The sequence below is a fragment of the Muscardinus avellanarius genome (assembly GCF_963383645.1).
Source record: "Muscardinus avellanarius genome assembly, chromosome: 15".
NCBI classification, from domain to species: domain Eukaryota; kingdom Metazoa; phylum Chordata; class Mammalia; order Rodentia; family Gliridae; genus Muscardinus; species Muscardinus avellanarius.
Genome location: NC_137801.1, coordinates 65,040,761 through 65,175,139, shown reverse-complemented (window position 1 = coordinate 65,175,139; position 134,379 = coordinate 65,040,761). Strand labels below are relative to the sequence as shown.

The 134,379-nt window shown below is 42.8% G+C and overlaps 2 protein-coding genes and 1 pseudogene across 11 annotated transcripts; all 3 read left to right on the top strand.

Moving 5' to 3' along the window:
* The first annotated feature begins 6,716 nt into the window (after positions 1–6,716).
* LOC308274240 (mitochondrial import inner membrane translocase subunit TIM14-like) lies at positions 6,717–7,273 on the top strand (annotated as a pseudogene). Its single transcript has 2 exons — positions 6,717–6,812; positions 7,029–7,273. The product of its transcript is annotated as a mitochondrial import inner membrane translocase subunit TIM14-like (transcript).
* A 5,535-nt stretch (positions 7,274–12,808) lies between these two features.
* TIA1 (TIA1 cytotoxic granule associated RNA binding protein) lies at positions 12,809–48,999 on the top strand (the record flags this gene model as incomplete). Of its 9 annotated transcripts, XM_080711618.1 has the most annotated exons (13): positions 12,809–12,861; positions 29,982–30,084; positions 32,420–32,518; positions 33,485–33,539; positions 33,709–33,741; positions 34,957–35,044; positions 38,449–38,524; positions 42,514–42,622; positions 43,011–43,106; positions 43,241–43,325; positions 44,685–44,808; positions 45,657–45,802; positions 48,839–48,965. In XM_080711618.1, 13 exons carry the CDS (start codon positions 12,809–12,811, stop codon positions 48,963–48,965), a joined length of 1,194 nt encoding a protein of 397 aa, XP_080567744.1. The 9 variants fall into 9 exon arrangements, with proteins under 9 accessions (XP_080567744.1, XP_080567745.1, XP_080567747.1 ...); XM_080711619.1 differs by lacking the exon at positions 12,809–12,861 and having other exon boundaries at positions 29,989–30,078; positions 44,685–44,799; positions 48,843–48,999; XM_080711621.1 differs by lacking the exon at positions 12,809–12,861 and having other exon boundaries at positions 29,989–30,078; positions 45,660–45,802.
* An 18,349-nt stretch (positions 49,000–67,348) lies between these two features.
* Positions 67,349–105,806, top strand: LOC308274335 (uncharacterized protein C2orf42; the record flags this gene model as incomplete). Its single annotated transcript, XM_080711942.1, has 8 exons — positions 67,349–68,171; positions 70,139–70,249; positions 76,820–76,924; positions 81,499–81,603; positions 84,674–84,781; positions 92,816–92,916; positions 98,281–98,443; positions 105,598–105,806. 8 exons carry the CDS (start codon positions 67,349–67,351, stop codon positions 105,804–105,806), a joined length of 1,725 nt encoding a protein of 574 aa, XP_080568068.1.
* Positions 105,807–134,379: the final 28,573 nt, after the last annotated feature.

The following is a 134,379-nucleotide window of genomic DNA, read 5'->3' as shown; positions in this document are numbered from 1 at the left end:
GCTCCTCTAAAAACCACCCTTTTTCAGAAGAATCCCAAGCCACTGGTCGAGGCTCACCCCACCTCCCCCCTTGGTCCCCAGCTCTCTTGAAGCACCTTCTTTCTTCATCAGTGCCCTTTTTGATCCCCGCAACCTCACCCTAGAGAAAGGGTGAGACAGCGACACAGCCAGACGCTGTCAGAAACCGACCAGTGGGGCAGCAGTTACTTAATGAGTGGTCACTTTGTTTGGGGGACTCTTGAGCCCCAAATGAATGGAAAAAGGCGCTGGGTGAAGTGAAAAATTACGGAGACTGGGAAAGGGGTTGTGCAAGGCAAAAGAAGCTGAATACAGTAACATACATAAGCAAAAACAGTGTTATGTGGGATGCCAAGATGTACACCCCAAAGTATGCCTCATTAGCATGAGGGTTCTTTTGAGCTGAAGGCAACTGAGAAGTGTCGATTCAGAAAAGCTCCCGGAGCCAGGCATAGTAGCACACGCTTGTAATCCCAGCATTTGGGAGGCTGAGACGGGAGGAGCCTAGTTCGCAGACAACCTCAGCTACTTAGTGAGGCCCTTTACAACTCAGTGAGACACTGTTTCAAAATAAAGAATAAAAACAATAGGGCTGGGAGTGTAGCTAAGAGTTAGAACGCCCCTGGGTTCCATTCTCAGTACCGAAGAAAAAAAGCGCTTTCAGAAGCCGGCGAGGTGGCGCACACCTGCGAGTAATCCCAGCACTCGGTATGTTGAGACAAGAATATGACATATTCGAGGCCAACCTCAGCAACTTACTAAAAGCCTGTTTCAACATTTAAAAAGATATGGAAGCCGGGCATGGTGGCGCACACTTGTAATCCCAGCATTTGGGAGGCTGAGACAAAAGGATCCGGAATTACAAGTGCGCGCCACCACGTCTAGCTAGTCATTCCATTTTATAGAATGAAATGTTTCTCGACTCAAAAATAAAAGCAAAGTGAAACCTTTACATTTGTTGTAACCTTGTCTTTTTGATAGACTTTATCAGCCAGGACCAAAAGACTCTTCCTAACAAACTTTACCCCCAGAGACTTCTTATTTACCTTCCCACAACTCGCTACCCCCTAGACACTCAAAATCCTTTTACCTCCTCTTATCGCTTCTCTAAGAAGTGACTGTTCTTAACTTGGCATGGTGGCACATGCCTGTAATTGCAGTACTTGGGAAACGGGAGAGAGGAGGATCTCAAGTATACCTTTCTCTTTAGCATAATCAGAATCTGCAGTGACATCTAAACATGACATCTTAAAATAAGAATGATTTATTATGGTATAATACTTTTTTAAGCTCTACAGAAAACACTCTTCGGTAAGAGTGACAGATATTTATTTCTTCTTCTCCCTCCTCCTCCTCCTCCTCCTCCTCCTCCTCCTCCTCCTCCTCTTCCTCCTCCTCCTCTTCTTCTTCTTCTTCTTCTTCTTCTTCTTCTTCTTCTTCTTCTTCTTCTTCTTCTTCCTCTTCTTCTTCTTCCTCTTCTTTTACAGTTCTGGGAATGGAACCCAGGGGCATTCTACCTCCGAGCTACTCCCCCAGCTCTATTTTTTATTCTGTATTTTGAAACAGGGTCTCGCTGAGTTGCAAAGGGCCTAAGAAGCTGAGGCTGTCTGCAAACCGCGATCCTCCATCCATTCTCAGCCTCACAAATGCTGGGATTACCAGCGTGAGCCACCACACCCGTCTTGATATTTATTCCTTCTGAATATAGCCAATTAGAAGAATAACTGTTAGTTAAATTTGTTATTTAGAATTCCAATTATATTTCTGTGGCTAAGGATAGTCATTTTTTTAGGTTAACTAAGCAACAGAATCTTGGTGAAAATTACCCATCTTTTTTTGTGTGTGTGGTACTGGAGGTGGAACCCAGAGACTTTTCTACCTCCGGGCTATACTCCCAGACCTATTTTATAATTTATTTGGAAACAGGATCTCACTAAGTTGCTGAGAGCCTAAGTAGCTGAGGCTGGCTTCTAACCTGTGATCCTTCTATCTCAGCCTCCCAAGCGCGGGGATTGCAAGTGTGTGCTACCACCCCTGACCATCTTTGAAATTTTTGACACAAGGTATAACAGTGAAATTTATAATTCTCTTATCTATTCACTGTTATCAGCAGCCAGTGATATTAATAGTCATTGCTATAAGCAACTGAAACCTCAGTTCAGATAAATAAGTTATTGTCAAATGAAGTGTAAACATAATTTATATTACCTTTCTGGTAATTACATTATACTCTTTTGGACAGGCCTTTACCCAGTGACAAATATACTTTGTATATGCATGTGTGTATTAAACATTTATAAGAACCAATATGGATACATTCATTCACTGTGGCACATTTTAAAATAAAATATTCAGCCAGGCGTGGTTGTGCAGGCTTGTAATCCCTGCCCTTGGGAGGCATAGACAGGAGGATCGCGCTGGTTCAGAGCCAGCCTTGCTGGCTTAAGAGACCCTGTTTCCAAATAAAAATATAAAAATAGGTCTGGGAGTGTAGCCCAGAGGTAGAAGGGCTTCTAGGAACCCCAGTACCACCAAAATAAATAAATAAATAAATAAAATAAAATATTCAGCCAGGGGTGGTGGCACACGCTTGTAATCCCAGCATCTGGGAGGCTGAGACCAGAGGATCATGGTTAGGTTTGCAGACAGCCTCAGCTATTTAGTGAGGCCCTTTGCAACTTAGTGAGACCCTGTTTCAAAAATAAAAAAATAAAAAATAGGGCTAGGGGTGTAGCTCCGAGGTAGATACCCCTAGGTTCTACCCCCAGACCAGGAATAAAATAAAATAAAATAAAATAAAATAAAATAAAATAAAATAAAATATTAAAGCCCAGAGTGGTGGCGCATGCTTGTAATTCCAGCATTTGGGAGGCTGAGACCAGAGGATCATGGTTTGGTTCACAGACAGCCTCAGCTATCTGCAACTTAGTGAGACCCTGTTTCAAAATAAAAATACAAAATAGGGCAGAGGGTGTAGCTCAAAGTTTGAATACCCTTGAGTTCCATCCCCAGACCCACAAAAATAAATAAATAAATAAATAAATAAATATATTCTAACATTGACTATGACAAAAAAAGTAGAATTTTACCTATAGAGGTAGTATATTATTGATATATATATATATATATCCTTACTATCTTAATGAACTGCTTTTTCTTTTATTTAATATTTTTATTTAATTTTTTTAAGATTTTGGGAATTGATCTTTATTTATTTATTTATTTATTTATTTATTTATTGTGGTACTGGGAGTGGAACCCAGGGGCTTTCTACCTCTGGGCTATACTCCCAAACCTTTTTTATATTTTATTTGGAAACAGGATCTCACTAAGTTGCTGAGAGCCTCACTAAGTAGCTGAGGCTGGCTTTGAACCCGTGCAATCCTCCTGTCTCAGCCTCCCAAGCTCAGGGATTACAAGCATGTGCCACCACACCCGGCAGTGAACTGCTTTTTCTTTGACAACATTCAAACCCAAAATTCTGCCACTGCTTCGTACATATGTCTGTTTGTTTGTTTGTTTGCAATGCAGGGGCATTCTACCTCCAAGCTCCACCCCCAGCCCTATTTTATTATTTTGAAACAGCGTTTCACTGAGTTGCAAAGGGCCTCACTAAGTAGCTGAGGTTGTTCTCGAACTGAGATCCTCCTGTCTCAGCCTCCCAAATGCTGGGATTACAAACGTGTGCCACCTCACACAGCTCATATTTAACTGCCTGAGCCAAGTGTGGTGGTTCACCACTATAATCCCAGGATTTAGGAGGCTGAGAGAGGAGGATTATGGGTTCAAGGACAGCCTCAGCAATTTATCTGGGCCCTGCTTGGAGATAAAAATAATAAAATAATAAAGGGCAGGGGTATCTTTTGGTGGTATAATGCCCCCTGGATTCAATCCCCAGTATCAAAAAAAGAAAAAAGAAAGAAAAAAAAGGAAAAAGAAACTACCTGGAAAAAAATATATTCTCACCGGGCATGGTAGTGAAATGGGGTTTCTTGAGAAGAAACACGGCGTTTCCTTACCGGATTCTTGTCTGCGGTGAGCGAAGAATGACACCAACAGACGGCAGGAAGGGGAGCAAGAAGTTTATTAGAAACAGCAGGGAATAGGGAAAAGTGGCAGAACACCCTTAAGGGCTGTCGGAGCTCTGGTGCCCAGCAGCTGCCTTTAGGACAATACTTGAGGGTAGCCCAAGCCAAATGCCTTCAGTTGCAAGCTGCTTTCTCCCAAAGTCCACATGATCTTCCAGAAAAGAAATGCAGGTCACCCCTAGGGGCCCTGGTCAGCCTTGATGTCCAACAGAGGCCTTCAGGTCACTACCCGAGTGTAGCCTGGGCCAAGTGCCTTCAATTGCACCCCCACCTTCTCTCGGGAGAAAGAAAAGCTCCCCAAAGGGGAGGGGTTCCCAGAGTGGGTAACCATTCTGGTGACTGGTCTAGGTGTTTATATATCTCTGTAAGTCCTCTGTTACTTGGAGTCTGGGAAGCAGTTCTTAAATTTTGCATAGGGTATTTGCATGTCCTTGAGGGGTCTCCTTCTTTCAGTAGAGGTGTCAGACTTGCTCCGGTGATGGCTCCTGGGTTTGTTGATTAGTAACCAAATGGTTTTGTGAAGCTTTGGTCCTTCTTATCTCTGAATCTTGGCCTCTCACCCCTCAGAAAATTAAGTTTTTTCTAACGAGGTCTCTTCCCTATCTGCCTATTTCCTTTCTATCTCCTCACTATCATGAAATATCTAAACTCATTATTTTTACCTTTTAAAATTTTGAGCCAGGTGTAGTAGCTCACACCTGTAATCCTAGTACTTGGAAAACTGAGACAGGAGGATCACAGATTCAAGGACAGCTTCAGTAAGTAATGAATTCTCATTAACCTAGTGAAATTCTGGTTTCAAAATAAAACTTAAGCTGGGCGTGGTGGCGCACGCTTGTAATCCCAGCATTTGGGAGGCTGAGACTGGAGGATTGTGTTTTGCAGACAGCCTCAGCTACTTAGTAAGGTCCTCTGCAACTCAGTGAGACCCGGTTTCAAAATAAAGAACAAAAATAGGGCAGGGGTTATATCTCGGAGGTTGAATGCCCCTGGGTTCCATCCCCAAACCTGCAAAAAAATTTTTTTAATTAAAATAAAATAAAAATACAAAATAAAAATTAAGCAGGGCATAGTAGTTCACATTTATAATCCCAGTACTCGGGAGGCTGAGACAGGAGGATTTCAGGTTCACATCCAGCCTCAGCTATTTAGTGAAGTCCTCTGCAATTTAGTGAGATTCTGTTTAAAAATAAAGAATAAAAAATAGGCCTGGAAAGCTGGGTGTGGTGGCACTTGCTTGTAATCCCAGCATTTGGGAGGCTGAGTCAAGAAGACCAAGGTTCGCCAACAGCCTGGACTACTTAGTGAGGCCCTTTGCAACTCACTGAGACCCTGTTTCAAAATAAAGAATAACGCCGGGCGTGGTGGCGCACGCTTGTAATCCCCGCGCTTGGGAGGCAGAAACAGGAGGATCACGCAGGTTCGAAGCCAGCCGCGCGCGCTGGTTTAGGAGACCCTGTTTCCAAAATGAAAATGTAAAAAATAGGTCTGGGAGTGTAGCCCGGAGGTAGAAGAGCTTCCAGGAACTCCAGTACCACCAAAAAAATAAATAAATAAAGAAAGAAAGAAAGAAAGAATAAAAAATAGGGCTGGGAGTGTACCTCAGAGGTAGAATGCCCCTGGGTTTCATCTCCAGTACCGCCAAAAAAAAAAAAAAAAAAAAAGAATAAAAAAATAGGGCTGGGTTTGTAGCTCAGAGGTCGAATACTCCCTAGGCTCAATACCCAGTACTAAAAAAAACAAAACAAAAAACAAACAAACAAACAAAAAAAACACTAGGCTAAAAAAATACTTGTGTAGGGCTTGTGATGTAGCTCAGCCTACGAAAGGCCTTGGATTCAATCCCAACAATTACAAAAAGAAAAAAACTTATACAATGTCTATGTAATGAAATTTTATATGGCAATAAAAAGGAATAAGGTACTGAAGATCCTACTACATAGATGAACTTGAAAGCATAATGCAAACGGAAAGAAACCAGTTTCGAGGGGACCCACTGTATAAACCCATTTATTTATTTATTTATTTATTTGTTTATTTATTTATTTTTGCCATACTGGGATGGAACCCAGGGGCACTGTACCTCCGAGCTACACCCCCAGCCCTATTTTTTTTTTTTTTTTTTTTTAGTCTTTTTAGTTTTGAAGCGGTCTCACTGAGTTGCAAAGGGCCTCACTAAGTAGCTGAGGCTGGCTGCGAACCACACCTGGCCGATATCTTTTATGTTAATCTTTCATCTATAAAATGGACTCTAAAGACAATGTGAAAATAGAAGTCCAAAAGTTATCATAATCTAAATAAACTACTTTGAAGAGGACATCACTTTTGGGGATGTCTAAAGACTATTACACATTATTACTATTAAAGATTATTTTAAAATAATATTTCATATAACTTATACAATGCAATGTAAAGTGCATAATGAGTACAAGGAATCATATTTCAGAGCCCTAATTTTTCTGCCTTGCAAAATAGGGCTGAAGTTTTACAAAATACACTTTCTCAGGTTTAAGATTCTTGTGCGGCTGCATCACCAGCTGCTACTGCTGTTTGGGCGGGGCGTCTGGGCTGGCATGACCCGCGCTCCTGGTGGAGGCAGGGAGCCCGGCCATGGCCAGCACAGTGGTAGCAGTTTGACTGACCATTGCAGCTGCAGGATTTGCAGGCGGTTATGTTTTACAAGCCACAAGGCATGTGGAGCCTCAAGTAAAACAAGTTTTTCAGGCTTCATTTTTTAAATTTATTTATGTTTTTTGGTAGTACTGGGGTTCCTGGAAACCCTTCTACCTCCCAGACACATTTTATATTTTTTATTTGGAAACAGGGTCTCTTAAGGCAGCGTGGCTGGCTTCGAACCTGCGCGATCCTCCTGTCTCCGCCTCCCAAGCGCGGGGATTACAAGCGTGCGCCACCACGCCTGGCTTAAAACAAGTTTTTCAAAGTCTACCCATATCTGCCTTTAATGGTGGCTATTACAGAGGTGGGTTTGAACCCAAAATGACAAAAAGGGGAAGAAGCATTAATACTAGTACTAGTATTAATATTAATATTAGCGCTAACCCTAGTGCCAAAAAAAGAAGAGATGCTCATAGATTATGCTCTTACATCACCCAGACAAAGGAGGATCTCCTTATATAGCAGCCAAAATCAATGAAGCTAAAGATTAGCTCGAATGCCAAGCTAAAACATGAAGTAAGTAAGCCAGGCGTGGTGGCGCACGCTTGTAATCCCAGCATTTGGGAGGCTCAGACAGAAGGACTTCGGTTGGCAAACAGCCTCAGCTACTTAGTGAGACCATTTGCAACGTAGCGAGATCCTGTTTCAAAATAAAGAATAAAAAATCAGGCTGGGGTGTAGCTTAGAGGTAGAATGCCCCTGGGTTCCATCCCCAGTACTGCCAAAAAAAAAAAAAAGGTAAATAAGGTAAATATATGGCAATTTCAAGTTCATATTAGTTTATATATATGAGTACTAACCTTTTATAATAAAATTGCCTTGGAGCTTTTTTTTTTTTTTTCTTTTTGGTGGTTCTGGGGATGGAACCCAGAGGCTTTCTACCTCCGGGCTATACTCTTAGACCCATTTTATATTTTTATTTGGAAACAGGGTCTCACTAAGTTGCCCAGAGCCTCACTAAGTAGCTGAGGATGGCTTTGAAGCTGCGCGATCCTCCTGTCTCAGCCTCCCAAGCGCGGGGATTACAAGCGTGCGCCACCATGCCCGGCTAGTTTGGAGCTAGTTTTTAAAAAATTATTTAGCCTAAGCTAAATTAAAGCCTTGGTATAATTTTTGTTTAAAATCGAGGATTTTAAAATCAGACTATAGAATGTGGAGGTTAATGTTTGCAATTACAGATGCACACCACCGAATAGCAGCATTGCTTATGACTCATTATTCATTTAGCACATGATTGGCACCTCTGGGTACTCTTCAAGTCCTTGCTCTGAAGGAGCCACCATTCCATTGGGAGACAGATTAGTAATTAAAATGCTAAATATTATGATGGAATTAGCATAAACTTTTAAAAGAGGAACTTTTAATTAATGGGAAGAAAAGCTGCTCAAGATCCAACTGACTCAGCTACTTTGAACCTTGTATTTAAGGGAATTTAGCCGAAAGTTTAACCTAAGAAATTACCTAGGTATACATATATATTCCTGACAACTCATTTCATAAAGAATTTAAAAATGGGATAAGAATTTAAGAGTACAGGTCTTAGTCCAGGCGTGGTGGCGCAAGCTTGTAATCCCAGCACTTGGGAGGCTGAGACAGGAGGATCGCACAGGTCTGAAGCCAGCCTCAGCTACTGAGTGAGGCTCTCAGCAACTTAGTGAGACCCTGTTTCCAAATAAAGTATAAAATAGTATAGCCCAGAGGTAGAAGAGCCCCTGGGTTCCACCCCCAGTACCCCCCCACACATGAATGATGTAGCCAGTTATCTCCAATAGTATTTATTATGTGTAGCTCTAAAATGGCAAGTTACACTACTTACCATCTAAACCTCAAGTCATTGCAAAGTTCTTAATTATCAATGCGAAACACAAGGGCTTTCAAGTTGAGCAAGTGTAGCCAGTTATCTCCAATAGTATTTATTATGTGTAGCTCTAAAATGGCAAGTTACACTACTTACCATCTAAACCTCAAGTCATTGCAAAGTTCTTAATTATCAATGCGAAACACAAGGGCTTTCAAGTTGACGGTAACCATCTCTAGTGTTGGAATGTGTTAGGAACAATTTTTTTTTTTTTTTTTTTTTTTTTTTTGCAGGTCTGGGGATGGAACCCAGGGGCATTCTACCTCCAAGGTACACTCCCTGCCCTATTTTTTTATTCTTTATTTTGAAACTGGGTCTCACTGAGTTGGCAGAGGGCCTCACTAAGTAGCTGAGGCTGTCCACGAACTATGATCCTCAGGTCTCAGCCTCCCGAATGATGGGATTACAAGCGTGCGCCACCATGCCCGGCTATGTTAGGGACATTTTTTTTTTTTTTTTTTTTTTTTGGTGGTACTGGGGTTCCTGGAAGCCCTTCTACCTCCGGGCTACACTCCCAGACCTATTTTTACATTTTCATTTTTGGAAACAGGGTCTCCTAAGCCAGCGCGCGCGGCTGGCTTCGAACCTGCGCGATCCTCCTGTCTCTGCCTCCCAAGCGCGGGGATTACAAGCGTGCGCCACCACGCCCGGCGTTAGGGACATTTTAAAGTAAGGGTGAATCAGCTCTATTTTGAGGGGTAAGAAGAGATGAAGACCTCCTTAGTTCTCTTCTCTATAGTTATTGTGAGCATTGAATTACAAGCAAACCGTTAGTTCTAGGGAAATACTGGTTCCTGTGAGCCTCTGGTTACAATGTTGACCATTCAATACACGGCCTTGTTTTATATGTGTTTAAAGAGACAACCCTTTTTAATATATTGTTGCTTCTTTAACACTGGACTAAGTGAATCATAGCCCTCTTTGCTTTTAGGAACACTTGAAAATACTTTACCATTATGGTTGGGAGCCCTGTTAAACAGTTATCACCAACAAAGAGCACAAAAGTGAAGAAGCCTGGCTCTAAATAGACAACACAAAGAACACTTGTTTATAGTATCAGAGATGAAACAGGAAATCAGAGCATTGCCTTCTTTGAGCACATAATGTAAATCTTTTTTTTTGCAACTCACTCTCCAAATGTTCAAAATTACCAGAAAAGCATATGAAGTGCTTATTAGGGGGTATTTTAATGGCAAGTAAATTTACAAATAAATAATCTACTAATAAAGATTTTATTTTGGTTTACTGTTTTAAAAAAAAATTCTTGTGACCAATTTGCAATATTATCTCTTAAATGCTTTTTTCTTTTTTTGTCCCAAGGAATTGAACCCAGAGGCATTCTACCTTCAAGGCACACCCCCAGACAGATTTTATTTCCAAATTGGAAACAGGGTCTTTCTAGGTTGCTGAGAGCCCCACTCAATTGCTGAGGCTGGCTTTGAACCCTTTATCCTCCTGTCTCAGCCTCCCAAATACTGAGATTACAAGCGTGTGCCACCATGCCCAACTCTTGCTTTTCAATGTACATTGAATATACTGAAAGAAAGAAAGAGAGAAAGAAAGAAAGAAGAGAAATTCAATATCTGGAAATATTTTTCCGGCTCTGAAAATATTGGTTAGCACCAACAAGGCAAATTCTTACTGAAACTATTTTTTTTTAAGTAAAATAAAATTAAAACTTAGGCAGAAAAAAAGCAGAACTATCCACTCAGCTGCATTGAGATGAGAGAAAACTCATTTTTTAGGGAAATGGAAACAAATAACAAATTAGAAAATATTAAAGTTTTATTTTTAAGTGAATACTCAAAATTATTTCAATTTTTTTATACAGCCGCACAAGGTCTTACTTTTACTCTTAGGAGATTTTGTCGCACGACACCCTCAACAGCGCCGCTGGTGTAGTGGTATCATGCAAGATTCCCATTCTTGCGACCCGGGTTCGATTCCCGGGCGGCGCAGCATTTTTTTTGCTCTCAAAGTCACTTATGTTGAAGAATCTTAATCACTCTCCCCTTTTACGAAAATATTTAAGACTTTTTAATTTCCACGAAGTATCTCTCATTCATTCCAATTCACTGTTAGAATATTGGGTTCAGTTGCCGAAAGACAAAGTGTGCAAGTTCTGAAATAGTTAACCCTGGCGCCTGCGCAGTCTGACACTTCCCCGGCGTCGGCCGGAAGCGCGGCTGCGCAACAAGTGAACCTGTGGATGGAGGTGCAGCCGCGCGGCCGCGAGGGTGCGCGGAGGGTGCGCGTCGGGCCAGTCTGCGCCTGCGCGGCCGGGTTCGCTGCGCTGGGGGCACTTCGGCGCCCGGCTCGCCGCCATCTTGGATTGGGGCTTCATTGTTCGCGCTGGGCTGGGCGTTTGGGTGTCATTGCAGTCGACGAAAAAGGCGGAGTAACCTCCGGTCATCCGAGAAACCCCGCTACTCCGCAGCCATAGCCGCTCTAACGATTGGGGAGGTAGTGAAGGGCAGGGCGCTGGACCCAGAGGTGCCGCCGCGACAGCCGCAGCCATGGAGGACGAGATGCCCAAGACTCTGTGAGTCTGGAGCAGCGATGCGGGAGGCGGGATGGTGGTCGTCCCGGAGGGAGGCCTCGGCCCCGCGCCGCTCCCAGCCTGTGGTCCTCCGCGGACGCCGCGACGCGGTGGTTCCTCTCTCCTTAGCGCACACCTGGATGCTCGCGCCGAGCTGGGAGCGGGCCGACCCGGGAAGACCTGCGCGCCCCACGCTGCGCGCCGCGGCCTCCGGCGCCCACGCTTCCTTCATTGTCTTTTTTTTTCCCGCGCACCCCCCCTTTTGTTCAATCTCTTCTTATCTTTACAGACTTCCCTTTGATTTGAGTTTTATTTTCTTCTGTAACCCTTCCTTTCTTTTTCTTAATGAGATTTCCCCCCCTTTGAGATCGAGGCAAACTTTTATTCCTACCGTTGCCAACTGGAAAAAAGCCAAATCTCTTTAACCTCTCTTTGGCTTTCCTTCTCTAGCACCCCGACCCTCTCGACCAAAAGCCTAACCGGACATCCCAAGGATTTTGAAACCGCTTTTTGAAAATGGAAATGTATATCTCTCGAGGGGAAGTGGATTTAATGTATTTTATAATCGCGGGCTACTCTTGTGATTGACATGTTGCCGATGAAGCAACAGTTGATGAATACCTTAACGTATTCAGCTAAGGATTTTTAGTGAGTGTTAAACGATTTGAGCTTGGAATGTTTCCTTTGTCATATAGCTTCCCGCACAGCATTCTCTGTTTTCAAAGGAACGTTGGATGAGGTATTCTTGCTCTTGTCGCATTTTTCGAAAAAAAAAAAAAGAAAGAAAAAGCTCAATGACATGTGTTTTTGGCTTTTTAATTTTGCTGTGTACATTTGAAATCTACAACATAATGTTTTTTATGGAATGCATATAGATAGTAAATGGTTTGCCATAATGAAGCCGATTTAACATCACTGCACATAGTGAGTTACTGGCAGGGCTTTTTGTTTTTATTCTGGGGATATTGGCAATTTGAGAGCTTTAGGCATTAGGGTATGTATGCAATTTTAGGTTTCTTTATGCAACTCTGGATATTAAAGTTGTTCTGAAATACATTGTAGTTCAATTTCTACTGCATACAACAAATGTAGTTAGATATCTCTCTCCCTCTCTCTCTCTCTCTCTCTCTCTCTCTCTCTGTCTCACTCACTCACTCACTCTCACTCTTGGTACTGGGAATTGAACCCAGGGGCATTCTACCATGGAGCTACACCCTAGCCTTATTTCATTTTTATTTTTGAAACAGGGTCTCACTAGGTTTGTGAAGTCCTTGAACCTGCTGTGTTCCTGCCTCAGCTTCCCAAGTACTAGGATTACAGGCTTGTGCTACCACACTGGCTTCAAGTACCTTCTTAAAAAAGGATACTGCAATTAGGGCATGATGTGTTTGCTTTTGGAAAGATTTTATCAGTAGTTAAATACTCCCTAAAAAACTTAGATCCTTGGTTTTTGGAAACTTGCTCTTTGTGTCTTAACTAGAAATATGATAGCAGCATATTGAGTTAAGCACTGCTTATATCTCATAATGCCTTTACATTTAAGATTCCTAAATTATTTTGAAATTTTTTAATTTCAGAAGCTGCCAGAAATATATGGGAACTTAACCTTTTTAGTACGTTGATTTGGGAATGTCAAATATTGAAGACAACTTCAGCATTCTCAGGCCAGTCTACAAAAGCAGGTAGTTAAAATAGTTCTAGACTGGGAACAGGGGACTAATCATTGCAGGAGAAATAATGGAGTTGTATTCATTCACAGAGAGCAACTGAATACTTAGTATGTGCCAGGCTCTGTGTCAAGTGCTTTACATGTTCATTTAATCCTCATTAGAACTCCCAAGGTAAATTAGTCTTTTTTTTTTTTTTTTGGTATGTGAACCCAGGGGCATTCTATCTCTGAGTTACACTTCAGTCCTTTTCATATTTTTATTTTGAAACAGGGTCTCACTAAGTGAGAGTCATTATGTTGCCGAGGCTATCCTCGCACCTGCAATCTTCCTGTCTCAGCCTCCCAAGTACAGGGATACAGGTGTTAACCACCCTGCCTGGCTAAATTACTCCATTTTATAGCCAAGGAAAAGCTAAGTTTAATGTTTTGAGTAACTCACACAAGATATATATATATTTTTTTCATCCTGCAACTTTACTGTCCTCAGCGCTTAACTGTTATACTAATGACTAATGTTGCCTTGAACCCTTTACTGGAGAACCCATCTCAGAGTTTTTTCTGCAAAAGTAGTCCATGATCTAGAATTTCCTATTGTCTCCTCCCTTGTTTCTACCTCCTTCAACCAAGACTCCTATTCTTCTACTCAGATCAATCTTGATTAAATATGGGTAGGTCCTAATACCTGCATTTTCCCAGCAAGGGGGGGGGGAGGGAGAGAGGGAGAAAGTGGAATTGGGGGTTGAAGTCAGGGCATTCTGCCTTCAAGCTATACTTTGAGTCCTTTATATTCTTATTTTTAAACAGTCTCACTAAGTTCTGAGACTGGCCTTGGACCTGTAACTTTTCTGTGTCAGTCACCTAAGTACTGGGATTACAGGTGTGCACCACCATGCCCCATGCCTGGTTTTACTTTTTTGTGTGTGTGGTGATGGGGATGGAACCTACGGGCATTCTATCCCTAAGCTACACTCCCAGCCCTATTTTTAATTATTTATTTTGAAACAGGGTCTCACTGAGTTGCAAAGAGCTTCACTAAGTAGCTGAGGCTGGTGGTGAACCTGCGATGCTTCTGTCTCAGCCTCCCAAATGCTGGGATTACAAACCTATGCCACCACGCCTGGCTTTTACTTTTCCTTTTGAATGTATAGCTTAATGATTGTAAGTCAGGGACTTTTAATATGTTCTTAATACAGTGTCTGATCCATGGCAGGTGATTAATAAATTTGTTTAAAACTCTGGTACGATTTAAGTGAATACACATTTTACTCATTATTAAGAATAAAAGTCTGTTTTGTTTTGTTTTATTTTGCTTTTGTACTACGTATTAAACCCAGCCTGGCGCGGTGGCACATCTTTGTAACCCCAGTACTTGAGGCTGAAATGGGAGGATCGCAGGTTTGACGTCAGTCTCATCTACTTAGTGAAACCATTTCAAAAGAATAAAAAATAGGGCTGGCTGGGCATGGTGGCAAATGCTTGTAATCTCCGAGCTTGAGAGGCTGAGACAGTAGGATCGCGCAGGTTCGAAGCCAGCTGTACTGGCTGAAGAGACCCTATTTCCAAATAAAAAAGTATAAAATATAGAAGGGTTTCCAGGAACCCCAGTACCTTAAAAAAAAAAAAAATGGGGCTGGAAGCCAGGTTTCTTTGGCACACACTTGTAATCCCAGCATTTGGGAGGCTGAGACAGGAAGATTGCAGTTCTTTTTTTTTTTTTTTTTTTTTTGCAGGTCCGGATGGAACCCAGAGGCATTTGACCTCCAAGCTACACCCCCTGCCCATTTTTTATTATTTTATTTTGAAACAGGGTCTCACTGAGTTGCAGAGGGCCTCACTGAGGCTATCTGCGAACTGCGATCCTCCGGTCTCAGCCTCCCAAATGCTGGGATAACAAGCGTGCGCCACCACGCCCAGCTAGGATTGCAGTTCTTTATTCTTTATTTTGAAATGGTCCAGGTATGATGGCAGAGACAGCCTCAGCTACTTAGGTTCCTTGCAACTCAATGAGACCCTGTTTCAAAATAAAGAATAAAAAATAGGACAGGAATTGTAGATTGGAGATAGAATGCCCCTGGGTTCCATCTCCAGTACTGCAAAAATAAATAAATAAATAAATAAATAAATAAATAAATAAATAAATGGAAAGAAAGAGGGTCTCACTAAGTTTTGGAGGGCCTAAGTAGCTTAGGCTGGCCGCGAATGCAGATCCTTCTGTCTCAGCCTCCCAAATGCTGGGATTACAAGCCTGCGCCACCATGTCTGGGTCGCTCTTTCCTCCTTCCTTCCTTCCTTCCATTCTCTCTCTCTCTCTCTCTCTCTCTCTCTCTCTCTCTCTCACTCTCATTCTCTCTTCTCGTACTGGAGATGGAACCTAGGGGCATTGTACCTTCGAGTACAAACCCTCGGCCCTGGGTTTTTTTCTTTTTTATTCTTTATTTTAAAACAGTCTCATTGAGTTGCAAAGGGCCTCACTAAGTAGCTGAGGCTGGCTTTGAACCTGCGGGATCCTCCTGTCTCAGCCTCCCAAATGCTGGGATTACACGTGCAAGCCACCACATCCGGCTCTTATTCTTTATTTTTTAATCAAGGTCTCGTTAAGTTGAGAGAACCTCACTAAGTAGCTGAGGCTGACCACCAACCTATGATCCTCTTGTCTCAGCCTTCTAAGTACTGGGATTATAAGTGTGCACCACCATGCCCAGCTTGCTTTTTATATTATGAAACAGGGCCTTGCTAAGTTGTTACAACTGTCAATGAACTTGTTCTTAAACTTCAAAGTGCTGGAATTATAGATGTGTACCATCAGTGTAGTGTGTGTGTGTGTGTGTGTGTGTGTGTGTGTGTGTGTGTGTTGGGTATTGAACCCAGGGGCAGTCTACCTCTGAGCTACACCCCCAGCCCTATTTTTTGTGAGGTCCTTTGCAACTCATTGAGAGCCTGTTTCAAAATAAAGAATAAGCTGGGCGTGGTGGCGCATGCTAGTAATCCCAGCGTTGGGGAGAGCCTCAGCTACTTAATGAGGCTCTTGGCAACTCAGTGAGACCCGGTTTTAAGATAAAGAATAAAAAATAGGGCCAGGGTGCAGCTCAGAGGAAGAATGCCCCTGGGTTCCATCCCCAGTACCACACACACACACACACACACACACACACACACACACACACACACAGAATAAAAGCTAGGCGTGGTGGCACATGTTTGTAATCTCATCATTTGGGAGGCTGAGACAGGAGGATTGCAGTGACCAAACAGCCTCAGCTACTTACTTAGTAAGGCCCTCTGCAACTCAGTGAGATCCTGTTACAAAATAAAGAATATGCCAGGCGTGGTGGCGCACGCTTGTAATCCCCGCGCTTGGGAGGCGGAGACCAGAGGATCATGCAGGTTCGAAGCCAGCCTCGCTGGCTTAAGAGACCCTGGTTCCAAATTTTTAAAAGTATAAAAATAGGTCTGGGAGCATAGCTTCCAGGAACCCCAGTACCACCAAAAAAAAAAGAACAAAAGAATAAAAAATAGGGCTGGGGCCGGGTGTGGTGGTCCATGATTGTAATCCCTGTGCTTGGGAGGCGGAGACAGGAGGATCACCAGTTTCGAAGCCAGCCTTGCCTGGTTTAAGAGACCCTTTTTCCAAATAAAAATATAAAAATGGGTCTGGGAGTGTAGCCCGGAGGTAGAAGGGTTTCCAGGAACCCCAGTACCACCAAAAAAAAAAAAAAATATATATATATATATATGGATGGCTGGGGGTATAGCCTGGAGGTAGAATACCCCCTGGGAGTTCCGGCCTGGTGACTCACACTTGGAATCCCAGCATTCGAGAGGCTGAGGCTGGAGGATCACGGTTTGCGGACAGCCTCAGCTACTTAGTGAGGCTCTCTGCAACTCAGTGAGATCCTCTTTCAAAATAAAAATACAAAATAGGACAGGGGAGTAGCTTGGAGGTCAAATGCCCCTAGGATCTATCCCTAGTACCACCACCAAAAAAAAAAAAATCTTTATTTTGAAACAGGGTCTCACTAAGTAACTGAGACTGGCCACAAACTTGTGATTCTCCTGTCTCGGTTTCCCAAATATTGAGATTACAAGCATGCGCCACCACGCCTGGCACACCAGTATAGTTTCTTGATTAGGAAAATAGATAATTAAATTTTCTCCTTTACTTTAGTAATGCAGACAAAATGAGATAATTTTCTAGCAAATTGGGAATGTTCAGAAGCCTTTCTTTTTGCAGTACTGGGATTGAACCCAGGGGCATTCTGTTTCTGAGCTCCACCCCCAGCCCTTTTTTTTTGTGTGTGTGGTAATGGAGATGGAACCCAGGGGCATTCTACCTCCCGAGCTACACCTTCAGCCCTATTTTTTTTTTCTTTATTTTGAAACAGGATCTCACGTAGTTGCAAAGGGCCTAAGTATTAGCTGAGGCTGTCCTCGAACCATGATCGTCCTTGTTTCAGCCTCCCAAATGCTGGGATTTCAAGTGTGTGCCACCATGCCTAGCTCTTTTATTCTTTATTTTGAAACAGGGTCTCACTAAGTTGATGAGAGCCTCACTGAATAACTGAGGCTGGCCATGAACTTGCAACCCTGTCTCAGCCTCTCAGTTACTAGAATTATAAACCTGTACCACCAGATCTGGCCAGATGTCATTCTGAGAGTAGATTTTTACTTTTTACTCTGATTTTCACAGGGGCTTCATTATCTGATTTCCAAATGTATATGATTGTGTTTAAAAACAGACCCAGCCAAGCATTCTGCATTGTAAATTTTCTTTGTAAATTAATTATCTAGAACTGTATTAATAAAAATAAATATTTTCAGTGTTTTGAATTGCAGTAACTTTTTTGGTACTGGGGATTGAACTTGGCCCTCAGACCTTTTGAATATATATATATTCATTTATTCTGCTACTGGGGGTGGATCCCAGGGCCATTCTACCTTCAAACTATACCTCCAGCCCTATTTTTTATTTTGAAACAGGGTCTCACTGGATTGCAGAGGGGCTCACTAAGTAGCTGAGGCTGTCCACGAACGATGATCCTTCTGTCTCAGCCTCCCAAATGCTGGGACTACAAGCATGTGCCGCCACTCCTGACTGTGCTTTATATTTTTAATTGAAACAGAGTCTTAAGTTGCTGAGGTTACAATAAATTCCTGAGGCTCTCCTCCAACCTGTAATCCTCCTGTCTCAGCCTCCCAAATACTGGGATTGCAGCATAGACCACCACATCTGACTTTCCAGTAACTATTTAAACTTGTTATCAACTTCAAAAATATGTATAAGTAGCTGGGTGTGGTGGCGCAAGCTTGTAATCTCAGCATTTGGGAGGCTGAGACAGGAGGATTGCACAGGTTCAAAGCTGGCCTCAACTACTTATGCCCTTCGCAACTTAGTGAGACCTGTTTGAAAATAATAATAAAAAAAATAGGGCTGGGGGTATAGCTCGGAGGTAGAATGCCTCTGAGTTCCATCCCCAGTACTGCAAAAAAAATTGTAGATTTTTCATGGCTGAGTTGCTGAAAGCAAAAATAACTCATGTGCTGGGCCCCTTCTGACTGGTTTCATTTCTACTTCCATAGTGTGTGTGATGCAGCCAGGGGGTCTTTCGTCCCATGGTGTTTGGAATTTCCAGCTACCAAAATTGTGAACCAATAAACCTCTTTTCTTTAAAAGTTTTTCAGCCTCGGCTGTTTTGTTATAGCAATACAAAATAAGAGAGAGTGTATTTTAGGTTATTGCTTTAACAGTTAATTCTCCTTTTTCTACTTTTCAATTCTGCAAGGATTTGTATATTATCCCAGAGGTAATGCATTAGATATCAACACGAAATACTTAAATCTGTGTTAATGAGAATTCCATGGAATACCTAACAGACATTTTTAATGTTATTTAAAAAAAAGGGCATGGTGGCACATGCTTGTAATCCCAGCATTTGGGAGGCTGAGACAAGAAGATTGTGGTTCGTGGACAGCCTCAGCTACTACTTAGTGAGGTCCTTTGCTACTCAGAGAGACCCTGTTTCAAAATAAAGAATAAAAATAGGGCTGGGGGTGAGCTTGGTAGAATGTCCCTGGGTTCCATCCCCAGTACCACAAAAAAAGGGCAAAAGTGGTAACTTAGTGGTAGAGCACTTGCCAAGTAAGTGCTTAGATACTCCCCATCCAAATACGGAAGCCCTTGGATTCCCAATATTCCCTTCCTCTCAACAAAGTACACTCATCAAAAATTCCCCATTTGATTTGGGCGTGGTGGCACACGCTTGTAATCCCAGCATTTGGGAGGCTGAGAAAGAAAAATCACGGTTCGCAGACAGCCTCAGCGACTACTTAGGACATTTGCAACTTAGTGAGACCCTGTTTCAAAATAAAGACCAAAGACCAGGCGTGGTGGTGCACGCTTGTAATCCCCACGCTTGGGAGGCAGAGACGGGAGGATCGCGCAGGTTCGAAGCCAGCCTCACTGGTTTAAGAGACCCTGTTTCCAAATAAAAATATATTTTAAAAAAAGGTCTGGGAGTATAGCCCGGAGGTAGAAGGGTTTCCAGGAACCCCAGTACCACCAAAATAAATAAATAAATAAATAAATAAATAAATAAATACTAAAAATATAGGGCTGGGTGTGTGTGTAGCTTGGAGGTAGAATTTCCCTGGGTTCCATCCCCAGTACTGCCAAAAAGAAAATTTTTTTTTAGAAATAAAAATTAATCTAGATGTGGTGGCACACACTTGTAATTCTTGTACTTGGGAGGCTGAGACAGAAGGATCACAGGTTCACAGCCAGTCTTAGTAACATAGTGGGCCCTGTTTCAAGATAAAGAGTAAGGTGGGATAGAGATGTAGCTCCAAGGTAGAATGGTCCTGGGTTCAATCACCAGTGCCACAAAAAATAACTTATAAATATATTCAAACTTTACACTTTTGTTTAGTAGAAATAATTATAGGGGACCTTGACTTGCAGCTGCTCCAGGACAGATTTTTATAAAAGTAATAAGGAGAAAAAGCTGAGTAACTTAATCATGCAAAGAATATTAAAATGTACTGGGTACTCTCAAAATTTGCAAGGTCATGGAACTTGGCTTGGAAAAATATTTAGGAGACAAGTATTAGTCCCACAGTCATAAACCACAGACCATTCCAGAAAGGATACTGCTACCACATCCACAGAGTCAGATAGCAGTTTCCACTAGTACTGAATGTGGGGTCTTAATGTTATTTACCACCAAAATAGATTTTTTTTCAGTCTTTGCTTTTTAAAGTTTCTGTGGCCAAATGGTGGCACACACTTGTAATTCCTGTACTTGGGATGCTGAGAAAGAAAGATCACAAGTTCTAGGCCAGCATCAACAACTTGGTGAGACCCTGCTTCAAAATAAGAAAAGGCCAGGCATGTTGGCACACCATTCGGGAGGCTGGCACAGGAGGATCACAGTTCAAGGACAGCCTCAGCTACTTAGCCCTCCGCAACTTAGTGAGACCCTGTTTCAAAATAAAGAATAAAAAAAAAAAATAGGGCTGAGAGTGTACCTTGGAGGTAGAATACCCCTGGGTTCCATCCCTAATACCACAAGCAAAAATTAAAAAAGGCCGGGCGTGGTGGTACATGTTTGTAATCCCAGCATTCGGGAGGCTGAGACCAGAGGATTGCTGTTTGCTGACAGCCTCAGCTACTTAGGCTCTTTACAACTAGTGAGACCCTGTTTCAAAATAAGGAACAGGGCCGGGTGTGGTGGCGCACACTTGTAATCCCAGCACTTGGGAGGCTGAGAGGATCACGCAGGTTCGAAGCCAGCCTCAGCTACTTAGGCTCTCAGCAATTTAGTGAGACCCTGTTTCCAAATAAATTATAAAATAGGTCTGGGAGTATAGCACAGAGGTAGAAAAGCCCCTGGGTTTCACCCTGAGTACCACACACACACACACAAAAGAATAGGGCTGGAGGTGTAGTTATGCCCCTGGGTCCCATCCCCAGTACCACAAAATAAAAAAGGTTTGGGGTGTAGCTCAGAGGCAGAATGCCTGCATAATAAATTTCCAGTACCAAGAAAATAAAAATAAAAGTGTTCTCTGTGGAGTCTGTGTTACTGTTCTAATTTGCCTAGCCTCCATCATATGCACATCCTCTAGTGACAAGGGGTCTATAAAACCTATTTGGGAGCTGGGCGTGGTGGTGCACGCTTGTAATCCCAGCATTTGGGAGGCTGAGACAGGAGGATCTGGGTTCGCAGACAGCCTTAACCACTTAGGCCCTTTGCAACTCAGTGAGACCCTTTTTTAAAAAATATAGAATAAAAAACAGGGCTGGGGGTATAGCTTGGAAGTAGAATGACCTTGGGTTCCATCCCTAGTACCACAAAAAACCCCACCAAAAACCTATTTGGTATTTGCAGCTTCTGTGGGGAGTAGGGTTTTGCCAAAGGGTGATATTTTCACTAGAAATGGGAGATATTTGATAACCAAAAGGAAAAACATCTACATTATAAAACCTAAGTCCATTCTTCAAATAGGGAATCCTTTGTTACATACTCTGTTTCTGAACCAGATTATAAAAATAAACATTTATATATACAAACAGGTCAAGCTTGTAATCCCAGTACTTGGGAAGCTGAGACAGGAGAATCTCAGATTTGATGCCAGCTTCAGCAACTGAGTGAAACCCTGTTTCAAAACAAACAAGCCGGGCGTGGTGGCGCACACTTGTAATCCCTGAGTTTGGGAAGCTGAGACAGGAGGATCACACGGGTTCGAAGCCAGCCTCAGCTACTTAAAGTGAGGCTTTCAGCAACTTAGTGAGACCCTGTTTCCAAATAAAATATAAAAAAAGGTCTGGGAGTATAATAGCCCGGAGGTAGAAAGCCTCTGGGTTCCACCCCCAGTACCACCAGAAAAAAAAAAAAAAAAAAGAAAGAAAGAAAAACAAAAAAAGGCTGAGTGTGGCCAGGTATGGTGGCCTGATGCTTGTAATCCCAGCATTTGGGAGGCTAAGATAGGAAGATCCTGGTTCACGGGCTGCCTCAGCTACTTAGGCCCTTTGCAACTCAGTGAGACCTTGTTTCAAAATAAAGAATAGAAAAATCAGGCTGGGAGTGTAACTTGAAGTAGCATGCCCCTGGGTTCCATCCCCAGTGCCGCAAGATAAAAAAGAAAACAGTATGTAGCTCAGAGGTAGAATGTCCCTGGGTTCAATCCATAGTACTATACCTTAAATATATAAACAGCTGTTTATACAGTTGATTGATAGAGGCTCCTGGAAGTAACAGAATATAACAGGGCACTTTAAGCATTAAATGTAAAGGAAATACAAATATTGCCTTTTGTGTGTCTGGTATTGGGGATTGAACCCAAATGTGCATCATCACTAAACTGTATCCCCAGACTTTTCATGGAGGGGGCCCAGTGGGGCATTCTACCTTTGAGCTGTACCCCTAAGCCTTATTTTATTTATTTATTTTTGTGGTACTGGGGGTAGAACCCAGGGGCTTTCTACCTCTGGGCTATCCCCTCAGCCCTATATTATAATTTATTTGGAAACAGGGTCTCACTAAGTTGCTGAGAGCCTCACTCAGTAGGTGAGGCTGGATTTGAGCCTGTGCGATCCTCCTGTCCCAGCCTTCCAAGCGCGGGGATTACAAGTGTGTGCTACCGTGCCTGGCCTAAACTCTATTTTAATCTTATTTTTTATTTTTATTTTTTTATTTTGTGCCCGTCTGGGGATGGAACCCCGGGGCATTCGACCTTCGAGCTACACCCCCCGCCCTGTATTTTATTTTTATTTTGAAACCAAGTCTCACAGAGTTACAAGGGGCCTCACTAAGTAGCTGAGGCTGGCGTCAAACCCCGATCCTCCAGTCTCAGCCTCCTGAACGCTGGGATTACAAGCATGCGGCACCATGCCCGAATAATTCTCATATTCTCTCTCTCTCTCTCTCTCTCTCTCTCTCTCTCTCTCTCTCTCTCTCTTTGCAGTTCTGGAGGTGGAACCCAGGGGCATTTTACCTCCGAGCTACACCACCAGCCCTATTTTTTATTCTTTATTTTATTTTATTTTTTTGGTGGTACTGGGGGTGGAACCCAGGGGCTTTTCTACCTCCGGGCTATACTCCCAGGCCTATTTTATATTTTATTTGGAAACAGAGTCTCACTAAGTTGTTGAGAGCTTCACGCAATAGCTGAGGCTGGCTTTGAACCTGTGCAATTCTCTTATCTCAGATTCCCAAATGCTGGGATTACAAACCTGAGCCATCACTCCCTGCCTGCCTTTTTTTTTTAAGTGTGTGTGTGTATATGTGTGTGTGTGTGTGTGTGTGTGTGTGTGTGTGTGTGTGTGTTATTGCAGATGGAACCCAGGGCCATTCTACCTATGAGCTACATCTCCAGGCCTTTGTTATTTTGAAACAGTTTCACTAAATTGTGGAGGACCTCACTAAATTGCTGAGGCCAAATTTGGTCCTCCTGTCTTGGCCTCCCAAGTACTGGATTTATAAGCATGTGCCATCACACTGCTTTACTTTTCCTTTTAAACAGGATCTTGGAGTGGGCATGGTGGCAAACGCTTGTAATCCCAGCATTCAGGAGGCTGAGACCAGAGAATCACAGTTAGCAGCCAGCCTCAGCTACTTACTGGCCTTGAATCTGTAATCCTATTTTAGCCTCCCAAGTACTAGGATTCTAGGTGGGTTTTTTTGTTTTTGTTTTTGTTTTTGTTTTTTGAGACAGGATCTCAAGAAGTTGCCAAGATTGGTCTCAAACTTATGATCACCTTGTCATCTCAGCCTCCCAAGCACTGGGTATATAGGTATTGGCCTCCGTGCCAAGCTAATAATCATGCATTTTAAGCTAGCTTGTTTTTGCTGCTTTTTTTTTTCTTTCCCCTTCTCTCTCTCTCTCTCTCTCTCTCTCCCTCCCTCCCTCCCTCCCTCCCTCCCCCCTCTACCTCTGAGTTATACCCCAGCCCTATTTTTTTTTTAAACAGGGTCTCACTGAGTTACAAAGGGCCTCACTAAGTAGCTGAGGCTGTGTGTGTCATTGGGGATTAAGATGGGGAGAAAACAACATCTTTTTGCAGAACACTAATAACTGAAAAAGAGATGAGATAAAAATCAACATTAAAGCATCACAGTATTTAGCTGGGCATGGTGTCACGTTTGTAATCCTAGTACTTGGGAGGCCAGGATGGAAGGATCACAGGTTCAAGGACAGTCTCAGCAAGAGGTGAGATTCATCAACCTAGTGAGACCCTGTTTTATTTTATTTTTTCGGTACTGGGGATGGACCCTGGGGACATTCTACCTCCGAGCTACACAATTTTTACTTTGAAATGGGGTTTTACTAAATTGCTGACGGCCTCACTAAGTTCCTTAGGCTATCCTTGAACCTGAAATCCTATCTCAGCCTCCCAAGTACTGGGTTTACAGGTTTGTGACATGATACATTTTAAGCTTGATTAGACTTAAGTGAGGCCTATTTTTCTTTTCTTTTTTTTTGTGTATGTGTCTGTGTGTGTGTGTCTGTGTGTATTATTGGAGATTGAGTCCCTGGCTTTTTTTGTGTGTTTGTTTTGGTCCCAGCCGCGGCCGCCGCCTCCTCCTCCTCCTCCTCCTCCTCCTCCTCCTCCTCCTCTTCCTCCTCCTCATTATTATTATTATTATTATTATTATTATTATTATTATTATTATTATTTTGGTACCGGGAATTGAACTCAGGAGTATTCTACCTTTGTGCTATAGCCCCATTTATTTTTATTTCAAAACAGAGTCTCACTAGGTTGGTGAGAGTCTCCTTACTTGCTGAGACTGTCATAGAACCTGCAATCCTCCTATCTCAGCCTCCCAGGTATAGGGATTACAGGTGCCGCCACACCTAGCTTCCCATTTTATTTTTTATTTTGAAACAGGTTTTCACTGTTTCTGAGGTTGGCCTTGAACCTGTGTTTCTACTGTTTCAACCTCCCAAATACTGGGATTTTGCAGGTCTGGGGATGGAACCCAGAGGCATTTCATTTCCGAGCTACACCCCCTGCCCCAATTTTTTATTCTTTATTTTGAAACAGGGTCTCACTGAGTTACAGAGGGCCTCACTAAGTAGCTGAGGCTGTCTGCGAACCGCAATCCTTCAGTCTCAGCCTCTCAAATGCTGGGATTACAAGGGTGCACCACCACGCCCGGCTCCATGCATGGTTTAAATTAAGCTTTTTATGTAAATATTTCATAGGTGATACTTTTGTGTGTGTGTGGTACTGGGGATGGAACCCAGGGGTATTCTACCTCCGAGCTACACCCCCAGCCCTATTTTTTATAGTCTTTTTAATTTTTTGACACAGGGTCTCACTGAATTGCGAAGAGCCTCACTAAGTAGCTGAGGGTGTCCAAAAACCTTGATTTTAGCTGGGCGTGGTGGCACACGCTTGTAATCCCAGCATTCCGGAGGCTGAGACTGGAGGATTGCGGTTCGCGGACAGCCTCAGCTACTTAGTGAGGCCCTCTGCAACTTAGTGAGACCCGGTTTCAAAATAAAGAATAAAAAATAGGGCAGGGGGTGTAGCTCGAAGGTCGAATGCCTCTAGGTTCCATCTCCAAACCTGCAAAAAAAAAAAAAAAAAACACAAAAAACAAAAAAAAACACAAAAAAACCTTGATCTTTCAGTCTCCGCCTCCTAAGGGCTAGAATTACAAGGGTGCGCCACCACGCCCGACCAATTTTTTGTTCCTTTTGGTTTGAAACAGGGTCTCACTGAGTTGCAAAGGGCCTCACTACGTAGCTGGGGCTGTCCCTGAACCCATCCTCTTGTCTCAGCCTCCCAAATGCTAGGATAACAAGTGTGCACCACTACGCCTCCCCCCAGTAGGTGATAATTCATATTATACAAACAATTTCTCACTGATGTAGCCAGGCAAGGCAGACACCTGTAGACCCAGCACTTGTGAGGCTGACACAGAAGGAGTGGAGGTTCAAAGCCAGCAATTTAGCAAGGCCTTGTTGCAAAAATTAGGGCTGGGAGCGGAGTATAGTGGTGCATGCCTTTAATCCCATACAATCATGGGTTTGAAGTCAGTCTCAGCAATTTAGAACATGTTTCAAAATGAAAAGTAAAATAGGGCTGCAGTGTAGCTCAGGGGTAGACTACCTTTGGGGTGAACCCCCAATACCAAAAAATAAAAATTACATAAAATAGATAAAACATCCTGAGTTCAGTCCCCAGTGACACAAAAAAAGAAAAGAAAAAATAAAAGTAACAAAGTTTGATTACAGGATCATAATGATAATAAGCAACGTTCTTTTTTTTTTTTTTTTTTTTTGCGGTACTAGCGATGGAACCCAGGGGCATACAACCTGAGCTACACCCCAGCCCTACTTATTTTTTTTTTTTATTTGCGGGCCTGGGGATAGAACCCAGGGGCATTCGGCCTTCAAACTACACCCCCTGCCCTATTTTTTTATTCTTTATTTTGAAACCGGGTCTCACTGAGTTGCAGAGGGCCTCATTAAGTAGCTGAGGCTGTCCGCAAACCGTGATCCTCCGATCTCAGCCTCCTGAATGCTGGGATTACAAGCGTGCCCCACCACGCCCGGCTTCTTTGTGTGTGTGGGTCTGGGGATGGGGGCATTTGACCTCCAAGCTACACCCCCTGCCCTATTTTTTATTTATTTTATTTTGAGACAGGGTCTCACTAAGTTGCAGAGGGCCTCACTAAGTAGCTGAGGCTGTCTGCCAACCGCGATCCTCCAGTCTCAGCCTCCCCAATGCTGGGATTGCAAACGTGCACTTTCATGCCTGGCTAACATTCTCATTTTTTAAGATAGGATTTTCCCTTTGCAATTAGTTAAGTACTCTGTAAGGAATTGATTATTCATTTCCACACCAATCTTTTAGCTTAATTATAGTAGGTTAAACTAATGATTCTTGCCTTAATCAGCTATTTCATTAAGGATTATACGTTGGTAATTTAATACTGTACTCTTTCAGGCTTTGCTGCTTTTTCTTTTATTAACTGACAGATTCCTGTTGAGTTAATGTTGCTATTACTTCTCTGTTTCAAAGTCTCTTTGTTGAGCCTGATCTGTAAATATTGCTTGTTGTTCCTTCATGCATGACACTTCTCCCCTTACTATCTTCTTTTTCTTTTTTTTAAGGTACTGAGGATCATACCCAGGGGCGTTGTACCTCCGAGCTACACTCCCAGCCCTAGTTTTTAGTCTTTTTATTTTTGAAACAGGGTCTCACTGAGTTGAGAAGGGCCTCGCTAAGTAGCTGAGGCTGTGTGCGAACTGCAGTCCTCCAGTGTGCACCTCTGAATGCTAGGATTACAAGCGTGCGCCACCACGCCCAACTTCCCTTTGCTATCTTCATGGCTTTGTAGTAGGCACTCACTAGGTGTTTGTTGGTCAGTGGAAGAATTGAATCCATACTTTGTGGACATGTACGGAGAATTGAACTCAGGGCACTCTACCACTGAGCTTATTCCCAGTTGGTTCATTGGTTCGTTTATTGGTTTGTTTCCTTCCTTCCTTCAGTTATTTATTTATTTATTTGCTTGCTTGCTTGCTTGCTTATTTATTTATTTATTTATACTGGCAATTGGACCCAGGGCCATTCTACCTTTGAGCCATAGCCATGTGTATGGGGGGTGCTGAGGATTGGACTCAGGGACATTCTACCTTGGAGCTGTACCAGCCGTTTTGCTTACTTTTTATTTGGAAATAAGGGTCTTGCTAAGTTGCTCAGAGCCTCACTAAGTTGCTAGGGTTGGCTACAAACCTGGATTTCTCTTGTCTCACCCTCCCAAGTTCTAGGATTCCAGGCATGCACCACTGTGCTCAGCCCCACTCTTTTTTTGTTTGTGTTTTGCAGTACTGGGGATGGAACCCAGAGGCATTTGACCTCCGAGCTACACCCCCAGTCCTATTTTTTATTCTTTATTTTGAAACAGGGTCTCACTGAGTTGCAAAGGGCCTCACTAAGTAGTAGCCAAGGTTGTCCGCAAACCGCGATCCTCTAGTCTCAGCCTCCCAAATGCTGGGATTACAAGCGTGGCTTGTGCCCCATTCCTTTTTTAAATTTTGAAACAAGGTCTTGCTAAATTACCATGTATTGGTCTTGAACCTGTGATCCTCCTTTCTAAGCCTCCCAAATACTGGGGTTCCAGGCTATTCCACTATGCTTAGTTTATTTCTTTATTTAATGGTACTAGGGATTGGATCCAGGGACCCTCTACCACTGAAGTACATCCATAACCCTGTTTATCCTTGTTTTTGTTTGTTTGTTTGTTTGTTTTCAGTACCGGGGATTGAACCCAGGGGCATTCTACCTCTGAGCTATACCACCCAACCCTATTTTGTATTCTTTATTTTGAAACAGGGTCTCACTAAGTTGCGGAGGGCCTAAGTAGCTAAGGCCGGCCGCGAACTGCAATCCTCCTGTCTCAGCTTCCCAAATCCTGGGATTACAAGCATTAGCCATCACACTCAGCTAGTAATGATTAATTTAAGAGTTTTTGTTGTTGTTTTTGTGCTACTGGGGGCTGGAATCCAAGGGCTTTTTACCTCCAGGATACACCCCAGCCCTATATTAGAATTAATTTGGAAACAGAGTCTCACTAAGTTGCAGAGGGCCTCACTAAGTAGCTGAGGCTGTCCTCGTGATCCTCTGGTCTCAGCCTCTTAAATGCTGGGATTACAAGCGTGTGCCACCAGCCAGGCTATTTAAGAGTTTTAAAACCTTAGAAACTTCGAAATAGGCAGCAGGTTTAATTAATTGACTGGTTAATTTTTTGTGGTACTGGTGATTGGATCCAGGGGTATTTTACCTCTGAACTACACCCTAGCCCTTTTTTTTTTTTTCTTTTGGGTCTGGGGATAGAACCCAGGGTCATTTGACCTCCGAGCTATACCCCTTGCCCTGTTTTTTATTCTTTATTTTGAAACAGGGTCTCACTAAGTTGCGGAGGGCCTCACTAAGTAACTGAGGCTGTCCGCAAACCACGATCCTCTGGTCTCAGCCTCCCGAATGCTGAGATTACAAGTGTGCACCACCACACCCAGTTCCTTGCCCTATTTTATTTATTTATTTGGGAACAGGGTCTCACTAAGTTGCACAGGGCCTCACTAAGTGCCCAAGGCTGGCGGCAAACCTGCTATCCTGTTTTCTCAGTCTCCCAAATACCAGGATTACAAGCATGAACCACCATACCTGGCTACCAGGTTTAATTTTTAAAACCCTGACTACAATACATATGTAACCAGGTGTGGTAGCACACACCTGTCATCCCAAGCTACTTGGGAGGCAGAGGCAGGAACATCTTATGTTTGAGACCAGATTGGGCAACTTAGACCTTTTGGCAAATAAAAATTAAAAAGGGCTGGAGATATGGCTCAGTGGCAAATCTTTTGCATCATATGTGCGAGTCCCTAGGTTTGATCTCCAGTATTGCAGTCAAGTCAATCAGTAAATAAAATTAGGCATTAGGCATGCATGTGATTACATACTAGCTTCCTTTTTTTTTTTTTTTTTGCAGTGCTGAGGATGGAATCCAGTGGCATGCTATCTTTGAGCTACACCCCCAGCCCTATTTTTTTTTTATTATTATTCTTTATTTTGCAAGAGTCTCACTGAATTGCAAAGGGCCTTGCTAAGTAGCTGAGACTGGCCATGAACCGCAATCCTCCTGTCTCAGCCCCCCAAATGCTGGGATTACAAGCGTGTGCCACCATGCCCAGCTATAGCTTCCCTTCTACTAGCAGTTTCTAGTATATTTTCACATAATATATTTTGATTCTGTTGTGAAAGAGCGTATGAAGTATTGACAAACATTTATAAGATACCCCTAAATAGAATTTAGGGCAAGATCTACTGGTTGGCCTATTGTCAGAATTCAACCCAGGGGCGTTCTACCTCTGAGCTACACCCCTAGCTCTGTTTTTTTCCTTTATTTTGAAACAGGGTCACACTGAGTAGCAAAGGGCCTCACTAAGTAGCTGAGGCTGTTCGTGAACCAGATCCTCCTATCTCAGCCTCTCAAATGCTGGGATTAGAAGCGTGCTCCACCACACCCAGCTCAGAATCTTTTTTTTAATAAGCAACTTTAGAGACTAATGCAAAAGAAACAAATCTAAAATGATAAATTGTTTTTCTCTGTGTTTCAGATACGTCGGAAACCTTTCCAGAGATGTGACAGAAGCTCTAATTCTTCAACTCTTTAGCCAGATTGGACCTTGTAAAAACTGCAAAATGATTATGGATGTAAGGGTATTTTACTTAGTTAATTTCTACCTTTTTGACACATCAATTAAAACCAGTGCTTCCTGGACTTCTTAGTTTATGTCTAAATTCATAGAGATTTTAGATAATTTGTAATGAATTTGACTACCGAATTTAATTTATTTTGCTAAATAAGGAGAATAGAACTAATCCTAGTACTTGGGAGGCTGAGATGGGAGGATTGCGGGTTCAAGAACAGCCTTAGCAAGTAATGAGACTCATCAACCTGGCGAGATTTTGTTTCAAATAAAATAATAAAATAGGGCTGGAGGTGTAACTTGGAGGTAGAATGCTCCTGGGTTCAATCCCCAGCATAAACAAACAAACAAACAAACAAACTTTATTTAAGACACTAAGCCTAGACTGTAGCTTAGTGCTAAAGTGCCTACCTAGGAAGCCCTGGTTCCAGTTCCCAGTAACATACACAAAAACAAGCATGCACGCACAGTGCGCTCCAAAGGTAAAGCCGGGTGTGGTGGTGCACACTTGTAATCCCAGCATTTGGGAGGCTGAGACAGGAGGATCCAGGTTCGTGAACAGCCTCAGCTACTTAATGAGGCCCTTTGCAACTCAGTGAGACCCTGTTTCAAAATAAAGAATAAGCTGGCTGGTCGTGGTGGTGCACGCTAGTAATCCCAGCATTCAGGAGTCTGAGACAGGAGGATCACGGTTCACAGATAGCCTCAGCTACTTAGCAAGGCCCTCGCAACTCAGTGTGACCTTGTTTCAAAAACCAAAAAGACTACAATATAGGGCTGGGGGTGTAGCTCGGCGGTACAGTGTCCCTGGGTTCCATCCACAGTACCACAAAATTAAAAAAAGAATAATAAATAGGGCAGGGGGTGTAGCTCAGAGTAGAATGCCCATTCCATCCCCAGTACCGGGGGAAGAAATGCTGAAGGTAAATTTAAGAACATCTAGATGCTAAGCATGGTGGCATGTGTTTGTGATCCTGGTAGTTGGGAGGGTAAAACAGGAGGATTGCAGTTTCAAAGCTAGCCTCAGCAACTTAGGCTCTCAGCAACTTAGCAAGACCTTGTTTCCAAATACAAAATAAAATAGGTCAGGAAAGCTGGGCATGGTGGCACATGCTTGTAATCACAGCATTTGGGAGGCTGAGACCAGAGGATCGTGGTTCGCGGACAGCCTCAGCTACTAAGGCCCTCTGCAACTCAGTGAGACCTGTTTTCAAAATAAAGAATAAAAAAAAAAAATAGGGCAGGGGGTGTAGCTCGGAGGTTGAATGCCCCTGGGTTCCATCCCTGTACCCACAAAAAAAAAAGAAAAGAAAAGAAAAAAATAGGTCAGGAGGTATAGCCTGGAGATAGAAGCCTCCTGGGTTTCATCCCCAGTAACACACACACACACACACACACACACACACACACACACACAAAGATCATCTAGTCAGACTTCATCTTTGTAGCTTAAAGAAAAAGGTTATTTGATGATACGGAGAAAATACAGATATATAATATATACACAAAACCTATATGTTAGTGGAGGATGCCTAATCATTATTTAAAAGATTTAAATTATAGTATTATCGTATAAAAAAGATGATGGCTAGCTGGGCATGGTAGTGCACGCTTGTAATCCCAACATTTAGGAGGCTGAGACAGGAGGATCGTGGTTCAAGGATGCCTCAGCAAGGCCCTTTGCAATTCAGTAAGACCCTGTTTCAAAATAAAGTATAGCCGGGCATGGTGGCGCACGCTTGTAATCCCTGCGCTTGGGAGGCAGAGACAGGAGGATCGCGCAGGTTCGAAGCCAGCTGCGCACGCTGGCTTAGGAGACCCTGTTTCCAAATAAAAATGTAAAAATAGGTCTGGGAGTGTAGCCCGGAGGTAGAAGGGCTTCCAGGAACCCCAGTACCAGAAAAAAAAAAAAAAAGTATAAAAAAAAAATAGGGTTAGGGGTGTAGCTTGGAGATAGAATGCTTCTGGGTTCCATCCCCACTACCAAAAAAAAAAAATGATGGCTTTTCAGAAAAAGTTTGTTTTTAAGCATTTAATTTTTTATCTAATAATTTTGACTCGCCTATAATCCTGGCACCTGAGAGGCTGAGAGCAGAGTGGTGCACAACTGTAATCCCAAAACATGGGAGGTTGAGATAGGAGAATTGCAGGTTTGAAGCCAGCCTCAGTAACTTAGTGATGCCCTCAGTGATTTAGTGAGATGCTGTTTCAAAATAGGACTGGGATAGCTCAGGAGTAGAGTGCCTCTTGAGTTTAATCTGCAGTACCACATACAATAATAATAATCTACACAATTTTAAGGATTATGGGAGAAGAATGCTCAAATTTGACTCTTTCTCCAACAGACAGCTGGAAATGACCCGTATTGTTTTGTGGAGTTTCATGAGCATCGTCATGCGGCTGCAGCACTAGCTGCTATGAATGGCCGGAAGATAATGGGTAAGGTAAGCTGTCGTCATTAAAAAAAGGTGACTTGCACTGGGACATTTTAAGTTATATATTGATTTTTTCCTTTTTAGAACTATTATATTCACTTTATAGTGAAAGGCTAGTTGTTCACATTTAATACTAAAAAGGTAGGATAAAGATTTTAGAGGGTAGAGGCCTATGTTTATGTTAATATTCTCCGTGGTGCCTTACACGTGATAAAATCTAAGATATTTACTCAAACTTGGATGAAGCATTTAGTAACATTGGATATTAATGGGGAAATAAAGGGGGAGAAAATTTTATTGATACCTTTGGTTATCAGAGAGGATAAAGATTGGGATTTGTTAGAGTTATTTGTGTAAATGTAGATCAATGATGAATACTGACCAGAACTGATATCTCCTTGAATGTTTCATCTCAAACATACAGTTTTGCTGGGTGGAGTGGCACATGCTTGTAATCTCAGTTCTGGGAGGCTTAGACAGGAAGATCGCAGGTTTGTGGCATCAGCTGCTTAGTGGGGCCCTCTGCAACTTAGTGAGGCACTGTTTCAAAATAAAGAATAAACGGGGTGTGGTGGCACACAACTTGTAATACCAGCATTTGAGAGGCTGATACAGGAGGATCATGGTTCGAGGACAGCCTCAGCTACTGCTTAGTTAAGCCCTCCACAACTTAGTGAGACCCTGTTTCAAAATAAAGAATAAAAAATAGGGCTGGGAGTGTCGCTCCCAGGTAAAATCCTCCTGGATTCCATCCATAGTGCTGCAAAAAAGAAAAAGAAAAAGAAAAAAGAATAAAAACTAGGGTTGCAGTGTAGCTCAGAGGTAGAATGCCTTCTTGGGTTCAGTCCCTTGTAACAAACACACACACACACACACACACACACACACACACACACAGTCTTCCAGTGTATTCATAAATGCATGTAATTTTGGACTTTATTTGTCTGGAGTATAAAATGTTGAAAAATTTTTTAGGAAGTCAAAGTGAATTGGGCAACAACCCCCAGCAGTCAAAAGAAAGATACAAGCAGTAAGTATATTTTATACTCTTTGAACATTTGTTTTTATTATACCCTATAGTTTTATTGTAAAGCATATAAACATATATATTTGCAGTAAAGTTTTGATCGTTATCCTAAGATATGATTTAATGTGTTTGTGTTAATAAATTTAAGAACAAATCTAATCTTTGTCATCAGGTAGTACCGTTGTCAGCACACAGCGTTCACAAGGTAATTGTATCTTCTTAAACATAAAATGAAATCTCTTGAAAGGGTATTCACTAACCACCTGAAGTTTTTTTGTTTGATATTGGGGGAGGGGGGAGGGATTAGGTAGTATTTCTGTTTGTCTCTGGCAATATTTTCATCCCTTCTTCCCAGTGTTTACCAAGTGTGGCTTGTCCACTACTGTGGTGCTAATGCAAGTTCTCTGACCCCCTTGGTACTTAGAGATACTTTCACCAACTAAAGGGCGAGTCATCCTGCTTCTCTGAGGTTGCCTGGCTTCCTATGCAGGTCTTCCAAGTGCTTGAGTTGCTCTTCCAACTGTTTCCCAAAGAGCAACCCCAGTCAGTATGTTGCTTAAGGCCTGCCAAATAGGGGTAACTTTTCTTCCCAAATATACTTGTCAGATTTATCTGTATGTCCACTTTCAAGCATTCATCCAACAGTTTTGCGTTTTCATTTCTTTTTTTGAGAATTGTCTTTAAAAACATCACTTCGCATAATGGGATGGTTATTTTTCTCCAGTGCTTTTTGATGGCTTTGATATTAAGTGAAGGGATTACTGTTTTCATTCTGTTGCCTTCAGTCTTAGTTCTTGCACATGGACTCACATAAACTGAATGGTGTAATGTCTGGGCAACCAAAACTCTTGGCTTTTGAGAAAACTGTCAAATACTTTAACACCAAACTGTTGCAATGCAAGGTATTTCTTTGATTGTTCTTCAAAAAATATGGTTAAACCGAGTATATTATGTAGCTAGCTTCAGTAAATAGTTGTACCTGAGGCAAATCTAGTCTACGTAACTCATAATACCACTACTTTAACTTGTAAAGCCTTAATATAGTGGTAAAATGAAAATGTAAATAATTACTAGTAAAATGATAACTAAGTCTTTAAGTATTTGCAGAACTGAAACTTGTTATATATTATTAGTTTATTCTCTAAGACCAGTATAATGATTGACTGTAAATAGAAATAAAATTTCAGTTTCCAGTTAGCAATGTCACAAGCTTTTTAGAAGAATCGTTTCTGTATTGTTACCTTGACTTTTTTTTATGTTTAAAGTTGATAGGAATTTTATAGAAATAGGATAGAATTTTATTTATACTTTGATTATAATCTGTACATTATTTAAGAATACTGTATTGGATAGATTTTGGTCTTTTTTAAATTCTAAAGTTCTATTTTTCTTTTCACTTCCCCTTTTGTCCTGTTATAAGATCATTTCCATGTCTTTGTTGGTGATCTCAGTCCAGAAATTACAACCGAAGATATAAAAGCAGCTTTTGCACCATTTGGAAGAATATCGTAAGTAACAGAAGATAAAAGCTTTTTATTAGAAATAATTTTAGGTGAAATAAATAAAAATAATTCTGTTGTAAATTTGGGACATTAATTTTAACTCTTGATTATAGTGTATCACATTGTTTAGAGATCTTTCAAGACTTTAGATTGTTTTCCATTAATGAATAGATCTTTGATCTTTAATAATCTTAAAATTCTCTTCAACTAACAATAGTTTTAAGAGACATTAGCCTTTGTATATATTACAGCTTCTTAGATGTCTTGCTAGCTTGATAATAATCTTTAGTAACGTGCTATGACCAAAAAATTACTCGGGCACTTCTATTATACCATGCATTTTGTGTTAATATACTTTAACAACAAAAACAAACCTTAACAATTCAATCTAAGAGAAATTATTAAATGTTATTTTCTAGGTATTTGCCCCCTTTTTCCAACTGTAATAATGATAATGCCTTTATAGTATTTCTTAAAACACTCTCTTGCTTGCGTTAGATATTAATCCTACATTTTAGGCCCTTTGTAAATATCTCACTTAAGATAGCATTCATCATAGAAGAACTTTAATATTTTGAAAAGCATGCCATATTAGAATAACAAGTTTTAAAAATACTTTCTTAGGAATAATTGTTAAATTTAGAATACACTTTAGGGGTTCTGTTGCTTTATTACAGCTAGAAGAATAGTAAAATGGAAGGGCTAGCTGTGGTTTGGGTTGAACAGGCCAATAGCAGAAATGAGGAGGTGAGACCAGAATGTAAATGCTAATGGCGCTGGTGATGGCGATTAGGGTTTATAATTGGATTCTTCTATTAGATGACATCTTTCTTTGTGATAACTGATTAGGAAGATGAAATTTAATTTTTGATTATTCCTCTTAATCTGGTTAGAGTATTTACAGTTAACTTGCTTTCAAGTATCTAAATTTAGCCCAGTGGTGGTGCACGCTTGTAATCCCAACGTTTGGGAGGGGGAGACTGGAGGATCGGGTTCCGGACAACCTTAGCTACTTAGTGAGGCCCTTCGCAACTCAGGCTCTATTTCAAAAATAGCAGACTAAAAAATGGGGCTGGGGTGTAGCTTGGAGGTAGAATGGCCCTGGGTTCCCTCTCCAGTACCACCAAAAAAAAAAGTATCTAAACTTGAAGAGCACTTAACTTCAGCCTCTCCAGGGCTCTATAAATCTATGCAGAATTATTTTTTGTGTGCTTTCATTTTGGTGTAGAGAATCTTTGTAAATTTCATCCTCTTCAGAGTAGTCATAAGAATTAAGAACCCTGTTCTAGGTCTTTGCTACTGTTTTCTCAGAGAAATATGTTAGAGTTGAATATATTTCATGGTTGACATTTCCCTAAACCTTAAAAAGAATAAATGTTCTAACATTCTGAACAGATTAAATAGCTATTTTGTTAAATGCTTTGATTTTGATCGAAATAACTCTTCTGAAAATGGGAATTTTAGTTTGGCATTAAGCAAAGATTTTCAACAGTTGATGAGGTTAAAGTAAATGACAACTGAATTTAATAATTTCATAATTCTTTAGTCATGAATTAGTCATTTCTTTTTGTTAAATATGTTGGCATTATATTGTTAGTCAATAGATTTATTTTTGTCCCACAGTTACTGGCTTATACATTATTTTTTCTTCATAAGGCATTTAAGTTTTATAATGTTTAGCTGAGGTGCTGTATAATGTCTGAATTTTAGCTTATACAAGAAGTTAGCTGTCCTGAATTTAGACTCTTTGACAACTGGTAGTATAGGTCCCTGATTTTTGTTGTTGTTGATGTTAAAGGAGTAAGTATTAACTATTTGTTGGAGGAGTCTCATGATAGACAGTCTGTGTAGGGTGCTTATAATAGCACTTGATTTATAGAAGGTGTGTAAGAAATGTTGGCCTATTAAAATATTTAGTATAAGAAATGTAATGCTTTAGCCAGTTGTGCTGACACGGTCTTGTAATCCTCATACTTGTTAGGCGGAGACAGGAGGATCATAGGTTCATGGCCAGCCTCAGCAACTTAGGCCCTCAGCAACTTAGTCCCTGTTTCATACTAAAAAATAAAATAGGGCTGGGGGTATAGTTCAGCAGTAGAATGCCCCTGGGTTCAATCCCTACTACAAGGAAGGAAGGAAGGAAGGAAGGAAGGAAGGAAGGAAGGAAGGAAGGAAATGCCTTCCCTAATTTACACAACTTAAACTCTTCCTGTTTCCTGAGCTTAGGGTAATATAGCAAATTTTGGTATAGAAGTAATCAGATACTAAATTAAATGCATGTGTACCATATAGATTATTTTATAATAAGTGTGTTTATCAATTGAGAAGTGACTTGCATTATTTTCCCTTTTCACCACCTCTTAGTCATTTTGATTTCACTTAATAATTCGCTTCTAAATTAATCTAAAATATGCTTATGTATACTTTAATTACTATAAAATTACATTGCATGGCTTTCTGACTTGGGTTTTTGTTATAAAAGTGCCTGTTCATGTGTCCTGAGAGAACAAGCATTGTGACATACCTGGCTAATTTAAAAGCAGATTGCCTGTGAAGCACAATTTGAGTCCAATTTTTTGAGGTATGGAGTTTTAGCTATCATGGCTGGGTTTTTACTCAATCTCAAATAATAGGGCTCTGGTTATTTTGCAGAGTGTCTCTGAAGAATGGACAGAATTGCCCTGGCTAACTACAAGCTACGGTTCACAGTGGATAAATGTTGGCGTGCTTTTTTACTTTCTGACTTTTTAAAAATTTGCTTTTATATCTTAATAGTTTCCAATCAATCTTAATATGAATGCTGTTATAAAATTCAGTATGAAATCTTTTCTTATATAGTTTTAAACTAAAATGTGTGCTAGTATTTTTCTTCAATGATTTAACATTTCTGAAAATGTCAAGTTCTCACAATTTACCCTGTCCCAAAAAAGGGCAGGTTACAAATTGATCTGGAAAAATGAAATAATGTAATTAGTTTAGGGGATATACAAATTTTAAATTCTTTTAGCTTCCAGTTTATTTTTAAGTTTTTTAATGAGTAGGCAGAATATAGTATCAAGTAGAAAATTATAAATTGCATGGTTAAAGAAAACCATTCATTTAATGTGCCTAGAGACCTGTTAGTGGTTAATTCATAAATAGCTACTTTCACCGTGTCTAATATTTAAAAAGTTAAAAAAAAATTTAGAAGTGGGAAGCAATTCCATATAATATATATATTTTAAGAAGTTATTGATTTGCATGTTTATAAAATTAGGTCTAATTTTTAATACATGATAAATTTTGTAGAAAAAGGTGAATTTATATTAAGGGTTCACTTATGAAACATGAAAATTAGTCATGTATGAAATTCTCATTTATATCCAGAGGACAGTTTGCAAACCTAAACTCCTGATTGTTTCTGTTTTCAGAGATGCACGCGTGGTAAAAGACATGGCAACAGGAAAGTCTAAAGGATATGGCTTTGTCTCCTTTTTCAACAAATGGGTGAGCTCAGTCAGCATGTACAGTGCTTTGAGAAAAGGACAAAAACACTCAAGTTTGTTTTAGTTATTTTTCTTTCATCTGCCATTTGTTAATTCTGCTGATAATTAGCACCCTCATTAAAAGATACCTTATTTCTCCTGTTTGGTTATTTATTCAACATTTATTAAGCACCTGATACATGCAAAGGATTGATAAAATGTTTCAGAATATAGAGTGAAATGATTAAATTAACTATCCAATGTAGATGCTGAAAATCTCATTTATAGGTGCTGGATTTATTTATTTAATTTTGTTTTATTTTATTTTTTACAGTATGGGGGATTGAATGCAAGGTGATTCTACCTCCAAGCTATACCCATAGCCCTATTTTTTTTTTTTTTATTCTTTATTTTGTAACAGGGTCTCACTAAGTTGCAGAGGGCTCACTATGTAGCTGAGGCTAGCCACGAACCTATGATCCTCCTGTCTCACCTCTATTAAGTGCTGGGATTCCAAGCATCTGCCACCTAAAGCTTGGCTTTCGGGGCTGTATTTGTAGTTCAGTAATAGAGTGCAGTTCAATCCCTAGTACAAAAAAATAAGAAAGAAAACCCACTTTGTCTGCCTCTCCCTCTCCCTCTCCCTCTCCCTCTCCCTCTCCCTCTCCCTCTCCCTCTCCCTCTCTCTCTCTCTCTTTTTTAGAGACACTGGAGTTTGAACCCAAAAGTATTGCCTACATTCAAGCCACATAGCCCAATTTATTTTATTTATTTATTATTATTATTTTATTTTATTTATTTTGTGTGTGTGTGGTACTGGGGTTCCTAGAAACCCTTCTGCCTCCGGGCTACACTCCCAGACCTATTTTATTTATTTATTTATTTATTCATTTATTTATTTATTTATTATTTGGAAACAAGGTCTCTTAAGCCAGCAAGGCTGGCTTCGAACCTGTGCGATCCTCCTGTCTCAGCCCACAAGCGCAGGGATTACAAGCGTGCGCCACCACGCCTGGCCTCAGCCCAATTTTATTTCCTATTTTGAAACAGGGTCTTGTAGGTTGATCAGTCTCATTACTTGCTGATGCTGTTCTCAGACCTGCACTCCTCCTGTCTCAGCCTCCTAAGTACAAGGATTACAGACATGGGCCACCATGTCCAGCTAGGTGTGATATCTTTAAAAATTATATTTTGAGCTGTGCAAAGTGGTACATGCTTGTAATCCCAGCATTTGGGAGGCTGAGACCAGAGGATCGTGGTTCACAGACAGCCTCAGCTACTTAGTGAGGCCCTCTGCAACTTAGTGAGACCCTGTTTCAAAATAAAGAAAAAAAATAGGGCGGGGGTGTAGCTTGGAGTTCAAATGCTCCTGGGTTTCACCCCCAGACTCACAAAAAGTAAAATAAAATAAAATAAAATATTGGGCTGAGGTGTAGCTCGGAGGTAGAATACCCTGGGTTCCATCCCCACACACACAAAAATATTATATAAATATATGTATATATGTATATATAATATTATGTATATATAAAAAGTTTTTCATAGCATAAATTTTTATTAATATTAATGTATCATTATTTATACATATATTTATTTATACACATATTATAATTATATACACATAATATAATCGTTATATATATACATATATATGTATATGCGTGTGTGTGTGTATTGAGCTAGGTGTGGTAGCAGAGTGCCTGTAATCCTAGTACTTGGAAGGGAAGACAGTAGGACCCCAGGTTCCAAGTCAGCCTCAGCAACTAGTGAGACCCTCACCAACTTAGGGAGACTCTGTCAAAATAAAAAATAAAATAGGGCCAGGGTATAGCTGAGAGGTACCAGTACCACAAATCCCCAGTACCACAAAAAAAGAAAAGAAAAAAAAGCCTAGTAGTTGCTAGCATTCTACCTTTGTTAGAGTACCTTAGAATGATCCATTAAATTTTTTCATAAACTGCTATGGTGGTGCATGCCTGTAATCTCAGTACTTGGGAGGCTGAGACAGGAGGCTCACAGGTTCTAGGCCCATCTCAGCAACTTAGAGAGACTGTCTCAAAGTAAAATTAGAGCTGGGCATGGTAACACATCCTTGTAATCCTTGCAGTTGGGAGGCTGAGACAGGAGGATCATGCAGGTTTGAAGCCAGCCTCAGCTACTTAGTGAGGCTCTCAGCAACTTAGTGAGACCCTCATTCCAAATAAAATGTAAAATAGGTCTGGGAGTGTAGTCCGAAGGTAGAAAACCCCTGGGTTCCACTCCCAGTACCACCAAAAAAATAAATAAATAAATAAATAAATAAGTAAATAAATAAATAAATAAATAAATGTAAAAATAGGGCTGGGGGTATAGCTCAGAGGTAGAATGCCCCTAGATTCAATCCCTAGTACATATTCCAAGAAAGTTTTTCATAGTATGAATTTTGTTTTATAAAATTTAGTAAGACTTTTCTTATTTTAGCAAATGGGGTATTTGAAATATATGTGTATTGCTTTGAAACTAGCTGAGCTATAATTGTAGTGCATTTTATTTTCTCTTGTCTGAATTTGTTAGAAAAATATAAATTTTTGGAGCAAATTTCTGATTTACATAGTAAATTTTGATGTCTTGATGTCTCCAGATTAAATTTATAAATGTCATTTGTTGTACTATAATATAATGGTTCCTTCTGGGTTTAAAGAAAAGTACACCATTTGTAGCTGTGCTAAATAGCATTAAAAATGTCATGTTTTGAGGAACTATGGTGTACCTCTGTAGTAGAGCACTTGCCTAGTACATGCAAGGCCCTGTGTTCGATTCTTAGCACCACAAAAACAAACTAATGTTTCTTCCAGTTCCCGTGTCTACTTATATTAAACTAATGTCTAACTGTTCCTCACTTTGTACTTTTACTATCTAGATATTTATTATAACTACTTGCAATCATTTGCCCAAAATTTACTATGTAAATCAGAAATTTGTTCCAAAAATTTAAATTTTTCTAGCAAATTCAGACAAGAGAACATAAAATGCACTACAATTGTAGCTCAGCTAGTTTCAAAGCAACATTATGCCTGTGGTCAGGTTGTTGTTTAAATGAAGTGTGCACCTCTACCAATCCTGTATCCTATTAAGATGTTTGACTTCAATGCACCAATAAAAAATTAAAAATAGCCGGGCGTGGTGGCGCACGCTTGTAATCCGCACGCTTGTAATCCCCGCGCTTGGGAGGCGGAGACAGGAGGATCGTGCTGGTTCGAAGCCAGCCGTGCTGGCTTAAGAGACCCTGTTTCCAAATAAAAAAGTTTAAAAATAGGTCTGGGAGTGGAGCCCGTGGAAGTGTATCCCGGAGGTAGAAGGGCTTCCAGGAACCCCAGTACCACAGAAAAAAAAATTAAAAATAAATCAAGTATGCAGTACAGTTATCAATTTTCCTACATAAAGTGAAACTCTCATCATACTTGTGAGACCTATTTCAAAATAAAAATAAAATAGGGCCAGGGTATAGTTCAGTGTTACAATATCTCTGTGTTCAGTCCCCAATACAAAGAAAAGTTGGAAATGATAAAGCATTTTGACAGGTGAAGAAATTAAAGCTCCACCATGTGTGTGTCCCGTCTGTCACTTTTAAGATGTTTTTTTTCCTGTGAGATGGGAAAATAAAAATTCCAAAGAGGGAGAGAGAAAGCCAGGCTTGGTGGTACACCTGTAATCCCAGTATTTGGGGAGGAGCTCAGGTTCAAAGACAGCCTCAGCAAGTTAGCAAGGCTCTCAACACCTTAGCAATCCCCTGTTTCAAAATAAAAAATAAAAAGGGTAGGGAGTGTAGCTCAGAGGGGCATACCTCAGAGTTAGAGTGCCCCTGGGATCAATCCCGCGTACAAAAAAAAAAAAAAAAATTAAGCACCATTATATTTTTAGAAAGCCTCTATATAATGTGTATTTCATATAGCACTTTAAAAAATCTGTTGCTAAAAGTTGTTTAACATCAACTAACGGTGGATTCTTTGTCATTTCTAATGTGCGGAACAGGATGCTGAGAACGCCATTCAGCAGATGGGTGGACAGTGGCTTGGTGGAAGACAAATCAGAACTAACTGGGCAACTCGAAAGCCGCCAGCTCCAAAGAGTACATATGAGTGTAGGTGTATTGGAGAAGAAAAGGAAATGTGGAAGTTTGGAGAAAAATACAATAGATTTTAAATGTTAGAACTGTTCCTGGAGACTTATTGCAGACATAGATGAGAAGCAAATCAAGACTACTGTTCAAAAATGTACTTCATTTTCATTTTTGTAACTTTAAATAATAAGTGATACTCAATCTCTAATGTCAAGTCTCCTAGTAAACAGAATACTGGGTAATATTTGAGACATTCTTGGGGGAGGATTTATCCTAAATTCAAATATATGTATTCTGTAGCATTTTGATCAAGGTAAATATTGCTATTACAATAGTATGGCTGATGCTGCTTTTCTCCTTCTGAACATTTTATTTAATTTATTAAACATATAAAACCTTTTCTCTCCAGCAAACACCAAACAGCTATCATATGATGAGGTTGTAAATCAGTCTAGCCCAAGCAACTGTACTGTATACTGTGGAGGTGTTACTTCTGGGTTAACAGGTATAGAATCTTTACCTGTATTACTTTGAAATTAATTTTTAAGCTGAGAAACTTAATATTTGTAAGATTTTAATATAACTGAGTATGATTTCTCTTATTTTCTTTCTTTCTTTTTTGTTTTGTTTGTTTAACAGAACAACTAATGCGTCAGACTTTTTCACCATTTGGACAAATAATGGAAATTCGAGTCTTTCCAGATAAAGGATATTCATTTGTTCGGTAGGGTTTTCTTCAAAACTTTCTCCTTCCCCACCCAATTTTTTTTTATATATATTTTACTGATTTTCTTATGAATTTACCTTAGCCATAACTGGGCATCGTGGTGCACACATGTAATTCCCAGTACTTGGGAAGCTGAGACAGGAGGATCATAGGTTCGAGACCAGCTTCAATAATTTAGTGAGACCCTTTTTTTTTTTTTTTGGTCGTACTAGGGGTGGAACCCAGAGGCTTTCTACCTCCGGGCTATACTCCCAGACCTTTTTTATATTTTATTTGGAAACAGGGTCTCGCTAAGTTGCTGAAAGCCTCACTAAGTAGCTGAGGCTGGCTTTGAACCTGTGCAATCCTCCTGTCTCAGCCTTCCAAGCGTGGGGATTACAAGTGTGCACCACCATGCCCGGCTTAGTGAGACCCTATTTCAAAATAAAAGGGCTGAGCCAGCCATGGTAGCACACACTTGTAATCTTAGCATTTGGGAGGCTGAGACAGGTGGATCGTAGTTCGTGGACAGCCTCAGCTATTTAGTGAGGCCCTTTGCAACTCAGTGAAACCCTATTTCAAAATAAAGAATAAAAATAGGGCTGGAGCCGGGCATGGTGGCACACGCTTGTAATCCCAGCATTTGGGAGGCTGAGACAGGAAGATCTCGGTTCGTTGATAGCCTCAGCTACTTAGTGAGGCCTTTTGCAACTCAATGAGACTGTTTCAGAGTAAAGAATAAAAAATAGGGCTGAAGGTGTAGCTTGGAGTTAGAATGCCCCTGGATTCCATCCCCAGTACCGCAAAATAAATAAATAAATACAAAATAAAAGGGCTGTACTTAAAAAATATAATGAAGCCGGGTATGGTGGTGCTTGCTTATAATCTCAGTACTTAGGAGGATTGCAGGTTTGAGGACAGCCTCAGCAAATAGTGAGACTCTCATCAACCTAGTGAGATCCTGTTCAAAATACAAATAAAAAGCTGGGCGTGGTGGCGCATGCTTTTAGTCCCAGCATTCGGGAGGCTGAGACCAGAGGATCATGGTTTGCGGACAGCCTCCGCTACTTAGTGAGGCTCTCTGCAACTTAGTGAGACCCTGTTTCAAAATAAAGAATACAAAATAGGGCAGGGGGTGTAGCTCGGAGCTCAAATGCCCCTGGGTTCCATCCCCAGACTTGCAAAAAAAAATAATAATAATAATAATAATGATAATCAATAAATAAAATAAAACAGGGCTGGGTGGTGTCGCTCAGAGGTAAAATGTGCCCAGATTCAATTCCCAGTACCATAAAAAATAAAAAGATAATAATAGATTTTTATTTCTAAAGATTTAAAAGAATTTATATTGGTGATTCTTAATATTGTTCTCAATAGGTTCAATTCCCATGAAAGTGCAGCACATGCAATTGTTTCTGTTAATGGTACCACCATTGAAGGTCATGTTGTGAAATGCTATTGGGGCAAAGAAACTCTTGATATGATAAATCCTGTGCCACAGGTGAGAGGGTCCTGAACTTTGGGAGGTAATTGCCGGGTGCATAATGAGGTTATATTAAAATGAAGTTTGCTGATAAATCTTGTTAATAAGTCTCCAGCTCAATTCGCAGTATATAAGGGCTCTTCCTACATGTTATAGTTCCAGAGTGATGTTTCATGGATTGCAGTGGTGACATGATGAGTATAACCGCCTCAGTTGACTCATGCTCACAGAGTGGATTTTAAAATGCTCCAACAAACCTAACAGGGTATTAAATCTTTTTTAATACTTAGTAGATTTGTTTACATACTATTTGGAGAACTCGCAAGCATGCTGGACTCAACTGAATAAAAAAATAAAACTCTAGCTATGTTCAGGGCCTTTGCGTTTTCCTCCTGAGTTTGCTGCTTTTTGTTTTTCCAGGCAACTTTAGTGGTTCAAACATGATTCCACAAAGATTTCTGTGAGAAAGTTGTAATGGAGCATAGAGGTGGGAGTAAGAAAATCCTGAACTATATAGTATAGGTTTCTTAAATTATGTAGGCCACATATAAGGATCAGTAATCTGTGTGTCTTCCCAAAAGAAACAATCCTTTGGTTAGTTTGCCAACAACTTACACATTATACTTCATTTAATATTTGTTACTTGGTTATTACCTGCTGCCTTACGAACACTGCCATTTAGAATACCATGTAGAGTTACAACAACATAACCTCACTTTAGTTTTAGTAGTCACTAAATTTTTTTTATCATTATTTTAGTTATAAGATGGCCTTATGAGGTAGCTAAGTATTTGTGGTTTATTAGGGCTCCAAGTAATACAATTTCAAATAATACTAAATTTTCTTGTTATAATTTTACCCAATAGCAGAATCAAATTGGATACCCACCACCGTACGGCCAGTGGGGCCAGTGGTATGGAAATGCACAGCAGATCGGCCAGTATATGCCTAATGGTTGGCAAGTGCCTGCGTATGGAATGTATGGCCAGGCCTGGAACCAGCAGGGATTTAAGTAAGTATATTCGATCTTTTCCTTTATTACCATTTAAAAATGTCAAGTAGACATTTTTAAGTCATTAGTAGGTAATGTGATCCCCTGTATAAAGCATGACTAAGAAGGACTTAATTTTAGAGTGGTTTTTTTTTAGTTTTTGTTTTTTTTTTGTTTTTGTTTTTTTTTTTTGTGGTACTGGGAACCCAAGGACCTTCTACCTCCAGGCTACATTAACGAACCTATTATTATATTTTGTTTGGAAAGCGGGTCTCACTAAGTTGTTGAGAGCCTCACTAAGTAGCTGAGGCTGGCTTTGAACCTGTGCGACTTTCCTGTCTCAGCCTCCCAAGTACTGGGGTTACAAGCGTGCACCACCATGCCAGGCTCCTAGAGTGGTTTTTAAGTTACAGTTTTAAACATTTCTCATAAGATTTGCCTATAAATATGTTACTTTGAAATGTAATCAGGTCCATACAAACTTTGATAATGTTTGACAATGAATCAACTAGTTTTGTTTTGTTTGTTTGTGGGTCTGGGGATGGAACCCAGGGGCATTTGACCTCCGAGGTGTACCCCTTGCCCTATTTTTTATTCATTTTGAAACAGGGTCTCACTAAGTTGCGAAGGGCCTCACTAAGTAGCTAAGGCTGCCCACAAATCGCGATCCTCCAGTCTCAGCCTCCCAAATGCTGGGATTACAAGCGTGTGCCACGATGCCTGACCTTAACTACTTTTTTGGTAAGAAAATAAGTTGCTTAATAGTTGTTAAGCATTCACATGACTAATGATCACTTAGCCATTCTTTTTTTTTTTGTGTGTGTGTGTGATGGTACTGGGGTTTCTGGAAACCCTTCTACCTTCAGGCTACACCCCCAGACCTTTTGTATATTTTTATTTGGAAACAGGGTCTCTTAAGCCAGCAAGGCTGGCTTCAAACCAGCACAATCCTCCTGTCTCTGCCTCCCAAGCACGGGGATTACAAGCGTGTGCCACCATGCATGCCAGTCCACTTTTTTTTTTTTTTTTTTTGCGGGTCTGGGGATGGAACCTAGGGGCATTCGACCTCCGAGCTACAGCCCTTGCCCTATTTTTTATTCTTTATTTTGAAACCGGGTCTCACTGAGTTGCAGAGGGCCTCACTAAGTAGCTGAGGCTGTCCGCAAACCGTGATCCTCCGGCCTCAGCCTCCCAAATGCTGGGATTAACAAGCCTGCGCCACCATGCCCGGCCAGTCCACTTTTTTTGATACTAATTGTTTTATTCATTATGCTTTTCTGTGTACAAAAGGCTTTTTTATATTTTATATGGCAAGCTTTATTATGCTGAATTTTACTTACTATGCTATTTTACTTATGTTTCTCAAAAACAAACTGGAAATAAAAATACTTTAAGCCGGGTGTGGTGGCACACGCTTGTAATCCCCGCGCTTGGGAGGCTGAGACAGAAGGATCGTGCAGGTTCAAAGACAGTCTCAGCTACTTAGTGAGGCTCTCAGCAACTTAGTGAGACCAAATAAAATATAAAAATAGGTCTGGGAGTAAAGCATAAAGGTAGAAAGCCTCTGGGTTCTACCCCCAGTACCGCAAAAACAAAATAATTTAGAGTTTAGAAACTAATCTTCTCTTTGTGATGTTGAAAATTTTGTAAGTGTACATATGCTCATAATTGTTCCACTGTTTCTCTTTGAGTAATATAAATTCTTGTTCTTTGGTTTGGCACGAGGCCGACTCTGTGCCAGTGAGCCACATCCCTGGCCCTAAATGCTGGTTCTTATTGTCCCAAATGATGGACTTTGTTTCAATAGTAGCTTGCTCAGTTTTATTCCAACCCAGATGGAGATCAGCAATTTTCCTGAGTTGGGAAATGGATTCTTCTGATTTCAAAAGAGATACCTAAGCCAGATGTAGTAACACGTACTTGTAATCCTAGTATTTGGGAGGCTGAGACAGAAGGATCCCAAGTTCAAGGACAGCCTCGGCAATTTATTGAGACTCAGCAATCTAGTGAGGCCCTGTTTTTTATTTATTTATTTGTTTGTTTGCTTGCTTGTTTGTTTGTTTATTGCGGTACTGGCATCAGGGCATGGAACCCAGAGGCATTCTACATCTGAGCCACACCCGAACCGTATTTTTGAAATATTTTTTATTTTTTTTATTTCTTTGGTGGTACTGGGGGTGGAACCCAGGGGCTTTCTACCTCCGGGGTTTACTCCCAGACATTTTTTTTATATTTTATTTGGAAACAGGGTGTCACTAAGTTGCTGAAAGCCTCACTAAGTAGCTGAGGCTGGCTTCTGAAACAGGACCTCATTGAGTTACAAAGGGCCTCACTAAGTAGTAGCTGAAGCGGTCCTCCAACCTCGATCCTCCAGTCTCAGCCTCCCAAATGCTAGGATTACAAGCGTGAGCCACCACATCAGCTGTGAGACTCTATTTTAAAACAAATAAGAAAAAGGGCTGGGGGTGCCGGGTGTGGTGGAGCATGCTTGTAATCCCACACTTGGGAGGCCAAGACAGGAGGATCACACAGGTTCTAAGCCAGCCACACTGGCTTAAGAGACCCTGTTTCCAGATATAAAAAAAGTATAAAATAGGTCTGTGAGTGTAGCCCGGAGGTGGAGGTAGAAGGGCTTCCAGGAACCCCAGTACCACCAAAAAAGGGGGGGGGGCTGGGGGTATAACTTAGAGGTAGAATGGCCCCAAATTTAATCCTCAGTACCACAAATAAAGAAAAAAAAAATAGGATTGGAGGTGTAGCTCAGAGGTAAGTAAAACATCCCTGTGTTCAAGCCCCAGTACCACCAAAAAGAACAACAAAAGAGATACATAAGGGTGTTTTGTTAGCTATAATTTCTAATAAAATTACACTGCTCAAACTTATGAGGATGCTTGTTTTCAAGAGGAAAAACTTGTACTTTTGCCATTGCTTTCTCTGACATGGGTTTAAGAAAAGTTTATTTCCCAATGTCCATGTATTATTGTTATTCCCATGTGTTTGCTTACACTGTTTAACTTGTGGATTCCCCTTCTCTGTTTCTTTTATATTCTCTACCAGTCAGACACAGTCTTCTGCACCTTGGATGGGACCAAATTACGGAGTGCAGCCTCCTCAAGGGCAGAATGGCAGCATGGTGCCTCCCCAGCCTGCAGGGTATCGAGTGGCAGGGTATGAAACCCAGTGAAAAAGGACTCCAGAATCTAAAGCCAGTGGCTTGAGGCTACAGGGAGTGTAGTGAAGCCTTTGTTTACTTAAAGATTTATCAAATCAGTCAGTGCAAATATCAGATACGATGTATTTATTTAAAAGATTCATTTTTTAATCATGAAATTACTTACCATCCACATTGTTTTAAAAAAGAAACAAGATGCTGGATGTCTGCCAATTTTTGCCTTCATTATCTTTTTTGATAACGTTTCTCAGATCCTTGTTTCAAATACAAATGCAGGGATTGCTGCCACTTTTTAAAAATTAAGAGGCAGAAAATTGCACAATGTTGAACTTTTTTCCACTAAAGTAGTATGCAGTTCTAGTTTGCATTCCTGATAGGATTTAAAACATATAATGTAAAGATGGCTACAAAACAAAAACAAAAAAAACAAAAAGTGAAAACCAAAACTGTGCAAAGTCTAGAAGTTCTTTTATATCTTCAGCTTATGCACAATTCTGTTTTAGGTTATAGAACAAAAAGGCATTGTTTGAGCTGTCCCATCTCCACTGTTATTCCTTTCAGTTTTTACATATAAATTATTAGTTTCCATCATTTGTATTGACACTTTTCATAAATTTGTCTTGCCTTATTAAAGTTCGGTAAAATATGCTTCAATGGGAAACACGATGTTCACTTAAATTGAAAATTCTTTGCAGATGGATTGATAATTGCATTCATCTTGTGTTTTATATGAGAAGGTGCCTCAAGAATTCTTTTGGATTTGTTTAAAAGGATTTTTATCTTCTGTGATAACCTTTGCTGTGTACCAGGAACTGTAAAAACAAAACTGGTTACTAAAGAAAATCTCTGAAATGTGAGGAATTTTTATGCCATGTAACTTTCATGTGTCAACGTCTACATTTACATGTATTATTTCATTCTGTAAAATGTTTTATCAATTTAATATTTTGCACAGTTAGAAAAATTTGTATGTCATTTCCTTTTTAAAGGCATTATGCAGAGTTGACATCAGATTTATAAGGTTTTAAGTTTGCATGTGCATATCAAATACACAATTTGGTAGTCTTTGAATACAGTCATCTCTTGTTTTTCAAGAATTTTGAGACACAAAGTTGTATTTAAAGGAATACATAAATTTGCCATTTTCTAGTTAGATTTACTTAAAAAAGAGTAAATCAACTTAATATGTACAAATGGTAGCTGTGAAACTGTAGAATATCCTTATGTCAGGCTTGGAGTTTATTGTAAACTCCAAAATTAGCCTGAAGGACCAGCCGGGCAAAGCATTTTTTTAAATGTTCAGAGGCCAAAAGAGAAAAACCTTAAAATCCTACCTCCTTGAACAGCCTTCAAAGAAGAAAATCCTCAGTGCAATCATTATTTTGATTCTTTCGGTACCTGTTTTCTTGGAGTTCCCAATTTTATTATTTTGGGGTGGCTCCGAGCACTAAGAGGTTTAATCTTTGATGGCATCATTCTAGTTTTGAAATTTCTAGTGCATTTCAGAGTCTCTTAGAAGAATTGTGCGAGATTTGTTTTGTTTTGTTTTCTGTGAAGGTCACAAACCTCCTTCTTCCTTGACTCAGAGAGGAAGGATTCACAGTGTATGTATTTAAATGATTGGTGGTTTTTAAGACCTTCAGAGAGCTCCCAGTATTTTATTTAGGAACAGAAAAGGCCTGAGAAATCTTTAGAGTTTCCTGGTCTGTATCTTCCAGGTAGGAGCAAATGACTCTAAGCTGGTCTCTAAGCCAATACTTTGTAAATCAGAGCCCAGGAAAGACAGCTTGTAAGTGTTTAATTCTCTGGAGCTCAATTCTATGCAGTTGTATTAATGTTTCATTAAGTCACTGTGTATTTTTAAATGTTGATAATTAAAAGTTGCTTTATGAGAGATGAGTAAATTTTTTAAATACTTGGAAATTTTATTTCCTTGTTAACGTCTACAGATCAGGGCATGCAACCAAAAGCAGCTTAAATGAAATACCCAAAATAAAATATCAGGAAGCTATTTTTAGATTATTCTGGTTTGTTTCCATTTTAAAATCTTCATTTTTCTCTTATTAAAAGATTTTAGCCAGGTGTGGTAGTTCACGCTTGTAATCCCAGCATTTGGGAGGCTGGGACAGGAGGATCACGGTTTGCAGACAGCCTCAGCTACTTAGTGAGGCTCTTTGCAACTCAGTAAGACCCTGTTTCAAAATAAAGAATAAAAAAATGGCTGGGAGTGTTGCTCGGAGGTAGTATGCCCCTGGGTTCCATCCCCAGTACCACACACACACAAAAAAACTTTTTTTTATTTCCTGTACATCTCATAGACTACAAAGAAAATTGTTTGGGCATAAATAATTTAATCTGACAAAAGTATAATTTTCCTTTCATTTTGACTGTCTCAAGTAATAACAGTTCTTAAGAGCCAGTATATTTTCTTACTGTACAAATATTAAAATGTACATTGACTACTTTTTGAGAAGAACATGATACCAGTATCCACAATGAAAAAGTTACTACTGAACAAATTCACATATCAGAAACATTGTTAACATAAGCTTAAATCTCAGTGTTAAATCATTGAAATATTTTTCAGTCTATAAATACATACTGGTATTAGTATCAGGTAAGGAAATTAAAATTTCTTAAATGTTTTCACTTTCTGCAATATGCACCCATATTTTAATTTTTTCCCGGTACTGTAAAGAACCCAAAGTGATTCAGTCTTAATGGGTCATTAATCCAGAATTATTTACCCTGTTTGGATATTAAAGTTCCTTTATGTTTTATATAATCTGTGGGATTTTCTTGCAATGATTATTGTGTGTGAGAATTTTTTATTTTGGGTCTAGCCATGTTATTCATTCAGATTGTTTATTTAAAGTCTTATTCCAGAAACTGTGGTTTGCATTGGGTTACTTCTTTCATACCACAAAGAATTTGCATTCTGCAGACTTAACTAATTATGAAACCAGGTTTGATTTTTCTTGTTGATATTGTCTGTGGGAAGTGAGATTCACATATTCTAGTTTTTATTCTCCTGTTTTATTCCTGTGCTTGCTTATCTTACTACTTTTGGTGTTTTTGTTTGGTACTGGGGATTGAACCCAGGGGCATTCTTTTTCTTATTTTGAAACAATGTCTTGCTAAACTGCAGAGGCTAGCCTCGAACCTGTGATCCTGCAGTCTCAGCTTCCCAAATACTAGGGTTATCTTCATCTTTTTGTGTTGGCTTTAGAGATCTGTTCCATTTGAAAAGTACTAGATTGCATTTGAAAAGGGAGTAGAGTTAGTAAATTAGAAAAACAAAATGTGTTTGTAGAAAATAAAAAAGCAAACCTTTTAAATGAGTGATTTTTTTTCCTTCTTTTGATAGTACTAGGGATTGAACCCAGGGTTCAGTCTAGCTCCAAGTTACACTCCCAGTCCTTTTTAATTTTTTGCTTTAAAACAGTCTCACTGGGTTGCTAATGGGATTGCTATGTTACTCAGGCTGTCCTGGCACCTGAGATCCTCCTGTTTCAGCCTCCCAAGTACTGGAATTACAGGCATGCACCATGCACCCAGCTATGAGTGATGATTTCTAAAAACACTTATTTTATAGGATTGTGTTTCTATTGCATTTTACTTTCATCACTGCATTTTGACTTTAAATTTTGAAAAACATAACTCCAAAACAATTTTAAGAGCTGTAATAAAAATCAATGAAGCTGGGCATGGTGGCTCACTTTCAGCATTGCTGAAAGAGGAGGAATGCGGTTCAAGGACAGCCTCAGCTACTACTTAGGCCTTTTGTAACTCAATGAAACCCTGTTTTTGTTTTTGTGGTACTGGGGGGTGGAACCCAGGGCTTTTCTACCTCCAGGCTATACTCCCAGACAACCTATTTTATATTTTATTTGGAAACACAGTCTCAGTTGCTGAGAGCCTCACTAAGTAGGTGAGGCTGGTATCGAACCTGTGCAATCCTCCTGTCTCAGCCTCCCCAGTCCTGGGATTACAAGCATGCGCCACCATGCCTGGCTGAAACCCTGTTTCAAAAAATGAAGAATAAAAAATAGTGTTGGGGGGTGAAGCTCGGAGGTAGAATGCCCCTGGGTTCCATGCCCGGTACAGCAAAATAATAATAATAATAGTAATAATAATAATATCAATGAATATGACGTCACAAATAAATAGAATTTTCTCCCTTCACTTAGAGACCTTTATTCATACAGATAAATGGGAAGGAGCCAGGCGTGGTGGCGCACGCTTGTAATCCCAGCATTCAGGAAGCAAGACAGGAGAATTGTGGTTCTCACCCAGCCTCAGCTACTTAGTGAGGCCCTTTGCAACTTAGTGAGACCCTGTTTCAAAATAAAGAATAAAAAATAGAGCTGGGGGTGTAGCTCGGAGGTAGAATGCCCCTGGGTTCCATCCCCAGTGCTGCATAAAGGAAAAAAAAAAAAAAAAAAACCCAGATAAATAGGAAGGGATCGACAAACGTTAAACCTAGAATTAACTTATTTACTGGTACTGGGGATTGAACCCAGGAGCATTCTACCTTTGAGATAAACCCCTAGCCCTATTTTACTTTTATTTTTGCAACAGAGTCTCACTAGGTTGATGAGAACCTCATTACTTGCTGAGGCTGTCCTCAAACCTCTGATCCTCCCAAGAACTGGAATTACAAAGTGTGTGCCACCATGCCCAGATTCTAGAAAAATTCAAAGCAGAATACCTTGAGTATCTTTTAGGTATTATAAATTTCAGCTTTATTCAGTCACCCGTGGCATAGGCTTCAGGGATAAGATTTTTGCCAAGATTAACCAGTAGTTATGGCCTCTAAAGCTGGAGAGTAGTTAATTATTACTCTGTTAGTAATTAAACTAAAAAGGTAAACAGTATACTTCCTTACTAGTCCAACTGTACACAAAATGGGGACAAAGCATTTTTACTCTATGAGTTTCCTAGGTCCTTATACGTCTTCAGCTCTAGAATGTCCATAGATAGATGTATGCCCGCCAGGCATGATGTCGGATGATGCGGCTGTCGAAAAACTCAAAAGAAAGGTACTCAGATTTGATTTGAGAGCAGTCACACAAAAAAGTAACCAGCTACCAACCACATACTTTGAAGTGTGCTAGTCAATAAACCACACACAAAGTATACAAATCCTCCAGTTTAAGAAGCTATTAAAAGGGCCTGGCGTGGTGGTGCACGCTTGTAATCCCAGCATTCGGGAGGCTGAGACAGGAGGATCGCAGTTCGCGGATACGTCAGCTACTAATTGAGGTTTTTTGCAACTCAGTGAGACCCTGTTTCTAAATAAATAAATAAATAAATAAATAAATAAGGCTGGGGGTGTACCTTCGAGGTAGAATGTCCCTGGGTTCCATTCCCAGTACCTAGAAAGAAAAAAAAAACCGGGCGAGGTGGCGCATGCTTGTAATCCCAGCGCTTGGGAGGCTGAGACGAGGATAGCACAGATTCAAAGCTAGACTCATCTACTTAGTGAGGCTCTCAGCAATTTATTGAGACCTTGTTTCCAGATAAAGTATAAAATAAATCTGGGAGTATAGCCTGGAGGTAGAAAGCCCATGGGTTCCACCCCCAGTACCCCCACACACAAACTATGATGAGTGTGGTGGCACATGCTTGTAATCCTAGTACTTGGGAGGCTGAGACAGGAGGATCACACAGGTTTAAAGCCAGCCTCAGCTACTGAGGCGCTCAGTAATTTAGTGAGTCGCTGTTTCCAAATAAAATATAAAATAGGTTTGGAAATGTATCCCGGAGGTAGAAAGCCCCTGGGTACTATCCCCAGTACAAAAACCAAAACCAAAACAAACAACAAAAATAATTACAAGCCTCAGTGCTGGAAAGAACCATTTCTCTTATAGTTGGTTGACTACTTTAATCTAAAGCAATCTTCCCATAGTGCCACACTAGTAAGTAGCCAGATTTGGGCCAGGGCTGCATAAAATCTTCCAAGGCAAGTACACGTGATCCACATTGTTATTCAAGTGACGGAAATGAACACTGGTGTGCAAGACCGCTAAACATTCTAAATCGCTGTCTGCATCTGCTAATAAAGATCGCAGGCGATTTTGGCATCAATATCCAGTGAAACTCTATTCAGAAATAGGATGGTCTCGGGCCTGAAGCAGTCATAAGTGGCCCTGGGTCGGTGCCTTCCATTGGATTGGCAGAAGCACTCCAACCCGGGGCCCACCCCGGGCGTAGGTCCGCGTAGGTTCTACTGCCAGATCTGCAGGAAATGCTGTGGTCTATAGAAGACTACTACTCCCATCAGGCAACGCGAGCTGAGGGGGCGGGCGTCCGCCGCGCGTGGGCGGCTCTGACCAATTACGACTGCTGTTACAGCGAACAGTTTAGTCGCGTTTGTAAAAGGCCGCGGCAGGCGAAGAGGTGAGAGTGGTCTTCAGCCCGGGGCCCTGGGGCCCGCAGGGGGGCGCGGGGCAGGTAAGGGTCCGTCTTGAGAGAGGGCCCGGCGGCGGTGGGGGGGGAACAAGGCCGACGGCCTGGCGTCCCGAAGGAGAGCGTATCCAAGTGCAGGGAGTCGGTGGGGTGATGCTTCTGCTCCGGCCTAGTGGGCACCGGAAGTAAGCTGTCGCGCGGAGGATGCCGGGAAGCAGGTCAGGGGGCGTGTCTTCCGGCAGCTGGTCCCGGAAGCCAGGCGGGGGTGAGCGTCTGGGAGGCCGGCGGCCAGTTGCCGCCCCGCAGGCCTTCTCAGCTTTAGAGTAGGTGCAGGGCTAATATGTCCTTGTGGTGTGGCACGAATCCAGCAGATTCCAAATTCACGTTAGATGCCTGCTAGCTGTGACACTTTCGTCAGATCTGATCCACAGTTTCATCTCAAAGATGGGAAAATCTTCACAGGATCGTGTGAGCAAAACATTAGTAAATACATAGAAAGGGCTTATTAACACGGAGGGTAGTGTGTGTGTGTGTGTGTGTGTGTGTGTGTGTGTGTGTGTGTGTGTGTGTGTGTGTAAGTTTCTGGTGATCATTCTCTTCTAACTGTGCTTCACGCATTAAACTGCACCCAGCAAACTGTAGATCTAGAGCCAGATGAAAACTCACCACTTCAGGGAGCAGACGGGGTTTGTCTCTCCCTACGCCAGTCCTGTTAAATCATCTTCCTATTATGTAAATTTGCGGAGAAGAGCCGGGCGTGGTGGTGCACGCTTGTAATCCCAATACTTGGGAGACTGACACAGGAGGATCGAAGGTTCGCGGCCAGCCTCAGCTACTTAGGCCCTCCGCAACTTAGTGAGACTCTGTTTCCAAATAAAATATAAAATAGATCTGGGAGTATATCCCGGAGGTAGAAAGCCCCTGGGTTCCATCCCAGTACCACCAAAAAAAAAATTGTTTTCAAGTAAAGCCAAGCGTGGTGGCGCACACCTGTAATCCCAATACTTGGAAGGCTGTGACTGGAAAATCACAGATTCAGAGCCACCCTTAGCAATTTAGTGTCACCTTGTTTCAAAATAAAATAAAGCTGGGCATAAGGGCACACTTTTGTAATCCCAGTACTTGGGAGGCAAAGATAGGAGGATCTCAGGTTCCAGTCAACCACAGCAACTTAGTGAGGCCCTTTGCAATTTACTGAGACCCTGTTTCAAAATAAAGAATAAAAAATAGGGCTGGGAGTGTAGCTTGAAGGTAGAATGCCCCTGGGTTCAATCCCCAGCACCAAAAAATAAATTAACTTAAATAAATAAGATAACTGGGCGTGGTGGCACATGCATGTAATCCCAGCATTCGGGAAGCTGAGACTGGAGGATTGTGGTTCGCAGACAGCCTCAGCTACTTAGGTCCTATGCAACTTAGACACTGTTTCAAAATAAAGATTAAAAATTAGGGCGGGGGGGGTAGCTGGGAGGTTGAATGCTCCTGGGTTCTATCCCTAGACCTTCAAAAATAATAAATATATATATATATATATATATATATATATATATATATATATATGCAAGCAAGCAAGCAGGGTGTTGGTGGTGCATACTTGTAATCCCAGTACTTGAGAGGCTGAGAGAGGAGGGTCACTGTTGGAAAACAGCTTTAGCTACTTAGTAAGAACCTTTGCAACTCAGTGAGACCCTGTTTCTAAATAAAGAATAAAAAGTAGGGCTGGAGATGTAGCTCAGAGGAAGAATGCCCCTCTGTTCAATTGGATTACCAATAAATAAATAAATAAACACCCTACAAGTAATACAAAATAATGAAAAGTAAGTCTCAAGCCAGGCATGGTGGCACACACTTGTAATACCCATGCTTGGGAGGCTGAGACAAAAGGATCACACAGGTTCCAAGCCAGCCTCAGCAACTTAGTGAGACCCTGTTTACAAATAAAATATAAAATAGGTCTGGGGGTATAGCCCGAAGGTAGAAAGCCTCTGGGTTCCATCCCCAGTACCACCAAAAAAAAAAAAAAAAAAAAACTGTAAGTCTCCTTCCTACTTTCTATTTCCCAAGTCCCAAATCACTTCTGAGGCAGTAGATATTTTATTTTATTTTATTTTATTTTATTTTATTTTATTTTATTTTATTTTGCAGTACTGGGAATGGAACCCAGGGGCATTCTACCTCTGAGCTACACCTCCAACCCTATTTTTTAATTATTTATTTATTTTTATTTATTTATTATTTTTTGAGGGTCTGGGAATGGAACCCAGGGGCATTTGACCTCCAAGCTATACCTCCTGCCCTAATTTTTATTCTTTATTTTGAAACAGGGCAGGGCCTAAGTTGCGGAGGGCCTCAGTAAGTAGCTGAGTCTGTCCACGAACCACGATCCCCCGTCTCAGTCTCCCAAATGCTGGAATTCCAAGCTTGTCCACCAAGCCTAATAATCAAATGGTTATAATGAAGAAAACCATAACAAGCATTAGTCAGGGAGTAGAGAGGTAGGAACCCTTGTATCTTTTTTCTTTTTCTTTTCTTTTTTTTTTTTTTTTGTGTGTGTGTATGGGTCTGGGGATGGAACCCAGGGGCATTCAACCTCTGAGCTACACCCCCTGCCCTATTTTTTATTCTTTATTTTGAAACTGGGTCTCGCTGAGTTGCAGAGGGCCTAAGTAGCTGAGGCTATCTGCGAACCATGATCCTCCAGTCTCAGCCTCCCGAATGCTGGGATTACAAGCGTGCGCCACCACGCCCGGCTCCCTTGTATCTTGATGGTAGAAATATTAAAAGATATAGTCACTTTGAAAAACAATTTGGGGGACCAGGATGTAGCTCAGTTGCAAAGCCCCTGCTTTGCAGGTGTGGCACTCTGGGTTAGATTCCCAGTTCCTAAAAGACAAAAAAAAAAAAACAAAATTTAAAATAAGCTAAGAAAAACAATTTGGCAGTTTCTTAAAATATTATGTGTAAACTGAACATGGTGATGCATGCTTATAATCCCAGTACTTGGGAGGTTGAGACAGGAAAGTCACTGTTCAGAGCTAGCCTTAGCAACCTAGGCTCTCAGCAACTTTTCAAGACCGTTTTCAAATAAAAAGTAAAATTAGATATGGGAATGTAGCCTGGAGGTAGAAGTTCATTCTACCATTCCATTCCCAGTACCATAAAAAAAAAGGTTGTTAGTTGTTAAGTGTATAGAGGAGATATAGCTGAGCATGGTGGCTCAGGCTTGTAATTCCAGACTGAGACAGGAGGATTGCAGGTTTGTGGCCACCCTTAGCTACTTAGTAAGGTCCTCCACAATTTAGACCCTGTTTCAGACTTAAAGAATAAAGCCAGGCGTGGTGACGCACACTTGTAATCCCAGCATTTGGGAGGCTGAGACAAGAGGATAGTGGTTCGCGAACAGCCTCATCTAGTTAGTGAGGCCTTCTGCAACTTAATGAGACATGTTTCAAAATAAAGAATAAGGCCGGTGTGGTGGCGCATGCTTGTAATCCCAGAATTCGGGAGGCTGAAACAGGAGGATTGTGCAGGTTCGAAGCCAGCCTCAGCCACTTAGTGAGGCCCTTTGCAACTCAATGAGACCCTATTTCAAAATAAAGAATAAAAAACGGAGGTGTCGCTCAGAGGTAGAATGCCCCTGGGTTCCATCACCAGTACCACAAGGAAAAAAAAAAAAAAAAAGGAAAGGAAGAAAGACAGACAGGGGTTGGGGTGTTGCCCAGAGGTAGAATGCCCCTGGGTTCCATCCCCAGTACTACAAAAAAAAAAAAAAAAGAAAGAAAGAAAAGAAAAGTGCAAGCCGTGTGTGGTGGCACACGCTTGTAATCCTTGTACTCGAGAGGCTGAGACAGAAGGATCTCATAGGTTCAAAGCCAGCCTCAGATACTTAGTGAGGCTTTCAGCAACTTAGTGAGACCCTTTTTCCAAATAAAGTATAAAATAGGTTTGGGAGTGTAGCTCAGAGGTAGAAAGCCCGAGTTCCATCCCTAGTACCACAAAAAAAAAAAAAAAAAAGAAGTGCAGGTTCAAGACCAGCCTCCGCAACTTATTGAGGCCCTCAGCAACTTAGACTGTCAAAGTAAAAAATAAAGAGCTGGGTGTGGTGACACACACTTGTAATCCCAGCGATTGGGAGGCTGAGACAGGAGGATTGCATGGGTTCAAAGCCAGCCTCAGCTACTTAGTGAGGCTCTCAGCAACTTAATGAGACTGTTTCCAAATAAAGTATAAAATAGGTCTGGGAGCTGGGTGTAGTGGCACACGCTTGTGATCCCAGCATTCGGGAGGCTGAGACAGGAGGATTGCGGTTCGCGGACAGCCTCAGCTACTACTTAGTGAGGCCCTATGCAATTTAGTGAGACCTTGTTTCAAAATAAAGAATAAAAATTTGGGCAGGGGTGTAGCTTGGAGGTCAAATGCCGCTGGGTTCCATCCCCAGACCAGCAAAAATAAATAAATAAATAAATAAATAAAAATAAAAAATAAAATAGGTCTGGGAGTATATCCCGGAGGTAGAAAAGCCCCTAAGTTCCACCCCCCTGTACCACCAAAATAAATAAATAAATAAATAAATAAATAAATAAATAAATAAATGGCAAGCCAGGCATAGTGGTGCACTCTTGTAATCCCAGCATCTGGGAGGCTGAGCCTAGAGGATCGCGGTTCACAGACACCCTCAGCTACTTAGTGAGGCTCTTTGCAACTCAGTGAGACCCTGTTTCAAAATAAAAGAATAAAAAAAAATAGGGCAGGGTATGTAGCTCAGAGGTCTAATGCTCCTGGGTTCCATCACCAGACCCTCAATAAATAAATAAATAAATAAATAAATTAGTTAATTAAAAAATAAAAATAGCCAGAGCTGGGCATGATGATGCACGTCTTTTTTTCCCCACACTTTTTGTTTTTGTTGTTGTTGTTGTTGTTGTTGTTGTTGTTGTGTTTTGTTTTTGGTGGTACTGGGGATGGAACCCTTCTCTGGGCTACACTCCCAGACCTATTTTATGTATTTTTTTATTTGGAAACAGTCTCTCTGAAGTCAGCAAAGCTGGCTTCAGACCTGCGTGATCTTTGTGTCTCTGCCTCCCAAGCCTGGGGATTACAAGCATGCGCCTCCACGCCCGGCGGTGACAGCACACTTTTAATTCCATTACTTGGAAGGCTGAGATAGGAGAATCTAAGATCCACAGACAGCCTCATTTACTTAGTGAGGCCCTCTGCAACTTAGTAAGACCCTGTTTCAAAATAAAGAATAAAACATAGAGCTGAGGTTTACCTTGGGGGTAAAACAAGGTAGAGAACTGGGCTTTGTGGAGCATGTTTGTAATTCCATTACTTAGGAGGCTGAGACAGGAGGATTGCAGGTTGACAGCCAGCCTCAGCTACTTAGTGAGGCCTTCTACAACTTAGTAAGACCCTGTTTCAAAGTAAAGAATAAAAAATAGGGCAGGGGGTGTCACTCAGAGGTCGAATGCTCCTAGGTTCCATCCCTAGACCCGCAAAACAAACAAACAAACAAATAAATAAAATAAAATAAAAATAAAAGAAGCCAGGCATGGTGGTGCACGCTTCTAATCCCAGCATTTGAGAGGCTGAGACGGGAGAATCGCGTTTCGTGGATAGCTTCAGCCACTTAATAAGGCCTTTTGCAACTCAGTGAGACCCTGTTTCAAAATAAAGAATAAAAAATAGGGATGGAGATGTCGCTCAGAGGTCAAGTGCCCCAGGTTCCAATCCCAGAATTGCAAAAAATAAAAATAAAATAAAAATAAAAGGATAAAAAATAGGGCTGGGGTACATGAAACTCGGAAGTAGAATGTTCCTGGGTTTAATCCCCAGTACCAAAAAAAAAAAAAAAAAAAACAAAACATAAGTGGGATTGATGAATGGAGAAAGGGATGAAGAAACATGTGGTCAAACAAATTTACATTATAAAATCTATTGTGTGAATACATGAGGAATTTTCTGTACAATTCTATTTCTTGAAGCCACGTGTGGCGGTGCATGCCTGTAATCCCTGTATTTGAGAGGCTGAGATGGGGATGACAGATTCAAGACCAGCTTTAGCAACTTAAGTGAGGCCCTCAGCAACTTAGTAAGATCCCATTTCAAAGTAGAGCTGGCATCAGGCATGGTGGTACACACCTATAATCCCAATACTTGAGAGGATGAGACAGGAGGATCACAGGTTTGAGGTTGGCCTCAGCAACCTAGCAAGACTCTTTCAAAACAAAACAAAACAAAGCCGGGCATGGTGGCGCACGCTTGTAATCAATCCCAGCATTCGGGAGGCTGAGACTAGAAGATCCCGGTTAGTGGACAGCCTCAGCTACTTATTGAGGCCCTCCGCAACTCAGTGAAACCCTGTTTCAAAATAAGGAATCAAATAATTGGGCAGGGGGTGTAACTTGGGGGTCAAATGCCTCTGGATTCCATCCCTAGACCCACACACACACACAAAAAAAGGCTGGGGGTGTAGATTGGACGTTGAATGCCTCTTGGGTCAATTCCCAGTACTATCACTCACACACACACACACACACACACACACACACACACACACACACATCTATGTTTGGAAATTTTCATAATAAAATATTGAGGAAAAAGTGGAAGGTAGAAATTCCACATTCTTAGATTTTGTGGTTCAGAGGAAACTGCATTGCTGGTTTTCCTGACTGCCCTCAGGCAATTACTTAATTTCCTTATTTTCATCTGCAGAACAGTTTTTTGGCTTAACTGAGGTCCTCATACTGTGAAATTACAAAAAATAATGAATGAAAAGCACTTTGAAAAACATAAAGCTCTTTTTTTTTTTTTTTTTTGATGGTACTGGGGTTCCTGGAAATCCTTTTACTTCCGTGATACACTCCCAGACCTATTTTTATACTTTTTATTTGGAAACAGGGTCTCTTAAGCCAGCACGGCTGGCTTCGAACCTGTGTGATCCTCCTGTCTCCGCCACCCAAGCCTGGGCGTTACAAGCGTGCGCCACCGCGCCCGGCTCTTTTTTTGTTTTTGTTTTATTTTGAGGTTTTTTTTGTGTGTGTGTGCTACTAGGGATGGAACCCAGAGGCATTCTACCTCCGAGCTGTACCCTCAGCTCTATTTTTTATTCTTTATTTTGAAATAGGGTCTCACTGAGTTGCAAAGGGCTTAAGTAGTTGAGGCTCTTTGCAAATCGCGATCCTCCTGTCTCAGCCTCCTGAATGCCTGGATTACAAGGGTGCACCATCATGCCCGGCTTTAAGCTCATTTAAAAATATAATTCAGCTGGGCATGGTGGCACAGGCTTGTAATCCCAGCATTCGGGAGGCTGAGACCGGAGGATCGCAGTTAGCCGACAGCCTCAGCTACTTAGTGAGGCCCTCCGTAACTTAGTGAGAACCTGTTTCAAAATAAAGAATAAGCCGGGCGTGGTGGCGCACGCTTGTAATCCCCGCGCTTGGGAGGCAGAGACAGGAGGATTGCGCAGGTTCGAAGCCAGCCGTGCTGGCTTAAGAGACCCTGTTTCCAAATAAAAAGTATAAAAAGAGGTCTGGGAGTGTAGCCCGGAGGTAGAAGGGCTTCCAGGAACCCCAGTACCACCAAAAAAAAATAAATAAATAAAAATAAAGAATAAAAAATAGGGCTGGAGATGCCGCTTGGAATGTCGAATGCTCCTGTGTTCCATCCCCAGATCCGCAAAAAAATTTTTTAATTAAAAATAAATAAAAATGTAATTACTATTTGGAAAGATGATGTTTATTTATTTTTTAATTTTTAAAAAGAAAAGCAGACTGCCACGTGCAGCGCCTCATTTGGATGTGTCTGGAGTCTTGAAAGCTTGACTATCCTACGTTCTCCTACAAATGGACCTTGAGAGCTTGTTTGGAGGTTCTAGCAAGGGAGCGCAGCTACTCATATACCCTTGACCAAAGACCAGTCCTTCTCTGTTCGGAGAAGGTCGTCCTCTTCGACCGAGCCACAGCTTCGGGAGGGACACACATGGAGCAGTGAGGGAGGAAGGGGACACCCACCCAGCCAGCCAGATCAGCCGAATCAACCCTGGCGATCGATGGGGTGACAGATGTCACAGCCAGATTGCCCTCACACCTAAGATGATGTTTATATACCATTGATGTTCATTGATGTTCAGCTCTGTGTTTAATAAGAGTATTGTTTTACCTTCTTGAAGTTGGAGGTATAAAACATTTAGCCTGTGTGTGTGTGTGTGTGTGTGTGTGTGTGTGTGTGTGTGTGTGTGTGTGTTACAGGGATGGAACCCAGGGGCTTTCTACCTCCGGGCTATACCTCCCCCAGACCTATTTTATGTTTTATTTGGAAACAGAGTCTCACTAAGCTGCTAAGAGCCTCACTAAGCAGCGAGGCTGGCTTTGAACCTGAGTGATCCTCCTGTCTCAGCCTCCCACGTGCTGGGATTACAAGTGTACAAATAATTATGAAAGGCTTAGATTCTTATGGTTTTTTTTTTTTTTTTTTTTTTTTTACGGTACCGGGGATGGAACCCAGGGGCATTCTACCTCCAAGCTACACCCTCAGCCCTATGTTTTATCTTTATTTTGAAGCAGGGTCTCACTGAGTTGCAAAGGGCCTCACTAAGTAGCTAAGGCTGTCCTTTAACCCAGATCCTCCTGTCTCAGCCTCCCAAATACTGAGATTACAAGTGTGCGCCACTACGCCTGGCTGTCTTTTTATTTTTGAAACAGGGTTTCATTGAGTTGTGAAGGGCCTCTCTAAGTAGCTGAGGCTGTCCTTTAACTTGGATCCTCCTATTTCTGCCTCCCAAATGCTGGGATTATAAGCGTGCGCCGCCATACCTGGCTCTTAAGATATTTTTGCATGTGACTCATGCTCTACGACTGATCTAGACTCTTAGCCCCATTCTATCTGATTTCAAAGAGGAATCTTCTTATCTTTGTATAACTTTAATACTTATTTTCTTATTTTGCTTTTAGACTGCCAAAATCTCCACTTAGAGTGGGAATCTGACTGTGGAATGCTGGGCAGGACGTCACCATTGGCTGGTCAAGAAGGAGGAAGCAGAATATCTGCATTGTTTCATCATAGAGTTCAAAGTGCAGAAGACTTTGGGTTAAGCAGTATCCTTTGCTCTTCAAATGATCATGCCTTTACCTGCTATCTTTGATCATCATAAACTAATGAAGCACACTTTAAGTCTTCTGAATTCACGTTGCACTGTTTTCCAGATGCCCTGGCAGCTGGTTCAGGTAGGAATGGGTTAGATTTAGTGGGTAGTGTTAGAAGGGAAAGAACCCTCTTTCCTGTTCTCTAGTCCTTGCTGAATTTAAACGTTTGTGCATGTAAATGTTTGCTTAACTAGCTAGGTGTGTTGGCCTACACTGGTGATCTCAGCAACACAGGAGGCTGAGGCAGGAGGATCACAAATTCAAGTCCAGCCTGAGAGCCTGCCTCAGATTTAAAATAAAAAATAGAAGCCGGGCGTGGTGGTGCACACTTGTAATCCCTAATCAGTGTGCTTGGGAGGCTGAGACAGGAGGATTGTGCAGGTTCGAAGCCAGCCTCAGCTGGTTTAAGAGACCCTGTTTCCAAATGAAATATAAAATAGGTCTGGGAGTGTAGCCCGGAGGTAGAAGGCCCCTGGGTTCCATCCCCAGTACCACCAAAAATAAATAAATAAATAAATAAATAAATATTCAAATATGAGGGAAACTGGGTATGATGGCTTTTGCTTATAATCCCAATACTTGAGATGCTGAAATAGGAGGATTGCAGGTTCAAGGCCAGCCTCAACAATTTAGCGAGACCTTCAGCAACTCAGCAAGACCCCATTTAAAAAATATAAAGATCTAGAGGTGTAGCTTGGAGGTAGAAAGCCCCTAGGCTCAATTCTCAGTGCCAAAATAACAACAATAATAGTAATAATAATAAAAAGGGATGAGGGTTGAGTGTGGTGGGGCACGCTTGTAATTCCAGGTACTTGGGAGGCTGAGACAGGAGAATCTCAGGTTCACAGCCAGCCCCAGCTACTTGTGAGGCCCTCCACAATTTAGTGAGACCCTGTTTCAAAATAAAGAATAAGCCAAGCATGGTGACGCATGCTTGTAATCCTAGCATTTGGGTGGCTAAGACAGGAGGATCATGGTTCATGGCCAGCTTCAGCTACTTAGGCCCTCTGCAACTCAGTGAGACCTTGTTTCAAGATAAAGAATAATAATAATAATAGGGCTGGGGGTGTAGCTCGGAGTTAAGAGTCCCTTGGTTAAAATCCCCAGTACTGCAACATAAATAAATAAATTAGTGCTGAGGGTGTAGTTCAGAGGTAATGCCCCGGGTTCAATCCTCAGTACAATTAAAAAAAAAAAAAGGTATGAGGAAGCCAGGCATGGTGGTGCACACCTATAACCCAGTACTTGAGAAGCTGAGATGGGAGGAATGCATGTTTGAAGCCTGCCTCACCAACTTAACAAGACCCTGTTTAAAAGGAAAAAAGGGCTGGGCGTGGTGACACACACTTGTAATCCCAGCTTTTGGGAGGCTGAGACAGAAGGATCACAGTTCATGGACAGCCTCAGCTACTTAGTGAGGCCCTCCGCAACTTAGTGAGACCCTGTTTCAAAATAAAGAATAGAGCCAGGCGTGGTGGCACATGCTTGTAATCCCAGCCCTTGGGAGGCTGAGACAGGAGGATCACACAGGTTCAAAGCCAGCCTCAACTACTTAGTGAGGCTCACAATAACTTAGTGAGACCCTGTTTCCAAATAAAATATAAAATAGGTCTGGGAGTATAGCCTGGAGGTAGAAAGCCCCTGGGTTCCACCCCCAGTACCACCTAAAAAAAAATAAATAAATAGCAAATAGGACAGGGGTGTGGCTTGGGGTAGAATTCCCCTGGGTTCCATCCCTATACCAGAAAAAAAAGGAAAAGGGGTGCTGGGCATAGTGGTGCATATCTGTAATCCTAGTACTTGGGAAGCTGAGAAAGGAGGATTGTAGGTTTGAGCCCATCTTTAACAATTTAGTGATACCGTCAGTAACTTAATAAGACCCTGCTTCCAAATAAAAAATAAAAAGAGCTAGGGTGTGGTTCAGAGGTAGAATGCCCTCAAGTTTAGTCTATAGTACCAAAAAAGAAGAGAAAAGAGACAGGATTGCAAGTTCAAGGCTAGTCTCAGAAACTTAGTAAGACTCTCAGGAATTTAGCAAAACCTTCAGCAACTTATAGAGACTCTGTTTCAAAATTAAAAAAAAAAAAAAAAAGAAGGCTGGTATGGCGGCACATGCCTGTAATCCCAGTACTTGTGAGCCTGAGACAGGATCGTAGGTTGAGGTGAGTTTCAGCAATTTAGCAAGGCCCTCAGCAACTTAGTGAGACCCTGTTTCTAAATAAAAAATAACATAGGGCTGGAGGTGTAGCTCAGAGGAAGAATATCCCTGGGTTCAATCTTCAGTACCCCCCTCCCCACACACACTTCTTCAGTACCACACACGCACACACAAAAAGGAGCTAAGCATGCTGGTGCATATCTGTAATCCCAGGACTTGGGAGGCTGAGACAAGAGGATCACAGTGAGTCCATGTTTCAAAAATAAAAAATAGCCTGGCATGGTAGCACACACTTGTAATCCCAGCATTCAAGAGGCTGAGACAGGAGGATCACTGTTCAAGGACAGCCTCAGCTACTTAGTGAGGCCCTTTGCAACTCAGTGAGACCCTGTTTCAAAATAAAGAATAAAAAATAGGGCTGGGGGTGTAGCTCAGAGGTCAAATGCCCCTGGGTTTAATCCCCAGTACCAAAAAAAAAAAAAAAATTAGGGCTGGAGCATAGCTCAGAGGTAGAATGTCCCCCGGGTTCAATCTTTGTGTTACTTTGTGGTATGATTTCAAACTGTTGGCTAACTTCTTAACATTTTACTTTTTGCGCTAATTCTCATAAGAGTTTAACTTGGCTTATGAGTTAATGTATACTCATGCTGATGGGCTTATCTTTCTAGGACCTGTGAAAAATGGAACCAAACTCTCTGAGAACTAAAGTCCCAGCTTTCCTATCTGACTTGGGGAAGGCAACATTGAGGGGAATCAGAAAGTGTCCCCGGTGTGGCACATACAATGGAACCCGGGGGCTAAGCTGTAAAAACAAGACCTGTGGAACCATATTCCGCTACGGTGCCCGAAAGCAGCCTAGCGTCGAAGCGGTCAAAATCATCACAGGCTCCGACCTGCAGGTCTACTCAGTGCGTCAGAGAGACCGGGGCCCTGATTACCGATGCTTTGTGGAGCTAGGTGTTTCAGAGACCACAATCCAGACAGTGGATGGGACCATCATCACTCAGCTGAGCTCTGGACGGTGTTATGTCCCCTCATGCTTGAAAGCTGCCACCCAGGGCGTTGTGGAAAACCAGTGCCAGCACATCAAGCTGGCGGTGAACTGCCAGGCGGAGGCCACCCCGCTGACTCTGAAGAGTTCCGTCCTAAATGCCATGCAGGCCTCCCCAGAAACCAAACAGACCATCTGGCAGTTGGCCACGGAACCCACAGGTCCCCTGGTACAGAGGATCACGAAAAATATCTTGGTGGTGAAATGCAAGGCAAGCCAGAAGCACAGTTTGGGGTATTTGCACACATCTTTTGTGCAGAAAATCAGTGCCAAAAGCTTGCCTGAGCGCCGCTTCTTCTGTTCCTGCCAGACTCTGAAATCACACAAATCAAGCGCCTCGAAGGACGAGGCAGCCCAGAGATGCATTCATTTCTTTGCTTGCATCTGTGCCTTTGCCAGTGACGAGACATTGGCTCAGGAATTCTCAGACTTCCTAAATTTTGATTCCAGCGGTAGGTGGTATGATTGACACAGTTCCACACTTGCTTAAAGATTGTTTGGTTGGATGATTAAAACTAATGATCAAGAGACATGGTCAAGCCGGGCATGGTGGTGCCTGTAATTTCAGTATTCGAGAGACTGACACAGTAAGATCACAGGTTTGAGGCCAGCCTCAGCAACTCAACGAGATCTCAAAAACTTAGTGAAACCCGGGCATGGTTGTGCACGCTTTTTTTTTTTGTGGTACTGGGAATGGAACCTGGGGGTCTTCTGGACTACACCCCCAGCCCTATTTTACCTGTGATCCTTTTGTCTCAGCCTCCCAAATACTGAGATAACAAGTGTGTGCCACCTCACCCAGCTTTATTTACATATGTTTTATCTTGTAAATACTTTGTGTGTGTGTTACTGGTCCATGGATAGAAGCCAAGGGTGCTCTACCACTGAGCTATTAACTAGCTCTTTTTATTTCTTATTTTGAGACAGGATCTCACTAAATTGCCCAGGCTGGCCTCAAATTTATGATTCTCCCGTCTCATCCTCTCTAGTAAGCCAGGATTATAGGCCTGTGCCACCATGCTCAGCTAGACAATTTTCGTGTGTGTGTGTGTGTGTGTGTGTGTGTGTGTGTGTGTGTGTGTTACTGGGGATTGAACCCAGGGGCATTCTACCTCTGAGTGACACCCTCAGTGCTTTTTTTTTTTTTTAATTCTTTATTTTGAAACAGAGTCTCGCTGAGTTACAAAGGGCCTCACTAAGTAGTTGAGGCTGGCTTTGAACCACGATCCTCCTGTCTCAGCCTCCCAAATGCTGGGACTACAAGTGTGCATCACCGTGCCCGGGTTAATTTTCATTTCTTAATAATCTTTAGCTGACAACAGCTTACAGTTGCTTTTTTTTTTTTTTTTTTTTTTCTGTACTGGAGTATACTCCCAGACTTTTTTTTATATTTTATTTGGAAACAGGGTCTCACTAAGTTGCTGAGAGCCTCACTAAGTAGCTGAGGCTGTTGGTGAACATGCAATCTTCATCTCAGCCTCCAAAATACTGGGATTATGAGCATGCACCACCATGCCCAGCCCCCAACTTTCTAGTTTTATGTTCCTTGATAAAGCTTTCTATCAAGTTAATGATCTATGAACAAAAGCAGATTTGGGGAAATTCTTTCAAGGAGCTAATTATTTTTGGTGTTTTTTGGTGGTAGTACTAGGGATTTAATCCAAGGACATTCTACCTCCAGTCTAGCCCCCAGCCCTTTTTATTTTTTGTTTTGAAACAAGGTCTCACTAAATTACTGAGACTGGCCTTAAATCAGGAATCGTTCTGTCGCCCCTTTCCACATACTGGAATTACAAACATATGCCACCACACCTGGATGGAATTGGATATTTAAAAATTAACTTTTGTCTAGATAGGGTCCAATACTTATTCATGGATAATATATTTTGGGGGGTACTGGAGATGGGACCCAGGGGCATTCTACCTCCAAGCTACACCCCCAGCCCTATTTTTTATTCTTTCTCTCTTTCTTTCTTTCTTTCTTTCTTTCTTTCTCTCTTCCTTTCTTTCTTATTTATTTATGTGTGTGTGTGGGGGGGGGGTACTGGAGATGGATCCCAGGGGCATTCTACCTCCAAGCTACACCTCAGACCTATTTTTTAGTCTTTACTTTGAAGCAGGGTCTCACAGAGTTGTAAAGGGCCTCACTAAGTAACTGAGGTTGTCTGCGAACCACAATCCTCAGGTCTCAGCCTCTCAAATGCTGGGATTACAAGTGTGCACCACCACATCCAGTTTATTCTTTATTTTGAGATAGAGTCTCACTGAATTGCAAAGGGCCTCACTAAGTAGTAGCTGAGGCTGTCCTCAAACCACGATCCTCCTGTCTCAGCCTCCCAAATGCTGGGATTACAAGCATGGGCCACCACGCCTGGCTCATGGATAGTATTAATAATTCAAGAATCTTTTACTTTTTTAGGTCTTAAAGAGATTACTGTGCCCCAAATGGGTTGCCATTCAGAACCAACTGTATCAGCTTGTGAGTCTACTGCCTCTAAGCCCAAGAAGAGGAAAAGGGATGAAGTGTCTGGTGAGGTCTATTTTGTTTGTATGTTTGGTGGTATCATCTCTGAAATTGTCATATAGATTGTATGTGTGGGTATGTGTGTGTGCTTAGTGCTGGGACTTTTTTTTTAACAGTCTCTCTAAGTTACAGAGGGTCTCGCTAACTTGCTGAGGCTAGTTGTGACCCTTTGATCTTCCTGTCTCAGCTTTCCAAAGTACTGGGATTACAAGAATGTGCCACCTCACCGACTTTTATTTTTTATTTGAAGCAGGTCTTGCTAAGTTGCCAAGGCTGGTCTTGAACCTGTGATCCTTCTGTCTCAGTCTTTCTAGTACATCCAAATCCCCAGCCCTCTTTATGTTTCTTTTCTTTTTTTCTTGAGAAAAGTCTTACCAGCTGGGCATGGTGGCACACACCTGTAGTCCTAGTATTTGGAAGGCTGAGACAAGAGGATTACAGGTTTGATGACAGCCTCAGCAATTTAGTGAGGCTCTCAGCAACTTAATGAGTCCCTGTTTCTAATTAAAAAATTAAATAGGAGCCAGACATGATGGTACACACTTGTAATCCCAGTACTCGGGAAAATGAGACAGTAGGATTGCAGATTCAAAGCCAGCTTCAATAACTTAGTGAAGCCCTCTGCAGCTTAGTGAGACCCTGTTTCCAAATAAGAAATAAAATTGGGTTAGAGGTTTAGCTCAGAGGTAGAATGCCTCTGGGTTTAATACCCAGTGCCACAAATTAATTATTAATTAAAATAAAATAGGAATTTAGGTATAGCCATATATCCCAGAGGTAGAAGGACCCTGGGTTCCACCTCCAGTACCACACATACACCAAAGTTTTACCTTCATTGCTAAATCTTTATCAAGCTGAAAGCTGGTTCTATTGGCCAAATATGTTTGATGATACCATAAACATTCAGACTAATCGTATACCTTAACCTGTGTTAGAACAGAATTGAAATTTTTTTTTTCAAAAAGTGCTTTATTCAAGTACCAAACTTGGCTTTATTTTTTATTTTGAAACAGAGACTTGAGCCGGGCGTGGTGGCGCACACTTGTAATCCCCGCACTTGGGAGGCTGAGACAGGAGGATCGCGCAGGTTCAAAGCCAGCCTCAGCTACTTAGTGAGGCTCTCAGCAACTTAATGAGACCCTGTTTCCAAATAAAGTATAAAATGGGTCTGGGAGTATAGCCCAGAGGTAGAAAGCCTCTGGGTTCCACCTCCAATACCACCAAAAAAATAAAAAATAAAAATAAAAATAAAAAAGAAACAGAGACTTGAGCCAGATGTAGTGGTACACACTTGTAATCCCAGTACTTGGGAGGCGGAGACAGGAAGATTGCAGGTTTGCAGACAGCCTCAGCTACTTAGTGAGGTCTTCTGAGACAGGAAGATTTCAGGTTCAAGGACTGGCTCAGCAAGTAATAAGACTCTCAGCAACCTAGCAAGACCCTGTTTCAAAATAAAAATGAAAAACAGAGTTAGGTGTAGCTCAGAGGTAGAATGCCCCTGGTTCAAATCTCCAATAACACAAAAAATAAATAAATAAGTAATGCTAGGCTTGGTGGCACATGTTTGTAACCCCAGTATTTGGGAGGTTGAGATAAAAGAATCACAGGTTCAAGGACAGCCTCGGGAAGTAGTGAGGTTCTCATCAACCTAATAGAACCCTGTTTCAAAATAAAAATAACTAGGGCTGGGTGGTGTAGCTCAAATGTAGAATGCACCTGGTTTCAATCCCTAGTACCACACACACAAAAAAAAGAAAATAAAAATTAATTAATTAATTAATTAATTAATTAAAAGCCAGACATGGTGTTGCATATCTCTAATTTCAGTATTTGGGAGGCTGAGACAGGATGATCACAGAATGAGACTAGGCTCAGCACTGTAGAGAGACTTTGAGCAGCCTAGCCAGACCCTGTTTCCAAACTGAAATAAAATAGGGCTGAGTGTAGCTGGGAGGCTGAGACAGGAGGATCACAGGTTCCAGAACAGCCTCAGCAACTTAGCAAGGTTATCAGCAATTTAGCAAGACTATTTCTAAATAAAAATAAATAAGGGTGGCAGTGTAGCTTGGAGATAGAATGCCCCTGAGCTCAATACCCAGTACCAAAAGAACAACAAAAAACTTACTAATTTAAAAACATAGTTTGTTTGCATTTTCAACATGTGTAGATGTACATACAGATGTTCCTCAACTAATGAGGATTATATTCTGATAAACCCACTGTAAATTAAAAATATCTATTACAGAGCTGGGCGTGGTGGTGCACACTTATAATCCCAGCATTCAGGAGGCTGAGACCCGAGGATCGCGGTTCGCAGACAGCCTCAGCCACTTAGTGAGGCCCTCTGCAACTCAGTGAGACCGGTTTCAAAATAAAGAATAAAAAATAGGGCAGGGAGTGTTATCTCGGAGGTCGAATGCCCCTGGGTTCCATCCCAGACCCGCCCAAAAAAAAAAAAAAAAAATCTGTTACATCTAATCAGCTGGGAGTGGTGGTGCACACCTGTAATCCCAGCATTTGGGAGGCTGAGACTGGAGGATCATGGTTAATGGACAGCCTCAGCTACTTAGTGAGGCCCCACACAACTTAGTGACACTCTGTTTCAAAATAAAGAATAAAACTTAGGGCGTGGGGTGTAGCTCAGAGGTTGAATGCCCCTGGGTTCCATCTCCAGGCCCACAAAATAAATAAGTAAATAAATAAGTAAGTAAATAAAACAAAAAGTCTAGTACATCTAATCTATGAAAAATCAGAGTTTAGCAACATAGTATGCTGCAGAGTATCTATTATTTCCCTCATGATCTTGTGGCTGGTTGGCATCTGGGACTCAGGGCAACTGCTGAGCATCAGAAGAAAATACTGTACCACATGCCCAGGAAAAGACCAGTATCCAGAATTGGAAGTACAGTTTCTACAACATTTGAATGGCTTTAATACCGTTGTGAAATTAAAAAAAAAAAATCCTAAGTGACCCAGGCAGGCCTGGTGATCCATGTCTGTAATCCTAGTACTTGGAGGCTGAGGCAAGACCCTCCACAATGTAGGAGACAGTGTTTCAAAATAAAAAATAAAATAGAACTGAAAGTGTAGCTCAGAAGCAGAACTCCCCTGGGTTCAAGCCCCAGAGCCGGGCGCGGTGGCGCACGCTTGTAATCCTCGCGCTTGGGAGGCGGAGACAGGAGGATCGCGCTGGTTCGAAGCCAGCCGCGCTGGCTTAGGAGACCCTATTTCCAAAAATTTAAAAAAAAAATAGGTCTGGGAGTGTGGCCCGGAGGTAGAAGGGTTTCTAGGAACCCCAGTACCACCAAAAAAAAAAAAAAAAAAAGCCCCAGTACCACACACACACACACACACACACACCCCTAAGGGAAACCATTATAAATTGTGGACCATCTGTACACACACATACAACTCATCCTATTGTTTTGTTTTGTTTTTTGTTTTTATTTAATCTTTTTTATTTGATTTCTTCACACTTACCCTGCAGGGTACTTTTGCATTTTCACATTGATCTTGTGAATCTCACATGGATATTAAGGGGTTTTTTTTGTTGATGTCATTGATGTTCTGTCGTGTGTGTGTGTGTGTGTGTGTGTGTGTGTATGTGTGTGTGTGTGTGTGTGTGTGTGTGTGTGTGTGTGTTACAGAGGCATCCTATCTTTGAGTTACACCCCCAACCCAGTTTTATCTGCTTGCTTGCTTGCTTTTTTTTGGCTGGTCTGGGGATGGAACCCAGGGGCATTCGACCTCCAAGCTACACCCCCTGCCCTATTTTTTATTCTTTATTTTTAAAACCGGGTCTCACTGAGTTGCAGAGGGCCTCACTAAGTAGCTGAGACGGTCCACGAAGCACGATCCTCTGGTTTCAGTCTCCCAAATGCTGGGATTACAAGCAAGCGCCACCATGCCCGGCTTTTTTTTTTTTTTTTTTTTTTTTTTTTTTTTTTTTGGTGCTGGGGATGAAATCTAGGGGCCTTCTACCTCTAGGCTATACTCCCAGACTTATTTTATATTTTATTTTGGAAACAGGTCTCACTAAGTTGCTGAGAGCCTCACTAAGTAGCTGAGGCTGGCTTTGAACCTGTGCGATCCTCCTGTCTCAGCCTCCCAAGTGCGGGGATTACAAGTGTGTGCCACCATGCCCAGCAGTTTCTGGCTTTTTATTTTATTTATTGCAGGTCTGGGGATGGAATCCAAGGGCATTTGACCTTCAAGCTACATCCTTTGCCCTACTTTTTTATTCTTTATTTTGAAACAGGGTCTCACTGAGTTGCAGAGGGCCTCACCAAAGTAGCTGAGGCTGGCCGTGAACCACGATCCTCCGGTCTTGGCCTCCCAAATGCTGGGATTACAAACGTGCGCCACCATGCCTGGCTGGCAGTTTTATTTCTTATTTGGAAACAAGGTTTTGCTAGCTTGATGAGAGTCTCACTCCTTGCTGAGTTGGTTCTTGAGCCTGCATTCCTTCTATATCAGCCTCAAAAGTATTGGGATTATAGGCATGTACCACCAAACCTAAAAAAAAGCTAAAGTACTTTATTTAATATATGTGTGTATATGAGTCAGACATAGTGACACACACCTATAATCCCAGTACGTGGAAGGCAAAGCCAGGAGGATCTCAGGTTTAAGGACAGCCTCAGAAACTTAGACTCTCAGCAACCTAGCAAGACACTGTTTCAAAATAAAAAATAAAGCCAGTTGTGGTAGTGCACACTTGTAATCCCAAAATTTTGGGAGGCTGAGACAGGAAGATCCGGGTTCGCGGACAGCCTCAGCTATTTAGTGAGGCCCTTTGCAACTCAGTGAGACCCTGTTTCAAAAAAAAGAATTAAAAAAAATAGGGCTTGGGGTGTATCTCAGGGGTAGAATGCCCCTGGGTTCTATCCCCATTACCTCAAAAAATAAAAAAATAAAAAATATAAAAAAGTAAAATAAAACAATAAAATAGGGCCGGAGGTATAGCTCTGAGATAGAATGCCCTGAGTATCCCCCACACAAATCATTTTTAGTATAAGTATCTCCCATGAAGTATTTATAACATGCTTATACTGAAAATTATTTATTATATACATAAAAATTTTAAGATTTTTTTTGCTAATTAGGCAACCCTGCTATAATCATAGTTACTTAAAAGTACAAAATCAAGCTGGGCGTGGTGGTGTATGCTTGTAATCCCAGCATTCGGGAGGCTGAGACCGGAGAATCACAGTTCGTGGACAGCCTCAGCTACTTAGTAAGGCCCTCTGCAACTCAGTGAGACCCAGTTTCAAAATAAAGTATAAAAAATAGGGCAGGGAGTATATCTCGGAGGTCAAATGCCCCTGGGTTCCATCCCAAGACCCGCAATAAAATAAAATAAAATAAAAGTACAAAATCAGCAAAACAAAGTAGCTATATAGAAGAAAATGGAGGCTGACCATGGTGGCACATATCTGTAATTCCAGTTCTTGGAAGGCTGTGACAGGAGGGTCACAGGTTCAAGGACAGCCTCAGCAACCTAGCAAGACCCTATTTCAAAACAACAAATAAGAAGGGTTCAGGATGTATCTCAGAGATAGAATGCTCCTGGATTTAAGCCCCACTACCACACAAATACAAATGGAAGATAGCTCACCAGAAAATTAATCATGATTATCTGAGAGGTGGGCACAATGGGTAAATTATTTTACTACTTTTACCTTTTCTCCCCCACCCCGAATTTCCTATAAAGAGCATACAAAGTTAAAATTTTGTGTATAAAAGTTAATGCTAAACTGGGCATGGTGACACATGCTTGTAATCCCAGCATTTGGGAGGCTGAGACAGGAGGATCGCACAGGTTTGAAGCCAGCCTCAGCTACTTAGTGAGGCTTTCAACAACTTAGTGAGACCCTGTTTCCACATAAAATATAAAATAGAATCTGGGAGTATAGTCCAGAGGTAGAAAAGCCCTTGGGTTCCACCCCCAGTACCACAAAAAAATAAATAAAAGTTAATTGTAAACTGGGTGTGGTCACACCCCCTTGTAATCCCAGTACTTGGAAGGCTGAGACAGGAGGATCACAGGTTCATGGCCAGCCTCAGCTACTTAGTGAGTTCCTTTGCAACTTAGTGAGACCCTGTTTGAAAATAAAGAATAAAAAATAGAAGCCAGGCATGGTGGCGCAGGCTTGTAATCCCAGAGCTTGGGAGTCTGAGACAGAAGGATCGCACAGGTTCAAAGCCAGCCTCAGCTACTGAGTGAGGCTCTCAGCAACTTAGTGAGACCCTGTTTCCAAATAAAGTATAAAATAGGTCTGGGAATATAGCCTGGAGGTAGAAAGCTCCTGGGTTACACCCCCAGTACCACAAAAAAAAAAAAAAAAGGAAAAAAAAAAAATAGGGCTAAGTGTGTAGCTTGGAGGTAGAATGCCCCTGGGTTCAATCATCAGTATGGAAAAAAAAAAAAAAAAAATTCTAATTTCTTCTAAAAATCATAAGGCTAACCTATAAATTAGCAAAGACTGTTTTAGACTCCTTAGAAACTAATATCAAATATACTTTTCTTTTGCAGACATATTCTGTTATTAAACACTGTAATGATTTGTGATTTAGGTGCACAGATGAACAGTTCACTAATGCCTCAAGATACAGTGAGCAGTAATCTAAGGAAGAGCGGCCTGAAAAAACCTGTGGTTGCTTCTTCATTAAAAAGGCAGGGTAAGTTTCCTAGTTATGCTAGGATAGGCTAGAGTGGTGGTAAGTCATCCTAAAGCAGTCAGAAGCAATATCATGAAAAGAGATGCTGAGCATGGTGGCACACACCTGTAATCCCAGTACTTGGAAGGCTGACACAGTAGGATCCCAGGTTCGAGGAGAGCCTCGGCTCATAACAATACTGTTAGCAACCTAGTGAAACCCTGTTTCAAAACAAAAATAAAATAGGGCCAGGGTTTAGCTCAGAGGTAGAATTCCCCTGGGTTCAATCTGGAGTATCACACACACAAAAGAAGAAGAGGAGGAAGACGACGACGACTAATGTAACCACTAACAGCACATGAATTTATCTGAGCTGGGGTCTCTCCCGTCCCACCAGTTTCAAATTATGCTTAAAAATAAATTATGCCCCACCAGGCCTGATGGCGGACACTTGTAATCCCAGCACTTGGGAGGCTGAGACAGGAGGATCGCACAGGTTCAAAGCCAGCCTCAGCTACTTAGTGAGGCTTTCAGCAACTTAGTGAGACCCTGTTTCCAAATAAAGTATAAAATAGGTCTGGGAGTGTAGCCCTGGGTTCCACCCCCAGTACCACCAAAAAATAAGTAAATAAATAAATATAAATAGATAAATAAATTATGCCCCTAGGCATGGTGCATTCCTGCAATCCCAATATTTGGGAGACTAAGACTGGAGAATTACAGGTTAAAAGCCAGCTTCAGCAATTTAGTGAGTCTCTTAGCAACTTGGTGAGACTCTTGTTTCCAAATAAAAAATAAAATAGAAATGGGGCATAGACCAGTGGTAGAAGGCCCTTCCCTGGGTTCCATCCCCTGTACCACATGAAAAAATAAAATTAAAGCCGGGCGTGATGACACATGCCTATAATCCTATTTTTTGGGAGGCTGAGACAGGAGGATCACAGGTTTGAGAACAGTCTCAGCAAGTAGTAAGACTCTCATCAACCTAGTAAGACCCTGTTTCCAAATAAAAATAAAATAGGGGTGGAGGTGTAGCTTGGAGGTAGAATGCCCCTGGATTCAAGCTCCAGTTTCACAAAGAAATGAAAATGAGTCAGGCGTGGTGGTGCATGCTTGTAGTCCTGGTACTTGAAAGGCTGAGACAGGAGGATTGCAGATTCAAAGTTAGCAAGGCTCTTAGAAACCTAGTGAGACCCTGTTTCCAAATAAAAAATAATATTGACTGGGATGTAACTTGGAGGTAGAATGCCTCTGGGTTCAATCCTTACTACCTGAACAAGTAAATAAATAAATAAATCATAGAAATGGATAATAGATTAATTGTTGCCAAAGGTAATTAATAGAAAGGAACCTTTTTTGTGTGTGTGTGGAACTGGGGATTGAACCCAAGGGCATTCTTACCTCCGAGCTACACTCTCAGCCCTTCTTTATTCTTTATTTTGAAAGAGGGTCTCACTATGTTGTGGAGGGCCTTACTAAGTAGCCAAGGCCAGTCGCAAACCTGTGATACTTCTTTATTAGCCTCCCAAGTACTGGGTTTATAAGCATGTACCACCATACCTGGCTTTAGAAGGGAATCTTGTGATAAAAACTATTTTGTGTCTTGACTGTGGTGTGGTTACACAAATGACATGTGATAAAACATGAGTGCAGTCCATTCATCTGTTGATGGTTTCATATTTGGCTATTGCAAACTGTGCTGCTATGAACATGGCTGTGCATAAGTTACTGTAGTTCTCTGATTTTAACCCCTTTGTAAAGATACCCAGGAGTGGTATAGCCGGATCATATGGTGGATCCATTCCTAGTTTTCTAAGGAATCTCCACACTGATCTCCATAGCAGCTGGACTAGTTTGCACTCCCACCAACAGTGTAAAAGAGTTCCTATTTCCCCACATCCTCACCAGCATTTGTTATTTGACTTCTTTATTCTTGCCACTCTGATTGGGGTTAGATGGAATCTCAGTGTAGTTTTTATTTGCATTTCCCTGATGGCTAATGATGTTGAACATTTTTTCATATATCTATTGGCCATTTGTATCTCTTCTTTTGTGAAGTGTCTGTTCAATTCAGTTGCCCATTTCTTAGTTGGGTTATTTGTTTTGCTAGTGTAGAGATGAATGGATTGCAAAATATTGGGACATACATGCAATGGAATTCTACTCAGCAATAAAGAACAAAATTATGTTGTTCACAAGAAGATGGAAAGACCCGGAGAACAATATGTTGAGTGAGATTAGCCAAGGACAGAAAGTGAAGGGACACATGTTTTCTCTAATATGCTCAAGCTAGGGAGTAGTAAGGATACCAGAGGGACTCCAGATAATGAGGGGGAACCTCAGCAAAGCCAGAAAGGAGTGGTGGGGGAGGAAGGCTGAGGTTAATCAGTGGAAAGCTACATCTGAATATGTGTACAAAAGTGAATATAACATTGTTAACCTGGACACTCAGTATTGGGAGTGAGGGAAACAGGGAAGGGACAGGCACCAAGGACTGTGTGAATATCTGCCACTGTCAACATGATCCACATTATGATGTGAGACTATAATGCACCAATAAAATAAAATAAAACAAGTGCATGTAAAACTGGTGAAATATGAAAAAGCTCACTCTATTACATCCATGTCATTTTCCTAATTGTAATATTATACTATAAATTGTTTTTCCTTTGGGTACTGGGAATTGAAATCAGGGTTCTGCTTATGAGCTACATCCCCCCAGCCCTTTTTTTTTCCTCACTAAGTTGCTGAGGCTGGCTTTGAATCTGTGATCCTCCTGTCTCAGCCTCCCAAGCACTGGGCTGTAGGCGTGCACCACCACACCAGTGGGCTGTGGTTAATAATTGTGTTAGCTTTTTGTTACTGTGACCAAAATACCTGACATGAACACCATAGAGGAGGAAAGATTATTTTGGCCCATGGTTTCACAGGTGGTAGTCTGTGGTCAGCCAAGTGTCCTGCTCTGGGCCTGAAGCGAGGCAGAACATCATGGTGGAAGGGCGTGGAGGAGGAGAGCTGCTCAGCTCATGGTGAAGGGTGGCCAGGGCCAGACATAGCCCCAAAGCATGCCTCAGTCACCTGCTTCCCTCACCCCGCCCCTGGCCTGTGTTGCCACCTCCTCCCAGGAGTCCATTCATCATCAGTCTATCAATGTCTAATCTCCTGAGGAGGACACGGTCCTCCTGATCCAGTCACTTCCTGAAAGCCCCACCTCTGGACACTGACTCATCAGGGACCGAGTCTCCAGTGTCCAGCGCATGAGCTTTTAGGAGGTGTTCCAAATCCAAATCATAACACTAATGTTAACCTTACTCGTCTTTTTCTTTTTTCCTTTGTTTTTCTTTTCTTTTTCTTTTTTTTTTTTTTTTTTTAGTGTGGTACTGGAGATTGAGCCCAGAGGCATTCTTCCTTCAAGATACACCACCCCCAGGCCTTTTTTTTGTTGTTTTTGTTTTTGTTTTTGTTTTTTGCGGTACTGGGGGTGGAACCCAAGGGCATTCTATCTCTGAGCTACAACCCCAGCCCTATTTTTCATTCTTTATTTTTTGAAACGGTCTCACTGAGTTGCAGAGAGCCTCAGTAAGTAATAGCTGAGGCTGTCCGCGAACCACGATTCTCCTGTCTCAGCTTCCCAAATTCTGAGATTACAAGCATGCACCACCACACCCAGCTCCTATTTTTTATTCTTTATTTTAAAACAGGGTCTCACTAAGTTGTACAGGGCTTCACTAAGTAGCTGAGGCTGACTGCGACCTGCGATCCTACTATCTCAGCCCCTCCCAAGTGCTGGGATTACAAGTATGTGCCACCACACCTGGCTTGTTTATTTTTCTAAATGGATCATTTTTAAGTATGAATCAAAGTATTTATTACAGTGTAACCCATACATATGTACTTTTTCTATGGTACTAGGGATTGAGCCCAGTGGTGTTCTACCTTAGAGCTACACCTCCAGCCCTACATATATATATATATATTTTTTTTTTTTTTTAAACGGTCTTACTAGATAAGTGAGAGTCTCACTACTTGCTGAGGCTGTCCTCAAACCTGGGATTCTCCTGTCTCAACCTCCCAAGTACTGGGATTACAAGTTTGTACCACCATATTTGGCTTTACAATTATTATATGCCAGATAAGAAGGGGGGGAGTCCCAGAATCTACTTCTCTTGATTTATCTTTCTTTGTAATTTACCTTCATTGATCTCTCTGTCCCCCCCCACCCCGTGTGTGTGTGTATGTGTGTGTGTGTGTGTGTGTGTGTGTGTGTGTGTGTGTGTGTGTTGAACCCAAGGGCATTCTATCTCTGGGCTATACCCCAATCCCCCCTTCTTTTTTTGTTTTTTGTTTTGAAACTAGGTTACTGATAGTCTCACTACTTTGCTGAGGCTGTCTTCAAGTAATAAGGTCTGTGATCTTCCTGTCTCAGCCTCCCAAGTATTGGGATTAGAGGCATATACCAACACGCCTGACATTTATGTTCTCTTTTCGTTGTAAAAACTTAATAACTTTTTAAACTTCAATTAATTTTTTTTTATTCTGAGGGAAATGAAAAATTTGTGAAGAGTTCTGTTTTAATTTGAGTTTTCTTTTTCTAGCCTGTGGCCAGCTTTTAGATGAGGCACAAGTGTCCTTATCCTTCCAGGACTGGCTGGCCAGTGTCACAGAGCGCATCCATCAGACCATGCACTATCAGTTTGATGGTAAGTATTGGTCATCCAACTGCGCTGTTGCTCAAAGTAGGGGAAATGAAGGTAATTGTGATGTAGCACAAATGGACTTAGCCCTGAGTACACTGGGCCATAAGAAAGTAGTAATCAAAGCTGAAACAAAGGAATGCTCATTATTCAAGCTTTAATTTAATCATAACTAAAGTAGTATACCAGCAAAGTGAGTTTAGGGAGAGAAGAAAAAAAACACAGCAAATAATAAGGTAGATTGCCTTGTTCTTGTATATATATTTGGAGGTGGGGATACCAAAGCTTTAGAAGATCATTGTAACTGAAAGGAAGGGTGAGAAAAGCATAAAGAAAACATAAACATGTGAGAATAAGGTAGTTATATAAGCTGGCTATAGTGGTATACATTTGTAATCCTAGTACTTGAGTGGCTGGGACAGGAGGATCCCAGGTTTGAGGCTAGCCTTAGTAACTTAGTGAGACCCTGTTTTAAAATTAAAAATAAAATAGTGAGCCGGGCGTGGTGGCACATGCTTATAATCCCAATATTTGGGAGGCTGAGACCGGAGGATCGTGGTTCGCGGACAGCCTCAGCTACTTAGTGAGGCCCTCTGTAACTTGTTGAGACCTTGTTTCAAAATAAAGAATAAAAAAATTGGGCAGGAGGTATAGCTTGGAGGTCAAATGCCCCTGGGTTCCATCCCCAGACCCGCAAAAAAATAAACAAACAAATATATAAATAAAATAGAAGCCAAGTGTGGTGGTGCATGGCAGCAATTCCAGTACTTAAGAAGCTGAAACAGGAGGATCGCAGGTTTAAGGCCAGACTCAGAAACTTAGTGAGGCCCTCAGCAACTTAGTGACATCTTGCCTCAGAATAAAAAATAAAATAGGGCTGAGGTGTATTTCAGAGGTAGAATGCTCCTGGGTTCATCTCCAATTGTACTAAAAAAATATATATAGGGCTGGGGATGTAGCTCAGGGGTAGAGCACCCCCCGGGTCCAATCCCCAGTATCACAAAAAATAGAAGAGGCTTCACTACTTTCAGATTTTTTACTATCTCAAGATCATACTCAAAGACTGATGCTTACTCAGTAAGTCGTGTCCTTCAGCATTCATGATCTTCACCGTGCAGGTGAGGGCACGTGTCTACTTTGCTCAGGTATGAGTGCAGATAGCAAGGGACTGGGACAGGAAGCAGGAGCGACTCGGAGGGCAACACTGACTGAGCTTCCTCTGCTCGGCTGGGCTGTTCTCACCTCACTTCATATACCTGTGAAGGGAAAAGTCTGTACTGGTGGTATTTACAAAATATAGAATTAAAAAGTTGTCCTTAATGGAAGACAGGGGGTCGGAGTGTGTGTGTGTGTGTGTGTGTGTGTGTGTGTGTGTGTGTGTGTATGTGTGTGTGTGTTATTTACAAAATTAGGGAATTAAAAAGTTGTCCTTGCTGGCATGGTGGCACACGCTTGTAATCCCCGCACTTGGGAGGCTGAGACAGGAAGGTCGCACAGGTTTGAAGCCAGCCTCAGCTACTTAGGCTCTCAGCAACTTAGTGAGACCCTGTTTCCAAATAAAATATAAAAGTCTGGGCATATAGCCTGGAGGTAGAAAGCCCCTGGGTTCCACCCCCAGTACCAAAAATTTTGAAAAAAGGTGTCCTTAAGCTGGGTGTGGTGTCGCACATTTGTAATCCCAGTATTTGGGAGACTGAGGCAGGAGAATCACGGTTCGCGGACAGCCTCAGCTACTTAGTGATGCTCTTTGCAACTCAGTGAGACCCTGTTTCAAAATAAAGAATAAAGAGCCGGGCGTGGTGGTGCATGCTTGTAATCCCAGTGCTTGGGATGCTGAGACAGAAGGATCACACAGGCTTGAAGCCAGCCTCAACTACTTAGTGAGGCTCTCAGCAACTTAGTGAGACCCTGTTTCCAAATAAAATATAAAATAGGTCTGGGAGTATAGCCCGGAGGTAGAAATGCCCCTGGGTTCCACCCCCAGTACCACAAAAAAAAAAAAAAAGAAAAGAAAAGAAAAGAAAGAATAAAAAATAGGAGTTGGGCGTGGTGGTGCATACTTGTAATCTCAGCATTTGGGAGGCTGAGACTGGAGGATCGCAGTTTGCGGACAGCCTCAGCTACTTAGTGAGGCCCTTTGCAACTCAGTGAGATCCTGTTTCAAAAATAAAAAGAACAAAATATAGGGTAGGGGGTGTAGCTGGGAGGTAGAATGCTCCTGGGTTCCATCCCCAGTACTACAAAAAAAAATGGTGTCCTTAATGGAAGACTGGGTGTGTGTGTGTGTGTGTGTGTGTGTGTGTGTGTGTGTTTTTACAAAATTAGGGAATTAAAAAGTTGTCCTTAAGGCCGGGCATGGTGGCACACTTATAATCCCAGCATTCAGGAGGCGGAGACTGGAGAATCGTGGTTTACAGACAGCCTTTGCTACTTAGCAAGGCCCTTTGCAACTCAGTGAGACCCTGTTTCAAAAAATTAAAAGACTAAAAAAAATAGGGCTATGGTGTAGCTTGGAGGTAGAATGCCCCTAGGTCCATCCCCAGTACCCCCCCCACACACACACACAGTTCTTAATGGGACATGGGTGTGTGTGTGTGTGTGTGTGTGTGTGTGTGTGTGTGTGTGTGTGTTTTACTAAGGGAACTGAATCTAGGGGCATTCTACCTGTGAACGACATCTCCAGTCTTTTTTAATTTATTATTTATTGGGGGGATACTGGGGATGGAGTCCAGAGGCATTCTGCCTTCGAACTTGGAAACAGGGTCTCACTAGGTTAATGAGATTCTCAATACTTGCTGAGGCTGTCCTTGAACCTGTGTTTCTCCTGCCTCAACTTCCCAAATACTGGGATTGTAGGCATGCCCCACCATGCTTGACTCTGCTGTGTGTTTTATGATTGCAAGGGATCGAGAACAAGGGTGGAGACCATGCTTAGCTGTAAATGCCCAAGGCTTCCTTTTGCCTCTCTTGGAAAAAACCTCAGGGGTACGGTTGGCTATTACTGTGCCTTCATTCCTCTTCCTTTACTTTCATCTGCACATCAGAAGGCCCGCTGACTTTCTTCTTGTTTCTCTAGGCAAACCAGAGCCACTGGTGTTCCACATTCCTCAGGCCTTTTTTGATGCCCTGCAACAGAGAATATCCATAGGAAGTGCAAAAAAGCGGCTCCCCAACTCCACCACAGGTATAGATTTTTCCTCAGGAACAGCAATAGATAATTTTGAGAATTTTGTTTCGAAAAAAAGAAATCTGTGTAGAACTTTCAAGGTTAGGACTTCTAGTCACATTCATGGGCACAAAGCCTTCAATAATAGTATTCATCTCTTGGAACAATGACTACACTCTCCAAAGGCCCAATGATTACTTATTCCAGTAAGAACTAATAAAAAAAATTTAGAAAACATGAACTTGATGAAAGAATAATTAAGAGCTATGCAGGTACCCACCAAGAAGTTTGGTATTTCTTGGTATGAACTAATTTCTACAAAAGCATTATAGGGCCCAAAGAGTTTTGTGGGCCCAGCTTCTTAGAAGTGATTATAGCGCCAGGTGTGGTGGCGCACACTTGTAATCCCCGTGCTTAGGAGGCGGAGACAGGAGGATCGTGCAGGTTCCAAGCCAGCCTCGCTGGCTTAAGAGACCCTGTTTCCAAATAAAAGTATAAAATAGGTCTGGGAGTGTAGCCTGGAGAAGGTTCCGTCCCTAGTACCACCAAAAAAATAAAGAAGTGATTATAGTATATATAAAAATTTAGACATTTTGTAATGATTTTTTTTTATTGGTGCACTGTATTCATACATCTTAGTGGGTTACAAACTTTTGTAGACATACATGCACACATCGCCCAGTCAGCCCCCACCCGATCCTCACCCCATTCTCTCCCTGTCCCTCCCTCCCATGCTTGGCTTAGTGGTTGACATCTAGTATTATAGCAATTTATCCAAAATTAAAAATGATAATTTCACATAACAGTTTCATTTGTCTGATACCAAGCTTTTGATGACTTAAAGATAACATTTCAATATTTTTTTTTGCTTTCTTTCTTACCAGAGAATATTTTTTTTCTATTTTTTTAGGTGAAACTATCATATATTTATATATTTATTTTTCAGAAAAAAAAGTCTATCCTAATATGGAAAATGGACTCTAGATACCCAAAACGATCTTGAAAAAGAACAAAGCTAGAAGATATATATTTTCTGATTTCAAACCATATAAAGCTACAATAATTGAAACAGTGTAGTACTATTCTAAAGGCAGATATATAAACCATTGGAGTTAAATAAAAGCCTAGAGCTAAATTCTTCCCTATATTGTCTAGTTATTTTTGACAAGGTTTCCACGAACATTTGGTGGTGGAAATAATAATCTTTTAACTAAATATTGTTGAAAAATAATACTTACATGGAAAAGAATAAAATTGGACCCTTACCTAATCCCATATACAAATATTAACTCAAAATAGATAAAAGACCTAAATATAAATCTTAAGACTATAAACTTTTAGAAGAAAATCTGGGTCATAAAACCTCATAACATTGAAATTGGCAGTGATTTCTTGGATATGATTTCAATGGCACAGGCAACAGAAGAGTATACAAACTCCCTAAAAAATAAAAAAAATTGTATATCCAAAGACATCGTAAACAGAGTTAAAAGTTACTAATAGAATGGGATAAAATATTTCCAAATGCTATATCTGAAGGTATATTAATATTTCAAATAGAAATCCTAAAAATTAACAACAATAAAGGCAAACAATACAATTTAGAGATAGGTAAAAGACTAACATAAATAATGAATCTCCACAGATAACCAATCTTAGTTGTCTGTTGGATGGAAAATCTTGTTTCTCTGGTTCTGGTGTGTGTTATCTATTTCTTCTTTGTAGTTAATCTCTTTGAGTATTTTCTGTAGCGCTGGTTTTGAAGACATAAATTCCTTCAGTTTCTGTTTGTCATGGAAGCTTCTTATTTCTCCATCTTAATTTGATAGAAAGTTTTGCTGGGTAGGAAATTTTTGGCTGGAAGTTGTTTTCTTTCAGAGTTTGGAATATGTTACTCCAAGCCCTTCTGGCTCTCATGACTTGGTTTGGGAAGTCTGGAGTGATTCTAATTGGTTTGCCTCTGAATGTCACTTGGCCCTTTGTTTTTGTTGCCTTTAAGATTCTCTGCTTGGCTTCCACATTGGTCATTTTGACAATTATGTGGCGTGGAGATCCTCTTCTCCGATCCTGTCTAAAGGGAGTTCTATAAGTTTCCTGGATCTGTGTATCAACCTCCTGCTCTATGTTTGGAAAATTTTCTGCTATTACTTCCTTGAAGAGATTGTTGATCCCTTTGGTTTCACTTTCTTTTCCCTCCTCTATTCCAATTATTCTTAGGTTAGCTCTCTTAAAATGGGCCCATATTGAGCCGGGCATGGTGGCGCACGCTTGTAATCCCCGCGCTTGGGAGGCGGAGACAGGAGGATCGCGCAGGTTCGAAGCCAGCCGTGCTGGTGTAAGAGACCCTGTTTCAAAAATATAAAATAGGTCTGGGAGTGTAGCCCGGAGGAAAAAGGGCTTCCAGGAACCCCAGTACCACAAAAAAAAAAAAAAATGGGCCCATATTTCTTCAATGTCAGATTCCTGCTGTCAGATATTTTTTTCTAGATTAGAAACTGCGTTCTGTCGGGCGTGGTGGCGCACGCTTGTAATCCCCGCGCTTGGGAGGCAGAGACAGGAGGATCGCGCAGGTTCGAAGCCAGCCGCGCGTGCTGGCTTAGGAGACCCTGTTTCCAAATAAAAATGCAAAAATAGGTCTGGGAGTGTAGCCCGGAGGTAGAAGGGCTTCCAGGAACCCCAGTACCACAAAAAAAATATGTGTTCATTTTTGGGATGATCATCTTCTAAGAGTGAGATTCTGTTCTCCATGTGGTCTAATCGGTTGTTCATGCTTTGAATTGAGGCCTTTACTTCATTAATTGCATCCTTTATCTCTTTTGGCTCTCTCTGAATTCTTTTCGAAGCACCTCTATTATTTCTACAGTTATTTTCCTGATTTGATCTTCTAGAAATCTCTGATTTTCTGTTTTATCGGGTTCTGATGTTGTGGGGTTGTGGGCATTCATTGCTCCAGTGTTATTTCTCTTTCCTATGATTTCGGAAGTTTGTGCCTTCTCTGGGTTCTTCCCTTGGGTCACTATGACTTCGCTTAAGGTGCTCTGGATCTCGAGTCTGTAGTATCTCTGACCCCACTACTCCTTTACAGGGTTGTATCACAGAGTCTCCGACCCAGGGAGTCGATAGAGGCTGCTTTAGACTATGGGGGGTGCCAGGTTGCACGTTCTCCTATGGTGTGATATCTCTGCCACCGCCACTCCCCCACTGGGTCAAGTCCCAGGGAGTACAGTACTGGGATTTCTCCTCTGTGGCCCGCAATTTGACTCACTGTTCTTGAGTATGCAGATGTAGCTGTACTGGACTCGGTGAATTCACTGCTGCTGCCGCCGGTGGCAATATGGCGCCGCTGCCACGCCCTCGGCCGTGAGGGTGGCGTATTCTTTCTTCTCTGGTTTTGAGTTCCACTCTGAGTCCCTGCAGCGTGTGCTGAGCTCAGCCACTGGGAGCTTTAGATGCTCCCTGCGCCAAAAGATCCCACCTGGTTGTTCCTCAGCGGCTCACCTCGGCTTGCTGTAGCCGTCCGGTGAATTCGCCGCTGCCGCCGGCAGTATGGCGCTGCTGCCGCGTCGGTGTATCTCCTCTGTGGCTCTGAGCTCTGTTCTCAGTCCGCTCTCTCTCTAGAGCCTGGTGATTTTTTTGTTTCTCTGGTGATGGTGTTTTCTGGCTATGAAAGGCGCTGATTTTGTGGTAATGGAGATTGGTTGTTAGCGGGGCTCTTAAGCCCCGCTTTTCTCGGTCGCCATCTTCCGGGAAGTCTGTAATGATTTTTTGATTAGTGGAGATTTTAATTTTATAATAATTTTTAGGCTTTGATTTTTTTTTTTTTTTTTTTTTTTGGTGCTGGGAATTGAACGCAGGGCCACTCATGCTAGCCTGGGCTCTGCCACTGACATGCATACTCAGCCTCAGCACTCATATTATTCTAGTGCTTTTGCCTGCTTGTTTTATTAGGCAGTATGACTATAACATAAGAGTAGAGATTATTTTTACATGTTTTTACACATTTATTTCTTGAGTCTTTTGTTTTTGTTTGTCATTGAGGATTAAACCCAGGGACATTCTATCCCCAAGATACCCCCAGCCCGTTTTTTTTTTTTTTTTTTTTTTTTTTGAGATACTCAGGGTAGAACCCAGGAGCTTTTCTAACTCCAGGATATACTCCCAGACCGTGTGTGTGTGTGTGTGTGTGTGTGTGTTACTGAGGGTGGAACCCAGGGGCCTTCTACATCTGGGCTATACTCTCAGACCTATTTTACACTTTATTTGGAAACAGGGTCTCACTAAGTTGCTGAGAGCCTCACTAAGTAGCTGAGGCTGGCTTTGAACCTGTGCAATCCTTCTGTCTCAGCCTCCCAAGAGCTGGGATTACAAGCATGCGCCACCACTCCTGGCTGGCTAATTATTGTTTATTTTGAAACAGGGTCTTGGCCAGGCGTGGTGGCACACACTTGTTTTTTGGGGGTGTTTTTTTGGGTTTTTTTTTTTTTTTTTTTTTTTTTTTGTGGTACTAGGGTTCCTGGAAGCCCTTCTACCTCCGGGCTACACTCCCAGATCTATTTTTTATAGTTTTTTATTTGGAAACAGGGTCTCTTAAGCCAGCAAGGCTGGCTCCGAACCAACGCCATCCTCCTGTCTCCGCCTCCCAAGCACGGGGATTACAAGCATGCGCCACCATGCCCATTTTGTGGCACACACTTGTAATCCCAGCATTTGGGAGGTGGAGACCGGAGGATCTAGGTTAGCAGACAGCCTCAGTTACTTAGGGAGGCCCTTCACAGCTCAGTGAGTCCCTATTTCAAAAATAAAGAGACTAAAAAAATAGGACTGGGGGTGTATCTCGAAGGTGCAATGCCCCAGGCTTCCATCCCCAGTAGTTAAAAAAAAAATCATAAAAAAAAGAAACACGGGTTTCACTGAATTGCAAAGGACTTCACTAAGTAGCTGAGGATGTCTGTGAACCACGAACCTCCTGTCTCAGCCTCCCAAGTGCAGGGATTACAAGCGTGCACCACCACGCTTGGCTTTTATTTTTTATTTTGATATGGAGTCTCACTAAGTTGCAAAGAGTCTCACTAATTCCCAAGGCTGGCTATAAAACTGCCGTCCTCCTGTCCCAGCCTCCCAAATATTAGGATTATAAGCATGTGACACTTTGCCCCACTATTTCTTGGTTTTATATAACATCTTTCTTCTAGAGATCTCAAAATATGTATTTGGTAGTAAAAGGAAATAAGGAAGCTAGGCATAGTGGCACATGCCTGTAAACCCAATACTTGGTAGACCAAGATAGGAGGATCACAGGTTTATGGACAGCCTCAGCAAATAGTGAGACTCTCATCAACCTAGCAAGACCCTGTTTCAAAATAAAAATTTAAAAATAGGGCTGGTGATGTATCTCAGAAGTAGAATGCTATAGGTTCAATCCCAGTACCATACACACACAAAAAGCTGGGTGACAGGGCACACTCTTATAATCCCAGTGCTTGGGAAGCTGAGACAGGCATATTACAGGTTCAAGAACAGCCTCAGCTACTTAGTGAGGCTCTCTGCAACTTAGTGAGACCCTATTTCAAAAATAAAAAATGGCCAGGTGTGGTGGCACACGTTTATAATATCAGAATTCGGGAAGCTGAGACAGGAGGATCAGGTGTTCATGGACAGCCTCAGCTACTTAGTGAGGCCCTCTGTAACTCAGTGAGACTCTGTTTCAAAATAAAGAATAAAAAATAGGGCTGGGAGTAGAGCTCAGAAGTAGAATGCCCCTGGGTTCAATCCATAGTACTACCAAAAAAAAAAAACTTTGTCTTCACAGCATATCTATCTGACTTTTCAAGCAGTATTGAGTGCTTTTTCCAGGTGAAACTTGAAGCCTCGTGCATTAATTTTGTGTGCATGTTTGGGGAGGAGACTGGAGATTGAACTCAGGGGCATTCTATATCTCAGCTATACCTTCAGCCCTATTTTTAAATCTTTTTTTTTTTTTTTTTTTTTCAGTTCTGGGGATGGAACCCAGGGGCATTCGACCTCGGAGCTATACCCCCTGCCCTATTTTTTATTCTTTATTTGGAAACAGGGTCTCACTAAGTTGCGGAGGGCCTCACTAAGTAGCTGAGGCTGTCCGCAAACCACAATCCTACTGACTCAGCCTCCCGAATGCTGGGACTACAAGCATGCACCACCTCACCTGGCTATTATTTTTTATTTTGAAACAGGGGTCTCACTGAGTTGCAAAGGGCTTCACTAAGTAGCTCAGGCTGTCTGGGAACTACAATCCTCCTATCTCAGCCTCCCAAATGCTGGGATTAGCATGCACCACCACACCCCAGCTACCTCCAGCCCTTTTTATTTTTCTTTTGAAACAGGGTCTGGCTACATTGCTAAGAGTCTCACTACATTGCTGAGGCTTACCTTGGGTTTATGATCCTCCTGTCTCCTAGTATATTAATTTTAACCCATCTTTTGGCTGTTTTTGTAGGCCTTTTGATGAAACTGCTTTATAATACTGCATGAAGTTAATAAATTAGCAATCACATTAAAAATCTTAAACTCTGTGTAATTGTATTTATTTTGAGGTGCAGGAATCGAACCCAGGACCCAATATACGTAATAGTCAAGTGCTCATATTGTTTATTTGTTTTTTATGATAATGGGAGTTGAACCAGGTAACATTCTACCTCTGACCTACATGACCCACACCCCTAGTCCTTTTTTTAATGTTCTGTGATACTAGAGACTAAACCCCAGGAGCATTCTACCTCGGAGGTACACCCCAGTCCATTTTGTTGTTGTTGTTGTTGTTGTTGTTGTTGTTGTTGTTGTTGTTGTTGAGGGTCTGGGAATGGAACCCAGGGGCATTCAACCTCCAAGCTACACCCCTGCCCTATTTTTTATTCTTTATTTTGAAACAGGGTCTCACTGAGTTGCGGAGTACCTCACTAAGTAGCTGAGGTTATCTGTAAGTACCTGAGGTTGTCTGTGAACCGAGATTCTCCTGTCTCAGCCTCCCGAATGCTGGAATTACAAGGGCACACCACCATGCCCGGCTGTATTTTATTTTTTGAAATAGGGTCTCACTAAGTAGCAGAGGGCCTCACTAAGTTGCTGAGATTTGGGCGTGGTGATGCTCACCCATAACCCCAGTACTTAGGAGGCTAAGACAGAAGGATCACAGGTTCAAGACCAACCTCTGCAACTCATTAAGACCATTAGCAATTTTTTTTGGGGGGTACTGGGGATAGAACCCAGAGTCATTCTACCTCCAGGCTATACCCCCAGCCCTATTTTTTATTCTTTATATTGAAACAGGGTCTCATAAAGTTTCAGAGGGCCTGAACACCGGGCGTGGTAGCGCACGCTTGTAATCCCTGCGCTTGGGAGGCCAGAGACAAGAGGATCATGCAGGTTCGAAGCCAGCCTTGCTGGCTTAAGAGACCCTGTTTCCAAATAAAAATATAAAAATAGGTCTGGGAGTGTATCCCGGAGGTAGAAGGGTTTCCAGGAACCCAAGTACCACCAAAAAAAAAAAAAAGTTTCAGATGGCCTAAGTAGCTAAGGCTGGCCATGAACCCTAATCCTCCTATCTCAGCCTCTCAAGTACTAGAATTACAAGGGAGCTCCACCATGCCCTGCTGGCCCTTAGCAATTTAGCAAGACCCTGTTTCAAAATAAAAAAGGCTGTAGGTGTACCTCAGAGCTAGAATACCCCTGGGTTTAATGCCCAATAACAATAAAATAAAATGAAATGAAATATTGCGATTGGCTAAGAAGAGATTATCATTGCACTGAACTCTAGAAATTAACAAGTACTGTGGAGTGCAGTGGTGCATGCCGATAATTCCAGTACTTGGGAGGCTGAAACAGGAAAATGCAGTTTCAAGGACAGCCTCAGCAACTTAGTGAGACCTGTTTCTAAATAAAAAATAAAAAGGGCTGAGGGTATATAGCTCAAAGTATAATGCCCTTGGATTCAATCTCCAGTATGAAAAAAAAATTAACAAGTATAATGAAAGAGAATGCTACTCTTTGGTAGTCTAATGTCTATTTTTTACATTGCAGCTTTTGTACGGAAAGATGCCTTGCCACTGGGAACTTTTTCTAAGTACACCTGGCATATCACTAATATCCTGCAAGTTAAACAAATCTTAGATACCCCAGAGGTAAGTTTGTTTCTATATTAGTGGAAGGGCAGAGAGGAAGGCAAGTATGGGGAGGGCAGAAGTTTGCACCAGTTCTCTGAGTGCCAGATGCCAGTGAGAGCCCATTTTTTTCCTGCCAAGATGTTATTCAGAAGTAGTCATTAAGCAGGGCGTGGGGCTGAGACAGGAGGATAGCAGTTCTGGACAGCCTCTGCTACTTAGACACTGTTTCAAAATGAAGAATAAAAAATAGGGCTGGGAACGTAGCTCAGAGATTAAATACCCCTGGGTACCATCCCCAGACCCACAAAAAAGGAAAGAAGGAAGGAAGGAAGGAAGGAAGGAGGAAAGGAAGGAAGGAGAGAGAAAAGAAAATCTTCAGCCAGGCGTGGTGGTGCACGCTTGTAATCCCAGCATTTGGGAGGCTGAGAGACCGGAGGATTGGTTTCATGGAGAGCCTCAGCTACTTAGGCCCTTTGCAACTCAGTGAGACCCTGTTTCAAAATAATAAGAAAAGAAGAAAAAAAGAAGTAGTCTTTAAATAGTTCTGACTCCAATTTTACTGGTATTTTCGTAAGAGCTGAGTATGGTGGCACATGACTGTAATCCCAGTTCTTGGGAGGCTGAGATAGGAGGATCACAGGTTCAAGGTTAACCTCAGCAATTTTTGAGACCCTGTTTCCAAGTAAAAATTAAAATAGGAGCCAGGCATGGTGATACATGCTTATAATCCCAGCATTTGGGAGACTGAGACCAGAAGATTGCAGTTCGTGAACAACCTCAGCTACTTAGTGAGACCCTGTTTCAAAATAAAGAATAAAAAATATAGGGCAGGGGATATAGCTCAGAGGTCAAATGCCCCTGGGGTCCATCCCCAGACCCGCAAAAAAAAAAAAAAAAAAAAAGTAAATAGGGCTGAGGTATAGCCTGGAGGTAGAAGACTCCTGGGTTCCTTCCTCAGTACCACACATTAAAAAAAGTATTATAGCCAGGCGTGGTGGCGCATGCTTGTAATCCCCACACTTGGGAGGCTGAGACAGGAGGATCGCACGGGTTCAAAGCCAGCCTCAGCTACTTAGTGAGGCTTTCAGCAACTTAGTGAAACCCTGTTTCCAAATAAAATATTAAAAAAAGGTCTGGGAGTATAGCCCAGAGGTAGAAAGCCTCTGGGTTCCACCCCCAGTACCACCAAAAAAAAAAAAAAAAAAAGTATCATAAGCCAACACTGTGGCACACATTTGTAATCTCAGCTACTTGTGAGGCAAGTGCAGTTCATTGAGACCCTGGCCTGGAATTGGCCAGGAGCGGTGATGCACAATTGTAATCCTAACACTTAGGAGGCTGAGACAGGAAGATCGCACAGGTTCAAAGCCAGACTCAGCTACTTAGGCTCTCAGCAACTTAGTGAGACCCTGTTTCCAAATAAATTATAAAATAGGGCTAGAGTTGTAGCCCAGAGGTAGAAAGCCCCTGGGTTCCAACCCCCAGTGCCACAAATAAATTAAATAAATAAATAAATAAGGCGAGTGTGGTGGTGCACGCTTGTAATCTTAGCATTTGGGAAGCTGCGACTGGAGGATCGTGGTTCGCAGATAGCCTCAGCTACTTACTGAGGCCCTCTGCAACTCAGTGAGACCCTATTCCAAAATAAAGAATAAAAAAAATTGGGTAGGGGGTATAGCTCGGAGGTCAAATGCCTCTAGGTTCCATCCCCAGACCCTCAAATAAATAAATAAATAAATAAAGGCTGGAAATGTAGCTCAGTGGTAGAGTGCTGCCTAGCATGAATGAGACCCTGGGTTCTATGCCCAATATTGCCCCCTCCAAAAAAAAAAGTCTTAAATTGAGTATGCGTTTTAGCTGCCTTTGAGTTCACAAAGCAGGATTTTTCTTGCAAATTAATGATCCCCTAGTAGCTATGATGAGGCCTAGATTTGACTGACAGGCAGCTAGCTATATTAAGCCAGATGTGATGGTGCATGTCTATAACCTCAGTATTGGGAGGCTGAGACAGGAGGATTATAGGTTCAAAGCCAGCCTCAGCAACATAGTATGGTTGCCAGTAATTTAGCAGGATTCTATTTCCGAATAAAAAACAAAAGCCAGGTGTGGTGGTGCATGCTTGTAATTCCAGTACTTGAGAGACTGAGACTGCAGGATCACAAGTTCAAGAACAGTCTCAGCAAGTAGTGAGACTCTCATCAATTTAGTGAGACCCTGTTTCAAAATAAAATAATAAGTAAAAAATAATAAAATTCAAAAATATATAATAGGGCTGAGATGACGCTCAGGAGTAAGAATGTCCCTGAGTTCAATCTCCAGTACCACAAATAAAATAAAATAAAATGAAATAGAGCTGAGGGATATAGCTCAGAGGTATAATGCCCCTGGGTTCAATTCCCAGCTCCACACACACACACACACACACAAAAGTATATGCTGGGCATGGTGGCGCAAGCTTGTAATCCCAGTACTTGGGAGGCTTTGACGGAAGGATTGCAGGTTCATGGCCAGCCTCAGCTATGTAGTGAAGCCCTCTGCAACTTAGTGAGACCCTGTTTCAAAATAAAAAATAGAGCTGGAGGTGTAGCTCAGAGGTAGAACGCCCTTGGGTTCAATCCCCCCCAATGCTACAAAAAATAAAGTTTATATATTTAGTTTTATATTTCACTGAAGCTTTTTTTTTTTTTTTTTTGGAAACAGGGGCTCACTGAGTTGCTGAAAGCCTCACTAAGTAACTGAGGCTGGCTTCGAACCTGTGCGATCCTCTTGTCTCAGCCTCCCAAGTGCGGGGATTGCAAGCGTGCGCCACCACGCCCGGCTTCACTGAAGCTTTTGTATGGAAAGATGCCCTGCCACTGGGAACTTTTCTTATAACTACATATGTATATATGTATATACCCTTTTGTGAAATCAGTGGGTCCAGTACAATTAAACCTTCCTCCCAAAACTGAAATCTGGTTCTTATTAGAGAAATGGCTCTAAGTTACTCATCTCTTTCACCAGGAACACATTAGACATTTTAAAATATTTTTTCAAGCATGAGAATTTGAGAATTTTCCCTTCTGATGTAATGGAATATTACAGAAAATTCAGCATAATGTGATTTGATATTTCAGATGAACTCAAACTGGATGTGGTGGTGCACATCTGTAATCCCAGTATTTAGAAGGCTGAGATAGGAGGATCCCAGGTTCCAGGCCAACCTCAACAATTTAGTGAAACCTTCAGAAACTTTTTTTTTTTTTTTTTTTTTTTTTGTGGTACTGGGGATGGAACCCAGGGGCATTCTACCCCCGAGATATACTCCCATCCCTATTTTTTTGTTCTTTATTTTGAAACCAGGTCTCACTGAGTTGCAGAGGGCCTCACTAAGTAGCTGAGGCTGTCCACGAACCGCGATCCTCCAGGTCTCAGCCTCCCAAATGCTGGGATTACAAGCGTGCGCCACCATGCCCAGCTGGCATTCTACCTTTGAGCTACACCCGCAGCCCTATTTTTTATTCTGTTTGTTTGTTGTTTGTTTGTTTGTTTTGTGGTACTGGGGATGAAACCCAGAGGCATTCTACCTTCAAGCTACCCCCCTATCCCTATTTTTATTCTTTATTTTTTGAAACAGGATCTCACTGAGTTGCAAAGGGCTTCACTAAGTAGCTAAGAGTGGCCTCAAACCTCTATCCTCAACTCGCCCAGCTCAACTTTCAACAATTTAGTGAAAGCCTGTTTCAAAATAAAAAGGGCAAGCCAGGCATGGTGGCGCATGCTTGTAATCCCAGCATTCGGAGGCTGAGACAGGAGCATCCGGGTTTGCGGACAGCCTCAACTAGTTAGTGAGACCCTTTGCAACTCAGTGAGACCTTGTTTCAAAAAATAAAGAATAAAAAATTGGGCTGGGGGTATAGCTCGGAGTTAGAATGCCCTTGGTTCCATCCCTAGTACAATAAATAAATAAATAAATAAATAAATAAATAAATAAATAAATAAATAAATAAATCTGAATGTATAGCTCAGCAATAGAATGCCCCTGGGTTCAATCCCCTTTGTCCCCCCCCCCAAAAAAAAAAATTAGCTCAATGGCAAAGCATTGTTGTGTTCAGAAGAAACTAAATTGCTTGGTGGCTACAGAACTTCTATGTAGACTCTAGAAAAGGTCTATTCAATAAAGACACTTGGGAACTTAATGAGTTGCTGATGCTGGCCTCGAACCTATGATCTTCCTGTCTCATCCTCCTAATTACTGAGATTATAATCACAAGTATTGCACCACCACTCATATTTTATTCTAGAAGAACTTTATCTTTAATTTTTGTGGTACTAAGAATTAAACACAGGAGCCAGGCATGGTGGCACATGCTTTTAATCCCAGTATTTAAGAAGCTGAGACCAGAGGATCGTGGTTTGTGGACAGCCTCAGCTACTTAGTGAGGCCCTTTGCAACTCAATGAGACCCTGTTTCAAAAGAAAGAATAAAAAATAAGACTGGTGTATAGCTTAGAGGTAGAATGCCCCTGGGTTTCATCCCCAGTACCACCAAAAAAATAATAAATAAATAAATAATAAATAAATAAATAAATAAATGAACACAAGGGCATTCTACCTCTGAGCTGCATCCAGAGTCCAATTTTATTTTATTTTTTTAGTTTGAAATAGGATCTCACTAAGTTGTGGAAGGCCTCCACAAACCTGTGATCCTCCTGTCTCAGCCTCCCAAGTACTGGGATTACAGGCATACGCCACCACACCCAACTTGGGGAACTTTAAAGGTAGAGTGTCCGGAGGCAGCTTCTAGTCTAGAACAGCTGGCATTCAGAGAAGCACTGAAGCAACCCAGGGCAAAGGCGAGTGGGGGAGAGCCAAGGATCAGGTAGCTTCTCCTGGTAGCCATTACTGGCCTACCCATTTACCCCTCACCCAGCCATGCGCTGGAAATTCAGTAGCTGGTTCAGGGTTACCCTCCTGCTTGGTTCAAGTTCTGTCTGGCTCAGCCCTAAGGACAGTGTGAAGCTCACAGGATGTGAGGTGAGCTCTGCATGCTTTCAATAAGTATTTAGAAGAATACTGCCAGAAGAGCAATAGAGGAAGGAATGAAAGTGATTTCAGAGAAGGTCTGTGCCAGGAGCAGACGTGGAGCCGGACGATCTTACAGGCTCAGCTGGTGCATGGCTTGGTTGGGTTCAAATTAAGGAAAACTATGAATGATGAAAGAGATAAAAGGCATATTTTTAACAGGATTTACTTGAAATACAAGGAAAGTTTTCATTAATTTGAGTCCCCTTAACAAGAAAAAAAGGTTATCTCATAAGAGATCTATTAGCATGTAAGCATTTGCCTACTTTGAAAGTTTTCTCCCTTGTCTCACCTTTCTTGTGTTGTTCTGGTGTCCAGATGCCCCTGGAAATCACGCGGAGCTTTATCCAGAACCGAGATGGGACTTATGAATTGTTTAAATGCCCTAAAGTGGAAGTAGAGAGTATAGCAGAAACCTATGGCCGCATAGAAAAGCAACCAGTACTGCGACCCTTAGAACTAAAAACTTTCCTCAAAGTTGGTAAGTAAGTTTCTTTTCTTTTTCTTTTTATGGTACTGGTATTGGAACCCAGGGGTATTCTACTTCCAAGCTACATCCCCAGCCCTGTTTTTATTTATTTATTTATTTATTTATTTATTTATTTATTTAGGTGGTACTGGGGTTCCTGGAAACCCTTCTACCTCCGGGCTACACTCCCAGACCTATTTTTTATATTTTTATTTGGAAACAGGGCCTCTTAAGCCAACGAGGCTGGCTTCGAACCTGCGCGATCCTCCTGTCTCCGCCTCCCAAGCGCAGGGATTACAAGCGTGCGCCACCTCGCCCGCCCGGCATGTTTTTATTTTTATTTTGGAACAAGGTCTCACTATTGATGAGATTCGTACTGCTTGCTGAGGCTGTCCTTGAACCTGCCATCTTCCTATCTCAGTCTCTCAAGTACTGGGATTACAGGTGCGCCACCATGCCAGGCTGTGAGTGAGTTTCTATTGAAACTTCCTTTGAGGGTCAGATGTACTCTGAAGCTTTGGATCTTGACACTCATCAAAAAAGCCTTTCATTCATTTTGGTTATTTTTGTTTTTTGGTTTTTTGGGTTTTTTTTGCAGGTCCGGGGGTGGAACCCAGGGGTATTCAACCTCCGAGCTATACCACCTGCCCTATTTTTTATTCTTTATTTATTTATTTGTGTGTGTGTGTGTGTGTGTGTGTGTGTGTGGTACTGGGGGTGGAACCCAGAGGCTTTCTACCTCCAGGCTGTACTCCCAGACCTTTTTTATATTTTATTTGGAAACAGTCTCACGAGGTTGCTGAGAGCCTCACTAAGTAGCTGAGGCTGGCTTCGAACCCATGCGATCCTGTCTCAGCCTCCCAAGCGCGGGGATTACAAGCGTGCGCCACCATGCCCGGCTTATTCTTTATTTTGAAGCCGGGTCTCACTGAGTTGCAGAGGGCCTCACTAAGTAGCTGAGGCTGTCCTCGAACCGCGATCCTCCAGGTCCGGCCTTTCATTCATTTTGTAAAAGCATCATGGGGTAAGGTGTTTTCTCTCATTTGAGCCAGTACTTTTGTGTGGGGGGGGAGGGATTAACTGGGAATTGAACCCAAGGGCATTCTACCTCCGAGCTATACCCCCAGCCCTATTTTTTATTCTTTATTTTGAAAGAGCATCTCAGTTAGTTGCGGAAGGCCTAAGTATCTGAGGTTATCTGCAAACCCTGATCCTTCTATCTCAGCCTTCCAAGTACAGGGATTACAAGCATGCACCACCACACCCAGCCAAGCTAGTACTTTCAAAATAAAATTACACAAGTAATACATATTCACTATAGAGAAATTATAGATTTCATTTATGGAACATAAAGGATAAAAATAAAAGCCATATTTAATACCCCACCCAATAGATGACAGCACTGTTAGAATTTGGGTGTATACCCTTTTCAGGCTCTTTTCTGTGTATCAGGAGTTTCTGAAACAAGGGCTCATACTCCTGCTGTTTTTTTTTTTTTTTAACTAGTTTCCATGTCTATCTGCAGTGTTATTTTTTTTTTTACATTCTTTATGGTTGTATTATAAAATATACATACCAGAAAACTTAACCATTTTAACTTTTTTTTGGGGGGGGTACTGGGGATTGAACCCATGGATGTTCGACCTCTGAGCTATACCCTAGCCTATTTTATTTTTATTTTATTTATTTATTTATTTGGTACTGGGAATTGAGCCCAAGGGCATTCTACTTCCATGCTATACCCCCAGCCCTATTTTATTTTTATTTTGAAACAGGGTCTGAGAGTCTCACTACTTGCTGAGGCTGTTCTCAAACCTGAAATCTTCCTATCTGAGCCTCCCAAGTACTAAGATTACAAGCATGTGCCACCATACCCATCTCTTATTTTTTTTTATTTTGAAACAGGTCTCATTAAATTGTGGAACCTGCAGTCCTTTTCTCAGCCTTCCAAATATTAGTATTGCAAGCATGTGCCACCACACCTGGCTCTGAGATTATATTCTTCCTTTTTTTTTTTGGCCCTGGGGGTAGAACCCAGGGGCTTTTCAACCTCTGGGCTTTATACTCCCCCCCCCCCCCCCGGGCTCTGGGGATGGAACCCAGGGGCATTCGACCTCCGAGCTACACCCCCTGCCCTATTTTTTATTCTTTATTTTGAAACCGGTTCTCGCTGAGTTGCAGAGGGCCTCATTAAGTAGCTGAGGCTGTCAGTGCACCGCGATCCTCAGGTCTCAGCCTCCCAAATGCTGGGTTTACAAGCGTGCGCCACCATGCCCAGTTTAGTGCTTTATACTTTATTTGGAAACAGGGTTTCCAAATAAAAAATAAATTCCAAAAAATAAATAAAAAATAAATTCCAAAAAATAATTTGGAAAAATTGCTGAGAGCCTCACTCAGCAGTTGAGGCTGGCTTCGAACCTGTGCAATCCTCCTGTCTCAGCTGGGATTACAAGCGTGTGCCACCACACCCGGCTTAAAGATTATATTCCTACTCTTAATTTTGCTAGTGTATTATTTTGAAAGCATTTGTTTATTTATTTTGTTTATTTATTTTTCTATGTGGTACTGGACATTAAACCCAGGGACATTCTACCTCAGAGCTACAGCCCAAACTTTTTTTTTTTTAATTTTTAAATTTTAAAATTAAAAAAAAATTTTTTTTTTGTAGTACTGGGGATGGAACCCAGGGGCATTTATCTACGAGATATACCCCCAGCCCTATTTCTTATTCTTTATTTTTTTATTTTTTGGGGGGGATCTGGGGATGGAACCCACGGGCATTCTTCCTCCAAGCTACACCTCCTGCCCTATTTTCTATTCCTTATTTTGAAAAAGGGTCTCAACGAGTTGCAAAGAGCCTAAGTAGCTGAGGCTGTCCACGAACCATGATCCTCCTATCTCAGCCTCCCAAATGCTAGGATTACAATGTGCACCACCATGCCCGGCTTCTTATTCTTTATTTTGGAGCAAGGTCTCACTGAGTTCCAAAGGACCTCATTAAATAGCTGAGGCTGTCTGCGAACCATGATCCTCTTGTCTCAGCCTCCCAAATGCTGGGATTACAAGCATGTACCACCATGCCCAGATCTGAATTTTTTCTTTTGAGTAGTCATTACTTTACTTTCCCTTGATTCTTCTAGTGGTTTTTCCTTTTTGTAACACTTCTTGTTCAGCAAGGCATGGTGGTACACACTTATGATCCCAGTACTTAGGAGGCTGAAACAGGAGAATTCCAGGTTTGCAGCCAACTTCAGCTACTTAGGAGACCCTCCCCAATTTAGTGAGAACCTGTTTCAAAATAAAGAATAGAGCTGGGCGTGGTGGCGCACGCTTGTATTCCCAGCGCTTGGGAGGCTGAGACAGGAGGATCGCACAGGTTCAAAGCCAGCCTCAGCTACATAGTGAGGTTCTCAGCAACTTAATGAGACCCTGTTTCCAAATAAAATATAAAATAGGTCTGGAAGCATAGCCTGGAAGTAGAAAAGCCCCTGGGTTCCACCTCTAGTACCACAAAAATAAATAAATAAATATATATATATATAAAGGGCCAGCTGGGCATGGTGGCGTGCGCTTGTAATCCCAGCATTCAGGATGCTGAGACCAGAGGGTCGCATTTGCGTACAGCCTCAGCTACTCAGTGAGGCCCTCTGCAACTTAATGAGACCCTGTTTCTTTTTTTTTTTTTTCTTTTTCTTTTTTTTTTTTTTTTTTTTTTTGGTGGTACTGGGGGTAGAACCCAGAGGCTTTCTACCTTCGGGCTATATCCTCAGACCTATTTTATATTTTATTTGGAAACAGGGTCTCACTAAGTTTCTGAGAGCCTCACTAAGTAGCTGAGGCTGGCTTTGAACCTGTGCGATCCTCCTGTCTCAGCCTCCCAAACGCGAGGATTACAAGCATGCGCCACCACACCCAGCTTAAGACCCTGTTTCAAAATAAAGAATAAAAAAATAGGGTAGGGGTTGTAGCTTGGAGGTTGAATGCCCCTGGATTCCATTCCCAGACCTGCAAAAATTAATAATTAATTTAAAAAATAAAGAATAGGCCAAGTGTTGTGGTACACGTTTGTTATCCCAGCATTTGGGAGGCTGAGACAGGAGGATTACGGTTCGTGGACAGCCTTGGCAATTTAGTGAGGCCCTCTACAACTCAGTGAGACCCTGTTTCAAAAATAAAGAACAAAAAATAAGACTGGGAGCCAGGCGTGGTGGCACATGCTTGTAATCCCAGCATTTGGGAGGCTTGGGGTTCTGAGTAGCTGAGTTTGTCCCTGAACCTCGATCCTCCTGTTTCGTCCTCCCAAATACTGGGATTACAGGTATGCACTGCCACACCCATCTAGGTGTTTCTATCACGGTATCCTGTCCATCTCTATCTCCTTCTTTGCTGATAACTTAATATGAAAAGACACACAAAAAATTTTCAGCATGTGTCATTCCAGGTACTTCCTCTCTTCCCTTGCCTCAGCCATAATGCTTTATGCAGCTTGCACCTTTCAGAACAGGTCTTGCTGCTCAAGTAGCTTTAATCATATGCTACAGTCATCAAGGAGTCAGGTGCCCGGGCAGGGAGGGGTATGTGTCTGACTTTCTAAAGGACAGGAAGTGGGACTATTTCTTTTCTAATTTGTACAAGTTCTAGTCGGCACAGATGGTGGGAGGGACAAGGTATCTTCCTCCATTTCCCACGCAGTCTCTCTGCAAAGGAGTGTGGGGTTATGTGACGGGGGAGCCTGGTAGGCCCTCTCTGTCCGTTCCCACCTGTTCTGTTTTCACTCTCCAGCCCTGCCAGTGGTCTTAGTGGTTATCCTTGTGAGTTCTCATCATTTTGTGGTTGCTGATTGGAAGTGAAAATTTGGTAGCAGTTTCATGAAGGGGTTCCCAGCCAGCTATTACTTGAAATGTTTGTGACAAACAGGAGCCAGATGATATGTAATATTTATGTTCTATGGCTAGAAGAAACCAAACAGACCCAAACACACCAGGAGACAAGTCATTAGTCTAAGGTGGGTAGAAGCTTTGTTTCTCATTTTATAAGTGATGTCTTCGTCATCATGAGAAGGAAATGGAGGTAGGAGTTCAGAAAGAGTGACTGTTAGTTGGGCATGGTGGCACATGCCTGTAATCCGAGCACTTGGGAGGCTGAGACAGGAAGATCACAGGTCTCAGGACAGCCTCAGCAAGTAGCAAGACACTACTTTTATTTATTTATTTATTTATTTGGTGGTACTGGGGTGGAACCCAGAGACTTTCTACTCGGGGCTATACTCCCAGACCTATTTTATATTTTATTTGGAAACAGGGTCTCGCTAAGTTGCTGAGAGCCTCATTAAGTAGCTGAGGCTGGCTTCGAACCTGCGCGATCCTCCTGTCTCAGCCTCCCAAGCGCGGGGATTACAAGCATGCGCCACCATGCCCGGCTTAGCAAGACACTATTTTAAAACAAAAAAATAGCTGGGCGTGGTACACACGCTTGTAATCCCAGCATTTGGGAAGCTGAAACAAGAGGATTGAGGTTGGAGGACAGCCTCAGCTACTTAGTGAGGCCCTTTGCAACTCAGTGAGACACTTTCAAAATAAAGAATAAGCCTGGCATGGTTGCCCAGTTTGTAATCCCCACGCTTAGGAGGCTGAGACAGGACAATCACACAGGTTCAAAGCCAGCCTCAGCTACTGAGTGAGGCTCTCAGCAACTTAGTGAGTCCCTGTTTCCAAATAAAATATAAAATAGGTCTTGGAGTATAGCCCGGAGGTAGAAAAGCTCCTGCGTTCCACCCCTAGTACCACCAATAAATAAATAAATAAATAAATAAATAAATAAATAAATAAGGCAAAATAAAGACTAAAATACAGGGCTGAGGGTGTACCTCGGAGGTAGAATGCCCCGGGTTTCATCCTCAGTACTGCAATAAATAAATATAAATAAATAAATAAACAAACAAACCTAAAATTACCAAGCATGGTGGTACCTAGTACTTAGTCCCAGTACTTGATAGGCTGAAATAGAAGGTTGCTGGTTTGAGGACAGTACACAGTAATGTAGTGAAACCCTGTTTCTTCCTTTTTATTTTGGTACTGGGGATTGAATCCAGGTGCATTCTACCTTCAAGCTATACTCCTAGTCCTTTTTTTTTTTTTTTTTTTTTGGTGATACTGGGGGTGGAACTCAGGGGCTTTCTACCTCCAGGCTATAATCCCAGACCTATTTTATATTTTATTTTGAAACAGGATCTCACTAAGTTGCTAAGAGCCAGCCAGGTATGGTGGCACATGCTTGTAATCCCAGCGCTTGGGAGGCTGAGACAGGAGGATCACACAGGTTCAAAGCCAGCCTCAGCTACATAGTGAGGCTCTCAGCAACTTAGTGAGACTCTGTTTCCAAATAAAGTATAAAATAGGTCTGGGAGTATAGCCCGGAGGTAGAAAAGCCCCTGGGTTCCATCCCCAGTACCACAGAATAAAACACGCACACTAAGTTGCTGAGAGCCTCACTAAGTAGGTAAGGCTGGCTTCAAACCTGTGTGATCCTCCTGTCAGCCTCCCAAGGCTGGCTTTGAACCTGTTAAGTTCCCAAGGCTGGCTTTGAACCTGTGGTCCTCCTTGTCTCAGCCTTCTAAATACTCGTATTACGTGTGTGTGTGTGTGTGTGTGTGTGTGGTACCGAAGATTGAACCCAGGGGCATTCTACCTCTGAGCTATAACCTCAGCCCTATTTTATTTTTATTTTTGAAACCTCTCACTAGGTTGATGAAAATCTCACTATTTTATGAGCCTGTCCTGGAACCTGCAATCTTCGTGTCTCAGCCTGCCAAGTACTAGGATTACAAGCATATACCACCACGCCCAGTGAGGAGACCTTGTTTCAAATTAAAAAATACAAACAGCTGTGGGTGTAGCTCCGAGATAGTCTGCCCCTGGGTTCAGTCCCCAGTAGCATAAAAAAGACTTAAAATTATAAATAAATATATATATATATACTTAATAATGATCAGGAAATCTGAGTCCAATCACCACTGAATATATAAACTCTACTCAACTTTCTGATTACCAAAGCTGAGAAAATTGCACTCTAACTCAAGAAACTTCTTGGTGTCGGGAATGCAGGAATGCCCTTGAGAGACAGGAAGAATTGCGCTGACTGGTGGCTCTATTTTTCTCCCTCTTTAGGTAACACCTCCCCAGATCAAAAGGAGCCAACACCATTCATCATCGAGTGGATCCCAGACATCCTTCCCCAGTCCAAGATTGGTGAGCTGCGGATCAAGTTTGAGTACGGGCACCACCGGAACGGGCCTGTGGCCGACTACCAGGACCCGAGGCCTCCCCTGGACGCGCCCTTGGAACTTGCTCCTCTAACCACTATCACTTTCCCTTGAGGCAAACAGACTTTTGTTGCTAAATTTGCACATCCCCACCTTGACCACTTTAAATACTAGTTTGGCACTTAAAAGAGTCCTATTCCTGAGTAAGTTGCTCTTAGCTAAGTTTCAGTTTCTCCAAGCATTCAGGTGGATTTTATTGAAGAAAAATTCTTAAGTAGCCTTTTTAGTGCTTCTATGTACAGTCTTCATTATAAATTGGTCAGTATCTGGCTCGAGTTTTAAAAGGAACAAAAGAAAAAAATGGCTTTTTTTTTTTTTTTCATGGACTCACCTTTAGAGTTTATTTTAACCTTTTTCTAAGTCTCTAAGAAATTAGTAGAGCCGGGCGTGGTGGTGCATGTTTATAATCCTAGTACTTGGGGGACTGAGACAGGAGGATTGCAGGTACCCAGCCAGCCTCAGCTATTTGTGAGGCCTTTCACACTTTAGTGAGACCCTGTTTCAAAATAAAGAATAAGCCGGGCATGATGGTGCATTCTTGTAATTTCAGTACTTGGGAGGCTGAGACAAGAGGATCTGTAGGTTCATGGCCAGCCTCAGCTACACAGTGAGGCCCTCTGCAACTTAGTGACACCCTATTTCCAAATAGAGAATAAACAATTGGGCTGGGGGTATAGTTTGGAGGTAGAATGCCCCTGGGTTCAATCCCCAGCACCACACATGATAGATAGATAGATAAGGAGAGAGATTGAATAAACAAATCAGGCTGGGGGTGTAGCTTGGAGGTAGAATACTCCTGAGTTCAATCCCCAGTACCAAAAATGAAATGTAACGGCACTTGGTCTTATACCAAGTGTTGGAAAATTAATAGAATTCTGATTAGGGCAGAAAGTTAAGAACCATTATGGCAGAGTTTCAACCATGTTCTTTATTCTCTTCTCAAAGCACAGTGTCACTAGTTTTTTCAAATGGTTATTAAATCTGGAAAAACTGGCCTGACTATAAAGGGGGACTAATTCCTAGTGAAATAGGACAAAAAGATCCAGGTGTCAAAGAGATTATTGTTACTTCAAACTAATGCCTGTGATCATTATTCACTTGGCATGGAGATTGAACCCTGGGGCATTCTACCTCTGAGCTGTCCCTCCAGCCCTTTTTATTTTTTATTTTGTCAAGTTGCTGAGGGCCTAAGTTGTTGAGGCTGGCCTTGAACCTGTGATGATCCTGTCCTGGGATTATAGATGTACACACTGCACCTGACTTAATTCCTTCTTTATTCTTCCAAAAGCAAAATACTGCTCCTGTATGTGAGTTCACTGATAACAGATTAGATATTGAAAGACACAGAAGTGGAAACATGACTTCAAGGAAGATGAAAGGAACATTGCCTGCCTGCCTGTCAGGCACTGTGATTTACATTCCCACTTCTTCATCTTCATTTTTCTCATCGAGTCTTTTCTCTCTCTCTCTCTCTCTCTCTCTCTCTCTCTCTCTCTCTCTCTCTCTCTCTCTCTCTCTCTTTTTTTGGTTAAGGCATTACTCCTGCACTTATAAAGTCAAATAGATGGTCTCTGAGGTTACATAGCTTGCTGGGAAAAGCATTTAAAAGAATGTTTAGTTTTACTCTGTTTTATCTACTTGTGGCTTAGATAAAAATGTTTATAAGCTGGGTACAGCGTACATTCTTATACAGTGGAGGCTGAGACAGAACTGCAGGTTTAAGGACAGCCTCAACAACTTAGTGAGACCTTGCTTCAAAATTTAAAAAGAAGCCAGGCCTGGTGGCGCAGGTTTGTAATCCCAGTACGTGGGAGGCTGAGACAGGAGGATCGCAGGGTCACAGCCAGCCTCAGCAATTTAGCAAGACCCTTTTCTTTTTTCTTTTTTCTTTTTCTTTTTTTTTTTTTTTGGTGGTACTGGGGGTGGAACCCAGAGGCTTTCTACCTCTGAGCTATACTCCCAGACCTATTTCCTATTTTATTTGGAAACAGGGTCTCACTAAGTAGCTGAGACTGGCTTCGAACCTGTGTGACCTCCTTGTCTCGGACTCCCAAGCACAGGGATTACAAGCGTGCACCACCATGCCCGGCTTGTTTTTTATTTATTTTTATTTATTTATTTATTGGTGGTACTGGGGATGGAACCCTTCTACCTCCAGGCTACACTCCCAGACCTATTTTATGTTTTTTTTTTTAAATTTGGAAACAGGGTCTCTTAAGCCAGCGAGGCTGACTTTGAACCTGTGCGATCCTCCTGTCTCTGCCTCCCAAGCAAGGGGATTACAAGCGTGTGCCACCACGCCTGGCAGTGAGACCCTTTTTCAAAATAAAAATTAATTAAATTTAAACCAGCTGGACGTGGTGGTGCATGCTTGTAATCCCAGCATTGGGGAGGCTGAGACAGGAGGATCGCAGTTTGAAAACAGCCTCAGCTACTTAGTGAGGCTCTTTGCAACTCAGTGAGACCTTGTTTCAAAATAAAGAATTAAAATAGGGCTGGGGGTGTAGCTCGGAGGTAGAATGCCCCTGGTTCCATCCCCAGTACCGCAAAAAATAATTAATTAAGCCAGAAGTGGTGGCACACGCCTGTATGCCTATAATCTCAGTACCTGGGAGCCTGAGACAGGAGGATTGAAAGTTTGAAGACAGCCTCAGCAAATAGCAAGACTCAGCAACCTAGCAAGACCCTGTTTCATAATAAAAAAAATAAAATAGGGCTGGATGTAGCTCATAGTTAGAATGCCCTAGGTTCAATCCCTAGTACAATATATATATATATATATATATATATATAGAGAGAGAGAGAGAGAGAGAGAGAGAGAGAGTGTGTGTGTGTGTGTGTGTGTGTGTGTGTGTCGTAACCCATTGTCCTAGGAAAGCAGGTTAAAAAAAACTCCTCTGAAGTAGGTTTTTGGTTGTCTTTCCATTGTAAGTTATAGAAACTTAGCTCTAACCAGCTTAGATAAAAATGTAATTAATGACTATTCAAGGACACTAAAGTAGGGCTGGATGTCTGGTGTGGTGGCGCAGCCCTTGTAATCCCTGTATTTGGGAGGCTGAGACAGGAGGATCACAGGTTCAAGGACAGCCTCAGCAAGTAGTGAGACTCATCAACCTAGTGAGACACTGTTTCTAAATATAAAAATATGGCTGGCTTAAGAGACGCCGTTTCCAAATAAAAATATAAAAAAAGGTCTGGGAGTGTAGCCCGGAGGTAGAAGGGCTTCCAGGAACCCCAGTACCACCAATAAATTAAAAAAATAAATAAATAAATAATAAAAATATGGCTGGGGGTATGGCTCGAAGGTCCCCAGTATAAATACATACATACATACATACATACATACATACAGGGTTGACGACCACACTTTGGTGGAACTGAAGTGTAATCAGGGCTTAGCCCTGGAGCCAGGATCTCTCTGGCCCATCTCTGCTTCTCTGAGGCTTCATTCATACTCAGAAGAGAGCAGCTTCTGTTAGGAATTCTGGCTCCTGACAGTATGGTTTCCATAGGATGTCTTGTTTTACAGTGGTATTTCTTAAACCTTAACATGCATAGGAACCCCACAGACCTAGTTAAAATACATATTCTGATTTGTCAGTTCTAGGTGCTAAAGCTTCATGGTTTTGCATTTCTATCAAGTCCCGGGGTTATGCATAAAGTGCTGGGCTACAGGACCCTAGCTGGATCCAATGCTGCCAGGTCAGTCAGTGCCTGTACCTACCGCCCGCCTTTCACTGCCATTAGCAGGGAGAGCGGTGCTAGAGACGGGTGACGCTCAGCAGCTGTGGTTCCACTGAGTAGCTCGGGCACTCGAGATATTTCAAGACCATATGCTTACGTGAGCTGCTTTATTCATTTCTGTACTGGATGCTGAACTTAGAGGCATTTTACCTCTGAGCTACACACCCAGCCCTATTTTCTTTTCTTTATTTTTTCTTTATTTTATTGCGGGTCTGGGGATGGAACCCAGGGGAATTCGACCTCCGAGCTACGCCTCCTGCCCTATTTTTTTATTCTTTATTTTGAAACCAGGTCTCACTGAGTTGCAGAGGGCCTCACTAAGTAGCTGAGGTTGTCCTCGAACCGCAATCCTCCAGTTTCAGCCTCCCAAATGCTGGGATTACAAGTGTGCGCCACCACGCCTGGCTCTATTTTATTCTTTGTTTTGAAGCAGGGTCTCACTAAGTTGCTGAGGCTAGCCGTGAACCTACGATCCTCCTGTCTCAGCCTCCCAAGTACTGGAATTACAGGCGTGCATCACCACGCCCAGCTATGAGCTCCTTTATAGCCTTCTCCCATGAAGTTGTTCCAGTGGCTGAAGGCATAAGCCTTATTCCTTCAGCGAGTGCCAACTGATTGTTTCTGGAAGTAAAAAGTGGATTCTATTGCCCTGTAAATTTCTCGTGGGTTTTTCTCCCTAGCATCACTTTTCCATGTTAAGGTTCAGATTGTAAAACCTGGGTTTGAAACCCCAGTTCTGCCACCCTTTTAACTTCCCCAAGTTATTTAACACCATGGCCACTTAACATTATAGACAATTCCTTAACTAGATATGTGAATAGTAAATCAGATACTGCGTGAATATTTCATCTCACTTTTTTTTTTTTTTTTTTTTTGGTGGTACTGGGGTTCCTGGAAACCCTTCTACCTCCGGACTACACTCCCAGACCTATTTTTTATACTCTTTTTATTTGGAAACAGGGTCTCTTAAGCCAGCGCAGCTGGCTTCGAACCTGCATGATCCTCCTGTCTCTGCCTCCCAAGCGCGGGGATTACAAGTGTGCGCCACCATGCCCGGCTCATCTCACTTTTTAAAAAATTTTCTATTGGTGCATTGTAGTCACACATCTTATGGGATACAAGACATACACGCACACATCATCCAATTAGCCCTTCCCCAATTCCTGCTCCATTCCCTCCCCCTTCATCTACTAAATGTGAGGCTTGAATGCTTTTTGTCTCTTCTTAGGAATCCTTGTACATAATTTCATGTTGTATACTCTAAGATCATGTTTAAAAAGAAAAGCTGGAATCCGGGTATGGTGGTGCACACCTGTAATCCCAATAGTGGGGAGGTTGAGACAGGACTGCAGGTTCCAGACCAGCCTCAGCAATTTAGATCTTTTTCTTTTCTTATTTTGTACTAGGGATAGAACCCAGGGACCTTCAACCTCTGAGCTACACCCCAGCCCTATTATTTTTTCTTATTTAGAAACAGTGTCTGGCTAAATTGCTGACAGCCTCACTAAGTAGCCGAGGCTGGCTGAGAACCTGCAATCCTCCTGTCTCAACCTCCCTAGTACTGGGATTACAAGCATGTGCCTTCACACCTGGGAGGCTGAGACCCAAGGATTGCGGTTCATGGACAGCCTCAGCTACGTAGTGAGGCCCTCTGCAACTCAGTGAGACCCGGTTTCAAAATAAAGAATAAAAAAAAATAGGGCAGGGGTTGTAGCTTGGAGGTCGAGTGCCCCTGGGTTCCATCCCCGAATGCCTCTGGGTTCAATTGCCAGTGACAAAAAATAAAAATAAAAATAAAAAAGGTAAGGTCGTGGGGGTAGCACAAAGGTCAAATGCCATTGGATTCAATTCCCAGTACCACACAAAAGGGGGAGGGGCTGAAAGTATGATGGATGGTGGTGTACAGTTCTAATCCCAGCACTTGGGAGGCTCAGACAGGATGACTGCAGGTTTGAAGCCAGCCTCAGCAACTTAGTGAGGCGCTCAGCAATTTAGGGAGACCTGTTTCCAAATAAAAAATAAAACAGGTCTGAGGGTATAGCCTCTAGTTCGAGGGCCCATGGGTTCTATCCCCAGTACCAAAAAATAAAAAAATAAAAAAATAAAAAAAATTAGGAGCTGGGCTTGATGGTGCATGCCTATAATCCCAGAATTTTGCAGGCTGAAACAGGAAATCGCAGGTTCAAAACCAGCCTTAGCAATTTAGCGAGGCTCTCAGCAATCTAGCAAAATCCTGGTTCCAAATTAAAATAAGGCTGGGGATGCAGATGTAGAATGCCCTTGGGTTCAATCTCTAGCACCAGGTACACGCCAAAAAAAAAAAAAAATTATATATATATATATATATATATATAGTGTGTATGCATGTATATATATACACATATATACATATATGTTTATAAATATATATATGGGGAGGGACAGGATATTAATTATAGTTTTGTCTTTATTTTTCCCAGTTAACAATACTTTCATAAATATGAAAAAAGACAAAGTAGAAGGGGCATAAACCGGGCGTGGTGGCGCACTTGGAAAGCGGAGACGGTAGGATCTCAGGTTCCTGGCCAGCCTCAGCTACTTAGGCCCTCCATACCTAAGACCCGATTTCAAAATAAAGAATAAAAGATAGGTCTAGGAGTGTAGCCTGGAAGTAGAAAGCCCCTGGGTTCCAGCCCCAATACCACACACGCACAAAGGGCAGAGTATTGACCCTCCACCCTATACACAAGAGGGGACGACGACACCAGCGCGCAGAGTGGGCTGTCACGCGGCAGCCCCGCTCGCCGTCGCGGTGACGTCACCACGTCGGCGCCGCGCTTCCGGCGGCTGGGCCGCTTTCTTTCCACCAGGCGGCGCCGCAGCACGTCCAGTGGCCGCCGCCTCCTGCGCAGCCGCACTGGCGCCCCGGACACGTCACCTTCGCGTCTTTTCTGGAGAGCGCGGGAATGCGGGCGCGGGGGGCGGTGACGTCACCGGGGTTCCCCGCGTGGCTCGCGGGGGCGGCTGCGGACGTGGCGCGCGCTGCGGCCCGCGGGAGAGGCCGGTCCGGCGGCCTCGTGACTCGCCACGGGGCCGGGCTGCGCCAAGGTGCTGACGAGGCGGGCGCGCTCGGTCGTTGGCCAGCCGCGCGCCGCCTCCCTGCCTCCCCCGGCGGCCGCGCCCACGCCGGGCTGGGGCCCGCGGAGCACGTGGGCCCGCTCCCGCTCCCGCCGAGCGGCCTGGGCGGCGCCTGCGCGGAGGAGGGCGGCCCGCCCGCGAGGACGTGTGCGGCGCCCCGAGCTGCCGCGCCGGGCGCCTCCAGCCAGCCTGGGCCGCCGGGGCTCGCTTCCCCTGCACAGTACCGTGGGCGATCGGTCTGCAGACATTACTGCGGTCCCTTTTGCACTTCCTCCCACCCGATTGCGAAGGCATTCATTCCTGCCTAGTCCTTAAAACAAAAGGCTTTGTGTGATCCTGCTCTTAAACAGTAGCTTCCTGTTTTCTAGATTGAGCTCCACCGCCCACGGGTGGCTTTGGAGAAAAGGTGGCAGAGGGCTCACCCAGGACCCTAAGAGCTGAACCTGGGGCCTGATCAGAATTGCGAGGAGGAGCCGGGCATCCTAGTATTAGGGAGGCTGAGATCAGAGGATAGCAGGTTCGCAGCCAGCTTCAGCAATAATGAGGCCCTCCACACTTAGTGGGACCCTGTTTGTTTTCTTTCTTTTTTTTTTTTTTTTTTTTTTGGTGGTGGTACTGGGGGTGGAACCCAGAGACTTTCTACCTCCGGGCTATACTCCCAGACCTATTTTATATTTTATTTGGAAACAGGGTCTCACTAAGTTGCTGAGAGCCTCACTAAGTAGCTGAGGCTGGCTTCGAACCTGTGTGATCCTCCTGTCTCAGCCTCCCAAGCCCCAAGCGCGGGGATTACAAGCGTGCGCCACCACGTCCGGCCAGGGACCCTGTTTCAAAATAAAAAATAAAAATAGAGCTGGGCGTGGTGGCGCACGCTTGTAATCCCAGCATTCGGGAGGCTGAGACCGGAGGATCGTGTTTCGCAGACAGCCTCAACTACTTAGTGAGGCCCTCTGCAACTCAGTGAGAGCCCGTTTCAAAATAAAGAATAAACCGGGCGTAGTGGCGCACGCTTGTAATCCCAGCGCTTGGGAGGCTGAGACAGGAGGATCGCACAGGTTCGAAGCCAGCCTCAGCTGGTTTAAGAGACCCTGTTTCCAAATAAAATATAAAATAGGTCTGGGAGTATAGCCCGGAGGTAGAAGGCCCCTGGGTTCCATTCCCAGTACCACCAAAAAATAATAATAATAAATAATAATAATAAAATAAAGAATAAAAATAGGGCTAGGGGTGTAACTCGGAGGTCAGATGCCCCTGGGTTTCATCCCAGACCCGCAAAAAAAAAGACTGGTGTAGCTCAGAGGTGGAAGGGCCCTGGGTTTCATCCTTAGTACCACAAAAGAGAACTGAGGGGAGCAGTGGTTTCCAGATAGCACCTACATAACTCCGCATCATTGGAAACCCCATCTCAGGGCGCTCGCAGCCTTGGTGCACCCTTCAGTTCTTTCTCCTGCTGCCCTCCCAGAATGGTTCATCTCCTGTGACATTGCTGTTACTCGAGTCCAGGGACCGCCTGACCCCTGGACATAAGCCAGCCTTCTTCGGTAGCTTCTGTGAGGCTGGTCAAGCAGAGTCCACGGAGGACGGGACCCTCTCCTGGAAGGAGGGAGCATGTTTCAGGGACTGGCCCCTGACTGCGCCGGGTGTCTGAGCTCTGCGGAATCATCCTCCGTTTGAGGAGATGGGAAAACTGGTTGGGCAGGTTTAATAGTTCACTTATGGCAAAAAAAAAATCAGTGGAACTGTGCTCTCCCGGACTGTTCAGGTGGTGGTGTGGGGCTCAGGTCTTCTCCAGGGTCTTGGAGGCGTCCCAGAGGGTATGACTGAAGGCATCTTACACTGTGCTCTCCCCCATGTTTCCTCTCAGCCACTCCTGCCATTGGTTTTGTTATTGTTTGTTTGTTTATTTTTGCTGTACTGGGGACGGAACCCAGAGGTGTTCTACTTCCAAGCTACACCCCCAGCCCTATTTTTTTTTTTTTTTTTTTTGGTGGTACTGGAGATGGAACCCCTCTACCTCTGGGCTACACTCCCAGACCTATTTTATATTTTATTTGGAAACAAAGTCCCTTAAGTCATCAAGGCTGATTTTCAACCCGCGCGATCCTCCTGTCTCCGCTTCCCAAACGCGGGGATCACAAGCGTGCGCCACCATGCCAGGCCCTACTATTTATTTATTTTGACCCAGGGTCTCACTAAGTAGCTGAGGCTGGCCACAAACCCGAATCCTGTCTCAGCCTCCCAAGTACTGGGACAACAAGCGAGTGCCAACATACCCGGCCACTCCTGCCATTTGTATCAGGACAAAAGCACATTAGGAGCAGGAGCGAGCCGGGCGTGGTGGCGCACGCTTGTCATCCCAGCATTTGGGAGGCTGAGTGAGACCAGAGAATCGTGGTTCGCGGACAGCCTCAGTTTCATAGTGAGGCCCTCGCAACTTAGTGAGACCCTGTTTCAAAATAAAAAACAAAACAGGGCAGGTGATGTAGCTCGGAGGTCGAATGCTTCAGGGTTCCATCCCCAGTACTAACACACACACACACACACACAATGTTACAAAGGACAGCATTTGAGGTTGAAACTTCAAAAGGTAGAGACAGCCTCCCCAACTATGCTTTGGTGGTGGAAGAATTAATGGAAGGACTCGTGGGCATCAGATTGGGCCCTTTTTGGGGGGCACCATCTGGCGGGAGTCACCTCTCTGCTGCTTCTACAAATCATCGTTCACTTGTCTGTCAGCCGTGTGAAAGGGAGAGAGACGGCGCCTGTGTAATGTGAATTCAACACCCCGGGGCCGCTGTATTCTCTGCATGGTTTGGTGAGAATGGCGGCCTACACACACTGCGGAGTTGCACGTGGAGCGGCAGAAAGGACGGCAGGGCAGCAGAGCCAGATGTCTCCTCACCCCCATCTGAGAGTTGGCTAGAGTGTGGAATAGAGAAACTCTCCAGATAAGGCAAAAAAGGCGAAGGCCAGGTATTTGGGGGTAGTTCTTCAAAACCCTTCAAAACATCTATGTAGGTAGAGGTTTCTTAGTTTGGAATATGGCAAATAGCTTCTGTGTTTCACATCAAGAGACTGTATGAACCAATGGAGCAGATGGAGAGTGAAGGGTTTGTTTGTTTTTTGTTTTGTACTGGGAATTTATTTATTTATTTATTTATTTTTGCAGGTCTGGAGATGGAACCCAGGGGCATTCGGCCTCCAAGCTTAACCCTAGCCCTAATTTTTATTCTTTAATTTGAAACAGGGTCTCACTAAGTTACAGAGGGACTCAGTAAGTAGCTGAAGCTGTCGGTGAGCCACGATCCTCAGGTCTCAGCCTCCCAAATGTTGGGATTACAGGCCTGCGCCACCACACCTGGCTTTGTACTAGGGATTAAACAGGGGCATCCTACCTCTAAACTACACCCCAGCCTTTTTATTTTATTGTATTTTATTTATTTTTTTTTTTCTTGGTGGTACTGGGAGTGGAACCCAGAGGCTTTCTACCTCCAGGCTATACTCCCAGATATATTTTATATTTTATTTGGAAACAGGGTCTCACTAAATTGCTGAGAGCCTCACTAAGTAGCTGAGGCTGGCTTCGAACCTTTGTGATCCTCCTGTCTCAGTCTCCCAAGCGCAGGGATTACAAGCGTGTGCCACGCGGGGATTACAAGTGTGTGCCGCCACACCCCGCTTGTTTTTTTAATTTTTTGTGGTACTGGGGATGGAACCCAGGGGCCTTCTACCTCCAAGCTACATTCCTAGACCTATTTTATATTTTTATTTGGAAACAGGGTTTCCTTAAGTTGCCGAGAGCCTCACTAAGTAGCTGAGGCTGGCTTCAAACCTGTGTTATCCTCCCGACTCAGCCTCCAAAGTACTAGGATTACAAGTGTGCGCCACCAAGCCTGGCTATTTTTTTTTTTTTTTCCGAAATAGGGTCTCACCAAATTGCCACGGTTGGCCTTGAACCTGCAATCCTCCTGTCTCCACCTCCAGGTACTGGGACCACAGAAGTGTACCACCACGCCAGGCTTGAGAGAGATTTTCTCTTCCTTTTTTTGCTGCCAAAGTTGCCCTTCCTGTCCCGAATCAGCTGACATGCTTATTGAGATCCATGAAACGTGGGCCCTCAGAGCTTACAAATTAACTAGCAAGGGGCTGCAGCATGGTTGTAATTTAGCATAAATCTAATCAACTGGGTTATAAGCCAGTTTGGAGAACTAAACAGAATGGGGGCAGCCATCCTCAGATATACAGAAGTAAGCCCTGGCAGGGTCCGTGCTGGAACTGCCCCACCAGGCTAGGGAGACTTGAGCTGTGTGATTTCCTTGGTCAGGTGGCACCTGGAGCAGAAGGGAGGAAGGAGAGGCTGACCTTAGGTGGGTCTTTTGTTCCAAGTCTACACTTACCAAGCGCGGGAGATCAGCCTGTCGGGCCAGTTCAAGTATTCCGGCTCACCTGGCCTGTCCACCACCATTCTTCAGGAAAAATCAGAACACTGCCTTTGGTTTACATGACCCTCAGCTCTGTGTGATCGTGATAAACATGTTTGGGAGACGACTCCCCTCACAGTGGGCCAGCATAAAGGGGTCAGCCCACATCTGGGTCCTCGTTGAAATTAGCACTGATGAGTGGGGTGTAGTGGCGCACACCTGTAATCTCAGTGCTTGGGAGGCTGAGACAAGAGGATCTCGGGTTCAAGGACAACCTCAACAAGTACTGTGACTCATCAAATTAGAGAGACCCTGTTTCCAAATAAAAAAATTTTAAAAGGGCTTGAGGGCATGGCTCTGAAGTAGAATGCCCCTGAGTTCAATCTCTAGTACCACAAAAATAAATAAATAATAAACAAATTAGCACTCGTTGATGAAACATGGGAATAGGGTAGGGAGAGTGGTAAGGGGACAGGAAGCCAGTTTTGCCCAGGAAATATTAACCAGTGTCTACTATTGGCCTTATAGTAATTACAGGCGGGAAAATTATCTTATCAGCACCAGGCAGAATGTGCTGAATTCTCCACAAAGGACCTGTGCTTGGGGGTGCTGTGCACACGGGGGAGGGTAAGATTCCCGTGGGAGTGAGTAGGACTTGGAGACGGGAGGAGGTGGAGGGGAGCTGCCTCTTGCCAGTCCTGTGAATTTCGCCCCTGGAGGTGATATAAACTATATGCTCATCAGATCTCTTAACTGTTAAGCCGGTGGAGAGGCGTGGGTATAGTGGGAGAGGGAAGTGGCCCCAGAGAGGAAGAAGGAAAAGCCAACTATTCATTCAGCAATTCAGTCAACATTTATTCGAATAGCTACTATCTGTCAGGCACTGAGCTGAGTCCTGGGGAAAGAGCAATGAACCAAAAGCCCTGTTCTCAAAAAGCTCACTTTCAGCCGGGTGTGGAGAGTCACCCAAATCTCAATACTTTGGGTGGCTGAGGAGGAGTGCAGGCTCAAGGACAGCTGCAGCAAGTATGAGACCCTGTTTCAAAATAAAATAGGGCTCGGGGTGTAGCTCGGACTTAGAGGTAGAATGCCCCTGGGTTCAATCCCTAGTACTACAAAAAACAACACACACACACACACACACACACACACACACACACACACACACACCACGGGTATAGCTTGGAAGTAGAATGCCCCTGATTGAATCCCCAGTACCAAAATCCAAACAAAACAAGCCAGGGGTGGGAGGCAGGAGGAAATGCCCAAGGTTCCTCTTTGTTGTTACACAGGAAGTCGGACCCACTGGGCGTGGAGGAGGCGGGGCGGGGCGGGAACCTGGGAGAGCAGGGTCGGCCACTTCTCCAGGAGCCCATGGCTAGGGAGCCACTGCCTGTAGGCCCCACTGCTTTGGCATGGGCTATTCTGGAGAACAAGGAGCTTGCTTTCTTTCTTTGCTTCCTTCCTTCTTTTTTTTTTTTTTTTTTTTGGTGGTACTGGGGGTGGAACCCAGAGGCTTTCTACCTCCGGGCTATACTCCCAGACCTATTTTTTATATTTTATTTGGAAACAGGGTCTCACTAAGTTGCTGAGAGCCTCACTAAGTAGCTGAGGCTGGCTTCGAATCTGTGTGATCCTCCTGTCTCTGCCTCCCAAGTGTGGGGATTACAAGCGTGTGCCACCACGCCCGGCGATAAGCTACCTTTGAATATGTGTACACATGTGAATATAACGTTGTTAACCTGGACACTCAGTATTGGGAGGGAGGGAAGAGGGGAAGGGGGCGCCACGTACTGTGTGAATATATGCACTGTCAACATGATCCTCACTAAGCCAAACGTGAGAAGAAGGAAGGGCGGAGGGGAAGGCTTAGGAACTGGGAGAGGGTCACATGAGTGGTGCGTGCATGTGTGCCTCTACCATCTTGTACCCCATTAAGATGCATGAAACAAAGCACCACCAACAAAAAGAGTTTAACAATAAAAATAAATAAGCAGCCGGGTGTGGTGGCGCACACTTGTAATCCCAGCATTCGGGAGGCTGAGTCCTGAGGATCACGGTTCGCGGACAGCCTCAGCTACTTAGTGAGGCCCCTGCAACTCAGTGAGACTCGTTTCAAAATAAGAATAAAAATTGGGCAGGGGGTGTAGCTTGGAAGTCAAATGCCTCTGGAGTCCATCCCCAGACCTGCAATAAATAAATAAACAAACAAACTGTGACGAGGCTGGCCTCAAATCCCCACTCCTCCTGTCTCATCCTCCCAAGTACTGGGCTTACAGTTGTGCGCCACTGCACCCGGCTTCCTTTCCTTCTTTGTTGCAGTGATGGGGCTCGAACCCAGGGTCTCGTGCACGCTAGGCAGTGTTCTGCCACTGAGCTGCACTCCCGGCCAGGACGCGGACTTGACTGTGGTCCTGTGCAGAGCCTCCCGTGCTCCTGGTTCTGCAGCTTGGTGTGGACGGACAACACAACTTGGTCGATGTGAACCATAGCCACCGTGTTCTGGGGGATCCCAAAGGTACCCCACATTCCTGTCAGAGCCTAGATTGGGACAACACAAAGTCAGCCCGTTCCATTCACTGGAAAGGGCGAATAAATTTTGTGCACAGAATGTAAGGGTAAAGGGAACACACTGGCTTTGATTATTTTCTGTGAGCCGAGGAGCTGACCCTGTTGCGTCACAGGAGATTAGATGTGTGAAAATGACTCACTGCCTAGGAAAAGAAAAGTCAAGATCTCCGAACTGAGCGTATTCTCTGAGACCCAGAAAAGCCGGGTGCAATGAGAGAGGAAGGGGGTTTCACCCTAAACATACACGCTACAGTTCCAACAAAATATCGGTGTTGACCTGGTGAGCTGTGTGACACAGGTAAGCAGGGAACAGGCAAGAGTGGCACCCTCCTGTAATCTAGTACTTGGAAGGCTGGGACAGGAGGATCTCAGTTTCGAGACCAGCCTCGAGAACTTAGGCCCTCTACAACTAGTGAGACCCTGTATGAAAATAAAAGAATAAAATAAGGCTGGGAGTGTAGCTTGGAGGTGGAATTTTTTTTTTTTTTTTTTTTTTTTTGGTGGTACTGGGGGTGGAACCCAGAGGCTTTCTACCTCTGGGCTATACTCCCAGACCTTTTTTCTATTTTATTTGGAAACAGGGTCTCACTAAGTTGCTGAGAGCCTCACTAAGTAGCTAAGGCTGGCTTCGAACCCGTGCGATCCTCCTGTCTCTGCCTCCCAAGCGCGGGGATTACAAGCGTGCGCCACCACGCCCAACTTGGAGGTGGAATTTTAATCCCCCATATAATAAGTAAATGAAATAGGTGTACTGTGCAGATTTGTAATCCCAGTACTTGGGAGGCTGAGACCGGATTGCAGGTTCAAAGTCAGCCTCAGCTACTTAGTGAGGCCATCTGCAACATAGTGAGACCCTGTTTCCAAATAAAAGAATATAATAGGTCTGTGAGTACATCTCAGAGGTAAAATGCCCTTGGTTTCCATCCCCAGTACCACCAAAAAAATAAAAAATAAAATAGGGCCAGGGGTGTAGCTCAGAGGTAAAATGACTCTGGGTTCAATCCCCAGTACCACACACACCAAAAAAGAGGAGCAGCAGGGTGTGGCGGCGCAGGTTTGTAATCCCAGCACTTGGGAGGCGGAGACCAGAGGATACAGGTTCCCGACAGCCTCAGCTACTTAATGAGGCCCCTTGCAACTCAGTGAGACCCTGTTTCAAAATAAAGAATAATGCCGGGCGTGGTGGCGCACGCTTGTAATCCCCGCGCTTGGGAGGCAGAGACAGGAGGATCGCGCTGGTTCGAAGCCAGCTGTGCTGGATTAAGAGACCCTGTTTCCACATAAAAAAGTATAAAAGTAGGTCTGGAAGTGTAGCCCGTGGGAGTGTAGCTGGAGGTAGAAGGGCTTCCAGGAACCCCAGTACCACCACACACAAAAATAAATAAATAAATAATAAAGAATAAGAAAATAGGGCTGGGGTATAGCACGGAGGTAGAATGCCCCTGGGTTCCATCCCTAGTACTGAAAAAAAAAAAAAAAAAAAAACCTTTTCAGTGGGTATGGTGGTACACACCTGTAATCCTAGTACTTGGGAAGTTCATACAGGAGGATCACAAGTTTGAGGATAGCCTCAGCAACCTACCAAGGCTCTCAGCAACTTAGCAAGACCCTGTTTCAAAACAAAAAATGAAGCCAGGCGTGGTGGCGCACGCTTGTAATCCCCGCGCTTGGGAGGCTGAGACAGGAGGATCACACGGGTTCGAAGCCAGCCTCAGCTACTGAGTGAGGCTTTCAGCAACTTAGTGAGATCCTGTTTCCAAATAAAATATAAAATAGGTCTGGGAGTATAGCCCAGAGGTAGAAAGCCTCTGGGTTCCACCCCCAGTACCAAAAAAAAAAAAAAAAAAGAAAGAAAGAAAAGGTTGGGAGCTCTATAATCCCAGTACTTGGAAGGCTGAGATAGGCTCACAGATTTGAGGACAGACTCAGCAAGTAGTGAGACCCTGTTTCCAAATAAAAATAGGGTTGGGGATGTAGCTCTAAGGTAGATTGGACCCTGGGTCCAATTCCCACTACCAATAAACACATGAATAAATAAATAATAAAAAGGGCTGGAGGATGTAGTTTGGAGATAGAATTGGTTTAATCCGAGCTGGGCGTGGTGGGTGGCGTATACCTGTAATCCCAGTACTTGGGAGGCTGAGACAGGAGGATCGCACAGGTTCAAAGCCAGCCTCAGCTATTTAGTGAGGCTCTCAGCAACTTAGTGAGACCCTGTTTCCAAATAAAATATAAAATAGGTCTGGGAGTATAGCCCAGAGGTAGAAAGCCTCTGGGTTCCACTCCCAATACCACCAAAAAAAAGGGGGGGGGTTGGGGTGTAGCTCGGAGGTAGAATGCTCCTGGGTTCCATCCCAGGAACTGAAAAAAAAAAAAAAAAAAAAAAAAGTATCCATACTCTTTAACTTGAAATGACAGCCACCTCTCTTACACAACGTGCTGGCCGTGTTTGCCCACTGCTCCCGCTCTAACTGGCACTGCCAGAGTTCAGCCATCTTCACCTCTCTCCTGGATCCCTGCAGGGTGCAGGCCCAGCCCCTGGCATGCCTACCATACACACCTGGGCTGCTCCCCTGCACAAACCTGCAGGGCTTCTCATTACTTTCAGATGTGTGTGTGTGTTACTGGAGATTGAACCCAGGAGTATTCTACCTCTGAGCTACACCCCTAGCCCTAATATTTATTTATTTACTTTTATTTTTTGTGATACTGGGGATGGAACTCAGGGGCCTTCTACCTCCAAGCTACACCCCCAGACCTATTTTACTTTTTATTTGGAAATAGGATCTCACTAACTTGCTGAGGCTAGCTTTGAGCATACAATCCTCCTGTCTCAGTCTCCCAAGTACTGTGATTACAAGTGTGGGCCACCATGCCTGGACATGTGTGTGTGTGTGTTGGGGGCTACTGGGGACTGAGCCCACGAGAATTGTATTTCTAAGCTACACCACCACCCAACTCTATTTTATTTTTATTTTGAAACGGTGTTACTGGGTTGCTGAGAGTCCCACTGCCTGCTAAGGCAGTCCTTGAATCCTCCTGTTTCAGCCTCCAAAGAACTGGGATTACAGGCGTGTGCCCCCGCTTTGGATTCTTTGGATGTATGCATTAATTAATTAATTAATTTATTTATTTATTTATTTTTGTGGAACTAGGTTTTAAACCCAGAAGAGTATTCTACTTCTGAGCTATACTCTCAGCCCTACTATTTATTTATTTTTTTTTTAATTTTTTTTTTTTTTTTTTTTTTTTTTTTTTTTTTGCGGGTCTGGAGATAGAACTCAGAGGCATTTGACCTCCGAGCTACACCCCCTGCCCAACTTTTTCTTCTTTATTTTGAAACTGGGTCTCACTGAGTTGCAGAGGGCCTCACTAAGTAGCTGAGGCTGTCTGAGAACCGCGATCCTCGGGTCTCAGCCTCCCGAATGCTGGGATTACAAGCGTGCGCCACCACGCCCGGCTATTTTTTTATTTTGAAACAGAGACTCACTAAATTGCAGTTGGCCTAAGTAGCTGAAGTTGGCCATGAACCTGCGATTCTCCTATGTCAACCTCCCAAGTACTGGGATTATAAGCAGGTGCCACTACGCTCAGCTTGTCAGATGTGTGTGTATGTGTGTGTGGTGCTGGGGATTGAACCCAGGGGCATTCTACCTTTGATCTATACCCCCAGCCTGATTCTTTACTCTTTATTTTGAAAAGGTCTCACTAAGTTGCTGAGGGTCTTAGTAAGTAGCTGAGGCTGGCCACGAACCTGTGATCCTCCTGTCTCAGCCTCCCAAGTACTGGGATTATACCTGTGTGTCGCCACACCCGGCTAGTCAGCTGTTTTTAAATAACTAAATGTTGTCACAACTTCTGGCTAATTCGTACTTGCCCTCCAGTCTTCTCAGTCCCTGGTTACTTTTACCTAACACTTCATGTTAGGGGTTGGGGTGTAGCTTGGAGGTAGAAAACCCTGGGTTCACTGTCCTTGGAACAAGACAGGGTGCACAGTGATAATGTGGCAGCACTGTGCGCACATCCCTCATAGGGCCTTACGGTAACTCTCAGTTTACCTGGCTTTCTGCCATTAGACCAAGAACTTCTTAACGACAGGGAACCAGCACTTGGGAGGCTGAGACAGAAGGATTGCAGGTTTAAGGACAGCCTCGACAATTTTGCAAGGCCCTCTAAACTTAGCAAGACCCTGCCTCAAAAAAATAAAATAAAATGGGAAACTGGGCGTGGTGACGCACACTTGTAATCCTAGCATTCGGGAGGCTGAGACCAGAGGATCCCTGTTCTCAGACAGCCTCAGCTACTTAGTGAGGCCCTCCATAACTCAGTAAGACCTGGTTTCAAAGTAAAGAATAATAATAATAATAATAATAATAATAATAATAATAATAGGGCTGGGGGTGTGGCTCAGAGATAGAATGCCCCTGGGTTCCATTCCTAGTACCTAAAAAAAAAAAAAAAGAAAAAATGCCGGGTGTGGGGGGGGCACTCTTCTAATCCTACCATTTGGCTGAAACAGGAGGATCGCCGTTCAGGAACAGCCTCAGCTACGAATTTTTTTTCTTTTGCGGGTCTGGGAATGGAACCCAGGGGCATTCAATCACCGAGTTACACCCCCTGTGCTCTTCTTTATTCTTTATTTTGAAACAGGGTCTCGCTATGTTGTGGAGGGCCTCACTGAGTAGCTGAGACTGGCCACAAACCGCGATCCTCCTGTTTTAGCCTCCCGAATGCTGGGATTACAGTGTGCGCCACCACTCCTGGCTCCTCACCTACTGCTTAGTGAGGCCCTCTGCAACTCGGCGAGACCCTGTTTCAAAATAAAGAATAAAAAATAGGGCAGGGGATGTAGCTCGGAGGTCGAGTGCCCCTGGGTTCCAACCCACAAAATATATATATAATAAAATAAATAAAATACCGGGGTTGGGGTGTAGCTTAGAAGTAGAAAACCCTGGGTTCAATTCCCATTTCCCCCCTCCCTTCACACACACACGCACAGGGAAATGAGTCTTACTCCCCTTTGCACTTCCAGCAACTAGCATAGTTTTGGGGGTAAGGTTGGAGGGATTATAAATATCTGCTGAATAAGTGAATGAATAAATTAATGAACAGATGAATGTTCTGCCTGATCTCGAGCTTGCGATGACCAGCCCAGAGTGCCGGGCCCTCCCCCACACCCTGCTTTCAGTGAATTCTGCTTGGTCTTAGGGCCCCCCTGGAGACAGCCTATACTGTTGGGTATATATAGGCCCTTGTGCTGCTCAGTGCCGGGGGTAAGGCATGCAGGCCCACAGGCACTGGGAATTCGTGGATCATCTTCAGATCTCAAGCAAAATGGAGCTTGCCTCTTATGCAGTAAGGTTTATATTCTAGGCTCATCGCATCTTGGAACCTGTCTGTGCAGCCTTCCCAGCCTACACTGTGTGTGTGTGTGTGTGTGTGTAGTACTGGAAATTGAGCACAGGGCCATTCTACCTCTGAGGTATACCCTTTGTCCAATTTTATTTTCTCTCTTTTTTTAAAAATTTTTTTTAATTTTTATATTTTTGCAGTACTGGGGATTGAACCCAGGAGCATTCTACCTCTGAGCTACGCCCCCAGCCCTACATTTTTAGTCTTTTTTTTTTTTTTTTTTCTGTACTAGGGATGGAACCCAGAAGCATTCCACCTCCGCGGTACAACCCCAGCCCTATTTTTCTATCCTTTATTTTTATTTATTTATTTATTTATTTATTTGGTGGTACTAGGGGTGGAACCCAGAGGCTTTCTACCTCCGGGCTATACTCCCAGACCTTTTTTTTATATTTTATTTGGAAACGGGGTCTCACTAAGTTGCTGAAAGCCTCACTAAGTAGCTGAGGCTGGCTTTGAACCTGTGCGATCCTCCTGTCTCAGCCTTCCAAGTGCGGGGATTACAAGCGTTTGCCACCACGCCTGGCTCTATCCTTTATTTTGAAACAGGGTCTCACTGAGGTGCAAAGGGCCTCACTAAGTAGTAGCTTGAGGCTGTCCGCACATTTTGATCCTTCTGTCTCAGCCTCCCAAGTGCTGGGATTACAAGCATGCACCACCACTCCCGGCTTGGCCCATTTTATTTTCTATTTGAAACAAGGTGTAAGTTGCTGAGAGCCGAAGTGGCTGAGGCTGGCTTCAAACCTGTGATCCTCCTGTCTCAGCCTCCCAAGTTCTGGCATTACAAGCATGCACCACCACGCCCCGTTTGAAAGATGATCTTGCTAAATTCTTGAGGCTGGGCTGCAGCCTGCCGTCCTCCAAGTACTGGGATTATAGGCCTGTGCCACCACACCTGACTCCACACCTACTTTTCTGTTTTGTTTTTGCCTTTATGGAACTGGGGGTCAAATCCAGGGTGCTGCGCTTGCAAGAAAAGCATTCTGCCACTGAGCTACATCCCAGCCCCTTCATTCTTGCTTTTAAACAGCATTTTGAGGCCGGGCGTGGTGGCGCACGCTTGTTATCCCCATGCTTGGGAGGCTGAGACAGGAGGATGACACAGGTTCCAAGCCAGCTGTGCTGGCTTAAGAGACCCTGTTTCCAAAAATAAAATAGGTCTGGGCGTGTAGCCCGGAGGTAGAAGGGCTTCCAGGAACCCCAGTACCAACAAAATAATAATAATAATAATAATAATAATAATAATAATAATAATACTGCATTTTGCAAGAGGGCGGATTTCTGGGACTCTCAAGGACAGGAGCTGGCAGTTTCCCATCTGTCAGTTGTCTTATATTGTTCTATGACAGCCCTGTGTCTCAAGCCAGGATGTCCTGACAGGAAACCTAAGTAACAGATTGCTCCTTCTTCCTGCTGGTGGGTTCCGTGTGGACGCGTGGGGGCCACCACTGCCCGTGGCTTCTGCTGCTGCTTGGTCTGTGGTGTTCTGATGGGGGTTTTCCTTGAGAACAAGTCTGTAAAGAATCAATATCAGAGCCAGGCGTGGTGGCCCACACTTGTACTCCCAGTACTTGGGAGGCTGAGACAGGAGGATCCTGGTTTGGGACCAGACTCAGCTGCCTAGTGAGGTACTCCGCAGCTTAGACCCTGGTTCGAAATAAAGAACAAAAAGCCGGGCGTGGCGGCTCACGCTTGTAATCCCAGCATTTGGGAGGCTGAGACAGGAGGACTGCAATTTGTGGCAGCCTCAGCTACTTAGTGAGGCCCTTTGTAACTTAGTGAGACCCTGTTTCAAAGTAAAGAGTTAAAAAAAAAATAGGACTGGGCATGTAGCTCAGAGGTCAAATGCCCCTGGGTTCCATTCCCAGACCGGCAAAAAAAAAAAAAAAAAAAAAAATTGGGCTGGTGGTGTAGCTTGGAGGTAGAATGCCCCTGGGCTCAATCCCCAGCACCACAAAAATAAATAAATAAATAAATAAATAAATAAACAAACAAACAAATAAATAAATAGCCAGGGTGGTGACACATACTTGTAACTCCAGCATTCTGGAGATGGTGAACGGAGGATCAGGGTTCGGTTCGTGAACAGCCTCAGCTACTTAGCGAGGCCCTTCCCAACTGAGACCCTGTGTCAAACGGGGGGGGGGGGGGGGGTGAGTTGACTCGGACCACCCTCCCCCCCATGCCATTTTGGCTAGGGGCTGCAACTATTTTCTGTATTTCTATCTTTTTAATAAACTTCTTTAAATCTTAAAAACAAACAAACATAAAAAGAGACAAACAAAATAGGGCTGGGGTCTGGGATTGTAGCTTGCAGGTAGGATACCCCTGGGTTCCATCCCCGGTACCGCAATCAATCAATCAATAAATAGCCGGGCGTGGTGGCGCGCGCTTGTAATCCCAGCACTTGGGAGGCAGAGACAGGAGGATCGCGCAGGTTCGAAGCCAGCCGCGCTGGCTTAGGAGACCCTGTTTCCAAATAAAAATGTAAAAATAGGTCTGGGAGTGTAGCCCGGAGGTAGAAGGGCTTCCAGGAACCCCAGTACCACCAAAAATAAATAAATAAATACATAAATAAATAAATAAATAAATAAAATAAGGCCGGGCATGGTGGCGCACGCTTGTAATCCCAGCATTTGGGAAGCGAGACAGGAGGATCGCACAGGTTCAAAGCCAGCCTCAGCTACTGAGTGAGGCTTTCAGCAACTTAGTGAGACCCTGTTTCCAAATAAAATAGGTCTGGGAGTATAGCCCGGAGGTAGAAAAGCACCTGGGTTACACCCCAGTACCACCAAAAAAAAAAAAAAATCTAACAAAAACAGGTTCTCACTAATTGTGGAGGGCTTCACTATGTAGTGAAGCTGAGGCTGGCCACGAACTTGTGATCCTCCTGTCTCAGCCTCCCAAATGCTGGGATTTCGAGCGTGTGCCACCAAAGCCCACTTGGTGTGGTTTTCACGCCCAAATCCCTGCCATGCTCAGCATCTATGAAAAGTACTTGCTTTTAAACTCACATTGGATTTGAACAAAACCTTTCATTGAACACACCTGGTAGACATCTCAAATTTCCTGCACATTAGCCAAGGAATTCTAGCTAATGAAAGCTGAAATCCCAGCACTGAGACAGGAGGACCACAGGTTGGAGGGCAGCTTCAGCTATTTAGTGAGACCCTCGGCAACTTAGCAAAAGCCTGTTTCAAAATAAAAAATAAACAGGCTGGGGAGTAGCTTAGAGGTATAATGGTCCTGGGTTCAGAGAGGGGGCGGGAGAGAGAAAGAAAAGGGTGTAGGGAGGAAGGCAGGAAGGAAGAGAAAAGGAGGGAAGAAGGAAGGAGGGAAAACGCAAGGTAGCTGAAAGCCATGACACTGTTTTGGGGGTTTGCTTTTATTTTTTTGTGGCTCTGAGGATTGAACACAGTGGCATTTTACCTCCAAACTACATCCCCTAGCACTTTTTGTTGCTGTAATTGTTTTGAAACACGGTCTCACTAGGTTGCTGCCAGTCTCTCTAAATTGCCAAGGCTGTTCTCGAACCTGCTGTCCTCCTGTCTCGGCCTCCCAAGTACCAAGATTACAGACATGCGCCACCATAGCCCGCCAGTGGGCCATGACACTGTTATAGCTAATTTAACACCCTAAAAAGTTAGTAAATATTACATACATCACATTACTTAGAGTCTGAACTTCAGCTATGATTTTTGGGATTTTTGTTGTTGTTGTTGTTGTTTGTTTTTGGTAGTGGTGGTGGTGGTGGTGTGTGTTTGTGTTACTAGGGATTGAGCCCAGAAGCATTCTACTCCCAAGCTACACACTCAACCTGATTTATTTATTTATTTATTTTATTATTATTATTATTTTTTCGGGTCTGGGGATGGAACCCAGGGGCATTTGACCTCCGAGCTACACCCCCTGCCCTATTTTTTTTCTTTTATTCTTTATTTTGAAACCGGGTCTCACTGAGTTGCAGAGGGCCTCACTAAGTAGCTGAGGCTGTCTGCGAACCACGATCCTCCAGGTCTCAGCCTCCCGAATGCTGGGTTTACAAGCGTGCGCCACCACGCCCGGCTCTGATTTATTTGGATACAAGGTCTCGCTAGGTTGCAGAAAGGCTCGCTTTGTTGTTGAGGCTGGCTTTGAACCTGCAATCCTCCTGTCTCAGCCTCCCAAGTACTGGGTTTACAGTCGTAGGCCACCACAGCCATGGCACCCGGCTGATCTTTGTAATATAAATGCTATTTCCCACAAAACCATAAGAGAGGAAGGGGAGAAAGCCATGAATATAAATTATATTTCTGACACAAAGTTAAACATGAAAATGTCCAAAATTCAGTGACATAACTGATACCTTGCAAATGGATTCAAAGAAAACAAAACTAAACAAATGAAGGCAGACACAGCCCTGCGCGGAGGGACCTAGCAGCACTGTTAAAGGCTGGAGGGCAGGAGCTGACGCAGGCTTGTGTTTGTCCCCAGCCCAGGGCCTCAGAGAGCGAGGACTACAGATTCTGTGCTGATGAACAGTCCCTGAATTACTGAATGGAAATTTACTGGGGCTCGCTGCTCGGCTAGACTCCACACACAAACAGATCTGTCCCGAGGGAGGCTTCACGAGAGCAGCTATTTTATGAGAACTGTCACTCAGATTTGATTAGACTGACCAAATGAAACCAAGGACGGTCTCCAAACCCAATCGACGCACTCGGCTAAATTTCATGACCAGGATATTTTAATTTAGAGGAGAGTTGGACAAAATAATGTGCAATCTGAGGTTTGTAGGTCCTATGAAAATGTCCGGGGTTTTGTTGTGTTTTGTTTTGAGACAGATGAAGCAGCAGGCAGCTGGCAGGAAGTCTGCGCAGTCCCTGCCTGAGAGGAGGCGCAGGCCAAGGGAGAGAAGGAAAACCAGGAGCCGGGCTAGGACAGCGCTGCAGAGCTCAGCGCTTTCCAGGTTTTTCTGGAAATCGAGAGAAAAGTAGAGGAAAGGGCAAGAAGAGGATTGGTTCATAACTGCCTTCAGCAACGCTGGCCAGGGGATTTGCCTTCTGGCTTTGTCTTCTGGGGCAGGGCTGAGGGAAGAGGGTGTGATCGGGCCGCTGCTGGCAGGCAGGCGCTGGCCCCAGTCTGTGGGCAGAGGCCTTCCTGACACCACCAGGGACTCAGAGGCGCTGCCCTGGTGACACTATGAAGGGGACACACACTCCTACTGAAATGGGTGTCCTAACAGCCCAAGAGTTCTGTTTAATTTTGCCAATATTTTTTTGGGGGGAAGGGATCCTAGGGATTGAACCCAAGGATGTTCTAACTCTGAGCTACAACCCCAATCCTTTTTTTTTTTTTTATTGTTTTTCTTTTCTTTTCTTTCTTTTTCTTTTCTCTTCTTTCTTTTTTCTTTTCTTTGCAGCACTGGGGATGGAACCCAGGGGCGTTCTACCTCCAAGCTATACCCTCAGTCCTATTTTCTAGTCTTTTTAAATTTTTTAATTAAAAAAATATAAATATATATATACATATAAATACATATATATATTGTACATATATAAAAATACATACATTTATATATGTGTACATATATTTGTACATATATTTATATATGTACATATATTTGTACATACATATAAATACATAGATATATTTTGTATGTATATTTATATACATATAAATATATATATACATATAAACACATATTTGTATGTATATTTATATACATATAAATATATATACATATAAACACATATATTTGTATGTATATATACATAAACATATATAAATATACATATATACATATATATACATATACATACATATATACATATGTATACATATGTATACATACATATACATACATATATATATGTGTGTGTGTGTGTGTGTATATATATATATATATATATATATATATATATATATATATATATATATATTGTGGGTCTGGGGATGGAACCCAGGAGCATTTAACCTCCAAGCTACATCCCCTGCCCTATTTTTTATTCTTTATTTTGAAACAGGGTCTCACTGAGTTGTGAAGGGCCTTGCTAAAGAGCTGAGAACTGCAATCCCCTGGTCTCCACCTCCCGAATGCTGGGATTACAAGTTTGCGCCACCACGTCTGGCTCTTATTTTCTATTTCATTTTATTTTATTTTTGTGGTACTGGGGATTGAACCCAGGAGCTTCTGCCTGCAATCTACACCGCCAGACCTATTTTTTGTTCTTTATTTTGAAACAGGTCTCACTAAGTTGTGGAGGATTCACCAAGTAGCTGAGGCTGGCCTTGAACCTACAATCCTCCTGTCTCAGCTTCCCAAGTACACGGATTCCAAGCCTGTGCCACCAAACCCAGCCATCCCCAGCCCTTTTTCCTTTTTTCTTCCTTTTTTTGTGTGGTATTGGTGATGGAACCCGGGGCATCCTATCTCTCTGAGCGACACCCCCAGCCTTATTTTTTATTCTTTATTTATTTATTACAAGCATGTGCCACCATGTCCAGCCGTATTTATTTATTTATTTATTTCATTTTTTGGTACTGGGGATGAAACCCAGGGTCATTATACCGCTGAGCTCCCCTATTTTTAGTCTTTTTATTTTATTTATTTGTTTCTTTTGTGGGTCTGGGAATGGAACCCAAGGGCATTGTACCTCTGAGCTACACCCCCTGCCCAATTTTTTTATTCTTTTTTTTTTTTTTTTTTTTTTGGTGGTAATGGGGTTCCTGGAAACCCTTCTACCTCTGGCTTATACTCCCAGACCTATTTTTATATTTTTTTATTTGGAAACAGGGTCTCTTAAGCCAGTGTGGCTGGCTTCGAACCTGCACGATCCTCCTGTCTCCGCCTCCCAAGCTCGGGGATTACAAGCGTGCGCCACCACGCCTGGCCTGTTTTTTAGTCTTTATTTTGAAACCGGGTCTCACTGAGTTGCGGAGGGCCTCACTAAGTAGCTGAGGCTGTCCGCAAACCGCGATCCTCAGGTCTCAGCCTCCCAAAAACTGGGATTCCAGGTGTGCACCGCTAGACCTGGTCAATGAGTTTCTTGGTCAGTGTTTCCTATTATACCGTGGCCCGCCCTTTCTTTCCCTTGGGATGGCTGGACAAAGAGGCATCTTTGGTCTCAAGGCACCATTACAGAGCAGAATGAAGAAAAAAGACCTAGAGATTTAGAATTTCTCTCTTCCCCACCAGAATATCCAATTTTCCCAGACTGGGAAATATATGCACACTTATCCCCTGCAGTAGCCCCATGCCCGAGGGAGTACAGCAAAACAAATAGTAATAAAAATCACCATGACAGGAGCTGGGCGAGGAGGCGCACCTTGTGGTCCCAGCATTCAGGAGGCTGAGACAGGGGCGTCCGGGTTCACAGCCAGTCTCAACTACTTAGTGAGGCCCTTGCAACTCCGTGAGACCCTGTTTCAAAAAAAAGAATAAGCCGGGCGTGGTGGCGCACACTTGTAATCTCAGCATTTGGAAGGCTGAGACGAGAGGATCGTGGTTCGTGGACAGCCTCAGCTACTTAGTGAGGATCTCTGCAACTCAGTGAGACTCTGTTTCAAAATAAAGAATAAAAAACAGGGCAGGGGTGTAGCTTGGAGGTCAAGGCCCCTGGGTTCCATCCCCAGACCGCAAAAAAAAAAAAAAAAAAAAAAAAAAAAAAAATATATATATATATATATATATATATATATATATATAAATTTTTTTGAATATCTATTTAAAAAAAAAGAGCTGGGGGTATGGCTCAGAGGTAGAATGCCCCTGGGTCCATACCCATTACCGCAAAATAAGTAAATAAATAAAATAAAATAAAAACCACCATGACAGGTTGAGAGAGAGAGAGAGATCGAGAGAGAGCAGAAAAAGAATGCTAAAAAAATTTCTCTTCTTTAAATTAATAAACTCCAAAATTATGTAGCTGATTCTGCTGGCAGATAAAATATTCTCAAAGGAGTTAGGCAGAAGTCTAAGAATATTCTGGGGATATTGTGGCGTAGGCAAGAAGGTCATGTAGTCCTATCCAAATTTGGAACAATGTTGGGGGCTATTTCAAGCCTTATGAAATGTCAACATCCCTGGTAAAGGACTGTTAGCAAAGCGAGTATGAGTCATGCAAGGTAGCCCATGCTGTTATTCTATTTATTTATTTTGGTACTGGAGATGGAACCCGGGGGTATTCTACCTCCAAGCTAAACCCCCACCCCTATTTTTTAGTCTTTTTATTCTTGAAACAGGGTCTCACTGAGTTGTGAAGGGCCTCGCTAAGTAGCTGAGGCTGTCCTTGAACCTATGATCCTCCTGTCTCAGCCTCCCAAATTTTGGGATTACAAGTGTGCGCCACCACTCCTGGCTCTATTTTATTTTTATTGTAAACAGGGTCTCACTAGGCTGAGTCTTACTACTTGCTGATGCTGTCCTCTAGTCTTACTACTTGCTGATGCTGTCCTCAAACGTGAGCTCCTCTCGTCTCACCCCCAAGTTCTGGGATTACAGGTGTACATCTCCAGGCCTGTTATTAACAGGCTCCATCCCTGTTATTCCAGTAACTCAGGAGGCTGAGGCAGGAGGATTGCGAGTTCAAGGTCACCTTGGGAGGCCTAGTACAGGTAGAAAGCCCCTGAGTTAAATCTCCATCTGAGTTAAATCTCCATCTGAGTTAAATCTCTATCTGAAAATAAAGAGAGCTGGATTTGTAGGCCAGTGGTAGTGCATTTGCCTAATAAGCATGAGGCCCTGGGTGCAATCCTCAATACTGGAAAAAACAAACAAACATACATAAAACAACAACAAAACCCCAAGGTTCCAGCAGGGTACAGTGACCAATGCCCATAATCCCAGCTACTGGGGAGGCTAAGGGAGGCAAATTGCAAGTCCAAGGCCAACCTGGACAATTCACGGCCGGGGTGTGTGTGTGTGTGTGTGTGTGTGTGTGTGTGTGTGTGTGTGGACACGATGGGACCCTGTCTCAAAATAAAAAGGATGGGCCGGGAGTGGTGATGCACGCTTGTAATCCCAGCGTTCTGGAGGCTGAGACCAGAGGATCGCGGTTCGCAGACAGCCTCAGCTACTTAGCGAGGCCCTCTGCAACTCAGTGAGACCCTGTTTCAAAATAAAGAATAAAAAATAGGGCTGGGGGTGTAGCTCAAAGGTCGAATGTCCCTGGGTTCCATCCCAGATCCGCAAAAATAAATAAATAAACAAACAAACAAACAAATAAAAATAAAAAGGATGGGAACCAGGTTTGGTGGCACACACCTGTAATGTCAGTACCTGGGAGGTTAAAACAAGAGGTTTCAGGTTTGAGGCCAGCCTCAGCAATGTACTGAGACCCACAGCAACTTAGTGAGACCCTATTCAAAATAAAAAGTAAAGT